Here is a 144,179-nt window from a genome sequence, read left to right on the forward strand (position 1 = left end):
AGGGCCTCAGCCTCCCAATAAGTGGGACCAACATGCCTAAGAGTTCAGGGAAGCACTCCAGTTAGTTTCCACAATGAATACATTTAGTCATTCCATCTATGGGTCTCTCCAGAACACTGTAGACTCTTCCTGTACCTCCACCAACAATAACCCCCATCTTCCCACTCCCATTCACGGGACCTTTCCTTTGAGATGTCTTAATATAGGAATTTAGTGTTGAATTTTGTGTGCAAGACACCTAGGGACATACCTAAGATTAAGCAATAAACAGATGTGTTATATGAATAAAAATACAAATTTCCAACAAAAGAGCCAGCATCATCAAATGAAACATACTTGGAAAAAATTCCTGCTTTGACTTTTCCTTCTACTTACTATACACTTGATTTCAAGGTCTATGGCTCTACATCAGTACTGCCAAAAATTATTGCTGCTAAAAGCAACTGGCAGAGTCTTGGGGAGTAAGGAGTGGGGTCATAAGGTGGAAAGAGCAAGATGTGTTGGGGGCTGGTATTTGCTGCCTCATGAGTCCATCTCAGTGCTGGAAGACTTGGGAACCAAAGGGCTATTAAAATAGACAGGCCTGTTGACAGAGGTTTCTGTCCCACCAGGTCCCACAGTCATTTAGCCCCAAAGAAACACACAGGTGTCTACATTAAATTATAAATGGATTGGCTTAGTAGCTCAGGCTCCTTATTAACTCTTACAACTTATATTAGCCCATAATACTTGTCTGTGTTAGCCACATGGCTCAATACTTTTTCGGTGAGGCAGTCACATCCTGCTTCCTCTGTGTATGGGTGAAGGCTGCAGACTGAATCTTTCTGCTTCCCAGAATCCTCCTGTTCTCATTGCTCTGCCTCTACTTTCTGCCTGGTCACCCCACCTATATTTCCTGCCTGTCTACTGGCCAAGCAGCACTTTATTAAGCAAGTACAAGAAACAAATCTTTACAGAATAAAACCATTGTCCCAAAGCACAGGTCTGGCAGCAGTGATGCACAACTTTAATCCCAGCACTCAGGAAGTAGAGGCAAGTGGATCTCTGAGGTCAAGGCTAGGCTGGTCTACAGAGTGGGTTCTACAACAGCCAGGATTACACTGAGAAACCCTGTCTCAAAAACAGCAAAACCAAACCCAAAACAAAACAAAACAAGGACCAGGGAGAGCCACCACACGCAGTTCACATATGCATTCAGACTCACTCAATATCTATACACTTGGCTCATCTGCACAAGTTCCTGTGTGGCTGGAGGCCGAACCTGGACAACTCAGCTTCCAGCTCTGACACAAGCACAGGTCTACCACTGCAGTTTCTGGTGTGCCATCCAGAAAGGCTGACTGGGGAGAGTAGACAGAGTGAGCCAGGCCTCCTGTGCTCTCTATATGGCTATGAAGTCACTATGACCTCAGCATGGAGCAAATTAAGGACAGGAGGTAAAATCTGGCTTTCAGTTGGTTTGCTCAGCATAACATGTCAAGTGATTTTTTTCTTTTCAACCATCATTTATTTGCTCATAATTCTTAACAATTTGTGCTGGGCACAGTGGGTATGGCTTGTTTTATAGGTCTCTCTTGGGCTCAGATTATGAGTATAGGCTGAGTCTCATGCACATCTCACGGAGAACAGGCTGCCTGCTTGTATGGGTTCTCAGTTGTGTGGCCGCACTGGTTAGTTTGATCTTATTTGCACGGTGGACTCATGGATACACCGCAGTCGTAGTGGCCAAGCCTCAGGTTTCTTCAGGCCTCTACTTGCATGTGCTTGCTAGAATTCCTTTATCACACAGCCCAAGGCAGAATGAAGGACTGAATGTAGACAGGAAGAGTACAAAGAGGCCAAGTACACAAAAGTGTGGTTTGGGGGTCATTTTGCCATCTACTGCAGAGACTTTCTTGAGGCTGTCTTTCTGAAGCCTGCGTGTAGGTTTGACATACTTTCCTTAACGACCACCACACAACACATGCCACTCTGTGTAAGTTTAACCAGACTTTGGGGAGAGGGTCCTGTCTGTCCAGATGAGAGCAGATCAAGCACTTCCCAGCCTCCTGGGAACAAACAACAAACACTTCTACAGTCACAGACGAGCCTTCCAGCACTTACAGGAAATGGAAACACTAGAAGAGTTCAAAGACAACTAAGGAAGAGACATGGCAACATGCCCTATGAAGTGGGCAAACACAGTATTGCAGAGAACACTGAAGATGCAGGATATTAGTGGGGCCCATTCTTACACAGCAAGAAAGCAGTGTGGTCCACATTAGCTCCTTCTCCCTATCCACATGCCCTCCAACCGGATGCAATCCCTACCACTTCATTGTGGCTCTTCCAGTGACCTCAGTTACCTCTTAGAACTAAGTGTTGGTTACCACTTGTCCTGGCTCTTAATCCACTGTAGAACCGAGAGTGGTACTCTATTCTCTACTGAAAATGAGAAAGCTAAAGACACATGAGCAGCCACTGAACCAGGGAAGGAAAGACTATTCATATATGAGAAATAAATATGGAAAATGTGTCTGGGTAAAAAAAAAATATCTTAAGGATGCTATTATACCATAGCTTCATCCATTCATCCATCTGTCCATTCATTTACTCATTCATTCTTCCCTTCATGTTTCCTTCTCAAACCCCATTGTCATTTGAGCTTTGCACTCTTGATTAACGAATACTTTATTTTCCAAGCAAAGTCCTGAGCAACGTGAAAGGTCCTTCTTTTTGTCACTCTCCGAACTATGGGGGAAACAAGAGGGGCATCACTACACTGATGAACCAAAAGCTTGGCTCAAGGTTCTGGAAGAGAATAAACACAGAGACGGGGATCCCCTCCTTTATTTTGCCTGAGCCAAATGGCCAATTCACAGCTAATCACTGCATCTTAACCAGTGACAGCTGGAGCTTGCGGCTTGAGTCCTGCCTGCTCATCTTTATTCTATCCGCAAGGGCAGGAGACAGAAGGGCACCACACACGAGAGTCACAGACACTCACCAAAGCCAAGCCAATGACGTGGGCACTGAACAAGCAAAGGCTTCGGGGCTAACTGTGGGAGTGACGGTCAAGAGCATGTTCCACAGCCATCAGCAGCCTCCGCCTTATTCTTTGTGGATGAGGACTGAGGAACAAGTCTCCTTTAGTATTCCAGCAAATGGGCAGTTTCAGGAAAACACAGGGCTGATGAATGATGTATCACTCAAGGACAAGCCCAGCTGTAGTGATATACTGCGTGCTAGTGATCTACCAGAAAGCCTGCCTGGCTCTTCTCCATCCCTTTTAGGAGGATGAGAGTCATCAATCTGTAGGAGCACCAGGCTGCTTCAGATGGGGTGCAGTCTGGAAGAAATTTCAGGGTTCTGGTCTCAGATCTAGGAGGGAAGATCAATTTTGTCTTCCCTCCAGGGAACCAGGACACTCTGCCTAACTTGACTTTGGATAAAGACTTCAAATAGCCTCGGGGCTTGAATTTTCAGACATCTAATACAGGAAGTCATATATTTTCTTTTAAAGATTTATTTATTTATTATGCATACAGTGTTACCAGCATGCCAGAATCTCGTTATAGATGATTATGAGCCACCATGACGGTGCTGGGAATTGAACTTGAGTCCACTGGAAGAGCAGCCAGTGCTCTTGACCTCTCTCTGAGCCATCTCCAGCTCCAGGCGTTCATTCTGTTTATGCCCATGAGACTTAGCCTGCGTTCCCAGCTCTGACCTCTGAGCTGTCTCTAACTTTGAGAGACAACTTTAGTAATGATTCACTGTAGATTAGTAAAACCCTTCTCCTTCCCTCTGTGAGAACAATTATTTGTGTCTTCAGTGGGAAATAGCACAGGTGTCCTTCTGACTAGAAGCGCATTGTGCTAAAAGCTGGATCCGTGGGCAAAGTGCAGATCTATATCCTTTGTTTTAACAGTAGTGTGAAACGAAGCAAGGACCTTGACCTCGGTGGCCATTTCTTTCTTTTTCTCTCAAATTGAGAAAAAGTTATCCATAAGAGAAAAGGGGGAAGAGTTTTGTAAGATACTAGCAAGGCTGAGGGCTGGAGAGAAGACTAGGCAGCTAATAGCATAGCGCACGCTCACTGCTCTTCCAAAGGACCTGAGGTCAGTTCCTAGCTCCCACATCAGGAGGTTCACAACTGCTGGAACCCTACTTCCAGAAGGTCTGACACCCTTTGGCCTTTTCCAGAATATGCATGCACATCTTGTGTATAAATTAACACAGGCGCGCGCGCGCGCGCACACACACACACACACACACACACATATAAATAAAAATAAGAAATAATTTTTAAATGGCTGAATTAGAAACTGGTCTAGTGTGTTTCCCATTGCTCTAGCAGAATAACCACAGCCAAGTAATTTGGAAAGCAAAGAAGTTTATTTTGATTCCTACTTCTGGAAGTCCAAGCAGACACTCTATTTGGCTCCAGGTGAAGGCCTCGTCCTCTTCCACACATGTCATATAAACTGAGGCAAGGGGAGGGGAGGCAGGGGACAGAGTCACAACTGATTTCACAACAGCCTACTCACGATGACTAATAACTCTTAGGACTCACATTAATCCCTTCAGGACAGTAGAGCCCTGTGACCACTCTTTAATGGTGTAGAGAGTCACCACCTCTCTATACCACTAAACTGACAACAAAACTTTAACAGGAACTTAGCCGAGGACAAATGGTATCCAAACCACCGAGGAAATCACAGTGTGGGAGAGGAGTGGCCAGTGACTCTCCACTAGCAGCTGCAGACTCAGGGCGAGAGCCTGGGTGTGGTGACAGGGCCCAGCCCAGGAGCAGCTGCCTGATGATTTTCCTCTGCCTAGGCTTGCTCTCGTGACAGACCAGAACTCAGCAGCCTGACTCTGTATAGTCCTTGGGGCACTTGTCTGTCTCTGCTGCAGTTTAGACAAGGTTTTTCTGACTCTTAGAAACTAACAGCTATACGCCGGGGCCCACCAGGTATTCTTCAACGGAAAGGATATAGAATGGGAATCTATAGCCTAGTGACTTGGCACGGAGGTAGCTGGGGCCTTCCTGCATCTCTGCCCACAGTACTCTGCTGGGGGCTGGCCAGGATGCTCAGAACACTGATCCTTGATCCTCTTAAAGGCCTTTGAATGCATCATTTTCGACTATCTCCAAGGTATTCTTTCTGTTCCATCTCCCACCATTACTCAGTAAAGCCCCTCACTCTGTGACTGTGGAAGGGTCTGCGCCCCTAGAGACAACACTAAGGAACCCCATTCTAGACAAGTGCCATTAGCGCCATCCTTCCTCCTGGAAGCCGCAGGAAGAGGCGAGCACTCCAAGTACTGTCTAATGCAGCTAACGGCTCATGGAGTGTGCCTTGATTATTAGCATTCGGTGGCCAAAGGAAACAGCAGCACTTCATTTGACGCCTGAGTAAAGGAGCGGCCTTTGCACAGAGCTTGTGCGGGCGTGCACAAGGAACACACACAGGCCACATGAGTACCCGGGTCGCTCCAAAGTGTCCCAGCTGACTCACGCACCCTGTGAACACGTATTGAACTGGCAACTGCTTTTAGTTGCTGGGAAGACAACAGCAAAGAAAAGAGATGTGATCCTGTCCTTGGGAGCCCAGTCTAACGGGAGGAATTGCTGAGGTTCAACGAGAGATGTGAAAAATAAGGGGGCTACATAGCATGGTGCAAATAACCTCAAAATATAGCAGGACCCAAAGAGTGAGGAGAGGGCTCTCCTTTCTGTGGCATGTATTTCATGGCTGGGAAGTGATGCTCCACATAGCCAGCGCGAAGGCCCTGAGGTAGAAACTGATGGGGATGTAATGCGAGGGGTTGAGGAGCAAAGGGGGGATGAGGGTGTAGAGGGGACCATGGACAGACAGGTAGGCCCTCAGAGGCTAAGTCTGAAGCCTGCATCCCCAGGGTGTGGGGATCACACAGTGAGTGACACAACCTGGCACAGGGGTTCATAGGTCCTACTCTGGCCTCTGTGGTAGATTTCACTGTAGTCCAGATGAGTCCCCAAGGTCACCGGCACCCACAACGACCGCTACCACTTCTTTCCTGGAAGCTGCTCAGGATTCTCAGCCTTGGTTGGCTCCCACTAAACTCTGTGGTGTCCCCTGTCACAAATCCCTGTCTCCTGTCATCCCATCACCGTGGATCTTAGCAGCACACAGAGATGGCCAGAAGAGGATGGGTTCCCTGGTTCCCCCTGCAGACTCCCAGGAACTCAGCCTCCACCTAGCAAGATCCATTAGCACTAATTAACAAGTCCCTTTCGGTGTCTCTTCCCAATGATTAATTCTGGGTCAGAGACAGAAAACCCATTCCATTGTGGTTCTTTTTTTTAAAAAAAAAAATTATTATTATTCAGGCTTCTAATACTGGCACGAACTGCGGGTGAATTTCTGAAGCCGTGTTCCCTAGCTGTCACAATGAGTAATAGAAAAATTCAATTTATGAAGAATTAGGGGAGGCAGGAGAGGCATGCTTCTCGGTCTAGAACAAAGGAGATCAATCCTGACACGATGGCAGCATGACATTCGGGGACTTGGAAGATTCCAGGCTTCCTCTTCCTTAATTAGAGAGAATCAAGAGTTCTGCTGGTTAATTATTTGCAGAGACTGTGCTCTGCAAAGGCAGATGCCAACTCGCTCCAGCCACAGCCAGCTGCAGCTCCCCGGGGCAATTAAGTCCAGTGTCAGTCCCTGGCTACATCATCTTATTGGCAACTGTACACTCGGAAGGTTACTACCATCTCCAACCCCCGCCCCACCTCAATCAGACGAAAGTGTGGTCACGCAGGAGACTTCCTAGCACGGAGATATCAGGAGGCTATGGATGAATGAACACCCCCCCCCCCCCCGCAAACAGGTGGGTCTTCCAAACTCCACAGAAGCTTACGAGTCACCTACTCTCTCATATGTTCAGTGTCTCAAGGATATTCATGTGTAGGGCTAGTGGATTCTCTTGGACACTTATAGGGTTATCAAGGATACTAGAAGCCAGATTTATTTTCAATTGTAAAAGTAGTAAATATTCCACGCATCAACATTAAGCAATGCGGAAGCAGGGAAGGTGGAAATTACAGCTTCTCAGTGAGCCTTTCCACCCCTCCCTCCTAAGAAACACCTAAGAGAGCTTTGAGGTGCGTCTTTCCCAGGGTCCTTACAGTCTGAATATTTGAAACTTCCTTCTCGCTACTCATCAGATACTGATAGACAGGGCAGGTGCGTATTCCCACTGTTTTCCTGTTCCCGTAAGAACCTTGGCCCTCCTCAGCTTCTCTACATTCCCAAACCCAGGAGCAGATGCAACATCAGACAGACTCCAAGCTCAGCTATGGAGTCTTGTTAATGGCTCTGACCGTGTGGCATCGGAATGCAGGGACCCTGGCATCTACTTGAATGATCTGAACTCGAGAATAAGAGGTAAAATCCATAACACCACTGTTGTGTGAGCAATGCAGCCACAAGCCCGATCTTTAATTAGGGCTTACATAGTGCCGGGAAGAGCAAGGAAGGGCATTCACCTCAGAAAAGCTGCCAGGATTGTGGAAGGGAACAGATGCTCTCGGTCTGCTTGCACCTGCTGGGGAAGCAACCAGGATGCCATGCTACCGCCCCAGAAATAGACCGTGCCTGTGCTCAGCCCAAGTGGCATTTACCACGGGCAAGGCAGCAGACAGCCCCGAGCCAGGGCTGTCATCTGCCCCTCCATCAGTTTCTTAGGGAACTTATCCAAAGGACTTCGGAGCAAGATCTGGACAGGGACCAGGCTGTCTGAGTGGCATTCGGAACCCCCAGGCAACGAGGCAAGCGGCTGCCTTGCAGGGTTTTCCCCGGCTACCCAAATGGCCTAGGGTGTTTTGACATCTGTTGTCATGAAGGCATGTGGGTCATTTCACAGTTCACTTATTGGAAGTATTTTAAACTCTTTCTGCAGGCAACTAAGGTTGTAATATTAGCCCAGCTGACCTCAGATATGTTCTTAAGTTACTCAAGGCTATCTCGTCCAAAATAGAAGTTTGTAACTTGTATTCTGCTTGCCGAGCAATCTCTCTCACTATAAATTTTGCCTCTGTGCCAGGGCAGGGAGCACGTTGGAAAGTGGTGCGGGCACCTGGCTGGCTGTGGTGACAGTGTAAGACCGGTTCTGTTTCCCGGCACTCCTGTGTGGTATCTGAGAAGGACTGGGAGGGTTGTTGGTAGTGTTTATGTGACCCAGGGTATGAGGCTCGGCTTAATGTGTACACTTGGCTAGGCTGGAATACCCAGTTATTAACTTAAACACTGCTTCAGATATTCCCAGAGAGGTACTTTGTGTAGCTGTCACTGCCATCTGCCATCAGCTAACTTTAAAGATTGCTCCGGATGCAACCTGCATTCATTCAATCAGCTCAGGCCTTGAAAGCAAGACACAAATTCCGACTCAAAAACCACAGCTCCGGCTCCTGACTGCTGCTTGAGGTTTCCTAGGTCCTTGAGGATTTTGAATTGGCCAGCCACAAGCCTTGGATGAGCCAATCCTTTAAAAACAAAAAGCAAAACAAACAAAACAACAACCAACCAACAAAAAGCCAGTCCTCTGTTCATCTAAGCTCACCGGTTATCTACCAGAGAACCCTGCCTTGCTGTGCAGGGACACCTGCACATCATTCATGTCCTGATGTCACATTCGAGTGGGAATACCAAGTTATGCACAGGGCAGTGTGCTGAGTGCTGAGGAATAGTAATTGAACAGGCAGTCCCTGATCTCAGGCAGGGGCGTAAGGCAGGAGGCACACAACGGGAGGGGAGCAGAACGCGCGTTTGCCAGGTGTCCGGAAGGGAACACCCAGGCTCTGTGACACAGAACAACAAAGAAGACCCAGTGGAGCAGGAGACAGGCCAGTCGGGTCCACACCTTTGAGAGGAGAAAGTTTTCTCCACTGCAGGTGATCTTTCTCCAGAATTCCCCTTCCACATGACCTCACTTCCTTTCACAAAGGCCTGGGATTTCCCATCAGCCTGGAAGCTTCGGGGAAAGGCCTGGTTTGGGATCCCACTGAACACAAACACTTAGAACGGGAAGACTGCCCAATAAAAGGAGGCAGAACATTTGCTCTTTGCAAACTCAAAACTCAAAGTAGCACCCATCATATAGGCTTTTTTTGGCTGTGTTATCTCGTTTTTAAAAGCTAACATTTTATTTGAAATTTGAAAAGAAGTATTAAGAAAGTGGCGAAGAAACAAGAAGGCTCGAGGAAGGGAAAAGTTCATTTGTCTTTCTTAGAAACGAGTCGGGACAGGCCCCACCAGGCTGAGACAGCCGTCGCCAGGGCTCCCTTCCTGAGAAAGAACATGACCAGTCCTTTTCCCTGAGAAGGTAGGGTCGTGGCAAAAGAGAAGGCAGGGTTCCGATTAATCACCACGACCCATGTGTGCTGCCAGAGTTCAGGTAGAAGTGACTGAGCCCATAGAGCACCATGGACGAATGGGAACAAGAGTCGCTCTCCTCCCAGACACTTGATTTTCAGTGGCCGTAAGACAGTCTTCATAAATGTGCAAATCTATAATGCATATGAGCTACAGGTCACCTCCTAGAGGACTGCGCAACAACACCGCTCTCAGTGGTCCTAGAACCATTTAGACTTCCAATCCCAAGGCCCAACATGGCATCCCAGAAGTGTGCATGATCTCAGACCTGCTGATGTCTGGGAACTTCCACAATGTGCCGCCAAATTACTTCTGCAGGGGGAGGCTTTCTCCAGTCTCTCAGGGACCAGCTCCCACCCATTGGCCCACCGCAGCTCCACATGAGTGACGGCTCCAACCATACGGCTGGAATCCCACCCACCACAGCCACAATTTGTCCTGTACCTATTGTCTCCTCTTCATTGCCCTCCTTGTCTAGTTTGAACTGACCTTCTGGAACTCAGATATAATAATCCCTGCTCGCAAGTCTCTTGTTCTTAGGAAGATTATGAAGTACTTAGGATCAAGAGCCGCGGCTTTCCTCCGTGCAGCTTCTGCTGCTTCTTCGGCACCAACACCTAATGAAAATAAGAGGTGCAGCTGTTCAGACGGCCTTTGAAGAGTCAGTGAGAACAGGTGGTTAGTGCTGCTGGAGTCCCGTGCGCTTGGGGCCTAGCGCAGGTGATCCACTTCAGACAAAGACAATCTCATAAAGCGCGGTTCGCATTTCACAGCACACCACAGTCTACATGCACATTTCAATTGCTCTTTAAAAACGGTCTGAATTATTGTTTATATGTGAGCCGTGCAGTGTGAAAACCTAAGGCTCAAAGAGGTTACGGCAGAATAGGAGAGCTACAGGTCAGACAGGCTCTGCTGGCTCCAAGGCCTGGCTTTCTCTCACCCTTTCAGATGCCTCTGAACTTACAGGGGGCCCTTCAGCCCTCACAGCCCACTCCCTCCCATGCCCCTTGGGAATCATGGATCTTGCAGATCCACACATTGATGTTACACATTTGGCAACATAGTTTTCTAGGTCTTGCGCAGGTTTCCCCTGTTTTCACCCATTACGGTTGGTCCCTCTGTTGAAAATTATTCGCCCATTTTTGGTGGCGCTCCTCAACATGCTGAGCAAGCCGGTTGACCCTTGAGGGGTTATCACTCATTTGAGCAGTGTAGGTGCCTGGGAAGGTTCTTCACCCCCCCCCCCCAACAACTGTCCTGGCCATATACTAGCCACATACTGGCCATGGCTGCCTTGCTAGTCCAGCAGCCTTTCGTACCGAAGACAGAGACAAAGAGAAAGGTCTAGCCACTTCCTGCTTCCATTTTAAGCTGCTAAAGCCAATACCAGGGCTTTATAAAATAAAGGGGCCAGGGATAGGGTGGGGATTACCGTACCGATTTGGAGGCTGTTAAATCCGAGCTCCGGCGACGATCTTGATCTCAAAACTTGGTTTGTAACGTCACACAGCTCAGTTTCAGCCAGAGCAGTCTCGAGAAGAGAAATCCCAAGGAAGAGACTGAAGGAAGGGCGCCAGGCCGCCTTAGTAAGAGCTGCACTTGCGGTAACCAATCCCATTAAGAGAACTGACTGGCTTTTACAGGAAAGCGAATTTAAACCCCTTCCCAGGTGAAGCCCCATGACGTCACTTCCTCTTAGAGCAATGGCTCTCGACCTTCCTAATGCTGCGCCCCTTTATTATAGTTCCCCACGTTGTGGTGACCTCTAACCATAAAGTTATGTTTGTTGCTACTCTTGGCCCTCCTCAACACTTTTTATCTATAGCATTACCTATTATCTTCAATAATTTGTTGTTGATCTATGCCCTTCAATATAAAAATATATAAGGGCAGCAACACCTTCCCTTTGTATAGCTTCCACATATGGGTGTATGCCTTCAAAGATCACTTGTTTGGCTGGCCCTGTTTGGTGTGATCTCTTGCTTAAATGTCTACCTACAGAAAGAAGAAGAAAAAAATTCCTGTGGAGAAAGAAAAAAATTCCTACAGAGAAAATAAAACCTTTTTTGTGCTGTTCAAGGATATTGGCAATTATCAAAAATCCAATAGTTCCTGTTTTTTGTTTTTGTTCGCTTAGATTTAAAAAAAAATCAATGTTACAATGATTGAGATTTGGGATTAGGATCTATATAAGTATGAAAGACATTTTAGTAGGTCTTTCTACCCCCTAGAATAAGGTCATGTCATATTGTGCTGTGTTATAATGGAGTTGACCTCCACTTAGTAATGGGAACTAGAGGTTTCTTAGCACCTCTGTGCTTTGGATGTAACAGGAGAAAACCTTCCTGGGAGCTGCAGATACCTCGATCTTGCCATCTAGATGAGTCCCAGAGTTAGCCTCTAATATGGATGGTGCTTTTTCTTCTGATCTCATCGGCAGCTAGGAGGGACAAATAGCATCGTAGAAATAGATCTGTTCTTACGGGACAAAAACTCTAGATGGGTGGGATTATACATTACCAAGCAGTTGACACCCGGCCATCTCCACCATGTTGATAACCTGGATAATAAGGAAACTTAAATCTTCAGACAGTACTTAGGATAGCCCCGGGAAGAGAAAGAGAAGAAGGGCCACTCTGGATCTGGTATTTTTCTGGAATCATCATCAATATCGTAAGTGGGCAGTTCAGATCTTAAGAGCTCTGAAAGCCGTATTTGCACAAGGAGCAGCCAGAAGGAACAAAGGCTGTGTTGAGTGAATGTTAACATTGCTTATCTCCATTTTCCCACTGCCTGGATAAGGCCTTATGCACCTTAGAATTGGGCAGGGGGGGGGGGGGTACAAGCATTCTGAGTATGACCCAGATCAAAATCTCCCTGTGTCAACTGCAGAATAAGGAAACCTTCTCCCAAGGGGGCTGACTCAGGTAACTGGAATGCAGACCTATCTATAAATAACACAGGAATTCGGCCCTCTTATTATTTTTTTTTTCCCCTGAGTTATTTAGGGATTTCAGTTCACTCTAGGTAAATGATTAGCATGTGTCCTTGTAGAATAAATGCCACAGTGTGAGACGGATTCATGAAGGACGACAGCCATCCGTGTGACTCTCCTTGTCAGCTGGGGACCCATCAGCACTCAGCACCTCTTCCTGTGAAGTAGGTGAGCAGAATTCTGCTCTCCACACAGGGAGTCATTAGAATCAAAGAGAGGGGATCTGGAAGCCAGAAGCACCTCTGGAAAGCCAGAGGATGAAGCACAGTGGCTCTATTTAATGGAAAGATAGCAGGCACCACAGACCTGAGCCAGATGTGCAAGTGACCTTCTTCTAGAAGTCGCACCATAAGAAAGGAAACAGAAGCATGAAATTCTTTTATTTCATCATAATAAATTAAAAACTAAGATAATTAACGTTCTTTTTTAAAAAAAAAAAAAACTAGCCACGCTAAACTTTTAAAATCCAAAGCGTAGTTGATACTCGCACGTCTCCACTTAGATCCTTCATGTCTTGTGGGTCCTTGTGGTCACATTTGGCAGTGTCGCAATGGACAGACAGTAGAAGGTCAAGAAATCACTGATTGACTTAAAAGTCTTGCCTAAAGCTCTCACACCTATTTTGTAGGAATCAAAAAGAATCACCTTTTGGAATCCTAATTTTGTGCTATATAAAAAAAATATAAGAATAACTTGATTTATTTTAGGCATCCCAGCTAAATGACAGTTAAAGAGTAAATCTGTTGAACAGGGCTCACTCTCCTGCCTCAACTCCTGCTATTTATTATTTATGCTCAGTGTGTCTCCGTCTGCTTTGTCATCTCTAAAACTGGTGATAATTGTATTTATCTTATGAAGCTATTGTAAAACCCCCAAAAGTGCCTTATGAACTATAACTATAAACACTTAGCAAAAGTAAGATTAAGTTTAAGTGTGTTTCATGGATGGCCTTCCAGCCTGCTGGGTGCTTGGCTGCTGTATCTGTCTTCATGTTTATAATGCTCTGAAGGGCACAATTACCCAGTCCTTAAAGGGGAGGAAACTGAGGTTCAGGAAATTATCGGGTCACACAAATGGGGAATATCGTAGTTAATCTCAAATTTTAAAACGGGTCCGATTCTATTCATGACACCGAGAGAATGAGGCTAGACTCTCATTCCATGAAACATTCTCTTGTTTTAAAGATGGAGAAGCCAGGGTTTGGTAATTGTAGGACCACACACATGCACATCGCCAGCCAAGGGAACTTCTCAATGACCATTCTGGTTTTATGTCCATTGCACCCTCTCAGCTGAAGGCATCTCCTGACCATTGAGGGTTTTGTTTTTGTCTTGGTAGAATCTCACTATGTAGCTCCGTGTGGCTTGGAACTCACAGCTTAGACCAGGCTGGCTTAGAACTCACTGAGATCCACCAACCTCAGCAGTGCTGGGATGGCCTCGGGGTTACTTTTAGAGTCTCAGGTAAAGAGCTAATCTTTACGGTTGAGCCTTTTCAGGGGAGGCTCAATGTACCAAACTGTGGGTACATCCTTAACTATTTGTGATGGTGCTTCAGTGGGCATGCGTGTACCTCAATGCCTCTTCATATTCCCTAGGGAATCTTTAATGAGATGCTTTGTCAACTTCGATAGCTCCAGCCCGACTCATGCTAATAGTAATAATAAATATTATGATACCCTAAGTGCACACGAGGCATTGTTGCTCAGTGTTGCTTCTACCCCAGCAAGTGACACAGTGAGTCTATATTTCTTCCGTGTCCTTGTCAAACCTCTCACCAAGCAGTCTGATTGGCTGCGTGGACAGTTTAATGCTTCCCGGTCTGTTCCTTAATGCCTACCATTCCTGCTTCCCAAGTGTTCCTGAGTGTCCCCCATTCATATCCTGATAGCCCTTCAGGAATCATTCAGCTAGGGCAGATTGACTACTTCAAGGAGGAAATCTTTCTACCTCCAGCACCTATTTCTGCACCTCTCATTTGGCCTCTGTTCACACACCACAAACTACTTCATGCAGAAGTTTCTGTTTGTTTATTTGTTTTGTTTTGTTTTTTTTTTTAAATCCAGCAACACAAAGGGTCCTTCAAGACAAGGCCCTTTCATATATGTGTTTCATATCATAGTGTACTTAAACTATTTTATTGACTAAGTACATGAATATATACACCTGTGTAATGAAGCTGAGTTTATAATAGATGTGTAAGACCCATTTAATTAAACAATTTTCAGCTTGAGAACCACATGAAATAGTTCTCTTTGAAGCCACAAAGCTCTGCCATGGTTTTAAGGTTTCCAATGGTCTAATCCTCCCCTCTAAGCCGTCTCTCTTAGACCTTGAATGTGAGTTACTCAACCTCACTAGGTTTCATTGTTCTCTACATCTGTTTGAGAGGACTTTGCTACTGTTTCTCCACACTAATATTGTGTGTTATTAATATCCCCAAGCAGAAGAACGAATTATCCCGCAAAGACTACCATCAGAGTGAGGCAGAAAGCAATAAAACTGTATGGGTATAGGAAACCTTGGCCCCAGGTGAAATTGAAAAATGACTTGAAAACAGTGACTCAGCCGTGTCTGCAGTTTTCCTCCTTCAGCAAAGCAGCGTGGAGTGCTCAGTAGCCACGGATAAACTCTTCATGCCCTTCGAAGTAATGAGTCACTGCGTGTGACTAAGGACGAGGAGAAAGAGTCATACCTTAAAGAAAAAAAGTGCTCCTGTGTCTGGCTGGCGGGGGACACTCCCTGTTCTGGGAAACATGATCATGTCACCGGCTTGAGTCACTTTAGTGCTGTTTGTGGAAAAAAAAAAAAAACCTAAGAAACAGTATGTATGGACTTTAGCGATAAGTACATGATAACATTCAGGGATCTGCGAGTACCTTGGGCCCCCAGAAGGTCCTGTTCTCTCATATCCACCCTTTTGGGCATTTTCATATTTTACACTGAGTTGTGAAATTAGCAAACACGGAGAGATGATGACTGTTGGCAAAGCAGGGCTTCCTTTGGAGTCTGGGTTTGGGGCCCGTAGAGAATAGATGGCAGTTTTCATGAGAACAGGCCTCAGGTTTATTTCTAGGTAAAACGACTTAAATTCAGACGTGGGGCTGCTCTCAGAATCCCGCCCCCCAGCCCAGCCCTAGCCCTCAGTTCCCATTCCTGCTGACACAGGTAGTTCAGCAGGGAAAACAGAACTTCTGGCCACTTGAATGTACTTTACTCACCTTGGGCTACTTTCAAGTTATTTGACTTTCTAGCTTGTGGAATTAGTTACGCTTTGCCCTTCGAGACTGTAATTTAAAATATTTGAAACCAAAGGCTGTGTCTGGCATTGGGGGTAGGAGGGCAGTCCTTGCCCTTCCTGTGAGATATGCCACTGTCTAGATCCTCTGGTAAGCACCTCATCTAGACGTCCTGCATCTGAGCAGGCAGGGGTTTCTGGTAGGTCATTCTTGTCATCTAGAGATCCTGGAATCTTCTTGATCTACTCATAAGAGTCCTGTCAGCCCTGCCCCCAGAGGCTCCACCCTCAGGATGGATATGACTAACCTGGCCTGGTTGCTGTCTTTCCTCCGTTCAGCTGAAGCTGAGTCTTTCTTGTCCTTTCTTAGACCCTGTAGCTGGAGACTCCTCTATCATAGCGCCAAGATGCTCATGGCCCGCTTGCTCTCTCACCGTTCCGTTCTCTGGAGCTTGCTTTCCTCTGATCTTTGCATGGATGGATCCCTTTCAGTCAAATTTTATCACTTCCTCAGAGATGCCTTACCTGGCATTCTGCTCTAAGGAGTCATCTAGATACACCTCATTCTATCACCCCAAATCAATATTCTGTAGATATTTTATTATTCTTCTTATTGATCAATTTATTTACGATTTATCTCTTCCCATCCAGATATTGTCTAGAAAATAATTTCTTCCATGGAAATTGTATATCAGATTGCGGCCTAGGCTGGCCTGGAATTCACTCACTATGTAGCCCAGGCTAGCCCAGAACTTACTATTTAGCCTAGGCAGGCCTCAAACTCATAGGAATCCTCCCATCTCAGTCTCTTGAGTGCTAGAATAAGCTGCCATACTTGATTCAACTTAATAGACTGCTAGATAATAAAAAAAAACGCCATGGCCAGTAGCCATTTCATAATATCTGGGGAGCAGTAAGCATATGCAAGGGTCTAACCTCTGGCCACACAATTAGTCACTTGCTACAGCTATAACTTTCAACAGTCAGCTCAATCAACCATGTGGAAACAGTGCTGGACCAGTCAGGAAAGGGAATCAGGCCTTCTGCAGAGAAGTCGTGAACTTCATCCTGCCTAATGCCAGGAAAAGTTCACATTCTGGGGGCTCAAGGTTTCTCTTCTAGCAGGGAGACTGCCAGGCAGAAGCGACCCAGGAATCTGGGGTCCTTGTCTTAGCACAGCTATGGGTGGGTTTGAGCTGCATCTTCTTGTTTTTAGCTAAAGGAGTCAGGAGGTATCTGGGTCCTAAGGAAGAACTAGGGTGGTTGAGGCACGAGGATGAGGAGGGAGGCCCAACAGGACTGGAGCCCCCACTAAGAGCAAAGCCAGAGCCAGAAGCCAAGCAGAGCAGCCTTGGGATTCAAACTATGTAAGGCAAGGCAGGGCAGTGAGGTGCTTTCCCCAGGAGGCAGGAAGGGTCTTGGCTGGTGGTAGGAAGAATGCAGGGAATGTGGGCCTCCCCGGCACACTGCAGCTGAGCCAAGGCAGAGGGTTAGCTTCATGCCACTGGCAGAGAGATCCTACATACGATAGGTGTGGTAAGGGCTTGCATGAGCTATCCTGGTGTTCTCAATTGTGCAATGGTTTTAGTTCGCCCAGAGCCTTCTCCAAGGTCACCAGCTCTCCATATTCTCAACACCCCATATTCTCAGCACCCCAAAACTCATGGCAGGTACCGGGTGGGGCTGAGGGGAAGACTTAGCCCTAACAGAGGAACTGGGACACAGGCTATCAACATAGTGACAACTTTCAGTGACCAACAAACCACGAACAACCAAGCTCTACAAACTGTTCCCGAGCATGTCTGAGTCCTCCTGCGGCCTTGTCCCAGAAGCAAAGGGACTTCGAGCAAGAAGCCTCAGGTGGAGCGATCAGGTAGAAACATTTGACTGGAAGTGAGGTCTAATTGGGCCCCCACAAACCAGCGAGGCCCGGGGACGTTTGGTTACACACCTGCCAGGAAGGCTCAGCAGACAGGTTCAGACTTCCCCAATTGGAATGCAATTAAGCATCAATGCCAAGGGGGAGCCAAAGGCAACAGTGGGCAGAACAACAGCCCTGTTGTAGAGCCCAGCATCCCACAGGCTGCGGGGACGCTGCTCCAAGCCCACCCCTGCTCTGCTTCTGCATTGAAATAGGCATAATTAATTAACACTCGCAGACTGTAATTGCTCTGCCCTAAGGCTGCAGTCTACACACATTATACAAAATATGGAAACGAGCTTCCTTCCTTACGATGACACTGTGATTCCCACGGCAAAGATCTAAATGTCTGCCCCGGAAGAGCTCCAGTGAGACTTTGGCTATGAAATTATCATTTCAGAGTTACGTGCGAACACATATAACTTGCCTTTTATGTTGCTAGCAAAGAAATGCCAGACTGTTGTATCAGAGGGTAGAGACTTTACCTCAGCTACTATTACAACCTGAGAAGCTTGGCTGGGATCTTGCACGTAGTAGGTGCTCAGCCAGTGTTACCTAAAAGACTCAAACTGCAGCAAGAAATAAATGTTCCAGCCAGGCGGTGGAGGCACAGGCCTTTAATTCCAGCACTCGGGAGGCAGAGGCAGGTGGATCTCTGGGAGTTCGAGGCCAGCCTTGTCTACAAAAACTAGTTCTGGGATAGGCATCAAAGCTACAGAGAAACCTTGTCTCAAAAAAGAAAGAAAAGAAAAGAAAAGAAAAGGAAAGGAAAGGAAAGGACGAAAGAAAGAAAGAAAGAAAGAAAGAAAGAAAGAAAGAAAGAAAGAAAGAAAGAAAGAAAGAAAGAAAAAGATTTCTTCTGACCAAGGAGCTCAGCTCCAGTAACAAAACCACACAGTGTGGTATGACATATAACAGAAACCATTACCTAGGAACACTCAGAAAAAACACATCCTTTTTCCCATCAGCCCTTTCAGGAACAAACTTTACCAAAACACAGCTGTATTCAAATTAAATAGGATGATGCTGAGTTAATTCCACCTCTGCCATGATTCAGCAATGTCCATTCTGAAAGACTCACACATCTGATTTCATTTTGTTTGTCGGAAGCTCTGTGTGTGTGTGTGTGTGTGTGTGTGTGCACGCACACGCGTGCGTGCATGTGTGTGTGTGTGTGTGTGCATGATCTGTGAGATATGTATAACCTGTCTCAATGAGCTATGTTAACAAAATAGCAAACATTGTTTCATTCTGTGGCTACAGTGGCGTGGCTAGCAATGCACAGGACCCTGCTAAGCAGCAAGAACGTAAGTTCTCAGGTATGTGAACTGGAAACTTAAAAACCACCTAAAAGCTTTGGGCAATGAGCCAGTCTTGGTTAGCCCTGTAAAGCAAGAGCTATAAAAGCAGAGCCTGGGTCAGTGCATGGGGGTGGGGGAGGGGCCAAACCAGAAGGAGAGACTTTGTAAGAACAGATGATGACATTGCTGTTCACAGTGTTTCCAGACACTTGCTGTGGTGGCATCAGGAACTCATGTCTCCATCTGATTTGCCCTCCCTTAAATGAGCCGCCCTGGCGCAGTTCAGCTGAGTAGCTAACTGGTGATACTGGTCGGTGTACAACCCAACCACTAGCTTTGGGAGGGCTGCCTATCACACAGCTCGGTGTCACCAGATGCACCCCATAGGGAATGTCAGGGAGCTCAGATGGTCTCAGGATTGCAGTAGACGTAGCCATGGGACCCACAGTGACTGCCCCTGCTGCATTGCCCCAGCTGCAGTGGCTAAGAAGGCAGCGCATCTTGCAGGAAATGCACCGGTCCTGAAATGGTATCTAGTCACTTTAGAGAATCCAGGTTACCCAAGACCCTGACTTTATAGTCCTATGGTCTGTAGTAGTCCCCCCTCCAGCTATTCTACAATACCACAAGCTGAAACGCCAGAAGAACTCACAGGCGGCTCTTGAGGGCTCAGTGTTTGCTTTGGGTTGGGAATGCAACTGCCCTACTTTGAAGACTGAGGTTCTTTCCGAAATGGCAGTGACTCATGTGTCCCCAGTGAACAAAGGTGAATCATCCACGAAACAAGAAATCCCTTTTCTGACCTGGAAGACCTGGGCGTAGGAATTCAAAAGCCAACCTTGATGTGACGGGAATAAGCCAATGAGCCTTAACACCCCAACCTGAGCAGAGCCCATTAAGCCTCAAATAAATTTAATCCAGTTTTTCATCCACAACCTTCTATTTTTATTTATTACTACCCATTGGCCCAAAAGTAGAATAGTCAAAGCAGGTCCCAGGGCCAGGGTACTTATAAGCAGGCGGGAAACAGCAGGAAGGAGGCTTTATATATTTGCGTTATCAGACAAGCAATTTCCCAGCTCTCAGCGTTTGAGCTGGATTTCAATTAGATAAATGTACAGGTGTTAATGAGAGCAGATCGCTGAATCACAGGGGGGTGTTCTCGTCAATCCAAGTAAGATCCCAACCCCAATGCGATGAGGTCATCAGAGAGAACACCGCAGGTGGGCCTTCCAGATACCTAGAAGGATGCTTGACGAGGAAGACATTGTTCTGAGAGGTCAGAAAGGGTTTGCTGGTGTGGAAGGTATTGCCACGCCCAGTGTCAGGCTACAAAGAGGGTTTTACAGTATAGTGGGTCTTTTCATCCACACAGAGGCAGTATCCGTGTGTGTGTGTGTGTGTGTGTGTGTGTGTGTGTTTGTTTGTTTGTTTGTTTTTAAGAAGTGTTTTCAGCTTCATACCAGCCAACCTAAGGTAGACTATTGGAATTCTCTAAGCTAAGTTTGCCAGCTTCTATGCTAACAAAAGTAATAGCAGTGGCTATCCAAAATGGCTGCTGATTTAAAAACCATTACCTACCTACCTCAAACCACGGTCTCTCATCTTGCCTGCCCTCACCCTTCCCTTATCAATGGTTCCAGTCCCCCACACAGACCGCCAACACAGCCACACACACAGCTCCTGACACACAAAGCCTCTTGGCAGGCAACCCATGGGTACTCTCCTCCTCCTCAAGCTGGGCTTCTCCATTTTAGTGACCTGTGCTGAACGAAAGACTAAACGGCTTCTCCCACGAAGCCGGTAAGTATAAGGCGAGTGAATCAGCAAACTCCCAAACTCTCCAGCGGTCCCTGACTTCTGGCTACATACCTTAATCCTGAGAGGTTCCGAAGGACACACAGAATAGACCGAATTAGCTGCACCTCCCATCCTGCAGGCCCGTTGCCTGCGTTTGTGGTGACTGATCGAGACCGTCAACTTGACTAAACTGGGAAGTGCGCAGAAGAAGGGCTTTAGACTTTCCTGCCAGATAAAGAGTTGAAATCACACACTTTCCCTCATTGTATCTCCTACTTTCTCCTCGGATTTTCTCTCCAGAACAAAGGAAAACAAAACAAATCCTGTGCGGTTGTTAGTGCTTTTCTTGTTTTTAGAGACAAGGTCTCACAGGCTAATCCAAGCTGGCCTAGAACTTCTGGCAATTCTCCTGCCTCAGCTTCCTGAATGTAACAAGTATGGGTGTGAACCACCGCACCTAGCAAGAAAAAGTGTTTATGCTTCTGTTGCTCACAGATACCAAAAGATGCTAATAGAGCTCAGTAGAGCTAAGGGCCTGAAGGAAGAAAAGGTCTAAAGAGACCGTGGGTGTCCACACAAAATAGATCAAAGGCCTCTTCCTTAAAGTAGTTTATTTCCCTCTCTGAGACAATTGTTATTGTAAGCAAATCTACAATGTCAACAGGAGCTCTGCTTCCAATGTTCTGTTACGCTATAGTTACCTGAACTGAGTAGTCAGTAAACTTGTGCTTGCTCAATTACGATATCCATCATTACCAGGAGGACGATGAGCAATCTGGCCCTTCCCACAATTTTTAGTCATCTCCCCATGACAGATCTTCTAGTATCTCTCGAGATCTATGGTGCAAGAGCAGTGTGAATGTCCTGACTACCCCAGACCTACCTCCTCCTCCCAACATTCGAGGTACAGACCTGATTGTCTATAGCTTAGAGCCACCTGGAAGAAAGGGGAGCAGTCTAGAGCAGGGGCAGGCCAAGCTAGGCCTGCTGCTGACTTGAGACACATGGTTTTCTCCTTGTCAGGTTCTACTGAGGTCACACTGCCTGGAGCCTGGGAAGGAGACAGGCTGAGACTGCCTCCTCCCACATTCTGTTTGGCAAGCAGAATACACAGGCTGCAACAACAGACCTGCAAGAGACGCCCAGCTCTGGAAAACGGTGGCCAAGAGAACAGCATACTTGTATAGTTCTGTTTTGCTTTCTCTGATTCCGCCAGTCACACGAGTTATCCTCCTGCTAATGATAAGAAAAGGCAGAGAAGTCAGAAATCAATGCACAACAAAGTCAGGGTTTATGGGATGCCTACTATGTGATTGAAATGGTGTTAGTTCTCAAAGGAAAGAAATTGAAATATAGTTGAGTTAAAGTATAAATGTCACAACAGAGTCTACAATAAATCCCAAATGAGCAATATATTTGGGGTTGTGGGATTCATATAAGATTGGTATTGTGACCTCAGGGTACAGTAAAGAGACGGGGACATGAATGTGTCGGTTAAGGATGTACGGTGTTTGCATGATCCAAGTACCTCTGTGGGCATGTGCAGGCATTTCCAGCAATGGAAAGAATACGCACAGAGATTTGGTTTTGTTTGTTCATTTGTCTTTGTGTGTTTTTGGGAATGGCTTAAAAACAATCTGTCATCAGGAAATGGTTTTCTGGGCTAGCCCTACACAGTAACTCAGTGATAGATTGGGGTAGAACTCTGGGGGACTCTGAATAGGGTAAGGTCATTGGATTTTATTCTGTAGGCTGTGAGGAGACACCATAGATTTACTGGAGTCAGCTGTGTATGTGTGGGCGAGAGAACAAGGCTTGGGAGGTGAGACACCTTAAGCTTCTTGAAGTAGACTAAGGGGGCTTTAGTCATCTCTGTGTGAATGGAGAAGCTTGACATGGCAGGTTTGGGGGTAATGGAAATCATTTTATTAGTCTAAGACTCATAACTGTCATTTGTGGAGGCGGGGTTGGAAAAAATGAGTTGTGAAGTATATTGGTGATTTGTTCAAAATCACACCATCCTGTTCTCCCGGGACACGGATGCAAGATGCGGGTATAAGATCTGTGTTGCCCAGGGATGTAGTATGGTAGACAGTTGGTCTCAGAAAGTCAGAAAGGTTTCCATTTGCCAATCCCTGTAACCCATAAACTGGCCTTGTTATTCTTGTAAAAGGTCATACTTCCTGTGTGTATGTGTTTGTGTATGTGAGTTTGTGTGTGTGTGGTCATTTTGTCCATTTCTTTCAGTAATGCATCCAGAAGTCAATGAACAGACACATGAGGCTAATCTAGTGATTTCCAAGTTTGGAACTTTTCTTCTCACAAATGGCACCTCTATTTGTCCCATCTAATTATTTGAAAAAAACTAGCAACTACAACAAATGAAACAAGCTTAACAAAACAGTCCTGTTCCTGGACTTTGATGAGTAAAGACAGTACTGTTCCCAGATGAAAGTGTAGGCCATCTGGCCGGAGTTGTATACACTTCAGTAGGACGTGATTTCACCAGCTGGTGTATGGATGTCCAAGTGTGAATCACAACCAGCCATCAGCGGGGTCACACTGGAGTGAAGCTAAGAAAGTATGGGTTAAATGGAAGTGGAGCCTTTGTTTCATCAAGAGATTTCTATCTTCAACTTTGAAATTTTGTCAGGACACATTCCTGTACCTTTTCAAACCTCAGAGTCTCTCATAACTTTGGGGTTTAGAACGTTCTGACAGTATTGGCCAAAGTAACATCAAAGAGAGTCAAAAGTTGACTCCTTTTGGTTACCCTACAGGAAATTCAACAATTCAAGTATGTTAAGTAGGAAGAAGTAATACAAAAACTTTTATGTTTGCAGGCGTGTGCATATGTGTGTGTGTTCAAATAAGCAGAAGCACTTCTGTGTTTCCTGAATATTTTTCTTCAGAAACACTAGACCCTGAACGGTATGCAATACGAATGAACTGTGCCTGGAACTCACAGGCTCAAGGGTTAAGGAATTTAATTATGCTAAAAAAAATTGAAAAGGAGTTGATTATACCTTTCTAAATAGGAAACCCTAGCAATACTACATCGTACCACATACTCTGTCCTACGCTGGAACCCCAACTCTTACAAATATTTATAGTTACCAGTGAGGCCCAGGAGCACATGTGTTTGTATCTCATCTCAGAGATAAAAGGATAAAGATATCAGTAGGGGTCAGATGATCTAGAAGCAGAGGTCTTCTGCTTGCGTGACTATTATCCTCTCCTAAACACCTTTAACAGTTTAGCGGAAAAGAAATGTTTCCACTAAAATATACATCGTAATAAAGACCAACAAGATTGAACAGTTATCGAAATACTGAAAAACGAATGTACTTTACAACCCATGTATTCTTTATTAGCGCTGTAGATAACAGGTCCACCGGTGATCCCAGTGTCTACTGTGATCTTGATAGGATGCTTCGTGTAGACCCTGTATTGAGATGTCTGTAGCAACTGTAAAGTGATGGGCAAACGTGTGTGACCTGTCTTGACGAGAGCTGCAGGAACTGCTAATATTACAGCAGTTTGCTGTGTTACTGGGAAGAAATGTTTAGTTGGTTTCAAAGTAATTCCAAGTGGGATTGCCACAAATGAAGATACAATCTTTTCTCTCCTTCCAAAATCATAGACCCAGTAAGTTCTGTCAGCAGCTAAACCTCAGGTTAAAAATAGGTATGTTAAGATGTTTCTAGGCAAAACATAGGCCGTCAATGATTACTGAAGATTATATAAGCTATCCACTCAGCCTGAGAGGTACTTACCCTTTCTGGGCTCTTGGGAGGTTGACCTTTGAGCTTGCTTAATATTGCATATTGCCCCCTGCCTAGCACGGTGCCTTGTGGGAATGAATGTTTAATGCACGTCTGCTCAAAGAAGGAAGGACTGGAGAGGCAATGGAGGGGGCTCCGACTTGGCAGGTTAAGTTCCCTGCTTGCCCTGACCCTCTAAGACTCTGACAAATGCAGAAAGAACTTACTGGAGCCAGTTCAGAGTCCTGTGGCTGCAAGGAAAGACCGCAGGAGACAGCAGAGGCAGTGGGTGGAGTTTCAGTGCAATGCATTTGGGTGGGGACCAGCCTGGCGTTCAGTACCCAGCTGGAATTCTGCCCCTCAGATAAAGATCCTGAACAGAAAGCGGAAGTGCCATAACCAGTGACCGCAGAGGCTAACCCCAGGGCAGGGAGCAGCTGAGCTGGCCAGCTGTTTTCCTGCGGCCTATCTATCAACCTGGACAAGTGAGGAAATGCATTCATCCCGCTCCCTGGTTTGATGAAGAGACCCTTTGTAGGGTTTAAGCAGCTTTTTAAAAAGGGTTTTTTTTTAAGCTTTTGTCTTTTGGACAAGGGTCCTTAGGGAAAAGTCTTGACTGAGGGCACCCTCTATGTGCTCTATCTCAGTCACCAGAGAAAAGGGGGTGGGAGGAGAGAAACCTTATAAAATTCCTGATAGAACTAAATGTTACAAACATAGACACAACCAGATCCATAATGTTACACAATGATAAGGTAGACAAACAATATAATATAATGGTAGACACACAAACTAGACATGGACGAGTGGCGTTATTGCATCCGGGATATTTATCCAACTTAACACCTGTGTATCGAGAGAACTTACACAAAATAATGATAACAAAAACAATTGTCTGAAAAGTTTCTGCACCCCATAAGCCTCTTCACTGACTCAATATCCGAATTAGACCAAATCAAACCCGATTAGAAAAAACCAGGCATAGTGGCTACCAAAGTTCTCAGATGTCTTTCCAGCCCCCAGAGAGGGGCCAGGGAAGGAAGACCAGAAAACCACGTTTGTTCTCTGGGGGGGGGGGCAGTTTAAATACCTTGTGGGAGTGATCTTGAGTACCTGGGGGAAGGGTCATCGTGTGGCGGACTTTCTCAGGGTTGAAGTCTGGACTGAGGCAACTCCCAGAGGAGGGAGCTGAGGATGAAACCTCCACCGGAACATTCTAGACTCTGGATATCTGGATGGCAGGGCCTGTGGTATGACCTTAACCCAAACATTCCAGACTCTTTGGGTATATGGATACCAGGGGCTGGGGTGAGGCTTCCAGCCAAACATCCCAGACTCTTTGGGTATATAGGTGCCAAGGGTTGGGGTGAAGCCTGAACCCAAATATTTGTGGATGCCAGGGGCTAGGGTGACACTTCCACCCAAACACTGTCATTTTAAGAAACATACCACCTATGCAGGTATCTTATATAGTTTTATCTCATTTACTCCAATAACAAACCTATGTGCATTACTAATCTGCAGCGGTATCAAAAATGGTTGTATCTGAAAGCTACGTCCACCTTCATGATGTCTGTGAATGCAATCTTATTTGGAAAATGACCTTTTAGCTATGTCTAGGCTAAGGGTCTTTTTGGACAGCATCCTGAATCTTTGGGATGGTCAGAAGTTCAATGGACCAGAGTCCATTTAAGAAGAGGAGACACAGAGAAGGAAAGCCCATGTGAAGGAGATGGTCCAAGTAATAGATCTGTGAGTCTGGAGCGCAAGGGTAGCTGGGGGTCGTCTGGAGCTAGGGCAGAGGCCAGAGCTCATTGAGAGCCTCCAGAAGGAGAATCAGTTTCTGTTTTTTAAGCCAACTGCGATCTCCAGAATCTCTTCAAGCTCCCAAGAATCGGGGGCCTACTGTTCCATTGTTACAAGGTGCCACCAGGCTCAGTTACACATGCCACTCTGCCACTTGCCTGCCAGAACTGACAAAGAACTACGCACTTCAAGATGAAAAGCACCATTAAGGCAACAATAATTTAGAGCAAAGGTTAACCAAACATCTGTTCTCAGACTGCTTGGGTTTGAGGCCAGCATTCCCGCCTACGGAGCTAGGAGGCTGTGATGAGTTGTTACCCTCCATGTGTGCCATGCTTGTTCTTCTGTAAAATGCAGAGAAGCCACAAAAGGTCCCAAAAAGACACGGCCAAAGATGGGATGTGGCGCCCTAATCAGATTCTTAAATGGAAAGGGGTAAGAGAAAAGCAAGTAAATCTGAATGAAGCATGAGCTTCAGAAAACAATAAAATATGGGTATTGGCTTCTTAACTGTAAAAACTGTGTTGGACAAACCAGATGTTAATAGTAAAGGAAAACAGGGTACATGGGAAATCCATAGATGAATTCATTGAACTAAAACATTATACAAAATGTCTCTAGGTGGGGAAAATGTGTCTCACCTTAGAGTGTGATGAATTTTTAGAAGGGCTCCTGGCACATTGCAAGAGTCATTGTCAACTGCTGCCATTTCAGAGTGATTAGCAAGACAGGCTATTGATTTTAAAAAGTGAGATGGTCCTATGTTTGTGAAATAAATTATCTTAGTAATATTTATTACTATTTGTTATTAATAATAAGTATCGGAATAATATTGTTTTAATTATAGTTTGTCTCATCCCAAAGATAAGTAAAACTAAACCAAAATCTCAGTGATGCTTGGGTATCAGATATTTTTGAATTCATACCTATCATCCTACTATTTGCATATTGTTCAAATGATTCAGATCTATTTTTCATTCTGAGAAAAAATTTTTAAGGAAATCTGCAAAGTCACAAATATACGTATGAGTGTGGTCTGCCTGCTTTTTTACATCCATCTGCTAGCGAATTCAATTTTTAAAAACACGCACATTGTATTTCACATTTTGCTTAGAAAACCAAACAAAGTAAGTTGTGGTGATCCCTTCTTAACTGCTTTGACATCAAACAAGGTAGACAGGTATCATGGATCCTGTATATTCACTTCGATCCCCATAGCAACGGGAGAATAATATCTTTGATAAAACCGCATCATTGCATAAGGATGCCAAGACAAGACGCTCTAAACTGATGGCAGCCTTCACATTTCAAGCAGTGACTGATCACCTTAAGAAGTGAATGGTTCTTTTCAGACAGACAGCGTGTTGAGAGGAGAGATCCAGATGCGAGCAGAGTGTCCCTGCCTTGTGTAGCAAATGCCACCTCCATCACAGGATCCAAACAGCGCCATGAGAAGAAGCAATGAAATAAAATACTGTAACTTCATCAGGCAGGATGGAGCCAACTCCAGGAAGGGAAGATGGTGGCCCTGAGAGAACTTCTCTCCAGGACCTTTTGCAAGCCAGATAGGTGGGAGGACAGATAAAGATGTGAAGTTGGGGCTGCTGTGTCCCAAAGGTTGACACAGAAAAAACTGGGATACTCTGTTCAGAGAAGAGGGGGAAAATCAATGGAAAGTAATGACTAGCTTAGGGCCTGTTTCAAAGGGAAGCCAGCTGGGTCATTCACGTAGAAGACATAGTGCCTGGACTTTTTAAGCAGCTGAGGTCAAGGCTTGGCTCTGAGTCTGGAGATCTATGAGACGTCTCTACCCCAGGGCCCATATCTGAACTATCCCTAAAATAGACTAGCCCTCTGAACTTTCCTTGGAGAATCCTCCCCACCAGGGACCCCATCTGGGGAGCCTTTGAGGGAACAATACATTCTGAAGACAGAAGCAGGGTCTCCTTACGAAAGCTGGCGACCATGAGGCAGCTTGTACTGGATTCTGGTTTCTCTCTCCTGGTCAACCTGAGATTGAATTGGGTGAAAGGGATTCTGGAATGCTGGAAACCAAGTGCGAAAAAGGCTTTCTCCAGGAAACCAGGTTCCTTGTTTGACTGTTAAACAAGATTAACAGTTCTCTTCCCTGTGGAGCTTTTTGGAGTGTTTACTAGATTAATGGGCACCATGACTTTCTGATGAGGGGATTTAATAGGCTATCTTAAAGAAACTATAGCGCATTTCATTATGAGGGCGAGGATTAACAGCTTTCTTTCGAACACAGTTTGGGAAAGCAGGTACTTCCACCAGCGACATACATAAAATAAATCATCCTGCCAGTTCAAATCCCATCCTCCTCATCTTCGGTTGCATGAAGTTTAGACATTAAATCACTTCAAGACCCACTTACAAAAGATGCCCCCAAATCCACCAACACCTGAGCCAGGACCAGGACTGACAACTGGGTTCTTCATGCTATTGAGCCTTAGCCTACGGACACCTAAGATTTATCATTTATCTCAGCGCATAGAAGGAATGATGCCCTCCCCCTGGCGTTACATGCACCGCTCCCAAGCTGTCTATAACTGAGAGCAATTTCCTTCTATCAGAAGGCTTTTTTTTTTTTTTGCTGTAACTTTAAAACTTTTAATGAACTTCATGGTATAAAACTACTTACTGTTACTGGGGCTGCCAGTGCACGTCTGTAATCTCAGCACCAGGGAGCTAAGGCAGAAGGATCTAGAGTTCGAGGCCAGTCTGAGATGCATAGCAAGAATGTATCTTTTAAAAAAGAACAGTCAAGTTCTTACTTTAATGCTGAGTCCCTGTTGAGCCTTCAGTTGATCTATGCATAAGGTGAATAGCCTGCTGCAGGCCTGATGAGTAGAGGTGCTGGCAAATGGGGTTTAGATGAGGAAAGATTGCCTGAGACACTGTACCCAGAGTGGCCAGTAGACAACAGAGATGACAGAACACAGTGGTGGCTTTTAGACTCCCTGCAAGTTTCCCATAGGTGACAGCTCACTAAAGCTACCTTGGGTTAAAACTCACAAAGCCATCCTCAGTTAGATGCCAGTTGCCTTAGCTTGCATGGGCCTCTCTTCCTTCCTCTCTTGCAGTGGCTCGAGAGGCCAGCAGCCCGGTGGCAATTTGATTAGATTGTTAGAATAATGCCTCTCTTGACCTGTTTGATGATTACCTAGATGCATTGTGGTCAGTTCTCCAAACTCTTGCTCTTTCGTGTAAATGTGTGGGCAGGAAACTCTCAGGAAAATCCATAAAATGACAGTGGAGGTACTAAACCTCAGCGGATCTGAAACTCCTCCTACACTCACTGGCCACCATTTCCCAGGCTTTTTTAAAACATAGCAACTCTCTGTCGTGCCGCAGCTACACAAATTATGTCTTTAAGGGCAGAAGAAGTTTGAAACCCTTCCATTTTGCACTCGTTTTAGAGTAAGATTACCCACTCACCTGCCCTCTTACAGAGTGGCTTCAGAAGGAATGCCTACATATTTACATAATTTTTATTGCGCATACCAAACAGATGTTGACATACTAAGTAAACGGGGAGACTCTTTCTCTATTAAAACTGACCCCGATTAGTCTCTACCAGCACAGCCATAGACAACCATGAGACCAAAGGGATTTCTCAGATTTTCTTTTATTCTTCAGGTTCACGGAAAATTCCAGAACTGAAGATGCCAGCCAATCTGACTTGTACTGGATTGAAGGAGTATTTACACAGCATATAAACATAGGAACAGAGCTCTTGCCTGAACAGTCTAGACTCTTCTAGCTCATCCTTTCAGCCCCCTTTGCCATGACTCCCCAAGTCCTTACAATATATCCCAAGCTCTCTATGACTTTGATGACAGATGGGTACAATGCCATATCTCTCTGGCAGATCTAGAAAAATCTGTCAGAGATACTAAGCTTATCTGGCAGAGCCTTCATAACTCTTCCAGTTCTTATTGTTCCCTTCATTTCTCTCCCTGCCTCGAGCAGTCCATTTAGACATCTGGTCAACCTTGGATATATAGATGCAGGATCCGGCCACTTGACACTGCTTCCATCACTTCCACCGTGGTCCCAGCTAGATACTCATCATCTCTGGCTCCCACTGTTGAAACAGCCTCCCACGAGCTTCCAGCTTCCAACCTTGCTAACTCTACAGAGTCTACAGAGGGATGCCTTAAAACACAACCAAAACATCATTAAAAACTGCTCTTTTCATGCAAAATGCACATGCGGATTCCTGGCTGTGAGCCCTCTTTCTGTTCCTGAGTGGGTTCTTTTCTGTTTTCTTCTTGTGACCCTGTCTCTCATTATAGGCTCATCCATTCAAACCACACCAGCCTCACGTCTCTTCTCCCAGCAGCCTATATGCATTCTTCCCATGGGAATCAATGTGATTCTCTCTCTTTTGCTTTCTCTCTAGGGCTCTGTCTAAATTACTCCCTAGCAGAGAATAGTCCCTGGTCTTCCATTTGAGAACTCTCTGATCTTAATTCCTTGCTATTCCCTTAGCTTTCATCACCCACTTCTTGATACCTTTGTGTGTTTTTTATTTATCTTGCCCTATAGACTCCAATAAGTAGGCACTTTGTCAGTTTTAATCTGCATTGTATTCCCAGAACAGTCCTCTGTGTATATTATGATCTCAATAGAGAGCTGATAAATTAAAGAATGAACATATGAATGAGAATCTATTTTTTAACCTATAATGCTTGGCCTATTATAGTTCCAATAATAGTAGATAGTTCTCATTGGAAAATATATATGTGTGTGTGTATGGGTATGTGCTCAAAATTGAGGACTCCTGACTCTTGCTTGGATTGCTCATTTTATAATTTGAAATGAAAAAGATCGAAATGCTTATCATGTTTGCAAGCTGTGAATAAATCGCCTGGCAATCAATGTCTATTTGCTCACATGAACTTCTTGCAGTGGCAAACCATTTGTTTGGTTCATGGACAGAAAGAAAGATAAGCATGCAGGGGAGTGGGGTCTAGGGGAGAGTATATAATAAGTCTCTTCAGTGGCTAGTCAAAATAAACTTTTATTTGCTGGTATTTGGGACGGGGTTTCATTTTGAGTTTATTTATTTCATAAGCAAAAAGTCATGAAGACCTCAGGCTTCAAAGTAATTTCTGATTCCTGGGGGGGGGGGGGGAGCTGTTCACGCAGCTGATGCTCAACCCAGGGAGAGTGTTCCTTGTGTGCCTGCTAGGTTCCAGTGTGGGCAGGTGGCAGGCAAGCCACAGGACTTACATATCTCCTAGCCCAGGAAACTGCAGGCTGCACTTGGTGCCTGGCTGCCCACCAGTGACTACAGCTTCCCCTAAGGGGCCAAGCAGCATGGCTTGTTCATTTTGTCTGAGTGGTTTGAACTAGACTTCAAACGGAGAAGGAAGAGGAAGGATTGTGCAGGACAGAATGGCAGCTTTGTCTCATTTTCAGCAGCAAATGACCCACAAGATGAACAAAGCAAATAACAGATGGATACAGACTGAGCCGGAGCAGAACAAGAGACCTAGAGACACAGAAATGCATTTTTAAACTCCTTTGTTGCCTTATTTTCTTGTAGACATCTCTTTCTGTGATACTCTATAATTCTGTGACCATCTCTTATTGGCACAGTGATCCTGGGCTGTGGGGCAGGGGGTGGGGGCAGTGACCTATCTTCAAGACTCCGCCCCATGAGTGCAATAGACCTATCTTCAAGACTCCGCCCCATGAGTGCAATAGCCCTATCTTCAAGACTCCGCCCCATGAGTACAATAGACCTATCTTCAAGACTCCGCCCCATGAGTGCAATAGCAGGACGGCAGGAAGTCTGAACACATCTGTTTTTAATGATCATTTTCCCAAAGGTCTTGAAATTTGAGTCAATGACATCCATTTTCAGATTCCTTGACTGTGTTACACACACCCAGAGGAGCCAAAGCGTTCTGCAAGCAATCACTGTGTAGACCCACAAAGTTGTACCCACAGCAGACTTAGAGACAACACACCCATTCACAATATCTTATTTGAACCCCTAACTATCAAATATTTTCACACGGAAATGGGCCAAAGCTAAGAGTCAGACTAGCGTATAAGTGTCCCAAAGTCATGGACTTCATTCTACACCTTCAGAATGAAGACCAGCCAAGGATGGGTATGACTCTCAAACAACAACAACAACAACAACAACAACAAAAAACTAGATGCAATTCCCTCTGGCTGCATAGTAAGAATTCAATAAATTCTTAGTAAATTAATGCCTTGAAAAAACTCACACTCTAGTGACAGCAAGTGGTCAAGCATTCAGACAAGTGCAAGCAGTGGAAAGGGGTGTTCTGGAACATCTGTGGGAATCGAGGACACAAGAGACTCAAAATCAAAAGTCTCACAGAAACCAAGAGCAGTGAGCTGAACTGGGCAGGGGAGAGGCAGACAAGGGTTTGCAGGCAGTGAGTATGAGGGCCTGGAAAGGAGGGAAGGCATGAACGGCAGAGGGTTACTGCTGGGAACACAAAAATAAATGTCCCTAAGTGACTGTAATTTTCTTGACTGGGACGGAAGTGTTTATATGAAATATTACATTAAAAGTCCAGCTCAATTCAAGGTACTCAATTTCACAAGTCAAACTGGGTTTTCCCAATTCTCTCAGGACCTCGCTGCCTCCATCCAGTTGGCAGGTCATAAAATAATATTCACCAACTCCCACTCATATCCCATGTGCAAGAGCAGTCACTAGACTTCTCTTGACCACAACAGAGTAGGCCTGCTGCCCTGCAGGAAGAAGAGGCATTTGGTGGCCGCTAGAACCCCAGCAAAGGTGGGGAAAGAGTAGCTGGGAAAGTGTGCAGACACCCATGGTGCCAGTTCACCCACAGCCACTGACGCAAACAGCCCGAGAAGTGTGGTGAGCAGACAGTTCTGGGGCCTGGGATGTTCCTGGATGCAGGCATCTCTATGCTCTCTAAGTCACACAGGGGCAGCAATACGGATGCAAGAGATCTTTTCACCCAAAGCAGTGCTGGAAAGTTACATGTTCCGTCTGAAGAAAAAGGTGTGATTTGAGGAGATTGTCACAAACCAGGAAGGGCTGAGGGTCTCTGGGGTTTCAGCGCGCTGTGACTCTAAGCTATCTGATCTTAGACAGGTTCCTTTGTGTCTGGGCTCACGTCCTGGGAGACTGTCTTTTGATGGTATGTTTCCAGGCAAGCGTGAGAAACCTATAAAGAGAGGAAAACAAATTATAGACTACTTGGATTTTTTTTTTTTGCCCAGAAGCCTATATTCAGTTTTCAGCTCTCATATACAAAACCCTGGGAGAAAACAGAAAGCCTCCTACGGCAAAAATTCAGGTTAGAGAGCTGAACGATGAACCTCCGAGAGGAAAAACACAGCTTGTGGAATTTGGGGCTATACCTGAAACATGATTGAACCATGATTTTCTGTGCCCATGATACTGCTTTCATTTAAAAACAGCCAGAAGGTGTTTTCTGAGCACTTACATTGTGTCAAACGCATTCTCTTACGATACACACTTTTATTTTTAATTGACATAATAATTGGATACATTCTTAGGGGGAAATGTGGGCTTTCAAATGAACGTATACAACACAATCAGGTCACTGGCATATCGTTACCCCAGAAATGTATCATTTCTTTGGGGAATGTTCAAAATCCTCTCTGATAGCTATTTTTAAATATTCAATAAACTGCTGTTAACTGAAGTTCACTGACTGCGTTTTAGAACATTAGATGTTACTCCTACTCAGAAACTGCATACTGATACCCATCAATCATCATTTCTCCGTTCCTCCCCCTCCCTCTTCCGTCCTTCTATTTGTTACTTCCTTGAGCCCAGCTACTTACTTTCCATATATCTATGAGCATGTGCATTCGTGTTTGTCTTTCCACATCCAACCTATTTCCTTGGACAAAACAGTTTCCATTCTATTCAACTTGCTGTACAGGACAGAATAAAGGTGACATTTCTAAGCACACAAGCTCGGGTGTCTCTTTCAATGTATGGACCTCAATTTCTTTGGCTATGTGCCCAGGAGTGGACTTTCTGGGTCATAGGATGGGTTTTTGTTTGTTTGTTGAATGCTTACATTTTCTGACAATCTGTGTGTTCTAAATTTCTTGTTTATTTACATCTGTGTGTGTACACGTGAATGGTGTAAATGTACCAACAAGCTAACACAATCACTTGTCGTGGATTCAGGGTACTGACTTAGAATAGGATGCCTGTGACAGAGATAAAGGATGTTATCATTCACAGCAACAACAGTGACCTGATTGTCAGCCCTTATCTCATCCATCTCCCAATCCCAGTTCTCAAAAGACGACCCACAGAACCACAATGCCTACAAAAGGAGTAGGGCCGTCTCCAGGACAGAAAGCCCGAGTTAAAGAACTGGAGCCTTTCATGAAGGGCAGCCAGTAAGCATGCCTGCTCTCTCTCTTGATAACTTTGCAAGGTGTATGCACACCTGCCCCTTAATCTGGACAGAGACACGGTCTGGAACTTTCAGAGTCGTCAGCAATTTTCCATTGACGTTAGGAGAGACTCTATGCCTCTCTTCAAAGGCTGATCACTTTATAAACATTCTTGGAATCCAGACCAAAGGCAGCCATTGCCTCTGCCTGCAAGAGGTGTGGAAAGGAGAGACACTCAGAGAATTGTACTCTGACAAAGACAGTTCCCCCTTGGCAAGATGGTATTGACATTGGATAGCAGCTTCCTTTATTCTGTACTGCTCCTCTGCCTGTTAGATAATGTTAGGGAGAGACCTCAGCTCAAGGTCACTTCCTCGGAAAGCTCATTCAGACCCCTGATTTGAATAACTCCAGCCCCAAAGCTGCTGCAATGCTGGGATATCCAGTTCTACAGTATGGTGCGTTGTACTTTGATATTGCCCCGAGTCTTGGGATTTGATGTCCAGTTGCATTCATGGTGTCTTCTGGAATCTCAAACATGCCGTGCTCTTGACGCTCACCCTCCACATGAAAGCTGCCCTTCCCCCTCTCTCACCTCTCAGGCAAGGGCACTGGCACTCAGTGTCTCGGGCCATAAGCGTTTCTTCCTTTCATACTCATATCTAATCCTCGAACACGGTTCTCCTCCAAATACATCCTGAATCCCCATGCCCAAGGAATACAAAGCTCACAGATTTATTCATAGACTGTGCACATTTTGAGGTATCACTCTTTCACTTAACAAATAAATCAATTCCTATTTGCCAAGTCAAGGGCTAGAAACCAGAAACCTTTTCTTTTTTAACCTTGCTTTTTGGTTCTGTTTTGTTTGTTTTGCAATCTTCGTACTTGAAGACAAGCATAGGACCTTCCTTGTGCCCACCAAAGGCTCTGTGTGGTTCCCACTCTGAAGAGTGCTTCAGAAATAGGGGTTCAGGATCTTACCTGCTATTTCTCTTTGCGTCTGTTGTGTTGAGATTCTCTTTATTTTGACCAAGTTGATCTTATTACCCTGTGTTTTCAAAACACTTTTTAAAATAAGGATTTAAAATAAGAATTCTATGCTTACGAAGGAAAAAAAATCTCATGTAATTAGAAAAATAAAAAAAAACTGTGTTTTGTTCTCCTTGATCTAACTTCTAATTTGGCTGTAAAATAATGTTTATATTTTTCAGAGGTTATTTCAATTCTCTACAGAGGCTCTAACATGAAAAACAAAAATCTCAGGTATTTTCAGTTGGCTTTTTTTTTTAAGCTTCCTTACATTTAGCTTAAATCCTGGCATTTTATTTCCCATCCTTACTGCATTGAAAATTGTTATTAAAAGCCACGCATTTCAATTGATCTTTGGACGGCCCGTTGATCACCGTTTTAAGAAAGCTACCAACTTTCCCTAGGACGCAGTGAAACTAACAGAACTGACAGGCACAAAAATGTCTCCTGCATGAATCTCTCCACCTTCCCGGTGATTGCACACCTGCTTTCCTTATATGGCAAACAAGGAAGTAACCGTGTTGAGGTTGCTTTTAAACACAGCTTTTCTTCTTTACCTGTCCAGGTAGCTTCTGTTTTCATATCAGTCTTAATGAAAGCTTTTGGGTTTACAGATCGAGTTACTTTTCAAAGCAGCGTAAGTAGTTTGACATTTTTTTTTTTTTTTTTTTTTTTTTACACTGCAAGAAAGACTTTCACGGCCTCCAGCTCTGGTCTTGTAACCCTGGAGGTAATTCATTTTTAATCTGTCTGCACAGTGAAAACTGAACCGAATGGGGATTGAGCTGCTCTGCCTGTTCCTGCTACTTCTAGGAAGGAATGAGCTCGTCCAAGGTAAGAGAGCTCTCCCGTTTATCATTCTCGTCTTCGCTGTACGCTCGACAAACTGTCATTTGCTCCAGAGGCAGACCCGCCGTCATTTTTCATTTGATCTGTCTGATGGCTCTCTTGTTACAGAGACACTTTAACAAACTATGGGCAGACTCGGGAATTTCCTCCAGCAAACGTTCTAGGTGCTGGGCAAATAAATACAAAGGTTGCATGGGCATTTTAACGAGGAGAATTAGACAGCCTTCCTACACAATGGGACTTCTGCGTGTCGTTGGGATCGCCACTTGGGAAGCTTTTCTGTTCTGTTGTACGACAAGGCTGCCCACTTGGGAGTCATAATATTGAGAGTGAAGAAGGGTTTTAGAAACAGAAATGCCGAATTTATAAGAGAAACCTTTTTTAATGGGTACAGATAAGTTTTTGAAATTACATGGCAGGTGCTGAATAGGAGAATAAGTCAGATGATTCAGGACTGCTGAGCAGTCAGACACTGCTGTGGTTTGAGACAAAAGAGAGCTAGTTCCTACTCACATGCTGTATATATTCCCAATCTGATGGGTATAAACTATAAACTCAGACATGAGTTAGTAACCTTCAGAACATTAATCTTCTAATATAGCTTTGCTCAAGTAAGACGTGTGAGTCCCAAAAGCAGAATGAATGAGAGGGCTTTAACTCCCACGTCTTGCTGGCTTTGCCCTTAGGTGGTTGTGCCTGGGGCGGTGCAGAGACCTGCTCAGACTGCTTGCTCAAGGGACCTCACTGTGCCTGGTGCTCCCAGGAGGTAAGTCACTGGCTATCGCCCTGTTTGAACCCTGTTTACACATCAGTTAATGTCCTCAGGGAAAGCGGTTCTCTCTGCGGGGTCACGTGATTAAATCAGATCAAGAGAGAGAAAGCTGAGTGTCAGAAGATCAAAATTATATTCATGTGTACTTCGAAAACAGTTTACTCAAGGAATGGATGTCAAGTTATTTTTTTAAAAACTTAACTAAACAACTTTTATTAAATCTAGCAACTTCTAATTAATTAGTTAATTAAATATGCTTTTTAATTTTTATTTTTGAGATAGGGTCTCACTGCATAGCTAATCTGGAGCTCACTTTGTAGACCAGGATCTGTCTGCGTCTGCCTCCCCAGTGCTGAGACTAAACGGGTGCCAGCCCTCTGCTTCTCTTACTTTAAAGGTTTTCTAGCTGGTTACAGGTGTTACATTCTGTCTGGATAACTGGTAGCCATGGAGATGATATTGTTCAAAGTGAAGCAGGCATTTAACGTTGATACAGTGTGATTCTGTTCCATCTGAGACCTGAGATCCCTTGTGAGTCTCTGCTAGGCACTTCAAGAAGGGAAAAACTATAATTCATGCATGGGGCAATTCTTTCACAAATCACATGCTCATGAACTGAGTGACTCTTGCAAAGCCATTGCAAAGCGTGGAAGAAACAGTCCTTGTCTGGTCAGAGTGAAACCATGTATGTGCAGACCAGAAGGGCTACAAACAAGACAGACCAAGTTACAGCCTGTGCAGTGATGCAGAGAGCAACGTGGGGAAGGATTTGCACTAAGAAAAAGAGCCCTTGGCTTTCAGGATTTTAAGTCCCACCCACTGGAAAGAATCTAAATACCAATCAACGCTTATGAATGCCGACAGCAAGAACCCAGTAGCAAGCTCAAAGGGGAAGGAATGTAGATGCTTGGCTCAGAACTGGGCTGTAGCTGTTAGGACCCAAATTCCACATTCACTGTGTGTGTGGAGCGTTGCCTCACAGGCAGGAGAGCATAAACCAGCTCACTGTCCCTCCACTGCCTTGACTGCTTAGTCCATAAACAAAATTCAAGGCAACTGCGCTCTTTTGAGTTCAAATAACAAATGCAGAGTTGAGAATATTCAACAAGAAACAAACCCATATGCTCCTTGGATATTGTCTAGAAGCCAATATTAGTTTCAGGGCAGAGACAAAAAAATTGATCTAGAATTTACATTTACTCTGTGTGTGTGTGTGTGCATGTACCCATTCATGTGTTCATGGAGGCCAGAAGTGGGGATTAGATCACCCGACACTACAGTTAGTTATAGGCAGTTGTAGGTTTCCTGATGTGGGTGCTGGGAATCGCAATTGGGTCCCCTGGAAGAAAAATAAGCATTCTTAGCTGTTGAGTTCTCTCTCAAACCCGCCAGAATTTATATTTAAATTCATCTTTCCATTAGTAAGTGCTTCCTAAGGTGCTTCTGAGAGTTTTCCTTGTAGCTAGCCAAGGGATCAGCAAGTTTCAAGGTCAGATCATTTCAGAGGCCTCTCCAATAATCAACGCAGTCATTAGTGCATCAGCTGTGGCAGACAGCTGTGACCATTAGAGCAAAGAAGGAACAAAGCTTAGGGTGGACACAGACTGCTAATACAGTTCACGCCACCTCTGTTCTCTCTGCAAAGGCTGAACACAACTGGTAGCCATTCCACTGTGGTAGGAAGGATTCTGAGGCCTCATCCAGCCGCTGCTTGCCTTTGTTACAATCATGGGAAGTTGCAGAGTTTGCCATACCCAGGCTAGAGCCACAAATCTGCATAGGTCTGATTGGTAAGAAGGGAACAGCTGTATTTTCAAACATCAGTTTTAGAAGAACATAACTCCTAGGTGGGGAAAATAGAAGGCATGACTTAGAATCCTAAGGGGCAAGGAAAAGATGTAAGCATTAGTTTGGTTCGTAGTAGACTCCAAACTGGTTTCCATGAATCAATCAATCTCTCTCTCTCTCTCTCTCTCTCTCTCTCTCTCTCTCTCTCTCTCCTCTTCTCTTCTCTCTCTCTCAAAACACACACAGGAATCCAAGGGCCTCACTTCAATCCTGCCTATGGTCACTTCGGATCAGAAACAACTTTGCCTGTCAGTAGCACCTGCTCTGCTCTTGTCTTGGCTCCATCTCCCCACTCTGGGTGCTGCAAAATCAGAGCAGCCACATCTCTGCTAGGCCCTACAAGTCACAGCCTTCTCTCTGGATGCACCCTAAGGACTGGGACTTTCTGGAATTCCAGACAGAGTGCAGACTTTCAACCATATTCCCTTTTAACCTCCAAACCTGAGAGAGAGCTCTAAGAGACCTTGAACTATAAGTCTTGAAGATGCTGAGCTTAAAGTCCCTGAGAGGTCACCTTCCATGAAGGGATGCTGTATTTGATGGGGACACATCAGCAAACAGAACCGAGTGCCAGACAGGGAGATGTCAGGTGCCCTGTCCTTTAGGAATCTACAGGAAACGTCTCTCAGGGTTGGGCAACAGATTTACAAAGCATGACAGTCCTAGGAGTCCAGAAAAACAACCATTCATCCCAAACAAGTAAATTCACAGGAAAATGTCAACTTTAGGAACTCAGCCATTTTAAAGATCCACTCAGATAGTGGGAGAAACTTTAAGACATGAACTTTGAATTTAAAAAAAAAAAATTAAGATTTGACTTGAATATTTGACCGAGTATAACTAAAAAGAGGCTCAAATTTTGTTCAAAATTTTACTGGCCAACTTCTCCAGTTATCACAGACTCCACCTGACAGTCACCACCAGCCCTGTGGGGATAGAAGATATTCAACATACACTTATCTCACAAAGAGCAACAGAGAATTAATGCCTGGCCTGCTACAAAGTGATGCGGATTCGTCTCCTTTTTCTCTTGGTGATTTTTTTTTCCATTTTTAGAATTTTACCCACCCGTCCGGAGCTGGCGAGAGGTGCGACACACCTGCAAACCTTTTGGCCAAAGGATGTCAACCGCCCTTCATCGAAAACCCTGCCTCCCAAGTAGAAATACTTCAAAATAAGCCGCTGAGCGTGGGCCGACAGAGAAACAGTTCTGACATTGTTCAGATTTCTCCTCAGAGCGTGGTTCTTACACTGAGGCCAGGTACGGAGCGCTCCATTTCCTAGCTTTGTCGCTGACGGTCCACCAACACCTCTGGCACCCAGCACGCATCTTTGGTTGCGGCGTCGCCCATTTCCCCATCCGAGGGGCACGGGAATCACACGTCTCTTTATGGCACTTTGAATGTGTCACTGAAGACAGCTTCTCTTAGGGGTGACTGTTTGAATTACTCAAATGTCGCCCACATTAACTGTACATTTCTTCAAGGGCTGAAATGTAGATTTAATCTCCCCTTTATTCGGTTCACCTTTTCTAAAGCCACACAAACAAAGACGTGGCTTATCTTTCATCTAAATGGCTGCTCCTTCTCCCAAGGAGATATAAAATATCCCGACATCCACCTCCTTCAGTCCCTCCAAACTAACCGCTGGGAGATTTCCATGGACGTGTTCATTTAGAGACGCTACCGCGCAGGTCATGAGATGGCGTGCACCTTACTAAGGTCGCTCTGAAATACAATAGCCGGTTAGCTCAGGATTGGTCAGTTACAAATGACTGTAGTGTTTATGGATTTGTTTCTCGTGGGCCATTGCAGGCGGTGAGCAGACCGTGCAAGTGCAGGTCCGCCAAACGGAAGATTACCCAGTCGATCTGTATTACCTCATGGACCTCTCGGCCTCCATGGATGATGACCTCAACACAATCAAAGAGCTGGGCTCCCGGCTTGCCAAAGAGATGTCTAAACTAACCAGCAACTTTAGACTGGGCTTTGGATCCTTTGTGGAAAAGCCCGTTTCTCCTTTTATGAAAACAACACCAGAGGAAATCACCAACCCTTGCAGGTAAGTGAACTCCTTGGCATTCCTGGGCACTGGTTTCTACAGATGTAATCCACACGTCCCAGCTGCTGTGCCAGGAGCTCATTAACACCCTGGCATTTCTTTCTCAGGTTGGGATCTCAGCAATTCTCTGTGGTCTATGGTAGTTTCCAGCCAAGGTGGGATCATCATAACTTCAATGTTCTAGCCCACAGACCTGCATCAGCTGCCAGGTTTGCAGGTCAGGGTGCAGCCAACCGGGTTTCCTGTCTGTGGGCAATGAGACATTGTCTTTGCCTGTTGGCTACAAAGGCAACACATACCAGTCTCTCAGAGATCTTCAGTCCTCCGTGACCACCACTTCCTAGGGCTCTTTCATACGAACCTACGTGCTCTCTGAGTCTTTCCATCAAAATAACAATTTTTGCAGTTTTGTCTGACGCACTTTGGGAAATGTGGCTTTCTCTCACCTCTGAGGGAAGCAGCCTTCACTGCAATTAAACTCAATAGGAAATGAGGCAGTGACTCTATTACAAAATGCTATAATCAGCCATTAAAATAATGTGTTATGCTGATGGTAGTCAAGGGCAAATGGTTTTGTGATGGCTTACCCATATGGTCAATGCCATGTCCAAAATTAAGTTATTTAAAATTCTTCCACTGAGAAAGAGCTACCATTTGCTCCATGCCAGCCTCTATGTTGAACACTTCAAATGCATGGCCTTCCTCCAGCTTCATAATGATGAAAGGTAAAAGCTGGTCTTGTGAGTTCCGTACCCAGAGGGAGTGACAAGGGACTTGGAGAGGCCAACCATTTACCCAAGACCACAGGACCAAAGGATTTGTGAGGAGATCTGGTTTGATTCAAAACATTAGCCTCATACTACAATCCCCCCCCACACACACACACCAATTTCCCAAATGTATGGTAGCATTTAATATTTTAATATATCAAAGGAAGCAGTATCTATAAGAAGGAAATGATGGTATTTCAGTTTAGAAGTTTAGTATAGTTCTCACAAGTTGGGCAGTGATGGCACAAAACTTTAGTCCCAGCAGAGACAGGTGGATATCTGAGTTCAGTAACAGCTAGTTTAGCTGGTTTTGCAGAGCAAGTTCCAGGACAGTCAGGGCTATACAGAGAAAGGAAGGAGAGAGAAGAGGGGGAGGAGACTAATCTAACACAGCCCCAAACAATTTTACTCTTACCGATTCTATTTATATTTAGGAATTGAGTTTGGTTGTAAGCAACAGAGATATGGACTTAAGAAGAGAATTAGTTCTCTCTCCTCCACATAAAGGAGCTGGAGAAGGGCAGTTCAGGACTGGCTCAGCATACCTGGAGAAGGGGCAGCTCAGGACTGGTTCAGTGGCTCCACACCCAGAGATCCAAGGGTTTCCTGCTCTCTGTCTGCCATTGTTGGTACTTGGGTTTTGTCTTCATGGTCCAAGAAGGCTGCTGGGACACTGATCATGTCTTTATTCTAGGAAGTAGGAAAGGAGGAAAGCAGGCAGATCAATAAAGATCTAATTGGAACACTCCAAAAAAGCACACAGCAAAAAACACTGTTTGATGAGTTTGGTAAAAGAATGCACCCAAATAATCTACACCCCAGACTCGCCTTCCCCTCAGAAGGATTCTTCATGGCCTATTAGAGTCAGTTCTGCTTCCTCAGAAACAACCACCTTCTGATTTCTATTATTTAGGCTGCTTTTTGCCTGTTCTTGGTTCTCAAATAGATGTAAGAGGGTGTAGTATGCACGCTTCCTGTCTGGCTTCTTTCTTCCTTTCTTTCTTTCGTTCTTTCTTTCATTCTTTCTTTCTTTCTTTCTTTCTTTCTTTTTCTTCTTTCTTCCTTAAACCTTTTATTGATTGACTCTTTGTGGCTTTTACACTGTGCATCTCGATCCCACCCATCTACCTGTCCCCTTGACTCCACCCTCTGTCCCCCGCAATCTCCCCCACAAAATAAAATGAAGTCAAATTTAAGAGAAAAGAAGAACAAGAATAAATAAATAAATAGATAGATATTTTTTGGATGCTGTAGTGTTGTTACACAGTGAGTCACACAATATACCTTTTAGCCCATATTTACTTTGATTGCAGTCACTGCTTGCAAGAGTTCTTTACAATGAGTCACTGGCCTGGTTCTAGGCCTGGTTTCTGCTACACTAACAATACTGGGCCCTCACTGGGACTCCTCTTGGATATCCTATTGTTGCCCTCTGTCGTGGAGATCCTGCAGCTTTGGGTCTGCAGGACCAGCCCCTTCACATGCTCCAGCAGATCATAGAGGGGGTGGATGTTGGTCAACTCCTAGCCCTGGTTCTAGGTCTAGGATGTAGATGAGTTGATCAACCCACCAGCTCTTCCCAATCCTCACTACCAGGGTGAGTTCTCCAGCACTGCCCCTGGGTAGGTCATCCTTGCAGCAAGGAGTGAAGGGCAGGGCTGGTTCTCCTGCTCTCACTCCGTAGCGCCCACTCACCCACACCTACACCACCAGGGCCAGCTCTGCTACACATCAGCAGTCTGCTCCTCTTTAACACACAGCCCTTTATGCCTCTGCTATAATTTCTTTATTCAGTCGTCCATTGATGGATAGTTAGGTTGTCTCCAACTATAATAAGAGTTAGCATGTTCCTATTCCGACACTGTGAAAATTGTTGGCATGTCTACTTGCATATAAGTCTTTACAAAAATGTACTTATTTGTTTATCTTAAATGCATAGGTAGAATAGATTTGGTGAGCTGTATAATGTTTTCAATTTTTTGAGAAGCTACCAGACTCTTTGCAAAGTAGATGTGCTGCCTTTTATTTCCAAGAACAGGTTTGCAAGCTTTCCATGTGATGTACGTTAGTGAACGATGGAGTTAGTAGCATTAGAATGACTAAGTTTTCACGAAAAAATTAGTCCTTTAAATTAGGCATTCTGGTGAGTTTGCAATGCTATCTAATAATTTGTGTTTATTGATGAATGATATTGAACATCTTTTCGTGTGTTTATTTGTCCTAATGTCATATTTTGGGAAATATCTTCTCAAATATTTTAACTATTTTTAATTTTTTTGGTTTTCTTATTAACATTGTTTTCTACGGGGTTTTAAATTACCTTATGTGTATGAGTGGTTTGTACGTCTGTGCTTTATGTGTGTGCAGTGCCCTCAGAGTCCAGAAGGGGGAGTCAGAATTCCTGGAACTAGAGTTACAGATGGTTCTGAGCCACTCACTATGTGGATGATGGTAACTGAACCTAGGTCCTCTGCAAGAGCAATAAATGCTCTTAATAATAATAAGTGCACCAATCTCATTATGGATGGTTGTAAGCCATCATGTGGTTGCTGGAAATTGAACTCAGGACCTCTGGAAGAGCAGTCAGTGTTCTTAACCACTGAGCCATCTCTCCAGCCCCTCTCCTGCCCCTTCTTTATGCATTTTGGATACAAATTCTTTGTCCAATATATTTCTCAGATATTCTTACCAGATTGTAGCTTGTTTTTATTTTAGTAACAGTATCTTTTTTTTTTTAGTTTTGATGATCAGCATATCAATTTTGTAGCTCATATTTTTTGTTCTGAGAAACTTTGGCCTAGTCTAAGGTGGTAAAAAATTTCTTCCATATTTTCTTGTAGAAACATTAAGATTAAAGGTCTTCCGTTTAGACCTGTGATCACAACCAAATGAATTTTAACTTGAGAATGAGAAACATTGAGGTTCATCTTTTATTTTCGCATGGGATTGGTTATTCCAAAACTATTTGTGAAGCAAGACTTTCCACACTGGATTAGCTTGGCATCTTTATGAGGAATCGGTTGGCTGTAGGAGTCTGAATGTAGACCTTCATTTCTTTTTCACTGATCCCTTGACTCTGGGTCATGGAACAACACACACCTCCGTCTTGCTTTGTCAGAAGCTTTGTCAGAAGAGAAATCAGGAACGGGGGTCCTCCAGCGTGGTCCTTCTCTTGATGTTCCTGGATCCTTTGCATTTCCACGTAGATTTTAGAATCAGTTTATCAATGTCTCCAAAAATATACACTGAGTTTTTGAAAGAGACTGTAACAAAGCCATAGATCTTAAACCTCTTGAGCCTTCTGGTCATGTCACATGACATGGATCTCTGCTTCTTTGATTCTTGTTGAATGTTTCTGAGGCCCACTTCACTGTTTCCAATGTAAAACCAAAACCAAACCAAACAAAAAGAAAAAAATATCACTATCTCCTGTCTTTCTTCATATTATCTGTCGTTTGAGGTTTGTAAAATCCCAGTTTTCAAAAGTAACTTACATATTTCGGATATTCATTTTCTTCCTGAAACCTTTACAGATTTTCTCTCATTAATTCTTTTCTGCTTTTGTAGACATCTTCTGATATTCTAAACACAGTCACATCATCTGTGAGGGACAATGTCTTCTTCAGTGCCCACTCCTCTGTTTACCTTCTCCTGCCTTACTGTGTTAGCTAGGATCGCTGTTTATCTAGGCCCACCGGCACAATTTTTAACTGACGTGGTGAGGGAGGACATGACGTGGTGACATGGCCCTCGCCATGTCAATGAGCTTTGGAGGAGACCTTCAGGCTCACCATTGAATATGCCGTCACTAGTGATGTTTTCAGTTTCATTACAAGGCAAGAAAGGGCCCTCCTGTTCCCGCTTTGAAACATTTCTCCCCTTTGTGATAAATGAATGCTGAATTTTGTTTTCCCAATTTAAGACGGTTGATCAGAAATTTTACCCCAAATCCTACATCTATTTACATAACAAAGGTAGTTGAAAGGAAGCCCATTCCTGCCCTAAAAGTGGGGGTTCCTCTGTTCCTGGATAGATGGACACCAGGTGGCTTCTAGCGATACCTGTAACACAAAAAGTGCAGATGTCTAGGAAGAGAGATAAGTGCACATTAAAATTGCCAGGTAATAAGTAGTGAGGCGTGGCCACTGTTTTCGATCCATCTGTAGAAGTAAATTAATACATGTGTTACTGAAAACATTTTGTCTGATATGACAGCATCCCCTCTGCTTCTGGCTGTTTCTCTGGTAGACGAAGAGCTCTGTACCCGCCTGAAGCTTGTATGTAATCATTTGGCGTATCACATATCTTCCTGCAACAAGCTTCAGTCCAGCCGAATGGAGGGCAGTTCCATCAGTACCACCTACTTCTGTTTCAGTCTGCCTGTCTTGGGCCAGATAAGATGTAGCAATTTGACGTACAATAGGGAAACAATGAGTATAGAATGTTTTCAGAGAGACCATTGAAATAAACGAAGTTAGTCTATTCAGTTAAAAATTGGTATGCAACACTTTGAACTAGCAATGAAACGGAATCTTTAAAGAAGCTTCTAGAAACATCAAAGTAGTTTGGCTTTTTATTTAGTTTTATGCATACATTTGATTTCAACATTATTTTTGTTTTGTTTTGTTTTGCTTTGTTTGAGTCAGGGTCTCATGTTGTAGCCGAGGCTGGCTCTGAACTTGCCACGGAGCTCAACTGGCCTTGAAGCTAAAACAACCATCACACCTTAGCCCAAATACTGAGATAATTGGTGTGAGAAACCATGCTTGGCTTGCATTCAAGTAGTCTTGCGTTCATTTAAAAAAAAAATTACAGAGCCTCAAGCAGTATGCTAAGTGTCGAAACACCCAGGGGCAGGGGATCTGGACCCATTCCACAAAGAACTGAAATTCTTTAGTGGACAGGCACCTTGGAAGACAACACGGGTTCCAGAGTCAGCTCTGCATAAAGTCTTGGCTCATAGAATCACTCCTGACAAGGCCTTAGCTGGATCATTTCTCCTCTCAAATCGGGTTTCTTTTTCAGTAAATCAAGAGTCATAGTTCTAATTACACAGAGTGGTCGTAAGGATTAGGTCAGATCATGAATGGAAGCATTGGCTTGACCTTGCTAAATTCTCAATAAATACCAGGTGCCATTCATAACCACAGACCATGATCAGAGGAGACCAGACCACTGCACAGGGTGTAGCTAGTAGGGACCTGAAAGAAGACTGTGCGTTTGCTCTCCTGAAAGACTCTATGTATCTTGCTGGCTAACGCTGCTTCTTTATTTATTCCTAGCAAAATTTATCATTCAAATTGTAAACCAAAAGTACTTAAAAAAAAAAACCTGCAACACCGTTTTCCTTTCCCTTATATCTCGAGCTCTCTAAGTTCCTCTGTCCAGCTAGCATCCCACATGTGTGCACAAGAAGAACACATACGTTTATTAATCAAACTTAATCTTCTAATATAGAATAAAATGTTATTAAGTAAGAAGACAATGAAAGGTAAGAGGAAAATAGCCTGAAGCAACACGCAATGGCCTTTGCATTTAGTCTCTTTATCCATATACGGGGATGATATTGATGCTAGAGTAATCAAGAGATTGAATGAGCTCAGAACAACAGACATTCAAAATAAGCATCAGTTTCCTTTCCCTCATTAATTCAGTTCCTCGTCTCTAGTTATTTCCTTCTAGTGGTCTTCAAACTTTCAAATCCCAGGACTCCTTTACTCTCTTAAAAATAACACTACTTGGGCAATGAGGATAGCTCAACAGCCAAAAGTATTTGCCATGGGAACCTGATGACCCAAGCTCAAACCCTGGATCCCATGGTAGGGGAGAATAGACTCCTGAAAATTGTCCTCTGACCTCACTCATGTACATACATAATACAAGCACCACACATAAACAGCAATAATAAAAAGATAATACCTCACCCATGTTTGGTATTGTAAGCTGCTAACCCCAGTCCTCAGATGGCTGAGCCAAGAGGATCCCAAGTGAAAGGTCAAACTGACCTACAGAGAGAGATTCTGACTAAAATGATGATGGTGGTGGTGATGATGATGATGGTGATGATATACCTCCAAGAGAGCCTCAGTTTATGTGGGTTATATATATTAATAGTTACTTCATCAGAATATAATAGAACAAATAAGCATTGATTTGTTGGTTTAATACTTACAATAAGAAATAATGCATATTATTATAACATGTTTTAAAGATCAGTAACTACATTTTCAAAACAAAACAGAAATCAGCAAGTCTTTTGTTATCAAATAGAGTGATAATAGTCTACTTTTTTTTTTGCAAATTTCTAAAGCAGCTGGTTTAATTGAAGGCAACTGGATTACCGCATCCAATTTTCCCTTTAATCTATTGCAATGTTTTTGAGAGAATTCCTCAATGAAAGTCAAACCTCACATGGAACTGTATTTGTCAAAGGAGAATCTCACCTGATAGCTATGTCCAATGGCTTTGTCCACTTGTCTGCTCCCAGATTAGACTAGGTGACAGTTCCCCATGTAGAACCTGAAGTAGTATCAATGAACCCCCTCCCCCCGTTCTGCTGCATTGCAGTTCATTGGTCTGACTGCACATGGGTGACTCCCACCACTTGTGAGTTTGCAATGTTATACTTTGGTCATTCAGAAGCCACGAGTTCACTGAGTTTGCGTATCCTCCAGAACCCATGATATCAAAAGGCTTGCTTGTTAATATCACCACCAACCTCATCACGCATGTCTTGAAGCACCAGAAAACGTTGGGGGTGTTGTCAATCTCTCAGGGAGCAAATGAGCAATTCCTTCAATTTAAATATTCTAGTTTCCTTGAATTTTGCTACTGACAGCAAACGCCAGCGTTTACTTTCTTGGAAATGACAGTATTGCTTTGTTCATTTTTAAGAACATGTCTGTCAGATATTCATAGTGGATTAACTCAGGTTTAGCTGTCAATCATTCCTTCAGGTGAAAATGATGCTCCAGGAAAAAGGGCCAAGTCAGCTGGCTCATGCAAATGCATCTTCTCTGTATTTCACGGGCTCTATGCAAACTCTCCATGTGTTGAAGAAAAACCATGTATTCAGAAATGCCCCACCACTAATACCATTGATGATTTATAATAGTTGACTGTCCTCAGGGACAATCAAGTGAAACTACCATTTCCTTTTACTCAGTCTAGCGCTTCTTGAGAATTTATTCTATCAGGACACTGAGTAGAGCCTGGCGCGAGTGCCTCAACATGATGGAGGCCCCAGCTCCTCCATTCCTCTCCTACTGGCAGTGAAACCTTGCACGGTAAAAAGAAAATGGCAGCTATAAAATGCTTAAGGGGGTTTTCTGTACTGTTAGTACACAGCATATAGCTTCTTTCTGTAAAGATAAGACAACTGTGTGCAAGGAAGAAAAAAAGACAGACAAAAAGAAGGAAATGGAAGTCATCTACAATTCCTGACAGAAAAACATAATATTCGGTATATGTAAGTATAGTCTCATTTTATCAGTACTTACTTATTTTAAAAACGAACAAAATGTAAGGAGTGCCTCTTTGCTTTGTGTTTCATAATTATCCTGCAATGGACATGCAAATCCATTGTTGTCTAGGACCTCAGAATTGTTCCTTGGTGAGAAGAGCCTCTTCCTTTAGTTCTGAAGCTGAGAAAGTAGAATCCTAAAGTGCCACTCAGTAGAGGCAGATCTCTGACTCCAATTTCTCAGCTGTGACCCACCTCCTTTCACTGCATGCCTTCTGTCCTTTAACCAGCTGAATGGATAATATTAAATTTTCGCTCATTTCCCAAAGTCATAGAGGGCTCATAAGATAATGATTCTAATTAGTTCACTATGGAGATGGCTGCAGTGTGCACCTGGGATGCCAGTGTTGGGGAGCTGGAGATGGGACGATCTCTAGAGGTCCCTAGCCAGCAAGGCTAGCCAAACTGGTGAGCTGCAGGTTAAAGGAGAGATCCTGTCACACACAAAAATAGAATAAAAAAATAAGATGGAGAATGACAAAAACACAAAAGTCTACCTCTGATCTCCACAGGTGTACAACACACACACACACACACACACACACGCACACAACTATCTCCTTATCAGAGTCTCCAATAAGACGAGACATTCTGAGCAGCAAAGATGCAAATTTCTCATATTAAAGTCAGTTTCCAGTTCTTTTGTTCCAAAAGATGACCCCAGTATGATGCAAACCAATAGCCCCAAATAAAGGATTCAGACTTTCTAAGAATAGTTAGGTCTCAGGGAAGATGCTAAGCCCAATAGAGCTATCCATTTCCTGTGTCATATAATCTTCACAACTTTGGGAACTAGGCAAGGACTCTGAGGCCCAGGAGTGCTGCGTGACCTGCCTAAAGATAGATACCTGCTTAGTACATCTCTTCTAAACTGAGTGCACGTCTACTGCCCCACAGTTTCTCCAGACACTGTGGGAGCAAGGAGGACACCTAGCAAAAATGGGGATCATTTTAAACATTTGACTTCTTCCTTGCATTGTGCTTTAAATACTTCTCCATTTAAGTAAATATATATAAAAGTTTTAAGGTACACATCTAAAACATAAAATTAAAAGACAAAGGTAAGACACTAGTATTGTTCAGAGAGCACACAAAATTACAATAAAAATAGCCTGTAGAAGAATATGCGATGGATAGAGGTCTGCCGATTGAAAGGGGGCTAAAAATAAAGTGCCAATAAAGACAGACACCTGCTGAGTCCTGGTCACTAAAGGAAATGAAAAGTAATGTTCAGATGACATTTCTAGCCAATCAATTCTCTTGCTTTTTCTCATTTCTGTGGTGAAACGGCTATGGCCTCAAACACTGACATCAGAAACTAATGGGAAGGAGTTTGTTAACATGGGTCAAGGGCAACCCAGCAAACCCCCTTCAAAGAAATTCTTTCTAGCAAAGGGACGGCATAACTTGTAAATGGGAACATAAATGGAGGGCTCTATTATTTCGTTACAGAAAGAGCATGGCTACTATACTCAATTGTTCATTTTTGTTATTTTGACAATTTTGTACATGCACATAACGTGTTGGAACCATATTGACCCCAGGACCGTCTTTAACCCCTCCCCTTAGTCCAGCGGCCTTTTCCTCTTCTCAGCTTCTCCTTCCATGTCGTATTACTTTGGGCAGGTCTTGTGCAGGCAGCCAGAGCTGCTGTGTGGTCATGACTTCAATGGCCATATCATATCCAGTAGGCAGCATTCATGGGGTACCCAAACTTTATTTTTAATAGACAAACTTTGGAAACAACCATGTTTCCATATAACAGAACATTACTTCAAACTATAAAGGAGCAAGCCAGTAATTCATACATCAGTGTAGGTGAGTCACCTAGTCAGAGAAACCAGAGAGGTAGTCACATGTCACTTAAGTGGTGGAAGCACAGTTTGAGAAATGTGATGTCGTAGTTCAAATACCATAGGCTGCACTTACTAAGCTAAGACACTGCTACTCAATATAACCCATTGATGCAATTAAGAAATGCATAAGATGCCACCAGGTTTTTAAAATGAATTTCAGCAATAAATGGTGATTAAGCCTAAAGAGACAGCCCATAGCCATTGAAATTCATTTTTATTCCCTTCCTGATATGTTTGTATAAACACAAGTTTTCTTCGGTGAACCTTCACATTTACATTACTTTTATAAAAGAGAGCATGATTCTAACCTTATCACTAATCAAATCCATTATCTGTCCTCGGGTGTGTGCTCGTCTGCGTGAGATCTCTGTAGGAAATGGCAACTGCCTTTTCACAGTGCGTCATTCTGAGTGACTTAGCTTCTACCTGCCAGGGAGATTCCATGTGTGGTCATCACTTCAGTTTCAAAGAAACCTGACGCACACTACTAAGAGAAGAGAATTGCAAACTGGGAGTTAAAAATAAACACCGTGAATCAGAAAGGACATAGAAAACGGGGCCTGGAAATTTACATTTGCTCCTGGGCCAATTAGACCAGGTGTCTCCACACGGCTGAAGTCATAGACAAAACCTTGTACGTCAGGAGGGCAGAGAACTCTGTCGTGTGATATTTTAATCGCTATTCTGACAATAAAGTTTGCTTTGAATTGGAGGGTAGATAGACTGAGGGCTGATAGGAGGCAGGAAGGAGTAAAGCAAGACTAAGAGAAGATCTCGGCCTCTTTGAATGAAGGAAGGGAAGAGATAAGAGGTCACTGGTGGCTTCTCCACCACTTCTCTGATTATTCAGGCTCTTACCCTGCTACCTGACTCCTGATTTTTTATTGATAAAGAGTGATTAGATAAACTCATCAAAACACAGGGACACAGAGGCAAGTGTAGACTGTAGACCACATCCAATCACAATGCTCTTGTCATGCTTCCTAGCCCATTGGCTGACAAATCAGATTTTAATACTCTCTTTGGCTGAGGAAGTGGAACGAAGGACAGGAGGGACTTTCTGGGATGTCTTTTCTGGGGATGGATGTCTCAAGATATTCGAGCTGTCACGGGTAGGTTTCTCAAACTGTCCTGTTGTTACACTTGGAAACACAGAGACTGAACTGTTTCCTATGCATGTCTACCAATAAAAAGATGACCATATTCATGGACATCAACATTTTTGTCCCCATGAGAACCCCAGCCAGTTCTGTAACCTTGCTGGTTCTCATCACGTTTGGCAAGGTTAGACCTACAATATGTTAAAGATTGTCCCAAAAGGAAGTGGATTCCTGTGAACCTTTGCTTTAGCTAACTGACCAATAAACACCTTTATTTTATGTGCATCTCAGTTTAAGGGCATCCAATCTAATCGATATTATTGATTTATTACTATTGGGCTGTAATTAATGTCTGAAGAAAGTTTATTTCTATACAAATCCACCTCAGCCTTGCTGCACTTAGGAACTCTAGACAGCGTTTCAGTGTTAGCGAAGTCATCAATGAAAAGTACTAAAGAAATGAAAAGTGAACCAGGAGTCACTAAATAGACTACTAGAGGTCACTTGTTTGTGTATATTGTGAGTGCAGGGACTAAAAGAGAAGCAGAGCTTGGCCTTGCTTGCCTTCAACTGGGAATTTGCATAAGGAAATTGACTTCTTTGCTCTCGCTGTTCACATCTGTGAATAAGAAAATGTTCTAAATGCTGGGTTATTCAGTCACCTAAGAGGCTGACGCAGGAGGATCACATGTGCAAAACATGCATAAGCTCATTGGGGAGTTCAAACCCAGCCAACCTGGGTTATTTAGTAAGACCCTATTCCTAACAAAGTCACACACACACACACACACACACACACACACACACACACACACACACTGACTCAATGATTTGGATCCACTTAAGCAAGTCCACGGTGAAGTAGGTAAATTAAAAAAAAAAAAAAACACCAAATCTAAAAATAACAAAAATCAAAGTCGACCTCAGGTAGTATGTGTGGCTAATGGAAGCCTGATTCTAGTAGATGCACCTGCCCCTGGTGTGCTGATGGAGCTGCAGGACCAAGGCCAGGGAATGGAGTGTGCTCTACAACGATCACCCCATTGTCTAAGACAGTGTACCCCGCTCTCGCTGGGGCTCCTTCTTGCTATCTTTTTTCTTCTATACGAAGGGATGGTAGACCTTAGCTTGCATCTGGAAGACTTGATACAACACATATTGCTAACCCTGTCACTATCATTTCAACTGAAGATCAGAAGTAGTGTCCTAGATGGTTCATTTCTACAGGTGATCCTGTAGCTCTAATGGTCCAAAGACTTAACTTGGGTCTACGTGATTGGCTCCATTTTTTAAAAGGAAAAGCCCAAAGCTAAGAAGGCTTGAGTAACTTCCCCAGAGTTTTGTGAATAACTAGTAACTGGCTTCTGAACCACAAGTATAACTGAATCCCCAGTCAGCTCTTCCCACTGACTCTGATGCAGGCTTTATGCTACCGTGACATTTCAACCACAGGTTTGCTCCCAGGCAGGTGGGCCATGATGTACTGGAAATATTGTTTCCTAGCTTTATGTCAACTTGACACAAACTAGAGTCATTTCAGAAGAGAAATCTCCAAGTGAGAAAAGCCTCCATCTGGTTGGCCTGTGGGCAAGCCATGGGGTGAGTTTTCTTACTTAATGATTGACACTAGAGGGCCCTGCTCACTGCATGGGGTGCCACCCCTGGGCTGGTGGTCCTGAGTGCTTTAAGAAAGCAGTCCGAACAAATCCCGAGGATCAAACTAGTAAGTGGCACTCCCCTACTGCCTCTACATCAGATCCTGCCTAAGGGTCCTGCCTTGAGTTCCTGCCTTGACTTCCCTGGTTGATAGACTACAAGCTGTAAGATGGAACAAACCCTTTCTTTCCCAAGTTGCTTTTGACCTTTGTGTATTATCACAGCAATAGAAAATCTAAGACAAAAGCCAAGAGTTTTGCTGTGGGCTCTGGGTCTGTGGCAGACAGGCTTGGGAGTAGAGGAGAAAGGAGACAAGTTCCTCTCTCCCTTGTTTGGGGTTGACTCATGCTTGATAACAAGTTAAGATATCTGACCACAAAGCAACGCGAAGTGGTTGTCATCAGGTAAACTTAACATCAGGTAGATTTGGGTTTGTAGTCAATAGAAGGAAGTAATTACACGCCCCGGAACAAGGATCTGATGACAGGATCATCGGCAGTCCCGTTGGAGCCTGCCTACAATACACAGCAGGCTTCAAATCAGTGTTAGCCGATAGAGTCTACATGGGGAAGATGGCAACTTCAAATGGAAGATTCACTGTCAAGTCATACAGTGAGGCCCTTTAGAAGAGCAATCATTCCTTAAGGAAACGTTCTCAGGATAACAGGTCTACTAACTGCCCTGGACCACACTGAAGAATATTTTTTCCATTTTACTTCTGCAGTAGTATCCCCTACTTCTGTTTACCTACGTTTGGATTCAAGCACATTTTACCGTTGACTGATGATGCTGAGCGATTCAATGAAATTGTGAGAAAACAGAAGATTTCTGCTAATATTGACACGCCCGAAGGTGGATTTGACGCAATTATGCAGGCTGCTGTGTGTAAGGTAGGGTGTGGGGGGGGCAGGGGTGGGGTCAGTGCTCAGCCCTATTAACATAAATTTCATCTCTTATTAGCCAATCTGCTTTGGGAAGCTTAGCTAACTGTCTTTCCTTTGGTCACCGTACTTCTTCATTTCATCTTTTTCTTAAAATGTGAAACTTCCATTCAGTATTTAATTTAGTCATGTTGAAGGGGGAGAATGTTTTATGTGTGTGATATTTGAATAATCAAATAATAATCAAATAATCAAAGGAAATTTTGTTTCAAAGAACAGATTAGTTATTTTTTAATCAATTATAGTAGGAAAAAATTAAGGGCAGAATATTAACAAACAAATTTGAAATGTCTGACTTGGTATACAGCACACATAATAACACAGCTACTGTATTTTACCTTTCTCATGATGTGGGCCATGTTCGTGCTAGGCAAGCTCTATACTAATGCTACTAATGAGCTACCCAACCCTTGGTTTTGAGAGGCAGAGTTGCAGTACATAGTTCATGATAAAATCTGTTGTTTTGAAGTAATAAAGTCAGGATCAGAAGTCACATTATCTATGCAGCCCTGTAAGGACCCAGATCCTCCTTGACTCTTTGAGAATAATCACCCTGTCTAGACATTAGTCCATGGTGGGCAATACCAGGAAATGTCCAGGGTGGAAGCTTCTAGAAGGCAGAAGGGTCAGGAGTTAAAGGAGGAAGGAAAGGATAAGGCAGGTTAGAAGAGCCAGGAGGAGTTTTTGCCCAGAGGCTTCCTAGACTAATATTAGATCGCTGCTAAGACACAGATTGCAGACAATCTCCGCTAGTAGGACCCTGGGGCCATCTTCAATCAGCAGTTCTTATGCTTGTGTTAGATGTATAATTCTCAGGTGACATCATTAGAAACACAATACCTAAATGTTGGGTGACATTATAATGAAACAGGCTTACTTTATAACCAGTTTGCATTGCATTTAGCTTGAATTTAGAATGACTGCAACCTTCCCCACTACCTCCTCTCATTCTCTGTCTGACAAATGGGAGCTGAGCAATAAAGATCAATAACTAGAAGCCAAGATGAACCCAGCATCACTGGTAGTGGAACTAATTTTTGTGATGCAAGGAAACCTGAAAGTTGTCTAGGAAAAAGCATATGCTATGGGATTTTATCCCTTTACTAAGCCTCAAATTCACTGTAGATAGAAAGGCTAGGATGGGCTATGCACGCACTGTGACAAGCCTCACAATCCTCAATTCAGGCCTACCCTTCTCCATACTCCCTATGGCGTCCTTCTCGCTCTAGGAAAAGATTGGCTGGCGCAACGACTCGCTCCACCTCCTGGTCTTTGTGAGTGATGCTGATTCTCATTTTGGAATGGACAGCAAGCTAGCCGGCATTGTCATTCCCAACGATGGGCTCTGTCACTTGGACCACAGGAATGAATACTCCATGTCAACCATCTTGGTAAGTAACCCTCACTGTCTTCAGCTTTCAGAGCCACGGGTAGACCCACACGACGGCAACCGCCGTGAAACCATGTGTAACGACTCACTTACTTGGTGAACGCGGTGTCTATTTTCTACCTTAGGGGCTAGAAATCACTCTCTTCTACCTCACCTGCATGCAGGTTCCACACAGAGCTCATGTGACCTCCACTAGGCAGGTGGTAGGCATGTGCTGAGAGTTTAAATATGCTAGGTCACAGACGAGTCTAGAACCTCTCTAGCTTCAGAGAGATCCCAAGGCCAGCAAAATCAGCAGATAGCTCTCTATTCTCAGTCAAAGTGGTCCTGGTCAGACCAGTACCGTAGAGGGCTTTCTGAGCATCGTCTCTCGGGTGTGCCGCAACCATGGTGGACAGCGAATCAAGTGGGGTTTGGTTTGTGTTTAATAACACTTAGCTCAATTTTTTTGTTCTTGAAAAATGCTGGCAACATTTAAAATAAAGAAAAACCAGACCACTGTCAAATGAGGTAAAAATTTCAGAGGTCTTTGCCCCAATGGTCTTATCTGATCTTCAACAGGACTCTGTCTCACTGCTGTTTTGAAGGACAGACCATGTAGCTACCGGACCTGTAAATGTTATGTCCTGTACTGGGGAAACTAAATTGCCCTTTATGACCCACTGACCCTCTTTGACCTCCTCTAGGTCCCAAAGCAGTCACTTCTCATTTCATCCTTATTCATGGTGTCTGTCTTCACGCACATCTCCATATGGCAATAAGTTCGCTTATGCTGTCTTTCTCATGGTGCCTCCCTCAGAGCCTGGGATGGTTTGTTATCTTTGTTTCCTGAGCTCAGTGCCTACGTCACAGTGGGTGCTGATGGATGTATGAGATGAAGGAAGAAGCATCACTCTGGGAAAGTCCTTCTGAGCAAATTCCAATGTCAATTGGGGAAAAAAAAAAAGCTTTTAAAAGCTGTTCTATGCAAATTCCACTGGTTAACAAATTTAGACCATTCTTTAACCTAATTCTGAACTTCAACCTAGATTTTACCCCATCTTTGAACAGTTTTATTCACACACACACACACACACACACACACACACACACACGGTCTCCAATCTTAATCTTTCCGTTTGAGAATCTCAGTAATTATTGCCAAAGTTTGTCTTTTGCTCAATGAGATTCCAGTAAACACGTCCTTTTATCATGAATTTGTCAAATGCCCCATAAAAGAACTCTTAAAAACCAAAACTCATAGAACCAAACAATATGCATCACCTCACATGACTTTCTCATTTAATAAATGTTTATCTCATTATTTTGAGTAAATTTCTACATGAGTACAGATGCCATGGGCCATTTTCCGTCCCTCCAAGTCCTTTGGCTATTTTTGTGTGCTGAAAACTAAACTAGATCCCCAGGGCCACCAAACAGAACCTGCTTTCAGCCTTGAGTTTCTATAGAATTATAGGCACTCATGCAACAGATCTCATTAACATTAAGCAACATCCTATGTGGGCTGCATGGTGTGATCCAGGCTCCACATGAAGCAGCAGATAGGTGTGTACCCATGGAGGTGTGGAGCACCAGTGTGGAAGGTCCTTCAGCTTTAGAGGAAAGCATGCTTGGAGTTTGGGCAACTGAAAAGCAAATGACACTAAACCTGTCAGACCAAGGAACAATTCTATTATCTCTGCTAATAAAAATCAGAATGTGGGACTGGAGAGACGGCTCGGTGGTTAAGAGCACTGATTACTCTTCCAGAGGACCCAGGTTCAAGTCCCAGCACCCGTATGACAGCTTACAGCTGTCTGTAACTGCAGGGCATCTGACACCCTCACACAGACATAAAAATAAATAAATAGATAGATAGATAAATAAATGGAAAGTAAAAAACCAAACGTGACCAAAACAAACAAACAGCCAAAAAAGCATGCCCAGCCTGAGTCACAGCACATTTGGGAAGTTTCTCTGGGTAATTTAGAGAAAGGAACACTTTTGCTCGACTTGAACCTTGTACCTAATGATAGGCCAGACAGAAAGACTCTGGCAGTCCTGAGGATGGGAGAACACACCATCTCAGTGAACAGGAGGCTTCATTCTCAGTGCTCCTCCATTTGATGGGCTGCAGCCATAATCCGTAGTCCTAGTTTGATCTGCCTCCAGTTGCTCCTTTATGTGTCTTCTTTGTGAATATCTGCTTTTGGAGTCATAGGGGAGGCCAATGTGTTTCATGTTTTCTAGACTTGGGAAGTAAATTCATCTGTAAATTTGGTAATGGAATAACTTCTTTTGTTTCTAAAATTATCTACCTCACTTGAGAATGGACGTTGCCACACCAGAAGGACCAAGTGTTTTCATTAATGCTGGGGGGGGGGGGCGAGGAAAGAGTAGCAGATCCCATACCACCAATTTACAGCATTGCAAAGGCAATAAAACCAACCACGAGAACCAGTGTGGGCCTGTCTCAAATCAAACAGCCATAGGAATTATAGTGTATTCTTCAGCTTCCATCCCTTCCTCAACCTTCATGTCGCCTCATCTAACTCCAGTCAGAGTTACAAGAGCCCCTCGCCGTCTACATCATACATCACAGTCTCCCCACCCCGCCGCCTAGTCTAACATCCCTACCTGCTGCTGGGGGCTCTTGGCAGAGATAATGTGACACATTAGAAGTCTTGAAATAAATCCCCAGGGGTCTGCTTAGGGAGACTGCTTAGCATACTCCCAGGCTCAGTTCTTAGGACTTACCTGAGCTTGAAAGACTCGGGACAGTTCCTGAGCTAAGTGAAGAAATATCAGCAATAAAGAGTGTTTCCTTAGCATAGCAGATAAATGACCTCTGAATATCGACCTTCTCAACTGGGGAAGGAACATTTTAAAACTGCGCCTTCTGTGGGTTAAGAAGGTATTTGAAATCTGTGTATCAATTTTAGGAATATCCAACAATTGGTCAACTCATTGATAAGCTGGTACAAAACAACGTGCTCCTGATCTTCGCTGTAACCCAGGAACAAGTCCACTTGTATGAGGTAAGCGAATAGGCTGGGAGAAATCCCCTCAAGGAGATGTGTGCATCATGAAACGGGGAGGTTAACTCTGTGGCTCACCCCTGGAAGGGCTCTTGGATAATCATTAACACATACCAAGCAAACCGAGAGCTTGGCAAGGCTCCTTCATCTGCTGTTGGAAGTTTAGGTAACAAGCCGTGGAGGGCCAGCAGAAAGTTGGGGCACACATAGTAGAACAATAAAAAGGTTGGAGGTGAAAAGGGTAGGGGGAAGGGAGTGCCAATGAACGCAGGTGGGGTCACTTAGTGCCGTTAAAACAAGCATTTCCTCTGAAAAGGAGTTAAGCAAGAATAGGGACATAATTAAGAGTGTGAGGGCACTGACTAAATATTTGCAAACATGGAAAGACTCCAACAGAAAGTTGAAAGAAAATCAGGTCTTAATTTGGGTCAAAAAATAATCCCTACCCACTCCCAACCCCAACCCCAAATGTAGTTGTGTTTACAGATCAGGTGTTGGAAGGAGGCACCAGTGTGGAAAGGGGGAGTCTTTCATTAGATTTTCACCATGCTTGCTAGCCACCATATAAACTGTAAAGCGCCTGTGCAAACTTAAGAGTTCTGTGGTCTCTTTACAACCTAAGAAAAACAAGGTGTCCAAAATGCTGCAAATGGTGATAACAGCCAGGGGCCTCCTGGAAAAATGCAGTTTCATAGAAAAGCCGGAACGGCGGAGAAATGCAGCCGTTCGACCGTGCTTTCTATGCAAAAGGGCTGCTCAGATACTCCTGAGTTCAGACTCCGATTTCCCACTCCTCTTGAAAGGGCCTCTTCACATGCTTGGTGACTTTGCAGGGGATACTCCAATTCCCGCCCCCCCCCCCCAAAGGCTTTGATTAAATGTACTCGCTACTCAGAATGGTGCAGTCCATGAACTTGCATCAGATTCTATGGAAAGAGTCCAGGAGGAGATGCTATCTTGCGTTTTTCATGAGAGGAGGGTATTGTACTCCAGGAGAGAGAGCCTTACTAAGGAAGTCCATTGCAATCAGGCTCAATCCTCAAGGCTTTTGTTTCTCGGGTCACCTGATCTGAACTTTTTTTTTTTTTTTTTTTGAAGGCGGCTTAGTATGTGATACCGGTTTCCCCTGGTTTTCAGTCGTAGGGTTGCAGTAAAGATATATTTTTAAATGACCTCAGCACAATAGTGGGTCGACCGTGCCTTTGATCCTGAAGGCTAAAGGGAGAGGACCCCAGGGGTCGCAGCGCCTCCTCCCCAGCGGGGCTGTAGTTTAGAAGCTGGAGGGGTAGCTGCCCAGAACTTACTTGCAGAAGGGAGTCAGGGGAACACGATTGATGATCATGAACATAGACTCCCATAATTCATGTTGGTAATAGTCTTTAAGAACCACAGCTCCTTTAGACGCCTCCCCCAAACCACCATTAAGAAGACAGAGGAGGATGAAAAATAACTATGTGGCGAAACAGAATCTGTTGCATTCAGGTTAGTTGCACATGGTTCCCCTGTTGCAAAAGAAACGATCATTTCCAAGGAAAACACCAGTTATAGCCTGCCTCTAATATAACAGCAGGACATTTATTTTGTCTGCCTACTAATCTCATTATGAGGAGAATTTATGTCCTGTCATGATCTGTGGTCTCTGCCATCCGGGCGCCACTAAATTTGAAGGAACATTTTCAGGGAGCCACAGCCCAGCAGCCAGGTCAGCAATCTGCCCTGATGGGTGTCTCCTTGCTCTGTTTTCCTTCTGATGGCCCATCATGCCATCTGCATTAGGGGGCCAGGAGGCAGCTTGGTCTAAAGATAATGACAGCCACGCGTACTTCCCTGAAGGCTTCGCATAGCGTGGAAATGCTGATCTCTTGTTTTATTGATAATGAAAACAGAAAATAGACCAGTAATGGCCTGTGTTGCTTTTCCATTTAAACCTCTTAGAACACGCCTTTTGTGTGCTGGAGGCCAGAGCAGTATGATGTGTGGGGTAGCTGTGAAATAAAGAACAAAAGCACCAAAGAATCCTTGAGCAATAAGCCAGCAGTGGGATAAATTAAGTAGTGAGATCTAATGGAAATTCCAGAAGGTAAATTATTTGCCTGAATTATATAATAAGGAGAGTTCCGTGCCTGCACAGCCGGCAGGGGATGGGTGAGGTTCAATGGCGGCTCTGTCTTGCAGCAAGAAAGATTTATGTTACCCACTCATGTAATTCAGGAAAAATGACTGTTGTTTCAACCAGCTGGGTAGGATGCTCTGGCCTGCCCAGGTGTGGGGGACTGCTGAGCCCTGTCATAAGGATCTGAACAGACAATGGAAGGGATTCTGTAAGCAGTTTCCTTTCAGCCCCGGACGACTGCAGTGTGCACCCCAGACTCCGGCAAACAGACAATTAGGAACAAACTTATTATTATGAATAGTTTCTTGTTTGTCCAATTACAGGGTCCAAAAGATAATGATAGATAATCGGCTGAGCACTAGGTAGTATATTATATCCTAGTACGAAGTACCATTTAAAATGAAGATTTGATTACCCAAGCTAAAAATAAAGAATAAAGAAAAAAAGTTTACACCTCGGTCTGTTGTTTTTAAATGCTCACTCAATTTACATTACGGGATAGTGTCAGTAAATTAAAGTCCAACTGCTTAATTTGCGGTGTCCTTCCTTCCTAGTGAGATACTGAGATAAAGTAATTAAATCAGTAGTTTTACTATATTATCAAATCATGTTATTAATCACCTCATATTATTTGCAAGGCTTAACAATATCTATATGCAGACAAACACTGCTTGTTTCTTTCCTGGCCACCCAGACCCGAATAATCACACAGAAACTATATTAATTACAGCACTGTTTGGCCAAGAGCTTAGGTGTATTCCTAGCTAGCTCTTACATCTTAAATTAACCCATTTCTATTAATCTGTGTATCATCACAAGGCTCTGGCTTACTGGTAAGTTTCTGGCGTCTTCTCCTTCTGCAGCTACATGGCGTCCACCTGAGTCAGCCTATTCTCTCTCTCTATCTCTGGTCAGATTTCCAGTCTGGCTTTAAACAGCTTTATTCATTAGCCAATAAAAGCAAACATATACAGAAGGACATCCCACATCATCTAAATGTTTTCTAAATGTCTACAGCTAGCAAGAAGGATGCACCGCATGGAAATGTAGCAGCGATGGCAGTTACAGGAGCTAGTGTTGGCAGCATGACGCTAATACAATGAGTCCATCTGCAGCAGATGTCTCCAGGTCAACCACTGTTATGGTCACTAGGACAGAGTAACAGGTAGATTAGGCTCTTATGCATTCGGAAGACCCTTAGAGACAAGAAGCTCTCGGCTACTAGATCGTTGAAGAGAATGTATCTTACACATCTTCTTGTTTAGGCCAAGCCTCAGCGACGTTGTTAAATAAATATAAAAATACAGTAGAAGCATCTCTCTTTTTTGTTTTCTAAAATTGAGTCAAATGTTCTTCAGGACTTGGAGTTGGATGTGACAGACGCATGTGAAGGCGGAGGCTGTCTGAGCAAGTAGGGCAAGTATAGGGCACCTAACCATTGACAGGATGCTCTGCCACCCACGCTGTCCCCGTCTTCTGCCTTCCATCCTGGACCCAGATGGCACCAGAAAGGAAAGCAGAGCCATGCCATCTGTCTCAGGACAGACCTGCTGGAGAAGTTCCATGAGTCCCTTCCCACTGGGCCAGTAGGGAACCCCCTGAGCGATTACCCACAGGCACACATGAGATCAAACAGCAAGTCTGACGAGCGGTGGTAACACACTGTAAGCCTTGTGCTCTTTCTCACCTCATGGAAATAACAGCCTGTCCGTACGCATCCGTGTTTCAGGAATCAGTCACCCCAGTTTTCTTTATCCCCTTCTCCCTTTGGCTCCTCACTGTAGCGAGAGAGGTTAGGAGGTAAAGTGAACTAGAGGGAGATTAAATAGAAACTGGACCTCCTTGCTGTTCGTTAGTTGGTTCGATTGTTTTGTTTTCTACTGATCTCGGTGGAAAAGATCAAAACCATTTCAGTTCAGTGGAAATCCCTTGATCTCTCAGGCCTCAGTATTTGTAAAATAAAAGGATTAGGCCTAATGGCCTCCATTTTTAACAGGCGATGACCAGTGCTGGAGCTGGCCACGCGATCTGATGATCCACACACAGATAACAAGGTCCACTAGCTGCACCGTGGCTGATGTGAGGGCCCACTCTAAGAAGTTATTCCCTGGCCTCTCAATCTCATGCTATAATTGGATATTCCAAACTTGGGATTTTTAATGCAAATAAAATCGTCTGGGATAAAAAGCAATTTCACGATTATGTGGCATTGCCATGGAGTTAATAAATTGCTCTCGATTCAAGGATAATGGGGAAGATTTTTTATTTCTCCTTAATTGACGGTCTCTGGGAAGAAAGCCCGAGGAGAGCCAGCTGCCTAAACTTTCCTCATTAGCTGAAGCATCGCTCAGAGAGGGGGGCTTTGGAAAGAAAACTCGTGTCCCCAGATTACTGAGCATCTACCAAATAAGGCTAACTAGTAAATCCCAACCACCAGCAGTCACTGTTAGCTAACTCATAGGGCTTTTAAAGAATCTAAAGGCTTGTACTCCACAACATAAACATAGGAGAAAAGGAAGATGCAGGTCTTAAGTAGAGTCTTCATGAGATCCCCTACTAGGTCTTCTCATATAGGAGATCTTGCCACTACGCAGTCTAAATGTTTGAGCATTTGCATAACACCTAGAATGTCTACTGGGTATTATATCACTGGGCAGTGATGCCCTCACTACATAGTCACACATTCATTCATTCATTCATTCATTCATCAAGTATCTCCTAGGAACCAGGTCAGAGTTTATGACCACAAGAATAAAGTGCAGTGTCTGCCTCAAGAAGTCTCAAGCATCACTAACAAATTTTTAAATCTATTATTAATCAAAAAAGTAATGGTGAGAGCACTGTAGAGACCCAAGGGAGAAGAGAGAGAGAGAAAGACACACACACACACACACAGAGAGGGGGGGGGAGTAGAATTTTGCTAATGCGTCAGAATTTCTTCTGTCAATCAGTGTTTTTTTTATCTGCTCATCACCTTTGTTAGAAGAAGTAGCCGATTAGTTGACAATCATGAACTGGTTGCGATGCCAACAAGAGCAAAGCGCAATACCTAGCCTTTTCCTTTGCGGGGGGGGGGGGGAGAGTGTGAGTGAAAACTGAGGCCTGGAGACACCTGCAGCAATAACCATGTTAATGGAGAGAGCAATGAGCGGCCCCAGGAGACTGCGCTTTACACTTACTTTATCATCTAATCTCCACGTGTCACTACGGACCCCAAACTAGCAAAACAAGTTGACAGAAGATAGACCCAGATAACCAGAGTCTATAGCCTTAACCACTGGGAAAAAGTCACAGCTGAGCCCTGAACCCAGGCTATGATAGTGGCAGAGCACAGCGACTCCTGAACACTAGAGCACCAGCCAAACATCCCTTCCAAGGTCAGCTTTAATGTCTCTGTAAAGGCACAGAGTCTGAGAGTGGAGCAGAGCCAGGCAGCGGGACCAGCAGAGGAACTCTTTAAATGACAGTCCTTCAAGACTGGGCAATTCTTTACCGCTGCTGTTAATTTAGGTGAAGGAGGCAAGGTGAAATGAGAGCCGCTCCCCCCCCCCCCGCCCCACCATTCTTCCTTGTGGTAGAAAGAGGCTACGTAACCAGCACAATGCATTGCCCTGCCATCTAAACCCCATCTAAGACACTCATTATCTCTGCTTCCAGTAAAGAGAAGCGATGGGGCCGGGGGGGTCTACAAAGGCTATAGATTTAGTAAATGCACACAACTTAAGCACACAGAAAAGCAGGGGCATACATTGAACAGTGGCATACCCGCTGGTAAGTTTCCCCCATCTAAAGATGCCACCACGTTGGCTCATTTGAAGAAAGAAAACATCTAGCGTGCAATTGCCCTCTGACTGACACCCCATCTCAGTCCTCCCTCTTCCTTTCCGCAAGGTGAGCAGGATCCCGAGCTCAGTGTTCATCACCCGTACACGCGTTTGTGTGCTACTAAAATACAGACACATCCGCAACTGATTCTATATTAATGGAATTGTGTGCTGCGTGCGATTTCTACCGCTTTCTTCTGAAGAACTGAGCTCAATAACCGACAAGATTTGACAGCGAATGACTGATCTTGGGAAAAGAGGAATTCTAATGACATGCATTGGTGGTGGGGGAGGGAGGTTCGTATTTTTGTTGTAGTCTCATATTGTGGTAAAACACATGGAAGATATGCATCTTAGGGTTTTAATTCATGTTTCAGTGCACAGTTCTGAAGGTGCATTAAGCACACTGGCCTTGCTGTGCTCAGCGGTCTGCGTCTGAGGCTAATCCAGACAGAGGCTGGTAGGGCCAATTGAATCCATCCACGTTTTCCTGTAACTGAGAGCACTGAAGCCACGGTGCCTCTATCCGGCACCAAGGATGCTGTCGCTGTACCCATCCCTACAGCTATATTCCTCCATCGCGGATCCAGCACAGCTCCAAGGGAGGCCGCCCCTGGGTCTCGAGGAAACAGGGTCTTCAAAGTCACCGAGTTTGTCCCACGTTGCTACTGTACCGGAGACTCTCTTGCCGGCAACGCGGTACGGAAGCGCGAAAGCCAAAAACGAAGCAGAGCGAACTCCATTCCTAGCTACAAAATTAATGCGACATTTGCACAAAAGGGGAGGGGGGCAGTGAGGCGATGAGAAAGCAGGCATTGAAAATAAGGATCACGCATAAACCAGCCCCTCAGACAGAGCCAACCAATGCTGACATTTTAGAATAAGTCTTCCTCCCCCTTTCTTCGCGTGTCTTTGCATATTTTAACATAATTGCTATCATACTGTACATATTAAGTATGTTCACGTTTTTAAACGAGTTTATATATATTTATCGTCTCGGAAAGGCATAAGAATTAAATGCTATGTGGTTATACATTAATCACTTTTATTAACAAGAATAGCATTAGATGGAAATCAAGGTTTTCCTGTAACATCCTGAGCCTATGGGTTTTTTATATTTATAGGTTCTCTGCTGTAAACTGAAAACAAACTGAGCCTCACCTGCTGGCACAGCCCCTGTAAATACTACTTCAGTCAGAGGTAGCGGCATGGGGGGAGGTCACAAGTTCAAGGCCAGTCTCGGCAACTTTTAAGCGCATTCCTCAATATATAAAATAAAATAAAAAGAGGGCTTAGATGCAGCCCAGGGGTAGAACACTCACTAGTGTTGATACAGGTCAGTGCTCAGAATCTCCAAAAAAGAAATAAGATAAAATAATAATTGTCCCCTCTCAGCGTTAGCCCCAGAACTGTGTGGGTAAAGTCATTTCCCCTCCAGATTTAATTTTTCACATAGGATCTAATGCTTTGTGTTTTGTTTCGTTTGGGTTTCGTTTTGGTTTTGCATGGCCATATTTTAACTTTCATAAACCCAACTCACTATGTGTAATATCTATTTTCACTTCAATCACTGCGTCCCTTTGCCGAGAACTCCACTGTCTGTGTGCACAAGTAACGATGTGGAACCACCCTCACTCTGCTTTCTCTGGGTGCTCCTATGGTTGTAATGGCTACCATGTGTGTATCACTGTTGGGATGGCTAAATCCCAACAGTGCACATGGGGAGCTTGCTTGCCTGTCTTGATGACCTTATGGGGTAGTCTAAGTGGTCTAAGTGTAACTAAGCTTTTTCCGCTTCGCATTGGCTTTTAAATGCTCACTAGAGCATCAACCCAAGGGGGCAAATTAAACTGATGGCCCACCGGACACAAAGCTTGGGAGTATTATATATTTTAATCTTATGCACAGTTGTCAGAGAGAACCTATAGTGTACTATAAAAGGTTTCTATTAGTTATAATAGTTGAATATTTGTTGCTCTTGCAATATTGAATCTTCAGAAAGTAAACAGAAAATCTAGAAAAAATGAGAACTGTTGAATTTGAATAGTTTTGGCATACTTTATTCATTATTTCAGGATCTGGAACACTTATTTCATAAGATTAACAACAGCATTTTGCCCACAAGATATATAATTCTAGTTAAAATTGATTTTCAAATAAATATTCTAAGTAAAAATATGTCCCTTGCAATACTGATGATACTCTTATATTAAAACAATGTTCTGTGTTCTAACGACACGCAAGTGTTGCTTTGTATCACTGTGAGGGCAAGTCCTGAGAAAACAAGCAACAGAAAGACAGTCATTCTGGCTGCCAGTGTCACAGGTCTCGGCCCACCATGGTGGGGAAGGCATGGAAGAGTCCCATATGGTGGAAGCTTGTGGAAAGAGCGTTCACATCACAGAAGACCAGGAAGCAAGATGAGGCAGAAACCTGAAGCTGGCTACCACCTTCAGAGGCCCCTCCCTAGTGGCTTGTTTCAGGCAGCCAACTGCTCCACCCACCCTGATATCTAAAGGTTCCATATCCCCCACCAAATAGCACCAACAATTATGGAACAAGAGTTCAAAACAGGAGCCTGTAGGAGACATCAAAGATTGAGGCTTTAACTAATCAGCAGCTCTATTTCCTCTGGAAGCCTATTAATAGGAATCAGATAATCATCTAAGCCTTGTAAATCATAAGCACACAACTCGACCATACTGTGTGAAGGTTCATAGGTGTCTGTTATGATAAAAGATTGTGACGAGTTATGGTGGTTTGAATAAGTATGGCTCCCAAAGACTCTCAGGAGCTAGAATGAATGCTTGGTCCATAGGGAATGGCACTATTAGGCTGTGTGACCTTGTTGGATTAGGTGTGGTCTTGTTGGAGGAAGTGTGTCACTGTGGAGGTGGACTTTGAGGTCTCATATACACTTAAGCCATGCCAAGGGTGACAATTCACTTCCTGTTGCCTGTGGACCAAGATGTAGAACTCTCAGCTCCTTCTCCAGCACCATGTATACCTGCATGCTGACACTGTAAGCCAGTCCTAATTAAATATTTTCCTTTATAAGAGTTGCCGTGGTCATGATAGAAACCCTAAAACACAAGTCAATAGTTGTCCATAGGTCTTAGTTTGCTCATTCATTCATTCAAGATTTTATGTGCTTTATACTTACCAAGAGCAGATCTAGGCACTGAAGGAGTAGACAATAAATGCAGATTCTCTCTGTCCCCATGGGCATATGACTCAGATTAATAATAATAATAATAATAATAATAATAATAATCCATGAATAAATAGCCAAGAATGACTTTTAAATGTGCTGTTGAAGAAATGGAAAGGTATAGTGTCCAGCAATAAAGAATAATGAAAGGGGAAATCTGAGATCTTCATTGGAGAGGCTCTTCAAAGAGGGCTCCATCCAAGAGATATTGAGACAGCAACCAGAAGGTTGAGAAAGCATCAACAGGAGATGCATGCAAAGGCCCTAGGGCAGTAAACAACCCAAACTCAGAATATATGAGGAAACAGAATAAAAATGTTCAAAAGCCAGTCAGCTTGGAGTGACTTGAAGTGGAAGGAGATAGAGAGGGTGAGAGACATTGGAAACAGGTTCATGGAGACACTCAGGAAATTCCACCTTTGTGGCAAAGCAGAGATGTCAGAAGTATTGGATAGGCTGAATACTACATATGACTTGGGGATCTATGTCATAAAATTATAATGTCCTTATTTTCCAAGTCACAGACTATTTTTTACCCATGGTACTCAATCATTGGTGCTTAGTAGAATTGCCTAGACAGCCTTTAAAAGACAGATTCAATGCCCTGGCAGCATCCTGACCTGATTAAACTGACATCTCTGGATGCAGACACTAGGCTTGGTGTCTGCATCTCCTCTGTCTAACCATCCATTCTGCGCCTTGCGAATATGGATTCTGATCCAGGATGCCTCCTGTGTCCACGCCTCAGCATCTCTGACAGGCTCCAGAGAGATGCTGATGCGGTGAACCATCTACATCACTTGAAGCGTGGGGGCTCCTGGCTCTGCGCAGTCCTTGCACGCACTCTGCTTGGCTATCTTCTCGTTCCCCGAATAACCTTCCTTCCAGTCATCCTTCAGAGTTTTATTGCCTGCCCATTGGTTTGCAGAGCACACGGGCTGTCGCGGAAACTCAGCTCCCTTTCCATTTTCAAATGGCCTTCTAAAGCTTAGGGAGTCAGGACGCGCATTCTGTCGCCAAGGTGTGTCCTCTGTCTCTGAGAGCAGGCCACTAATCTCATTAAGAGGAGCCATGAAGCATCCTCGGTAACAAATACTCCACACAGCCCCTTTGTTCTCAGAGTCTCCCTTCCCGATGCCTGTTTGTCTCCTAACAGTTTGCACCGTGGTCCATTCGTTTTTTTCCTTATCACGGCGGCTGCTTCTGAGCGCTCTGTTCAGCGGTGTGCTATGGCTTTGGGCTGACAAGATAATTACATTCTGGGCAGCCTGGGAGAAAGACAGGTAGTGCTCAAAAGTTCCGAGGCCGACTACCTAGTCATTGCTGGTACAGACTTCAAGATCAAGCACCTGATCTAATTAGCACACTCCCATCCTGCCTGCCTGCCTGCGGAATGCTGACGATGGAAAGCCCGAAGGCAATGCAGATATCATGCAACCGGGAGACAGACAGTCATGCCACCCTTCTGCCAGAAACAATTACATGTTCTGCTTGGAATCTTGGGTGTCCTGGTAACAGAGTGGAGCCAGAGGGTAAACTTTTGCATAATACCGGGAGCCCTGCATTCACTGATAATGAACCTGAGAACCAGGGAAATGAGAAGCCCACAAGAATGGAAGTCCCCTGGAGAAGCAAGCCTTCCGGTTGCCTTCGGAATCAATTATGTCAGCAGGCCCAGGCCCCAGCACAGGGAGAATCATGCTCTTCCACAGAAACAAGGCTTTTCTGATGAAGAGCTGTTTATCTTCGACCAGTACCGGTCTCCTGGGAACTCTTCCACCCCACCCAATCCTTTCATTCCTCCCTACATTTCTTTCTAGATTCAGCCCTTGAGTTTGATGAGTTTGCGTTTCTTCTTCCACACTTTCTGCTCGTATTGGGTAGGAAAGTGTTCTGAGATCCCAGTTGCTAAGCACGCATATCAGGCATTGAGATCTTCACTTTCTAATGAGATGCTCCTGTTCATTTGCTGCTGGCATTTGTACCCATTCCTCCCACGGCAACCTGATGTAAGACGGTGAGCATTGGCCTAGAGCCACAGTCTGCTTCTACCACTTAGGCCGCGGCGCCTGGGCAAGGTGCTGCCTGCCCAGATTCAACTACGGGTGTGAGGCTAAAGGCAACGAAAGAACCATAGCTCTGTGTTCTGAATCATGTCCTCCAGAAAGATATGTTAGAGATGGAACTCTGTTACCACAGATGTGACCTTATTTGGATGTAGGATCATTGAGGGGCACAATTAATCACCATAGGTCACACATAGATTCTCAATCTAATAGGAGCAGTGTCCCTTTATGAATATGAAACACAGAGTGTCAGATACTTAAGGCAAGAACACTATGGTACAACAGAGTTAGAGAATGGAGGGACGCCATCTGCAAACCAAGGAATGCTGGGAACCAAACACTAGCAAAAGAAAACGGTGGGCGAGGGACACAGCTCCATGGCAGAGCGCTTGCTTAGCCTGCACGGGGTCGTGAGTTCAGTTTCCGGTAGGGTGTGTCTGCATACATATACAGGAAAAGACAGTGAGGGGGGATGAGGTAGTAATGACTCCACTTTTGGTTTTACTCATTGATCTCTAGCAGCGACATCGCACAGTAAAAAGAGCCAGTGGGCATCTGACAAAAGTGGTCCTGTGCCAAAAGAGGAGGGTCCAGCTCTGCTTCTTGGTGCAATTTCAAGAAAGTTAGCTGAATCCTCTGAATCTCTGTATTTGACATCTATTCAGGGATAATTATAGCCTACAAATAATAGAGTTTCTATGGATAATAAAAGGGACAAAAAGGCATGAATATTGTTCTAGTTATTGTCCCAATGATGTGGGAGGTTCTAGGCACCTATGCCCTATCAACAGCGTGAGATCTTTGATTCTGTGCAGGGGTCCAGGTCACCTCCTCCCCGGGCATGCAATCCTCATAACAGCAGATGCCCTAGGGGCTGGGAGCTCCATGGTTGCAGATGTCTGCAAGGTAGGAAATACTTGGTGACATCAGGAGACTTGTAGAGACTCTCCCAACCCCGTGGTGAGGCCCCTAGGTTGGTAGCTGCAGTCATGGAGACTTGTCCTGGGAAAGGGAAAGGCAAGGGAGCAGGCAGAGGAGGTAGCCATGCATGCTGAAGTCAGCCTGGTAACGCCTCCCATGGCTCATTTCTCATGGAGTGAGATTCAGGTAGGAGCTGCGTATTCCTTAGTCCTTGACAGTTCTGAGTTCCTTGCAGAATCAACCACAATTTAAATGACAACCCAGATGCATACCCTTGACAGCATCAACAGCAACAAAGGAGTTTCCCTACATATGCCTCCAAATAATCATGCGCGCTATGGCTCTGAACTGTAAATGCCTTGGAGTAGAATTAAAAATCATACAGTGTGCTTGTGTTGTGGGTCCTGACAACTATACCCTCTCTCCCAGCAGATGAGATCATTGTCAGTTCTTTTAAGTTTTTGGTCCTTCTAGTACATACACGTTAGCATTCTATTGCCGCCTTAATTTCTGTTCTAGAGATTTAGGTGCGGAACATTTTGTACATATGTTTGCTACTTGCATGTTCTTTTTTGATTAAGATATCTTTTCACGGTGATAGGAAAGAACCTTTTACATGTTCTAGAGCTAAGCCCTTTATCATTTATATCTCTCACGGATATTTTTCCCCATCTTATGGCTCTCATCTTTTGGGGGGAACAGATTCTTAATTCTAAAACGCTTTTAATTTTTAGAGAAGTCTGTGTTCACAGCAAAACTTAGCAGCAGGTGTATTAATCTCCCATATAGTGCCATGCTGCACAGATGTAGCCTCTCGTATTACTGCCCACCTCAGGGTGGGATATTTGTTAGAATAAAAATCCTCACTGTATTGATTCACTGTGATTGCCCCAAATCCATAGTTTCCATTAAGGTTCATGCTTGGTGTTGTTCATTTTCTAAGCCTTGGCAAATGCATAAGGCAGTGTATCCGTTGCAGATTATCATACATATTAGACTCACTCCCTAGAAGCCCTCTGTGCTCTGCCTGTTCTCCTCTCCCTCCCTCCCTATTTTCCTTTCTCCCTCCCTCCCTTCCTATTTTCCTCCCTCCCTCCCTCCCTCCTTCTCCAGTTCTCTCTTAACCACTGATCTCTTTTTTTGTTCTGGGTACTAAATTCAGGGTCTTACACACGGTATGTGAGTGCTCCCCTACTGAGCTTCTTGCCCATCCTCAGCCATTTTTTTACTGGTTCCATGGTTTTATCATTTTCACATCATATACCTGGGATAATATATTATGTATCCTTTTGCATGGATTTTTCCACTTCATAATACGCATTTATAGTCCTTCCACATCTTTGCGTGCCTCAGTCTTCTTTTCTTTTTAGTATGGAATAACAGATCACTTCAGGATATACTCAGTATATTAATACATTTGCCTACTGAAATGTATTTTGGTTGCTTCCAGATTGGGGCAATTACGAATGCAGTTGTCATATAACACACATGTGCTGGATTTGGGGTGGACAATTTTCAAAGTATTTTAAGTAAATACCAAGCAACTCGAGAGTTGAATTATATGGGCAGAGTGTGGCTTGCTTTGTATGAAAGAACCAAGTGTTTACTGTGTATAGTTACTACACCATTTACCGTCCCCCCAGGAATGAATGAGAGTCCTGTTGCTCTCGAGTCTACACCCTGGTGAGAATTTGATTTGAGGTCAGTACCACAGACACCATTCCTTTATTAGATGTGAGGTGGTACCTCACTGTGGTTTCATTTGTATCTCCCTGAGGGCATGACGTGGAGTGGATTTTCAGGGTCTGCCTCGCTGCCTGCATCTCTTCTTCAGTGAGGCATCTGGGCGGGTCTTCTGCTCCTTTTAGAAGAAGATTGTTTTCTTGTTGGGTTCTAAGAGGTCCTTGTACTCATAAGTAAGAAGCCTCTGTGTGATGTGTCCTCTGGAAATGTTCTCCTTCAGTCTTCGGTTCATCTTCTCATGCTCTTAAACTGCCTTTCACACATCAGAATTGTCTTTGTTTACATTTCGCTCATCAATCCCCTTGTGGATCAAATTTTTGGTTTTGTAGCAAAATGTCATCCCCCAAAGTCAAGGCCATCTAGATTGTCTCCTCTAACTTCTTATATGTGATATGGTTTTTCATCTTTCAAGTAAGTTTGTGATGCATTTGGAGTTAAATATTCTGGAAGGGGTAATGTATATACGTGTCTAGACAACGTGCAGTTGAATCAGTACCATTTGCTAAGAAGACTAATTTTGTTTCATTCAATGTTCTTGCTCTCTGGGAAAGATTCATTGATTTTATTTATGTCAGCTGGTTTCTGGGCTTTCTATTCAGTTTCATTGATCTATTTATCGAAACCATACTTTCTGAATATTGTAGCTTTTTAGTAAGTCTTGGATTTAGCTTCCTCTCTCAATTTTAGTTGGCTATTCTGGGCCTTTTGATACTTAGTATAGACTTTTACATCCATTTGCTGAGAGCTACAATATAACTTGTTTGTACTTTGATGGAGATTACATCGGATCTATAGCCGGAATGCTTCCTTTGAAGTCTTACTTACCACTCTTCTTATGGGTAGTGATTTTTGTGTTCTACTTAAGACATTTATTTTAACCCTAAACCCATGAAGATTGTGGTGGCCTACATGAGACTGTCTCCATGGGTTCATGTACTTGGATACTTGGTCCCCAGTTGGTGGCACTATTTCAGGGGGCTTAGGAGGTGTGGCCTTGCTAGAGGAAGTATGCCACTGAAAGGGGGGGGGGACTTTGAGAGCGTAGGGCTTTGCTCTCAGTTTACTCTCTTTCTTCTACTCTAAGATGTGAGCTCTCAGCTGCAGCTTTGCTGCGACACCTGCCTGCCATCACGCCTCCCTGCCATGATAATGATGAACGCCCATGTCCCTGGCACCTTAAGCCCAAGTGAATCCTTCCTTCTCTAAGTTGCCTTGGCCATGGTGTTTTGTCCCGACTGTAGAAAAAGTAAAAAAGACAAAGACCTCTCCTCTAGATTCTATAGTGACAAGTACAAAGTTTTTGTCACACCTTTGAAGGCGGTGCAGTCATGATTGGCTGCACACAAGGGAGGGCCCTAGAGACTGGTTGTATTTAGCCTCAAGGTTGTCACGGTAGCTGTACTTGCTGACTTTTAAACACCCATTGACCTGTATACTGATTGTGTATATGCTACGTATATGTATTTATAGAAAGAAAGATGTGGATAATACTAATAGGAAAAAGAGAGTTAAAAATAGGTAAGGAAGTAAGAAAAATTTTGGTGCGATCACATAAAATATTTGTGAGCAGATTAGATATGAGCCAACATTCTGGTAAATGCATTTCAATGAACTATATTCCATAAATATATTTTAAGATCAGAAACACTGAAGTAGGTTGCGAATGTAATGCTGAATACACAATGCTGAGATAAAACAGCGCTGAGCATACGATAAAGTCATGGTGTTGGTGACACCTTAGGACGTCTGCATAGAAAGGACAGCGCAAGCACAGAGCCCAAAGGGCTATCCTGAGCACTGCAGTTTGTAAGTTGTTTACGAAAACTCCCAGTCGGCTTGTGAAAACTTGGCTTCGGATTTCCACCATCTAACGAAAGACATGAGTACTGTGGTCCCTGAAAAATGATTGCCCGTGAGGTCTGAGGCGATAAAGAGTCTTTGAGACCGTAGCAGAAATACTACAAGAGGAGGCTGTAGAGATTCAGGCTTGAAGCAGGGACTACACAGGGAAGATCTGGGCTTGAGTCACCATCAGGCAGGGCAAAGAGAAACAAATCAAGATGGCCTGAAAGAGGACAGTCAATACTAAACACCCACCTAAAAGTCAATGGTGCTCTTGGGAGGTCAACAGGAAGTGTACCAGAGTCGGAATGGACAGCCTGCTGGGAGCTTCTGCTAGCCAGGCAGAACGCTAAGAGCCTTCCCAAAGCACAGGAATGCTCACCAAGGTGCTCAGCCAGAGTGTGTCAGGGGAGAGAGTCACTCTTGTCAGTCGGCAGGTGACACGGGTGGGATCACACACATTCCTCTGCTCTTAGCAAGTGTGCCCACCTAAAACGGGTCTGACAACCGGGCATTAAGCACCAGGAAGCGAGGAGTTGCACTCTGAAGAGGAGGTCAGGGTGCGGGTGTGCATTTGGGCACCGTGACCTCTGATGCCTGCCGATTGAATGACCCCTTTTTCCACTTGCAAACATACTGTTAAACAAACCAGTCACTATTTTTTTAAAGCAAGCTCAGGAACTCCTGGGAGGTAGAGCAGAGCAGGGGATCCGAGAGCATCTGTAATTAGGATAATCCACAGAAGGCTAAGAGAGCCAGCGTTCACGCCCACACGCGGGACCTAGCATTTCTAATCAGCTCATGTTGACGTCCTTCTGACGCCAGGGGTCAGCGTCGGACGCCCTTCACTGCCAGGGGTCAGCTTCGTCTGTCAGAGTCACAGGGCTGTAGTTCGACGGCACACACTAAAAGCAGCACTTTTTCTAACTTTAAACGTGTTTAATCACAACTTAGAGCACAGCTTGAAGATTCGAATGAAGGAAAGGCGTTTGCTCTATCTTTACAGTGTTCACAATACTGTGAAGATTTAAAGTGTGCTTTTTCCCCGTGTTGGGGTAACTAAGTCAAGCTGTCATGTTTTTAGTTCATTATTTGAAATAGTTTTGGGAGGAAAAAAATCAGCATTCAAAAAATAATGAGTAGCTTTCCTCTATATAATTGTCAGTGTCATCGCTGGCTACTGCTACTGGCTGCCAGCTCCTTTGTACCCTGGCTCTAGTGGCAATCAGCAAGCGTGATTAACATTAGCCACTTGTCCTAATAGCCAAATGCCAAATGTCATACTGCATGCAGGATCATAATTAGAGATTAGGAAGCGAAGGGGATCCGCATTATTAGCCAAGAATTAAGCCCAAATTCAGAGCCACTTGAACTGGTGCTTGCAAAACTACAACAGTTCATCTTAGCTCATCCGTGGGGATGCTAAGATGTCCTTCAAGTTCCGTGCCCAGCTAAGGACCTTGATATTTCTTTTCCAAAAGACCTAAACCTTTCTTTGTCAGGAACAAAATTTTCCACAGCTTCCTCTTTTAGGATCAGGCAAATCCACACACATCCTGCCTCCGCTTTGAGTGGAATTCAAGTTCCTGTTTAAGTATTTGCTATTACCCACAGCCTCCTGCTTCACGGCCCTGTGTGACATGTGTTTATATGAAGAGGTGAGCCAACGAAGCAGGGCCTTCCTCCATTTTCACAAGCTCTCCCTTACTCCGAGACCTGGAAGGGGCCTTCTCTAATATGATGTGATTGGAAGGAGTAAGATGAGGTATACCACCTGCCATGGCTCCCCTCAACCCCCTCAATACAAAGATACAGCGCCAAAGTGGCAGCAGGTGGCACATCTGAGAGTTTAGATTCCAGCAACAGTGAACATGAATACAGGAGTAAGTGGATTGTTGTAAAATCACAAGCAAACCTGAAGCCCATTATTCCCATACTAGAGGTGAACAGAGCTAGCGTTTGCCCAGGGGCACCCCCCTGACAGCTCCCTGGGGCCACCAGGTCCTTTGCATTCTGACATTGAATTCTTTACACCTCCTCTGCTTCTCCCCGCTGGGCCCGACTTCTTATAGTCACTATTGTAATTAATGATAATTATTCTAGTTGAGTTTTGTGTATTTCTTAAACCACTTCGATCATCTTGGGAATAAGATGGTGTCTTAGTTAGAGTCATTATTGTTATGATGAAACACCATGACCAAAAGCAACTTGGGAGGACTGGGCTGTAAGGCATTTTCTTAATGAGTGATTGGTGGATGAGGGCCCAGCCCATTGGTTGGTGGTGCCTACCTGTGGTTGGTGGTCCTGGGATCTATTTAATTTCTTTCCTTAATCTTTGCTTTATTTTGTTTGAAATAGAAATACACACACATACACACATGCATATATATATGCATATATATATGTATATATATGCATATATATATGTATATAAAGATGACTCAAAACTTGCTGTGTAGGCCAAGCTGACCTCAAAACTCCCACCTTGGCCTCCCCAGGATCACAAAATCCCAGGTATTTTCTGCCATGCTTGACTTCTCTGCGGATTATGGAAGACTTTGATGATAGTAGAATTGTAGTTAATATTGAAAGTATAACTTCATTTCTTTTAAGAAAAAAACGGCACCGATGTATTCTTGAAAGTCTCTGTTGAAGAGAAGGCAGGGATGGACAGAAATGCTTCAGAAAACGTCACTTCTGGAGTTGTGGAGATGGCTCTGTCGGTAAAGCGCTGGTTCTGCAAGCTTGAGAAACTGGATTCAGAGCCCCAGAACCAACCAACAAACAGGCAAACATACCAACAGAGAGGGTTATAAGCAACCGTAGGTACCTGCAATTGCAGGACTGGGGAGGCAAAAGCAAAGGTTCCTGGAGTTTGCTAGCTAGCCAACATAGCCAACTAGACAAGCTCAAATTCCAATGAGAGAACCTGCCTCAAAAAATCAGGTGAAAAGGACTGGGGAGACAGCTCACAAAGATCAGGGTTCAGATTCCCAGGATCCACAGAAAAGCTGGGTGAACATTAAAAGCTTGCTTTTAATCCTAGCAGAGGGAGAGAATTGTTGAATCACACTGGGTATCCAAACTAACCAAATGACAACCTCTGGGTTCAATGAGAGAGCCTGACTCTGTGTATAAGATGGATAATGGTTTAGAAAGATTCTTGACATCAAGCATAAGCCTACACACACACACACACACACACACACACACACACACACTCCTACAGGCGCATGCAAATGTGCACACACACACCAAGGCAATAAATAAGATGGAGAAAATAGAAGGCACTCAACATTGACCTGTACACGCACACATGCGTGCATGTGCGTGCACACACACACACACACACACACACACACACAACACACTTTTCATTTGAAAATAAAGGTTTACAACATAAAACTTAAAAGAGAACAGTCACGTGGCTAGGCAGCTTGCTCCCAGCAATACCTTATCTCTTGGCCGCGCTCCTTGCCTAAGCTGTTGACGAGACCATAGTGGAAATCCTCCCCAGGTGGAAAGGACAGCTCACAACAGTCAATGTAAGTGGAGAATGCAGACCACTTAGGATTGGTTCTAAGCAATCATGATGCAGAAAGGCTCAATCCCACACAACTCTAGGACTGTTCTGACTCCCTGTAGGGTTGCTGATTACAGGTAGAAGTGGGGAATTAATAGCTAGCATGCAAGAGTTCACTCCCTTTCTCTACTGATTGCTCATTAAGAGCTCTAGACCTAATGACTTGAAGCCACCCAATTCCTTCCCTGCCCCTGTGTGCACCAAAATTTGATTTCTGCAACAATGGGAAGAGAAAGAAGAGACATTTGTGGAGGCCTTCTCTAAACTTCTGGGAAAATAATGTTATATAAATCTTATTAGGACGTGACATAAATCACAGCTGTGTAGTATGGCAAACCTTGGATTTCTCCAGTGGCATCTTAGATCTACTGGGAGCCTGCTTTCCTGAGGCGAGTTAAAGAAAGGGGCTCACAGACAGCAAAATGAACTCTGCCCTTAATATGTCTGTTATTAATAGCAATCAGCATTGATTGGTTCCCTGTTCTTTTGTGGTTGTTTACAGAATTATGCAAAACTCATCCCTGGGGCGACCGTGGGACTGCTTCAGAAGGACTCTGGGAACGTCCTCCAGCTCATCATCTCTGCTTATGAAGTATGCTATCTCACTTTGCGAGCAGTTGGCTTCCTTTTCAGCATTCCATTCGCATCTAGACACTAAGATGTAGGTAGCGAAACACACTTTCTTTTGTTTGTAGGAGGACTGCCCATCCAGGGAAAATCCCTCTGCATTCATGCAGCTAAAATATACATTTCTACTTACTCACCCATCTTCCCAAATGGAGCAGCAGGTAGAACAACCAAGTCCTGACCCCAACTGAGGCTGTCGTAGAATAGTGGCCTGCAGAAGTGAATACAACCGAAAAGACTTCTAGTTGTGATGGAACTCCTCTCTGCTAAAACAAACAAACAAAAAAAACAGCATAAATTGCTAGCAAGTAATAGTTAAGTGTCGAACCAACTCCACAGGTTCAAGGAGAGCAGATCAAACACAAACAAAACTACAAGGCCTGACCCCAAACCAAAATACCAAGCCCTTACTGTATCAGGTTTCCTATTCTGTATCTCCAGAGGAGTGAGGGCCCCGTCTGAGCTTCTTTCCCTCTTGCTCTGGTAAGACATCCGGAGAAGAACAGCTTAAGGGAGAAAGGCTTGCTTTGGGCTCATAGTTTCTGGTCAGAGTCCATCACAGTGGAGCAAAGTGAGACAGGCTCTCCTCTGACACATGCCACATATCCCATGGTAGCTTTCAAGCTCCAGGAGCCTGGGCTTCCCACTGTAACCTGGAACTTGGAGCTGAAATGAACCATTTGTCCCCTAGGTTGTTTTTTTTTATCACTGTTTTTAATCACAGAAACAGGGAAGGACACAAGACAGACACAAATCGATCGATCTATTTATTTATTTAATTTGCATTGACTTGTGAGCCATACTGAGGACTGAATTCCCTTCCTCGACAAAGGCATACAGATGAGGTTGCTGTGTTTTCTTTGTCCCCAGTGTCTAACTCAGTTGGTCAACACTAGGTTGCCACTGATGTTATTTATTTTGGTCCTAAATACCATTTTCCCTTCCTGACCAAAAAATTAATAACAACAACAATAATAATAATCCAATTTGGACAGGCATAAAAACTTTTAGAGATCAGTCGCGCTCTAGTCTTTCTTCAAAGAGTGTTTACCTAAAAATGAATGAATTAAATTCTCCAAATATTTGGTGTTTGAAAATTGCGCATTCGTGACCCATACGTAATGACATACACTAACACTTGGTGTCTGCCAAGCCAGTGTTCCTTGGTTAAATAACAGACCAGAGTTACCTGAGAAGCTTTTAGAAAAGCTTGTCCTGCTCAGATTCCCTTCACAGACATCCTGTAGGCATTCAAGGGAAGGGAAGAAACGTGTTCTGAAGAGAAACACAACCTCCCATGTGCTTTTGACATCACCCCACCAATTCTGAAACTTGTGCAACAAGGAGGAAGGCAAGGTGGCCCTGCACAAAAATGTCATTTTTCAGAGAATGAAACACGGTTCTATCCACTAAAACTGTCCCATGTTGGGGGTTTTTCTTCCTAGCAATGCGCAGATATTGCAGTTCTCTTTGTGCTCCTCAGCAATTAATCACCATGTCAGCTCATCCTTAAAATTCTTCCAGACAGGAAAAACTGTCAACAAAGCTCACAGAAACACCCCTCCCCCGTCCTCATGCACTAATTAAAGTTCTAATGTGTAGAATCAAAAAGAATCACAAAGCAATCCTCCACTAGATTATAATGCATTTCGTTTTCTTTAACTTTATTCTCTCAAAAGTGTTGACTGCTAACCACTTCAAAGAAATGAGGCGAAAGAGGAAATAGGGGATTGTCAAAAATGTTTACCCACCCCATCAGCCAACCCCTTCCACGCCCCTACTTGCTCTGTTCCAGGGTAGGTCTCACTTTGCATTCCCAAATGGCTCACACAATTTACAAGGTAGCTAAGATCAAGTCATGACACATTTGAATAGAATCTTGGGCTGTTATTGACTGCCTCAAAAATACCAAGGATTGGGGCTGGAGAGATGGCTCTGGGTTTAGCATCACTGGCTACACTTGCAGAGAATCTGGGTTTGATTCCCAACGTGGCATTCCACAACCATCTGTAACTCCAGTTCCAGGGGGATCTGATGCCCTTTTCTGGCCCCCACTGGCACCAGGTACACACACAGTACACAGGTATACATACAGTCAAAACAACACTCGTGTATGTAAAAGAAAACAAGAAACACCTACCACTCTGCTGAGTTAGATTATCCTGGATTCTTGCTGGAGCAGTGTGATCTATGAGGTGACGTGTGCAAGATACTGTGACATTTGTCTAAACTTATTACTTTTTTACTCAGTTGTTATTAAATATATTTGAAAAAGACTTTCGAATAGAGGAAACTATAGACTGAATATCTTCTTCATTATATGAAGAAAGAATATATTGAGAGAAAGCAAAGGGCTTCTGATTGACTCCTAACCTAGCAAGGCAGAAACAATTTGTGGCTACAAACATCAATTAAGTATTCTTAAATGCCATCTTGATATAAAAAAAATCTTAGGGGCTGGAGAGATGGCTCAGTGGTGAAGAGCATTGCCTGCTCGTCCAAAGGTCCTGAGTTCAATTCCCAGCAACCACATGGTGGCTCACAACCATCTCTAATGAGGTCTGGTGCCCTCTTCTGGCCTTCAGGCATACACGCAGAAAGAATATTGTGTACATAATAAATAAATAAATATTTTAAAAAAATCTTAAAACTGCTTGTGCACATGCTCACCCACTCACTAGCTTCCTTCCTTCCCTTATTACACACTAAAGGCAACTGGAGTGTCAGTGGTCCCAGGGTCGGCTTTTCTCCTGGAATTAACCTCTAGGAAGAAATTCATTTGTGTTCTTTGCCCAGCCTTGTAGGAGATGCTTTAAAAAAATTAATGAGTGAAATGATGAGAATTATAAATTAGCATTCATATTCTTTCCTCAGGAAATGCGTGTTAATAATATTCCTAGTCAAATTTGCACACTAGTTACTCAATTACTCCAATGCTGAGGTTCTCCTCACTTCCGTTAGACAATGCTACCCACTAGTCCTTATTATCGTCACCAGCACATGCGTTCCTCTTTCCTTACATAGCTTCTGATTCGCTCTGCCACTCTCTCCAGCACTACTTCTCCCTAATTCTTCATGAGTCTCGTATAAGTACGCTTTGGATGGCTGGGGTGATAGCTTGTTCAAAAAAGAGTTCACCTTGCAAGCGTGAACACTAATGTTGGATCCCCAGAACCCATAGAGAAATGCTGGGAACGAAGGTACATGCTTGCAATCCCATTCTTGTGAGGGAAGAGACAGGCAGGTCCCTGGAGGTTGCTGGCTAGCCAGCCTGGCCAATTTGGTGAGCATGAGGCCAATGAGAGACTCAGACGCAAAAGACAAGGTGGATGGTCTCTGAGGAGCAACACCTGAGTTGGCCTGTGGCTTCTGCACACACATATACAAATGTGCACTATTACACACACATACACACACATACCAGATTTTGGAAGAAGCAGAATTACCTTTCTGTGCAGTTGGCAAAATTATACAGTATCATAGGCAAATAGACAGACAGACAGACAAATAGGATAGGTGATACATGCCAACAGTAAAATAGGTGTGAACACAAAACCTTTAGAATGAATTGAAATATAACTCAACTCAATACTATAAGTGTTTTTTATTGTTTGATAGTTTGGTTTTGTCAAGAAATAGAAAAGGCAAGTTGAGAACCTTTCAGAACAGAAATCCAGTCTTGATCTGCCAAGATCTGTCTTGAAATTCAAGGCACGATAATTCTCCCAAATAGCTTCAAGGTGAAATTCTCTCACACACCATACTTTAACAGCCTGAAAATCTGGAGGGCTGGAGGGTGTATCTCAGTAGTGAGTACTGAGGAGGGCTGGAGGGTGTAACACAGTAGTGAGCACTGAAGTGGCAGGCCACAGGCCCTCTGTTTGATCTGCAGCCTGGCAAGAAAAGAAATATAGATCCATTTCATAATTATAGAAGTCTTTACACCACCCTGTGCCAGGCGTCTACCATGGTACAGTCTTCATCCACAAATGAGATTACTAACCTTCCGAGCTATTACATGCATTTTTGCAACTTTAAGCATTGTGTAGTTACTGTTGTAAAACATGCTTAAAATTTTCGAACTGTGATTCCACACTGAGACAAAAAGTTGTCATGTAGGCAGAAATGTGCCCAACAAGCAGCAGGCTGTAGATTTGTTATCAGTGAAGCAACTGTTCATTGTTGGGGAGTGGGGGGGAGGTGGATGTGATTCTCTCCTCACCAAGCAGCAGGGGCAGCTCTGTGAGAAGTAAGGAAGAGCAATGCATTCAAGTAAAAGATACCATTGTAATATTTTACTACTGATACATAAGCAAGATAATTATGCTTTTGAAACCAAGCTATGCAACCCAGGTCAGGAGACTTTCCTGAATTCTCCAGAATGGAGGAAACAGCTTTCAGGCAATAACTGACCGTCACATGCCTGTCACAGGTAGTACAAAACCCCCTTCGGATATGTTTTCATAGCTCAATTGCCGTAAGATAGTATATCTTGACATTGATGATGTCTGAGAAATATATCTATGTATATATATAACATATTTGTATATATATCACATTCTTACTTGATTAATGAAATGATGAATTTTATATCCAATTTAGTTTTATTAGTGTATAGTTGTTTCTCCTTGTGTGTATGATGTGTGAACATGCGTGAGCACACTCACACATGCCCCAGCACGCATGCGGATGTGGTTCTCACCTTTCACTTTGTTGCAGACAGGGTCTCTTGTTAATTCACCACTACATACACCAGTAAGCCTCTGAGGCTTCTCATATCTCTATCTGCCATCTCATCAGAGACTCCAGGCTACAGGCTTGCAGTCTGGAGTCCCTCCTTACCTGGGTTCTGAGACCTGAACTCAGACCCTCACACTTCCGCAGCAAGAAGCTTTTCCCACAGAGCCATTTCCCTAGTTCTTTCTTTTGACATTAATGAGCACGATTTGGTTTCTTCTTCTGGCTGGATTTATTTTTGCTTCAGACTTCATTTAACCCTTTCTTGTCTACACTGAAGGAACTGCGGTCTGAGGTGGAACTGGAGGTATTGGGAGACACAGAAGGACTCAGTCTGTCTTTCACGGCTCTCTGTAACAATGGCATCCTCTTCCCCAACCAGAAGAAATGCTCCCACATGAAAGTTGGGGATACAGTAAGTAGAAACCCAGTAGATCTTCAGAAATACTATTCAGATGGGTCAGACGCTAGCTCAGCTTGCTAAAGCTGGACTCCTTGGGAAATTTTCAATCTTTTCCTACTAACTGCTTTTGGCAAAGCCAGTCTCTGCCAGCCTTGTCCCAAAGTCCTACAGGCTGCTGGGTAGAGGAAGCAGATAACCAGCGTCCTTCTTTTCCAGGCATCCTTCAATGTGACCGTGACCATATCCAATTGCGAGAAGAGGAGCCGAAGCCTTATCATAAAGCCCGTGGGGCTGGGGGACACCCTGGAAATCCTCGTCACCGCAGAATGTGACTGCCACTGCCAGAAGGAAGTAGAAGTGAACAGTTCTAAATGCCACAACGGGAACGGCTCCTTCCAGTGCGGGGTGTGTGCCTGCAACCCCGGCCACATGGGCCCTCACTGTGAGTGCGGCGAGGACACGGTGAGCATGGACTCCTGCAAGGAGGCCCCGGGACAACCCTCGTGCAGCGGAAGAGGTGATTGCTACTGCGGGCAGTGCATCTGCCACTTATCGCCCTACGGGAGCATCTACGGACCTTACTGCCAGTGCGACAACTTCTCCTGCCTGCGACACAAAGGCCTGCTCTGTGGAGGTAGGCTGTGGCTCAGTACTTCTTATCACGGCAGCTGTTGAAGGGGTTTTCACCTTTCGTTCCTCCTTGCATTCCTGGGCTTAGTGGTTGTTCCGTAACTATTTGCCGATGGCTGCAGTGGGCGAATCCTTAGACTTGGCGTAACTGGGTTATCTCTTGCGTTTGCTGCCTGCCTAACGTTCCTTTGGGGTCAGTTGAGCTTATATTTACATTATATTTAAATATTACTGTTTCATAAGGTTAGGTAGACGTTGGAAAGATGGCTTTGTGGTTAAGAGGACAGACTCTTCTTTAGGGGACCTGAATTTGATTACCAGGGCTCTTGTTAAATGGCTTTTAATTATAACTTCATTCCATGGGCTCTGATGCCCTCTTCTGGCCTCCATGAACACCCGCACCCATGTAGCATTCACTGATATATANTATATATGTGTGTGTGTGTGTGTGTGTGTGTGTGTGTGTGTGTGTGTATGTATGTATGTATGTGTGTATGTATGTGTGTATGTATGTATGTATATACATAAATACAGATAATAACAATAAAGTTTTAGGAGTTCTGCAGTTAGCGCATTCAGAGGACCTATGTTCAATTCCTAGCCCCCATGTCAGGTGACTCAGAGCTGCCTCCAGCTCCAGAGGGTCAAATCCCTCTAGCCTCTGCGGGCACCTGTACTTGTGTGCACAGATACATATGTACAAATAAGAAAAGCAAGCAGTTGAAAATGAACCTTTTAAAAAGAGGGGGAAAAAGATGCTACATCAAATACAATTCAAAATTATTCTGATACACGTATTTAATTATAACCTACTCTGGCAGGAGCTGCAGCTATGTTGACACAGTTTTAAATGTGAAGTTTTAACTGGTTCTTGATTAAACTTAGACACCCTGGTTATCCCATGATGTAAGCAGATGTCTCAACAAAACGGAACATCATCTTTACAGAAAACTAAGCAAATTATTTCCAAATCAGTATCAGAAACAGATAAAAGACTAATTTTCTCAGGGCTCAGGAGTTTGACGTGGAAGAATCAGAAGCTGAAGATAATGAGACAAATAAATAAAACAAACAAAAAAACAAAGAAGGAAATGAAAAGAAAGAGATAAAGGAAAGAAAGAAGGAAGGAAGGAAGGACAGAAGGAAAGAAGTAACGAAAGAAGGAGGAAGGAAGAAAGGCTCAAAGAATTCCAAGTGTTTTTGAAAACCACGTGAAAGCATTTACCCTGAAGAAGATACATTTCCCTCTCCTTTTCATTCAAAGTTTCACTTTCTAATTCCAGTGTGTGTGTGTGTGTGTGTGTGTGTACAAACCCACGTCAGTTATTTGTCTGTCTGTCTGTCTATCTATCTATCTATCTTCTATCTATCATCTATCTTCTATTTATCTATCATCTATCAATCATCTATTTATCTATCATCTAACTATCATCTTTCTATCATCTATCTATCTATCTATCTATCTATCTATCTATCTATCTATCTTACTGGATTTTGGCAGGACACAACCTGTAGGTGACAAGAAGCTAGCCAATGTCAAAGCCATCCTCACACCATAGGAAGGATACATTTGGCAGGCACTCATACTGCCTTTTTTTTAAAAAAAAGTAAAATGCGTATTCAAAACACATGAAAATCTTTTTGGGAGCCTCAACTGTAACATAATCTAATCTTATCTAATGGGGATAGTAACCCTCCCAATATTCCAGTACTAAATCCTGCATTTGAAGATCTAAATCAACAGGAATTGCTGGTGCACACTCTACAACACAGTGTCCCCATCCCCATTTCTTTCTTTTTAAAAAATGTGTGCGGAGCATCAGGAATACACTCAACAGAGTTTACTCAACCTATACACTGTATAGTTAGGAAGATCAGACAATAGTGACATCCATCAAGTCAGATGCAGGAATCACAAGAAATTCTCTTTAGAAAACAAGATTTCTTTAGCTGCACTCGGAAACCTCGACCAGTGCCAAGTTCCTTCACACTTGAGTGCCTTCTCCTCTAAGAGGCACAGGAAAGTAAAAACAAGAATTCAAATCCAGCCAGGATTGGCAGGACAGCCTCTGTGTGTCCGGGACTGGGCACAGCACAGGGATGGAGGCTTTCCCTCCCTGTAACCAGATGTTGTCCTCCCAGCCGTGATAGCCCGGAGTCACCAGATATGCCACTCACAAGTTGCATGGATCTCACTTACGCCATCAGTAATCGACTTGACAGCGCGCTGCTTCTCTGAAAAGCTTTTATCATGGCACGCTTTGTCATACAGTGTCTTTCATCCATCTCGGAGCACTCAGAGATAGAAGGCTCCATTGATTCTGTTTACCCTTGCCCAAATTCCATTAGTCTATTTTGATTCTAAGGGAATGGGAGCCATATCAGGCAAATGACATTAGAGAAGAAACTCCTTGTGATTATGCACTGAGAGTTCTTTTTCAGGGGCATTCTGGAATGATCTATCCCTCTGAAAAGAGCATCTAGATCTTGGTTTATTATCTTGCTTATACAAGAGACCAATATAAAGGCAGTGCTGTAGTGGTGAGAGCTGGTACTGCAGAGAGTTTGTTGCCCAAGGACCTCAACTGTCACCTTCAGTGACCTAGATGATAGTCTCGAAAGGCCAGTGGAATAGAGGCTCTCTAAGTTCTGAAAGGCATATTTTATATTTTTGCTGTGGAGGTCTTCCTTGTATGCAGAGGTGTAGTGGGCAGCCTCGGGGCATCTGAAAAAGTACATTTATGCCCCGTGCTGATTTTCAGAATAAATTACAACCCAGAGCTTTTCTCCCTTTCGGAGCTGTTTCCTCTTTCCTGGGGAAGAGGGAGGGAACGATATTGGACACGGAGAATACACGCACATCCCAGGGGCATTCAGAACGCAACTTTGAAAGCTCTGTGGTTTAGCCAGCATATGATGGACCCTTCTATCGTCCATCTCTTAAGGCCCACGAACTCAGTCAGAAATGTAACCAACTACCAGAACCCAGGTTGCAAGAGAAGAGTCAGTCGTCTGTCCCACAGTGAACTCGCCGGCATCTCCTACAAGGGGAAGCATGCAGCATCTATTCATTTTTACTTTGTTTCTAATAAAAGTATAGAACTTTGACAATTGGTTTTGCCTGCAAGTTTTTCCTCCTAGATAGCTTTAGGACCCTTCTTCTGACCAGCCCTTGCGAAGCTCAGTTACGGGGCAGGTACCACTGTAAACACGGGCATAGACTAACTTAGGTAAATGCACATTTTGCTGGAAGAGCAAAACTTTCTGCTACATGTTGCCCGTGTCTGTGCCATATTTTTTTCTGGAGGCTTGTAAATAAATACTATTTGTTTGGAACACCAAATGCTTGGTTTAGCATCCTTGGCAAGCTCTCAGAACTCCATGAAACTTACCTGAAACACACTATCTTCCAGTTTAGACTGGTTCATAAACCGTTCTGTGATCTGATTCAGAACGGGCTCTTGAACGCCACAACCATCTGCACTATCAGCTCTGCCTAGTGAACATACTATGATTGATGGGCATATTTCCACCGCCTCCCGTCATTCTCTGTCTCTGAGTGCAACTCCCTTCTAAATAGCTTTGTCCTCCAGTGTCCCAGGCTCCTCCTCCTGCCATCTGAGTCTGTCCTGGGCATCTGCAGGGGCCATGCTCCCACCGCCCTCCTCCTCTCAGCCTCCCCTGTGAGGAGCATTTCCTCTGTCCACGTTTTTACAGGCTGATCGGCTCCGGAACGTTCCATGCTCTGCCTGCTTGCCTGAGATGACCTGATTCACAACTCCTCACCTGACTCCTTTTCCCTAATGGATCCCAAGCCCCTTCCTCCAGACTCACCTCTCTATTTTCAACTGCCCGCTAAGATAGCCAACAGTCCTCTCTCTCCCAAACTCCACAGAGCCATAGAGACTCACTGTCCAACCCACCCAACGCTACTTTCCTGATCCAGAACCATTCAGGCATTCAACAAGTGATCTGGGCATGCCAGGTATTGGAGTGTGGCAGTGACCAGGAGCCAGCTTCCAAGTCATGGAGCCATGCCACCAGCTAGCTATCCAGCGGTTGATCTAGCAAGGACTCCATCTCTCCTTCTTTGTGCTGTACGATTACCCGTCATGCCCTGCTCTGAACATTCCGGCTTACGTCGCTTGTCCTTTCATCACTGTTCTCAGGAATGATTCCATGGGTCAGGCCTCTGCTTCTTCAAGATATTGCAACTGCCTTTCCTGCCTCTCATTTGACCTCTCTGGGGGGTTAGGGTGCGTCTACACACATACCTGTCTGTTCAGGTCACTGCCTTACAGAAAACCTTGTAACCTTCTGGGAAAATGTTCTTTTGCCATGCAGCTTCTCGTTGTCTCACTTCTGACATTTCATGGACTTTCCCGTCTTCCATTTGCCACACCCATCTGCACCACTGGCGCTGGCCTGTGAAACTGCTATGCTTATTGCACACATCTCCATCACTGGCTAGCATCCTCTCTCTGAAACGCACGCAACTCCCTTCTTCTAACTCTTCTTAGCCTCCAAAATCAGCTCAAGCATCACTTTCTCTCGAAGCCTTCTGCAAGCCCTATTTAGTTTAGAAACTCTCTGGCCCTGCGTTGTAGACTCAGCCTGCTGTATGATCGTTAGCACTGGGAGTAATAGGTCACCAGCCTCCCACGGGAGAGCATAAATTCAGTAACCTTTGTGCTATTGAACTCTGCATCTTTGTTGCCAGATACAGGACTGGAACAATAGTTGACTCTTTGTTTCCACTACCAGCCATGTACAAGAGCTAAAAGTTAGTCTAAAAGTTGGTGAATGAAATTAGGCTTATTGCAGATAAGCCACTGGGAAGAGGGGGGACCCCTCTTAATTGCTTTCCATATTTTCTAGAACCAGAGATATCTATCAGGGATAGGGAGATTCAGTGATGAGCGAGGGATCTCTCTAAGTCCTTTCCAGAGGGAGATGGTTCTGCTATTACCTGGGCTGACTCCATTCTGTACTTGGGAGGTCAGTTACATTGTCACATTTTCTTGTCCAATAAAATCTGAGTACATGGTCAGTTAGAATCTGTTGAATAATGAGTTTTTCAATGCTTAGTATCTACCAATGGGATAGCTAACCAGGGGATATGAAACTAGAACTTTCCATCTGACCACAACCACTGCGGAAGTAGATTTTTTTTATCCCTGTGCTTTCTGAGGATTTTTCAGTTATTCACCTTGAGTGATATAGAACAGTGGTTCTCAGCCTTCCTAATGCAGCCAGCCTTTAATGCAGGTCCTCATGTTGTGGTGATCCCAACCACAAAATTATTCTGTTGCTAATTCATAACTCTAATTTTGCTGTTTTGAATTATAAGTACAAATGTGATATGCAAGGATATCTGATATGCGACCCCTGTGGGGGTTATAATGCACAGGTTGAGAACCATTGACATAGAAGGATGGGTGTTATTTCAGGTCTGTCCTTCATCTACATCCTAAAACTCAACAATGCCCAAGAGTTCCAATGGGTTGTCAGCATGATCTCATTTTGACTAGTTATTTATTCTGTTTGCTGTGATTTTCAGCTAGGAAACAAATTAGTAAATACACATGGCCAACAAAGCACCTATCTACCATCTTTCTGTCTTTCTATCATCCATTTATCCGTCATCCGTCTGCCTATCGATCTGTCTGTCCATCTATCCATCAGTCTATCATCTATTTATCTACCTGTCTATCCATGCATCCATCTGTTGACCAAGGTTTCTGTCCCACCCAGTCCTGCAGTTGTTTAGTCCCAAAGCAATACACAGAATTGTATTTAATTATTTGTAATGTAATTAATTAAATTGTAATTAATTATAAACTGGTTGGCCTAGTAGCTCAGGCTTCTTATTCATTAATTCTTACATCTTACATTAACCCGTTATTCTTGTCTGTGTTAGCCACATGGCTTGGTACCTTTTTAGGCAAGGCAGTCACATCTTGCTTACTCTGTGTCTGGGTGATGACTGCAGCCGATTGAATCTTTCCTCTTCCCAGAATTCTCTTGTTCTCCTTGCCCCACCTCTGCTTCCTCCCAGGTCACCCTGCCTATACTTCCTGCCTGGCTACTGGCCAATCAGTGTTTATTTAAAATACAAGTGAAAGGGTACACAGACCATAGTCCCATAACATCCATCCATGCATGCATCCACCCATCCATCCATCCATCCATCCACACATCTAATGCTTCTGTCTCTCTCTTTGCCTCTTTCTCTGCCCATCCCCTCCAACCTTTCAAGGTATTTAAAGGTAAGGCAAAAAGATATTCCCCATCTTGGGGAATAAGGAGCACAGTGTACATGTGATGTTTCTATTACAGATAATGGGGACTGTGACTGTGGCGAATGTATCTGCCGGGAAGGCTGGACAGGCGAGTACTGCAACTGTACAACCAGCAGGGACTCATGTGCATCTGAGGATGGAGTGCTGTGCAGTGGACGTGGGGACTGCGTCTGTGGCAAGTGTGTCTGCAGGAACCCTGGAGCCTCAGGACCCACCTGTGAACGCTGTCCCACCTGTGGCGACCCTTGTAACTCTAAGCGGTAATGTCTCTACTTTGTTCTCTTCTGTGGCAAGGTTTCCGTGTGTTCGAAGTTTAAATGGCATCTAGTAAACTCAAACCTCTAATTGTCTCAGCTGGGTTTGGTCTCCATCCAGCCTCCATCAAACCTCATTGCCCAAGGGCCACTGTGGTCCTCATCCTGGAAGGTCAGCCTCTCGCCTGTCTCTTTGTCCTGATTATCCAGAACCAAAATCTCTTCCCAGATTGCTCTTTCTATTTACTCTTCCTGCCTGCCAGCCTTGCCTGTCTTTTCTCCTGCCTAGCTATTGACCATTCGGCTCTTTATTAGATCAATTTGGTGTTTTAGCCAAGCAAAGTAATACAGCTCACAGTTAAACAAATGCAACATAGAAGAATGCAACACATCTTTGCATCATTAAACAGATATTCCACAGCATAAACAAATAACACATCTTCAACTAATATTCTATAACAATTACCGAGGTTGTTCCAATTTGGGAATCAGCATCTTGATGTTAGTTTTGAGATGAATCTATTCTTCCTTTTTCTCAGGCATGTGTTCATCTACCTAACATTACATACATGCTGCGTGCCAAAAATAGTGACAAGTCATAGGCATGCAGTTAACTTATGGTTCCTACATTCAAATGTGCTAAGGGCCTAATGGAAAGATGGACTTTATGTTTTGCATGTGTACATGTATGTAGTGGGGGCACATGTTTGCATGTGTATGGTACACATGTGTTGGTGCATGTGTGGTGGTTGAAATTACCTCACACGAGTGAGAAGGAAACACAGAACATGCAACAAACCCGCTTAGGAGTTTATTAGAGGGGGCGTGTACAGGCCAGGGGAAGTCAGTGTGCAGAGAGAGAGAGAGAGAGAGTTGGCACATCCAACTTTCAAAAGCTGCTTAGCACATGCACACAGGGGGTTGACATGTCTATATCATACACAGATGATGAGGCTCATGCATGTGTGCAACAGCTTAGCTGAGTCATACATGGATGATGTAATCCACACTGCGTATGGGTCACACGGGGCTCTTTAACATCCCCGGGGGCCATTAGGCACTTCTCCCTGAGGGCCCGTCTGCACAGACATGGACCCTAGAACCCAGAAGTATCAGCCTTATTGTGGCTGAAATCATTACATTCCACCCTTTTGTTTATTATAAAAATTTAGGGAGTTTGAGGTCTTTAATGGGTGAGAATGGGGGCATCTTAAGGTCTCTCGTGACTGCTTCCTGCTGATTTTGTGGGTGTCAGGGAGTACAGATGCTTGACCACATTCTGGGGTGGCTGATGACTTTTGTGTTTTTGCCAGGCTCTGTGGAACAGGCTGGCTGGCAGCTTGGACCTCACAAGATGCTGGAAAGGCAGAAAATTATGTCTGGAAAAAAATTTTAGATCCCAGTGATTAAGGGAGGAGAGTTCCAAGATGGAAGATAGAGGGTTTTTTTTTTTTTAGGGGGGGAAGAGGGAATTTTCCAGGGGATCCCGAGACCAGGAATAATAAGGGAAGAACTAAATGATACTTATTCTGGGTGATTCTGATCCATTTAAATAGGTCCAATTGGCTCTCTGGAGCTTATGAAAAAAAATGTTTGAAAAGAAATAAATTTTAGACATATTAAATGCTTATAATTACAATGGTATAGTGTTGGAATAGAAGATGGTAGGGAGGAGGAAGGAAAAGTAGGGGGAATTATTGGAAACGGGAATTATTAGACCCCTTAATGTTTTACTTGAAGCAAATCTTAAGGCACTTGTTCTCCTTAGCATCATGGTTTTACCTTAACATCCAGGAGACACTGCTGAGGTCAGTGACGAACCTGTTATGTTAAAGTCTGTTTTGTGAGTTTGGAGCTGTGAATGTCCCCAGACTCATTATTGTTCCTTACCACCCGGGCTTTTGGCAATTCTCATACCTCCGACTCTATGTTTAATAATGGTCCCTGTAATAACGGCTGAGCAGTTAACTGGAAATTTAGGCGTGGCATTGGAGATACAAAGAAGTTGGTAAAGCAGATAGGAGAAAGAGGAAGAGGGAGAGGTATATGGAGTTTTGGGCACAGGAGAGTTGAGTACAGTGATGAGACTTGTTTTTCTTGAACTGGAGCTGATCTTGGTGTCCTCTGGAACTTAAGGGAACAGGGCCCTGTTTGAGTTACCATATACAAGGGGGTATCCTTGACCTGGAAGAGTAAAAGGTTTAAGGTGAGACAGGTGAATCCAATGAGAGTCCCTTGAGCTTGGCAGCTGTGGGAGTTACAAGAATTACTTTAAAGAGGCCCTGCCATTTAAGGGAAAGGGATGAGGGGCATTGGTATGGGGGATAGAATAGTACCTGATCTCCTATTTTAATCGGCAGTGGGAATGAATTGGCACAAGGTTGGGGTAATGGGTACTCAGTAAAATCCCATAATAGGGAGTGAAGATGGGCTAACAGCAGAGTAAGCAGGTGATCAGGAAAGGGAGAGGTTTTGGGTGAGAGGCCAGGGGTTAAAACCTACTGCCCAAACATGATTCAAAGGGCAAGATGGAAGGGGGGCTTTTGGGGGGGCCCTAAGCCTAAGGAGGGCCAGAGGCAAAAGTTTTACCCAGTCAAGATGAAGCTCCTGTGACATCTTAACAAGAACATTTGAAGAGGGACCACTGAAGAGCTAATGAGCCGGAGGTCTTGAACCAGGCAATAGGTTCTGTTAGGTTTTTTTTTTTTTTAACAGCAAGTATAGGGTTGTTTAAGGGAAAAGATTTTATGTGGACTCTGGGGATCTGAACTCTGGTCCTCATACTTGCATGCCAAGCTCCTTATCCACTGAGCCAGTCCCAATGCCTATTTCTTTTTCAGGCAATTAACAAAGATATGTGGGCTGCAGTCACAAGGGGGCTGTAGAGGATGCTGGGGATAGGCAAGATGTCTGGGGCAATCACAGTGAGACACACAAAAGGGGTTGAAGCGTTTCTACAGGGTGCTCCAGGCCCCCACAAAGCCTGCCCAGAAATACTCAAAACACAAAAGCAGCTTCAAGACCAGATGGTGTTCTCACTCCCACACGGTTGCTGACTGACCCAAGCCCTGCCTATAGAGCAACAGTTCTCAACCTGTGGGTCTCGAATCCTGATGGGAGCCACATATCAGACATCCTGCTTGTCAGATATTTACATTAAGATTCAGAACAGAAAAAGTGCAGTTATGAAGTTAACAGTGAAATAATTTTACGGTTGGGTGTCCTCACAAAGGCAATACAGCTTCAGCTGACATCCCATAGGCATGAGCATCAAGTCCTTTGAAGACCACCCATACCCCAGCCATGTGTATGCACACAGAAACTTCTGCAGAATTGTTCTACTGCAAACTGAATCTATTTGTAAAGTTGTTTGTAGGACAGGATACATTCTAGGCTTACATATTACCTTTGTCTATAGGCATCTTACAATCCTTGAATTCTTGGAAATGTACTTTCTAAAAACAGCGATCTTTTACTTAGAAGCCTGAATTAATGAAGAGCCAGGCTATAATCCTAAGCCTTAGAAACACACTACCAAGATTTTTACTTATTCAAAAAGAGCAACATAAAATTGAATTTTAGAATAATCCTATTTGATATATATTAAGAGCACCCATCATTCTTAGAATTCTTGCTGAGATGTGGATCATTTGGGTTAAGAAAGTTAAGATATGGATCATAACTTTGCCTAGATTCTAGTCATATTTATGGATATAAACTCTCCCTTATGTCAAAATATGAAACAAAAACATAGCTAAAACACTGAAGCGTTTTTTCTTAGCCAATCAGGAGCCATCACTATAGAATAGACATCATCAAGGCTGACTCAGGGAGCACTGAGTATGGAGTAGGAGTCAGAACAATTTAGCATTCTCCTAGAAGTCACCCAGCTCTTTCTGAAAGAGGTCAATCTCACCATCGAGAAGAGTAAAGCAGTATGCCCACTGCATGCCTGTTCTCCACCCATATGAGCTGATGAACTCTGTTGTCCCCGCAGGAGCTGCATCGAATGCTACCTGTCTGCAGATGGCCAGGACCAAGAGTGCACGGAAAAGTGCCAAGCCACCGGCGCCACCATCAGCGAGGAAGGTGCTCCTTGTCTTAAATCCATAGCTCTTGGGAGGCAGGAACTGTGGGAGTCAAGGGACTCCCAGAATCTTGACTTCATTTGTACCAGGAGCTAGGTGCTGGGGTTCTCTGTCCCCTTTTGAAGGATAAATGCATTTTCTAAAGAAATAATGGCACAAGAAGCAAGCAATCTAAAGTCATGGCTATTCTCTCAGTCTTCAGTTCTGTTAGGGAGTTCACCCCTGCTTCACAGGGGTGCCTGGTGAATTCTACAAGGCTGTGTTTGCCAAACTAGTAAGAAGGAAATCGGAAGAAATGACTTTTAACTGCCACTGACAGCCTGAAAATTTTCTATATCACAGGTTTTCCTTATTTCAAGATAAGATAAAACCTGCCCTAATGGTTTGCCTGACTGCACTTTACAGATCCTGGAAGTGTTCTGCTCAGGAGCTGGCTAGATTTTGTCTACCCCTCCACTGTCCCTCCTAGTGATTTTACTTCCTCCCAGCCACGGGTATTAAATTACCAATCCTCCCAGTCATGGGTATTACATCACCATCCCCCCATCCCTCTTGACTCATCCTCCGAATTCATGAAGTCTCTCTTCTAACTGCTAAGAGAGCTGGGCTTCTGCTTTCCTGTCATGCTTAATTATTTAAAATGAGGATCTAGTGGCAAAATCTCATCCCAAATATTTAATGCCCCTGCATGTTAGATGGGCAGGAGAAAAGACATTTAAAAAGGGATGTGGGGACTTTGCAACAAAGGAGATGGCCGACTCTTCCTTAAAGGACAGCTAGGACCATCTGGGCTCAGAGCATCTCAAACCGCATTAGATTGGTACACTGGCAGGGCTCTGTGTGTTTTAGAGGTGTGGCTGGGATGCAGCTCAGGCGAAGGAGATCCAATCAGAGGATAATATGGCTTGTAGGATACATATATTGAATAGATGGAGTTAAAATATAGAAATGAATGTATTTCCAAAATAGAATATATAAAGACATATTTTTTAAGCGCTGTGCTTCAAAACTGTAGTGATGCTACAGTTGAGCTACTGGGTGTGGCAAGACCTGATGAGTGCTCACAAATCCCCTCATCTGTGCTTTTCTGGTGACCAAGGATAAGTCTGCCAAATAGCAGCGAATGGAATGAGATGCTGAGTGCTTTGTCTGGCAAAGGCGAGACACATAAAAACACCGAGAAAGAGCAGCGTTTGTGGCATCTCCACATCAGTAACTAGCAGGCATCTCAGAGCATCCTCCAGGCTCACGTCCCAGCAGCGGGGGTATTCACCAGCTGTCTCTGGGAGATGAGTAAAAGTTGCAGAAAAATGCCTGCAAATGACTGGGAGTCGATTCGCCAGCAACACGGGACAGGCAGTGTGCGCTGAAAAGGAAATGAAGCAGCGGCTGGCCAGCCACAGGTGTGAACAGGGTAGCCGCTGTGATTGGCAGAGATGCTCGCATTGGGGAGAAAGGCTAGCTTACGCGGCTTTTAGAACATTTGCGTTCTTTGGGTTTGGCCGACGTCTCCTTCAGAGAGGAGGATATTACTGAAAGCAGCCAGTGGATTATTAAATGTGAGTCGACACGAGATCTGGCCAAGTGTGAGGTTAAAAGACACCTTTTCAATCGCCTTCTTACAAATCGTTTTGAACTTCTAGCCCACTGATGTCGTTGTCACACTGGGTCGTTGTCACACTAGTTTGAACAAACGACCTCCCATCTGCTCATCTAAGGGTCTCTTAGCCCTGCTTTTCCTCTGCTGAGGATGTGGAGTAGACAGACCTACTGTCTAACTCACATGAATTTACCCATTGTGCATCTGTGCCCTGGGTGGGCACATCTAACATTCATTCTGTTTTATTGAAGGAGTCATGCTTCTTAATTTACCCCATTATTCAGACTCTCAGATCCTTGTTACTCAGAGCTTGCTCCACCAGATACTACCTCTGAAAAGTTCACAAAATAAAGCACCCACAGTCATATACATTTTAGAAATGTATTCACAATAAGTCAATGTATTCATATACATTCTGGAAATAGAAAACTAAGGATCCCAGAGCTTTGCAAGTCTTCAAAATTGCTATGTACATAATTAAATATGGGAGTGAGTCTCCAAGAGGACCAGGAGAGGTACTCATGTAAAAGAGATTCCAAATTTATCTCAAATGGAGAACCAGTCCACAACACACACCGTGACCACCTTTGGGAAACCGTTTACTTCCAGAACTGCTAACTGATCCCAGAGCTGATGTCTTAAAACACAGGGTTGTGAGTCAATACAGACATTTATGTTTTCTACGTTCTTTGGATCTGCCTCTCCACCCCCACCACCACTTGTATGTTTTCCTTCCTTCATTAAACATGATTTCCCAGGCTGCCTGAGATCTTATTTTTCCATGTATTATTCAGTGGCAGTAATTCAGGTCTCACAAAGAAGGGGAAAGAGAAAGAAAGAAAGGGCCATTTTCTATGAACAAAAGAAAACCTTAGCAGCTAATTATGCAAATCTTTCATTGTACATCCAATCATACTATTTCAACACCCAAACACTGCAAAATGGGGCCCATTTAGCCTGCAAAAGTCAGGAAAAGGAACGGTGGAGTAATTAAAGCACAAGGGGAGAGTTGTGAATCAAAGGTCAGATCTGCAGTTCCATTAAAACCTCAATAATCGTGGCCAAGCAAAGGAAGCCTCCCAAGGCTTCAATGCGGCCGTTTGAAAGAGAATAGAGAAGAGGGATTAATATTACTGATGTGAAGATGCTAAACCAGCCACATACGTTCAGCCTGAAAGCTTGGTGTCCCATTGAGTTCAAAAGAGGGTGTGAGCTCTCACTGCTGCAGCAAAGACTGAAGAAAGAAAATGCTCCAAAATGCCAAAACACTCCAAGACTTCATGAATCCTAGTTATTGGAGTGAAAGTTAAGCACTGGAGAGGTGAAAGTCGTATAAAGAGGACCAGACTATGACTTGAACGAGGGTACCTGCTATTTACCATCAAACACATGAAATAACACAGGCTGAGTTGACGAAAGCTTCCCAAATCTCCTCATCCAAGACATCTTATTAGAATGTTTATTCTAATAAGTCTAATAACCACCTAATGCCCGAGTCCTATGCATATCACAGTCTCTCCCATTAGAACAACCAAGCTGGGTTCCCAGACCCAGGTGAATCAGATTGTTATATGCATATGGGAATGATCTAACATGAAGAATTTGCATAAAATTTCTTAATATGGATATGTACATAAAGAGATGCTTCTAATGAGTTCAAAACCAGTGTAGGCCATGTAAATCTATTGTACAAAATCTCATTTAGAATGGTGAATTTCTGATTTACTGGCCCCTGCTGTCATGAATGATAAAAGGTTTATCAGTCACAGGACCTATCAGGGGTTTCTCTTAAATTTAAATGCAAAGACAAACAATGACAACTTAATATTTCTATATTTTATGGCTAGCATTTCTGCACCCTAAATAGCCCTAAATAGGCTCTTTATTTTTTCTTGTAAGAATGCACATGCACGCACACGCGCACACACACATACACACAAATTCTATCAACACCTTTTAGAAACTTAAGCTGCTGGGTGGTGGTATCACAGACCTTTAGTCCTAGCACTTGGGAGGCAGAGGCAGGTGGATCTCTGAGTTCAAGGCCAGCCTGGTCTACAGAGCAAGTTCCAGGACAGCCAAGGCTAAACAGAGAAAACCTGTTTTGGAAAAAGAAAAAATTTTAAGCTAATAGGGGAAAAATATCACACTCTAGAAAGAGTCGGCCCAAGATTACCTGGGGTAGTTTGATTTTCATAGTCTGTCTTTATACACTATTGTTGGAGCATATGTCTTAGAAGTTTAGATTCAGAGCAAATGTTATTTTAATTATGGGTTTCTGAAAAATTATGGGTTTCTGAAAATCAAGAATTTCCAAATTAGAAGAATAAGAATTGTAAAACTAATCTGTTTGCTTTGATTCAGAAATACTAGAGGAATCTGGCAGAGTAGCTGGGCCATCAGATTTTTTGATGTGTGAACTAAGAGTTTTACATTTTTATCACCATAAATAAAATTTTATTACTAATTATCATGAAATTCACATTCTAACTCTTAAGCTTCATATGGGAAAACATTCAGTTTGGGAAACCACTTGAGGAAGATCTCGCTTTCTTCTTGGGGAAGAAGGCATACTGTGTGTCGGAGAACCTGGGTTCCTTTTCATCTGAAGCTCCCCTTTATCCTGCGGGTCTCTGAGATACAGAACCCCTCGGTCTCAGCTTCTGATATTAATTTCTTCTCACCATGTGACAAATGTGATTTCTTCTACACCATGAAGAAGCCCTCTCTGCTAGTATTGGTGTCCATTGGCGCTGAGCAGAGTGTCACCTAGCCAACCTCCCCGATGCTCTGAGCAGAGAGGAACACACTGCCCCCCCCACTACCATCATCATGGCCGTTCTATCCCCCAGGCAGTGGTGGGCACCTGCCCTGTGCTGCTTTCGCTCGATTGAAGTCTGCCTCCATCAGAGGGAATTCTGATGGTCAGTCCTGATTGACCACATCTGCTATGCTTCTCAGTTCCCATCTGACAGAACTGAAAACCCTAATCTGCATACTGAAAAACTCAATACTGTTTTGCTTTAAAAATGATCTTTTTTGAAATCTCATTTACCCTAATGAACGACTCTTTCACCTGCAGATTTTTCAAAGGATGCTTCTGTTTCCTGCTCTCTACAAGGAGAAAATGAATGTCTTATTACATTCCTAATAACCACAGACAATGAGGGGAAAGCCATCATCCACAGCATCAATGAGAAAGGTGGGTAGCTTGGGTTCCATCGTCAAGGTCAAGTGATACTACCTTTGGAGGCCCCCAGACAGTCACTTCAGGTGGCTTGCCAGGAAAAGACATTTCAAAGTTTGGGGTGAAGTGCTTCTCCCAAGGTTGAAAGATCCTTCATTAAAACCTTTGTTGTGTTCCTGCGTCTTTTATGAAGATGGGGTAATGTGATAACTTACATTGTCCCAAGCATCACCTCCTTGACAGAGTTGCTGGCCCTGAGGAGAGCTGGACCAAGAAAACAAAAGACAAACTGGTTTGCTTTTCTGAAAAAACTAGCAGGAAGGAGTAGCAGATTCTAAAACCAAGTTTAAGCAGTGGTTCAAAAACTGTTTCGTTGTGCATTCGCCACTTGAGATTGTGGGATCTTCTTGCCTCTCCAAGCCTCTATTTCCTCATCTGTAAATTGGGAAAAAAATAGTGGCACCATCTTTGAAAAGATAACTCAAGGAATAAATGGAACAATGAATGTAATGTATGTGCCAAAAGAGGCTTCTCAGCAATGGTTCATTAAAAGAGACTGTTGGACCAGGAAAGACACAGGCAACAAATCAGGTTATGGCTATAGATGTCGAAGTGTCAGGACAGCAGGCATACACCTCTAATGGAGAATAAGGCAGGTACGCCTCTAATGCCAGTATTTAGGAGAATGAGGCAGGAGGTTTGCTTTGAGTTTGAGACAGCCTCTACTGAGTGATGTCAGACCAGGGCAGCCAAGAGCCCATTGTTTCTGTACTTTTGTATTTTCAATCATTGTCAACAAGTGGAATCAGTTTCGAATGCACCCCTAGAAATTTCATCTCCAGCTAAGGGAAAAGACGAGAGGAATGCATGTGTTATCACTGTCCCTGTGTTTATGGGGCCCCTACTAATACCCATGTTACTCCTCGTGTTTCTTATGTGCTGACTCACTATCTTCAACAGCCCTATAAAGGGGGCACTAGTGTTATTTTTGTCCTACAGGTGAGGAAACTGAGGCATGGAAACAAGGGTACTGCTTGGTCTTGCAGTAATTACTCCCAGAACTCCTTGCTTGGGGAACTCTGACAGCCGGGCTTATCGCCCAGGCTCTTAACCACTGTGCTACACTGCCTCCCACTGGCTGCTGCACAACTGTTATAAATACATGACCCTAAACGACGTTGTTAGCATTGTCCAATAGGATGGTCAGGCAAGCTCTGGATGAAACGTAATGTTTTCTAGAAGCCGCATTAAAAAGTCAAAAAGATAAAGGTGAAGTTAGTTTTCTTTACCTTTGAGTCGAAAATATTCTCATTTCAACATGGAAATGAACATAAAAATCATTTAGATTTTACATGTTTCATACTTAGACTGTAGGATAACCGTTTAGTATTTGTAGTACAACCTGCTTCAGATGTCACATTGCCAGTACCTGATAGCTACATATGGTATAGCTACCAGCTTAGCCAGAGCTAAGAATTAGGTGGTCAAGACCTCAGCGTTAGGTACAGCTGTGACCAAACTTGACAGGCGGTATTACACACAGGGACCTCAGCATTAGGTACAGCTGTGACCCAACTCGACAAGAGGTATTACACACGGGAGCAGAGCTACCCCTCTCCTCCTGCCTACTTAGCGCTCTTCAGTCTGAGCCCCAGAGGAATATCATGGAGCGCATGGGAGGCAGAGGCCTGTGCTGTGAAAACCTGCCTCGGAACATGGGTGGAAATCTTTTCTTGAGAAATTCACAGTAGACTAGGACCTTAGGTTCTTAAAACGATTCTCTCTCCCAAGCCACACCTTCTCCTCATTGACTCCCTACTTGAGCATCCTCCTGATTCTCTCTCCAGCTGCAGGTCCTCACAAACTGTGTCCTGCTGTGAGCAGGAGCAATGTGAACATTGCTTAGCCAAAGATATGGCTGGGTCCGTATATTTTCCCAGGGACTCAGCCATGTTTCATTTGCTGGCTACAGTACCTCCATTAGCCCTTGGTACTATCGTAAGCAGGCCATTCAATTCTGCTTGTTTCTTCGCAATGTACCTCCATGGTTTTCCACCCAGAAAAAGTATATGAGAGTAGGCATCATGCCGCTAGGGGGTTATTCAGATTCGGGTCTGAAAACCCACTTGATCCGTCCTCGGTGTTCAACTCTCCATTATTAACTATTTAAGAGTGACGTTTTGGAAGCTAGAAGAAGTGGGGTTCATTTCTCCCCCACAGACTGTGGGGTGTGGCCTCACTTCCTGTGGTGGGATGCGGATATTTAATGATCATTTGATGTGGACTTTCTTCCCAGGAAAGCAAAAGAAGGGCTTAATTATAATGTTCCATTAAGAGATTTATCATCTTGCTGGCACATTGCAAGGGTGATCAGTCATCTTCCTGGCCATGGAGGAAGGTGCACTCTAACTGCAAAACTACATTATACCATCCATCGAGCCGAAATAAAATTTCATAAAATCTTCAAGTTGAGAATATCTGATTCCCTACATTTCCCTGCTCATGAGAGTGACTTAGATACGATTAGTAATATATATCCTGTGGTATTACCCAAGACCCACTGAAACAATATTTTGGGGAGGGGCCTAGGAGGCTGTGGTTTTGATAAGCAAGACTACCTCAACATGTCATCAGGGCAATCGAGGGAGCGCTGTGCTTTAATTCACAGATAAGGTCAAGGGACTCAAGGATTGAATCCAAACAGCTACTGTACATCAGATGAGAATTGAACCCACCCTCTTCTAGTCTAGGAAATCAGCATCACACAAAACAGAAAGCTATGATTATCTCCTGTCTTTACAGGGGTAAGGGGCAAGGATCCCACAGTAAAGGGGAATCTTTTCTGTTCTGGAGGTGGAGCCTGAACCTTTGCACATGCTAAGCAAGTGTTCCACACTCCCAGTCCTCTGTTTGTGAGACAAGGTCTCACTGTGGAGCTCAAGCTGGTCTTCAACATGTTCTGTATCTGCCTGCTGTGTTCTGGGATTGCAGGCATGAGCAACCGGGCAGGACTAATAATTTTTATTATTAAATAATAAAATAATTAGACTGTTCATGATTCAATGAACTCCTTGACAAGACTGTCGCTCTGGTGTATAAAAGTTCTAAAGTCAACCGTCCAATTGAGTCACCTCTCCGTATCTGCAGGAGATTGGGTCCAGAGCCTCCTGGGCCAAGGAAACTAAAACCTATGAATACTGAAGGCCTTATACTGGCATAGAATTTACATGGCTTCCCACATACCTGGAATCATTTCTAGGTTTCTTGCAAAATATGATGCAGAGTTTGAGATGTAAGTTGGTAGAGTGCTTGCCTTGCACAAATGAAGCTCTGGGTTCAATCCCCAGCACTGTATAAAACTAGGCATAGTATGGCACATCTGTAATCCCATACTAGGGAGAAAAAGGCAGGAGGTTCAGGTGTTCAAGGTCATTTTTGGCTGTAGAGTTTGAGGCTAGCCTGTGATGCAAGAGATGTTAAATAGAAGAAAGGAAGAAAGGAGGGAGGGAGAGGAACAAAATAGGAAGAAAAGAAAGAAAGAAGGAAGGAAGGAAGGAAGGAAGGAAGGAAGGAAGGAAGGAAGGAAGGAAGGAAAAGGGGAGAGGTAGAGAGGGAAGAAAGAAGGAAAAAAAGAAAAAACCAAGATTGAAAGCCAGTGCAATGTGTCTGCTATCGAATATATATTACACTTACTATTTAGAGAGCAACAGCAAGGGGAAAGACAGGGCGTGCCCGATAAAGACCTATTTTCAATCCATAGTTTGTTGAATCTGTGCATGCAAAACCAAGGATAGGGAAGGCTGGTTATAAATTCATTTTTGAATTGTTGTGAAACTTTTATTCCACTGAGACTAAATACAAAGCTCTCTTTAAAACAAGTAGCTCAGTTTTAGAAGAAAAAAATTCAACAGAACAAGAAGATATCACTATTTTCCCTCTCCTGTATAAAATACGTGACTTGAAAACCCAGTGAGAAAGGTCTTTCCATTCCGTGAGATGGGGGTGTAGCTTAGAGAGAGAAGAATCGTACAATATGTTCAGTGCAAAACACTCATTGTCACAGCTTCTAAAGATTATTCCATCTGCTCCACAGACTGCCCCAAACCTCCAAACATCCCCATGATCATGCTGGGAGTGTCGCTGGCTATCCTGCTCATCGGAGTCGTCCTACTGTGCATCTGGAAGTTGCTGGTGTCATTGCACGACCGGAAGGAAGTCGCTAAGTTCGAAGCAGAACGATCAAAGGCCAAGTGGCAAACGGTATGTGAACTCGGGGGACCTGAAAATGATGGGGGACTCAGCCATGCCCTGTAGAAAAGAAGAGGTCAGTTGTCCATGACCACGCTCTATGTAGCCCCAACAGCTTTCATTTCTCTCTTGCTTAGTGAGCAGAAGAGCCCATTGTCTGGTTCCGGGTTGTCCTCACGACATCCGGTGTCTCAGTGTGGTGGGCTTGTAACACCTGGGGAGGCTCATGAATCTCCTGCTACGGTGGCTTAGGGCTGTCGTGGAGGCAACCTCATTAAATGGAGCCTAGGTTCTATAGCTAAACTTTTCTGCAACTTGATTATATGCCGGCTAATGGGATAATGTTAACGGAGACTGTGACAGTTCATGCCAGTTTCCATGGAAATACTTGTTGCTGATATGATGGGCGACAAAGCAACACTGACAAGCCTTTTTAAACACCAAGCAGTTTTTTCCCAAATAACATAAAATTTAAGTAGCTACATGAAATAAACTTCTAAATCTATGTATTCAATGATATAATTTAAATGTCCTCTCAGTAGGCAAACAGAAAACAGGACTACAATTTTCGGTGTTGCTTTTCCACAGGAAGAGATAATTACATTTCTAGAGACCCCTGGAAACAATTTCATGGTTTTAATTTCATCTCTCAATCTCTAATGGTGTGTCTAGCTATCTAATAGCAATTATCTTACATCACTGATTCCAACAACAGCGAACTCGCTGGAGAAAACACAGGCAAACACAATGTGCCTTTGGGTTCATCTGCCTAAATAAATTGATGGCAACACGATTTCCCCTATATGGCTCTCCTCAGTTCTGAAAGAAAATAGAATTTTCCATTTTTGATAATGAACATTTATAATGGGCGGGATGATTTCAAACTAATCATAATGTACATCTCAGGGGAAAAGCTAATAAAATTTAATCTACCTTATCTTTTGAGTAAAAATGCTTTAGTTATAATGAACAAATGTGATCAATGGACCCGGTCTGAGTCCTGACTTGGAAGGGTCCGGATGTAAGATTTTATTTTTAAGACGACTGAGGAAAGTTTGATGTACTCTGGATACTAGAATGATAGCAGGGATGTATGTTTGATTTGATCAGATTTCACAAAGGCCTGGTGACTTCCTGAGTGCACAGTCTGTGGTTTTTAGTGAGGAAACTGGTGTGTAGGAGTGAGGAGAAATGAGGACAGGTGTCGTACTTAAAAGAATTCAGCCAAAAGTTCAGGTCTCCCCAAAGTCTTGGTACAGGTAGAGTTGAGCCCCAATCATGAATTTGTTCTAAGAACAGCCTGCAGTTGAAGCGTCTGGAAATAATGAGGTGGGTATTCTGATTCTGCCAGCAAGCCCTTGGCTGTTTTGTGATGCGTGTCTACTAACCAGCATATTTGAATGCTCTCCGATGCGGGCGTGAGTACCAACAAATGATTAATATCTTTAGAATAACGTTTTAATTAACAGTTAATTTCCCCCAAAACATGAATTGTTCTCCCTCAGGAAGCTAAACATGACTGAAATTCAAATGCCTAAATTTAGCTGTTTCTTCGTCTAAAATGGGACAAAACCACATATTAGACAGATAAAAAGCATAAATGGAAAATATTATTTCCCCGTTAAATTGAGTTTCTTTGAATAACAAATGTTCGATGTTCCCGACTAGATGATGACCAGGTAATAATTATTCATTTACATGCAAAAGAGGTTCGATTCAATATTCAGCCCTAATTTCACTAACAACACATCCTCCTCCTGGGACAAATGTATGCTTGGCACATACACTTAAAGGTCTTCAGTTTAATTCAGTTTTTAATCTAAAACCTATTTCTTCTCAAGGGGTGAACTTAACTAAGTCTTAAAAAGCAGGACAGAAAAAAACAGTGCGGTCACCTGACCCATCGAGCTCCACAGACTCTTAAGGGGACAGAGTTGAAGACACATCTTGGCTCTCGCCCCCTGAAACATTTTGTCAGGACTATAAAGAAGGGTTATCTTTTATTACATTTGAAAAAAAAACCTAGCATTTTTATTCTGAAAATACAAATGGAAGACATTTAAATTAATCTTTTAATCTTTGATTAGACAGTATTTCCCCTGGATAACAAGTGGACTTATGACAGACAAAAAAAAAAGTTTCGCCTGCCATTTCTTGCAGCCATGGATTGACTTTGTTCTGTCCTAAGCAAATCGGGTCTGCAGGTCGCAGTTAGGCAGTCACTAAGGAAGCTGTGAGCCATGATGGAGCCTTCTTGTTGCCGCTTTTGCTCAAGCCTCAGAAATGTGCCCCTGGCTGCGCAGAATCCAGGCTTAGGCCAGGGCCTCGACGTTCTGGAGAAACTCGGCCTGGACGCCTTACACACTTAGAACCAGCCTTGTCTAAACATGGACGCTTCCCCACCATAGAGCAGGCGTTAAGCCTGAGTCTCAACTAGACATCCCACAAAGGGAGGTCAATAATAAATATGGTACTGGCCATTACTGTATCTGCTGACAAAACCCAACCCTAGCATGCTCTCCTGAGCTCTGATCACTGTCTGAGGTCAGTACACACCTCCTTCCCCATTCAGCAGTACTGTGAACCTTTTCTTCTCTGGGTTCTGTATCTCCCTTACCTTCCTACTAGGGTGAAATCTTAGTCCATTGACCCTACACAAGGGACCCCCGAACTATCCCAGGCTTAAATAAATGAAATAGTTTAAAAAGAAACAAAAACTTCACAAAAGTGAATGGTTAACTATCTACAAAATGACATTGCGTCATCCCCTTTAGAGTACTTTAAAATCTATTTTGTGGGGTTACGGAGAGCCTCAGTAGGTAAAGCTTGCAAGAAAGAAGACCTGAGTTCATATCCCCAACGCCCTTGTAAAAGGCAGACCCTCAACTCAAATCTGCAACCCTAGTGCTGGAGGACTTGGAAACAGGCAAAATCCTAGGGCTTACTGGCCAGTCAGTCTAGCCAAAATGGTGAGCTCCACAACACTGAGAGACTGTCTCAAAGCGGGGGCGGGAAAGAAGACGACACCCAGCACTGACCTCTTGCTGCTTATACACATGCCACACATAAGCAAGCATACCTGCACACACATGTTTAGCACGTGCATGTGCACATATTCACAATTCTACTTCATGAGGGAAGTAGGTACATTTTAGTATGATTGACAGCTATGGGGTGGGGCCTACAAACAAAGATCTAAGCAGGCCCAGATCACAGCCAATTTATTTTTCCTATTCCCTAACCTCCCCATCTCTCTTCCGTCCAGGCTTCAGCCTGCATCCCCACCCGCAGCTCATGCTATCCAATTTTGTCTCTTCAATTGACTACTTTGCCAACTAATTTCTAGGCCTTAAACTTCATAAAACGTCTTCTGAGCCGGGCGATGGTGGCGCACGCCTTTAATCCCAGCATTCGGGAGGGAGAGGCAGGCGGATCTCTGTGAGTTCGAGACCAGCCTGGTCTATAAGAGCTAGTTCCAGGACAGGCTCCAAAGCTACAGAGAAACCCTGTCTCGAAAAACCAAAAAAAAAAAAAAAAAAAAGTCTTCTGAATGCTATTGCAAAAGAGTCTCTATACCCACCTGAGACCATACAAGTTTCTCTGAATCTTTAAGAGCTCTTAATTCTTGTGGCAGCTGGATTAACTAGCCAGGCAGACTTCAGGAATAGAGACAGGACAGTAACCTGGCTTTTACCCGCCATGGACTCTAGCCAAGGAACTACCTCTACTTACCCTCAATACAGAGATGGCATCTGACTCACTGAAGTCATATGACCAAAGGCAACATGGCACTTTCTCAAAGGTTGGGACACTGGCTCTCAGTAGGACAGAAGCAGCTTCTGAGTGGGATGGTTCCCACTCAGAGGAGACATGACCATGACTCCAAGTGCAAGGCAGGTAAATTCAGGAGATGTATCTGTTTCCCTGTTCTTCAGAGAGCAAATACGATTTTGCTTTGTTAAGTAGTAGATAAAATTCCTTCCCCCAGGGAGTTGTAAGCTATATATACTTTCTTCCTAAAGTTTCTTGATAAACCAGGCACAGTTTATTCTACAGGACCACTGAGTGTACTGGGCTTCTTCACAGAGTATAGAAGGGGGTGACTATGAGTGTGTTGGTGTTCCTTACACAAACAGCCCTGGAGATTGCTAGCCTGCCAGTCTATCCAAATCGGTGAGCTCCGGGCTAAGCGAGAGACTCTGTTTCAAAACATAAGGCAGAGGGCCAGGAAGAATGGCTTTGAGGGTAATGGAGCTTGTGACCAAGCCTGCTGTACTCAGTTTGATCTCAGGATCTACATAATGGAAGGTGAGAAATGGCTTCCAGGTACCCTCTGACCTCCACAGGTATCCTCTGACCTCCACAGGTACCCTCTGACCTCCACAGGTACCCTCTGACCTCCACAAGTACCCTCTGACCTCCACAGGCATACTGGCATATGAATGCTCCTTGTCTAAGTAATTAAGTACAATAAAATTAAAAATAATAATTTTAGAAGTATACATAAGCATGTGCCATATCAAAAAACGAAATAAAGATGAATAAAATTAAAGTTTATCAAAAATTATTCAAATAACTTCCAAAATTGAGCTTGACAATTTGAACTATAATGTAAACATTTGAAGATATTCAAGTGGTATAATAACAAAATGTATGGTTTTTTTTAACCCTTTTCCCCCTGTCCTTTAGGGAACCAATCCGCTGTACAGAGGCTCCACCAGTACTTTTAAGAACGTGACCTACAAACACAGGGAAAAACACAAGCCTGGCTTCTCCATAGATGGATAAACAGACCTCCTTCGACCAGGGAAAGTCAACCTCACTGATGTTAAAGGTTAATGCACTGTTTGATTTGCCTTTCTTTGTTGCTTCCAAAGCAGGTTGACTTAAGATAATACTAGGTCATTTGGAGATCAGGCATTCTCAGCATGAAGGTGAGACACTGTTGGCAGGTTCCAAATAATCAAGAGAAGAATATCCTAAGTGAAGAGGTGAATTCAAGATCGCTTGAGGAATATGAACGCTGTTGCACTGATGCCTCAAAAAAAAAAAAAAAAAAACATCAAAATGGTTCATGGGGACTTGATTTGCATTTGAAAAATGTTCAGAATTATAATCTCATTTGCTTCCTGAATCCAGCTACCTAAAACCTTCGTCTCCGCAAAGTCACCGAGTCCTTATGGTTCTATTCTGTACCCACACTGGCTGCTTTTTCTAACCATGCAGAAAAATCTCCCATTTCCTGGAGGATTTTTTTTTTTGGTTTGGTTTTTTAGTTTTGGGTTTGGGTTTTTTGAGACAGGGTCTCTCTACAAAGTCCTGGCTGTTCTGGAATTGACCAGGCTGACCTTGAACTCACTAAGATCTGCCTGCCTCTGCCTCGTGAGTACTGGGATGAAAGGTGTGTACCACATCATGCTAGGCGATTTTTTTTTTAAGTGTGAGAAATGAGATTCTGGTTTCTCATCCACAGAAAGAATACAGTTCTTCCAGTAATATCCCAAGTGAAAGTTTGAAAACTAAATGTTAGTAATTGCCTTAGATTTGTTCACTTACAAGTTATTTACACAAACAAGTGTTTTGTTTCACAGATGAGGAAGGAGTAATTTATAAATTATGTTGCTAGTAAGACTGAAGATCAGGGTCTAATATGCTCAGTTTCCCTCTTGTCCCCAAGTCCCCCCCCCATATTTCTTAATTATTTCACAGTCTTCAAAACGCCACCTTTGTCATATGAAAATGTCCATTTAAAAATAATTCTAAGTTGTTAGCTTATCAGAAAAAAATTTCAGGACTATAAAAGGAACCTTGGGTAATAGAATAAAAGGTCACATGACTTTACATCCAGCACATCCCTCATGGAGTCTGGGCTTCCTGAAGGACATCGCCATCCCGTCCACACCACCCAGCATTCACAGCCCAGCTTCACGGGCTGAATGTGTCACCCAGAGGCTCTAAAGAGTAAAAAACCACTTGCAAAATCTACACCGGCAGTCAGCAATCCAGTAGCAGACTGGAGAGGAAGTCGCTGGAGACTTTTCCTTTCTTCTGGTTACTGCTGCATTGCAAAGCTCTTTGCTCTGGCTGGATCTACACAGAGAAGCTGAGAGCGTCGGCGGGCGGAAGAGCCAGGGACAGACTCTTCATCTTCTAACTCCAAGCCTTTGCTCTCCCCATTGCCTGAGACTCTTTTGTCAGTAAGACGATAGAAGGCTTGCGTTAGTTATGGCATAACTATCTTAGTTTGAGAGTGTACTGACACGAAACAAATAGAAATTAGGCCCCTGGAATGCGGGCCAGTTGCTCGATTTTTGCGCAGTGTGGATAGTCACGTGACTGGATAGTCACGTGAAACCACTCACTAGGTGAGCAGCTTCTTCAGAGTGGCGGCTTCCTGGTCATCCACTGGATTGTCAACTTAGTCTCAAAGTTCCTTCACTCCTTCCCGATATGTCTGTGCATGTTTTGATTGTCTGGAGTCTTTCTTTTCTGGATTTTTATATAACTCAGGTAAATCAGTCAGTCAGAGAGTACACAGCTAAACCTAAAAGAAAAAGCTGAATGAATCTCCTTGGATCCCTGAATGACCCAATAATATGGCACTCCCAATAATAACGTCAGCACTGCCCCCATTACACGGGACTGTGTGTGCTATTTTTGCGTTACTGCTGAAATGAGATTTTAAAACACAGAGGTTTCTTTCACGTGTGTATTAGGAAGAATTTGTTCTTTCCCTAAATACAGTTTTGACCCGAGGCAGGACCTTGAAAAGGCCAAAACATTGACAGTAGTGCTTCTGTTCACTGAAGAGTTATGTTACATGAAGATGAGATGGTTGTTTTTTTTTTAAGTGGTTTTATTGTATTTTGCATTGGCATAAATAAACATAATTTAAACAGTGAACCTTGGTTGGATGAGAATGCCTTTTATTTACTTCATATGAAACCCTCTTCTTACATCTCTGGATCTTTCTGTGACTTACTCTAACATACATTGCTGATTTCAGTCAAGGGCCAAGGAGAAGAACAGAATATTTTACCACATTGGGCAAAATCAAGTTCTTAAGGATTGGTCTTATGGGCTCAAATATTTCCCTCAAGTACCGTCCCAAGGAACCATGTTAACCCCTAGAATCTTAGAGTGTGACCATACAAGTACAGATCTAATCGTTAAAGAGACAACTAAGTTTTAGTGGGGTTATAGTGAGGGGCTCTAATCCAACACGATCAATGTCCCTTATAAGAGGGGAGAGGACAAAGATGTACACAGAAACACTGACACAGGAGAGCACTGTCACCCACAAACCACGGAGGCTTGATGTTTACTCAGGGTGCTTTGTATGTACCTAGAAATGATACCTATGAATCAAATAGCAGCCCCATCTTCAGGTTTTTGAGGAATACCCATACTGATTTCTATTTTGCTCTACAAACGTACGCTCCCATCAACATTTGCTCCCTTTCTCCCAAATCCACACCAGCATTTGCTGCTATTTTTTCTTTACAATAACCATTGGTGACTATGGCAAGATAAAATCTTGGGATAGTCTTAATTTGCATTTCCCTGGTACCTAAAAGATATTGAAATTTTTAATCTATTTATTGGTAATTTATATCAGTTTTAGAAGTATCTGTTCATTTCATTAGATCATTTATTGGTTTAATTGATTAGGGTGGTTGTGGTGTGTGTGTGCATGCATGTATATGTGTGTGTACACATGTGTATGTATGCGTGCATTTTGTGTGTGTGTGTGTGTGTGTGTGTGTGTGAAGATCAGAGGTCTACACTGTGTATCCTCTTCAGTTAGTCTTAATCTTACTTTTTGAGACAGAATCCCTGACTGAACCTGGAATTTGCCAGTTTAGCTGGACTGGCTGGCCACAAAGCTCCTGAGATTCTTCTGCCACACTCTATCCCTGTGCCCCCACCCAGTCTGCTCTGTCTATATAATATTGCTTGCATGCATATATTTTCAGGGCTGACCATTTGGTGTGGGATATTAAAATGATACGCTCTTCCCTGAGGAAGGCTATTTCTCCCACTCCAGAATTCCTTAGCTGCCTACAGTTCTTTGTCTAGAACTACAGGTTTGAGGCCACACGAGCTTTTCCCCATCCACGTTAACATGTCTGTTGGTGTCATCCTTGTTGTTGCTAAGGAAAACATGTTGAGACTTTATAGATGTAGCTTCTAGACGAATCTGAGGTTGTGAGCCACAATCTCACAGCAAATTCTCTGTTCCTCTGGCTCTTACGATCTTTCTTCCTCCTCTTCCGCAATGATTCCCGGGACTCAGGTGCTCAGAGGCTGGAGTAATCCTAGCACTGACTGCCACAGTCCTCTTGGGAGTAAACCCACCTGCAGCAGTTCAGAGTGGCCTTGCCGCTTGTTGTCTTAGTGGACCTCATAACACCACAAGCCAATGCCGGAGAGTTAGCACCCAAAGGAAGCAAGCAGATACCCTAGAAGTGGAGATGCGCAGGAGTCATAAGGCACATTGGAGCTGAGCCACCAGCAGGAGTTTCTGGGAACGAGTTCACCAGCATCCTACAGCAGCATTGTGTGCTCCCATTGGGTATCTCTTTCCCCTGTCCATGCTTCTCTTTTTCCCTGGAATAACGCCTCCACTGGAGCATTAGTGCAGAACTTTGCTTGCTTCGGGCCCTTGCTTTACAGAGAGGCAGCACTGGGAGCTATGCCGAACATAAGAACATAAAGCCCTATCATGCTGTGTGTGGAGGCACAGCTCAAACTTTTGATCAGGGACCCGTGGTAAGAAGACCGTGAGCGAGTGCAAGGGCCCCAGGAGTCAACACTGTCATACTTAGAAAGAACAAGGTGAACTGTTAAAGGACATAAAGGGGAGCAACTATGTACTAAAAATGGAACCAACTTACTTGACTGGACTGTTGAAATGAAAACATTGGTTTTTTTTTTTTTTTTTTTGGACATGGAACTTGAAGTTTCTAAGTTTTGCAATTCTTCCCAGTGCTGTTGCTCAGTGATCAATCTCGCTCACAGGAACACAGTTCAGATCAGTTGCCAGATAAGTTCCTAGAGAAGAGCCCACTTAAATTTAAGCACAATGCTGACCACAAGGTGACCTGATTCCTACCCACTATTGCACTTAGTAATTGGCTACCAAAGATGATAATGCAGCCTCAAAAAAAGGCTAAATGATTTCTGGAATTTACTTTTATAGAAGAAGCTATTGTGGTTTATTAGAGTTTCATCATGGTTTTTTGTTTTGGGGTATTTTTTTTGTGAAGGTGTTTGGTTGGTTTTCGTTTTTTAATTTTTCGAGACAGGGTTTCTTTGTAGCTTTGGAGCCTGTCCTGGAACTAACTAGCTCTTGTAGACCAGGCTGGCCTTGAACTCACAGAGATCTGCTTCCCAAGTGTTGGGGTTAAAGGTGAGCACCACCACCCGGCTTCATCATTGTTTTAATGCTGGGGTGGGTAACAGTCATGGCAACTTTCAGAGGTCATTTTGTTATAAAGGACCTAGGTAATAAGGAGATCAGACTTCCAAAAGAAGAATGCAATGCTAGGCTAACGTGAGCTGTAAATCACTAAGCCAAGGCAGAGGGAAGAAAGAAACCACTCTGGAGAAGAGTGGGGAAGTTAGAGAAAAGAAAGAAAAATCCTAGGCAGGATGCTACTGCGAATGAAACATGGGATTTTTAATATGCTCAATCCTTTTGAGACATTCCCTGAGGGCCCCAGCCAGCAGGACTAGCTCTATGGTAAGAGCAGGAAGGCCAGCTATATGGAGATCTCATCCACAAGGTGCCTTTCATTTTCTCTTCAACACCAGAAACAAGGTCTGAGCCCGCCCATGGTGGCATACACCTTTAATTCCAGCATTCAGGAAGGCAGATCCAGACGGATCTCTATGAGTTCGAGGCTAGCCTGGTTTGCAGAGGGAGTTTTAGGACAGTCAGAGATACATAGAAAGGGAGTTTTAGGACAGTCAGAGATACGTAGAAAAACCCTGTCTCAAAAAAAAAAAAAAAACCCTTCTGAAACAACACCCCCATAAGTACCATTTCTGACCCAAATAACCTCCCTAATTAACTGAAAGTCCTCTGATTTCTGTTTTTTCTTCATCTCTCAATTGCCTATTCCTTCTAGAACAATCTTGTAGGCTCAAGGTGCCACAGAAACAGTCCCACTACCAGCATTATGTAACTGTCAGAGAAGGCTGACCTTCAAAGCCTTCACTTAAATATTGATACAGGCTGGCGTTATATCTCAGTTGTAAAATACTTGCCTTGGGTGTCAAGCTCCCAGGCTCACTCCCCAACAACCCCTCCTCCCCAAAATGTTGATGATTCATATTTATTCCCTATCATTTTTATAAATCTAAATAGGAAAATATACCTAGAGACGAGAAACGGGAACTGAACAAAGTGTCGTCAGTAGCAATAATTTGGTTAGCATTCATTACTCGACAACAGACTCAAACCAACACAACCCAAAAGCAAGAAAATGTGAGGCTTCACCATGGCCATGACTCCCTTACCAAGGTGCTTGGGCTGAGAAGTTCTGACTCTAAGTGAAAGACTGTATGTAGCTACTACTGAAGGGTGTTAGTGGTTGAGTGGACCAACACATTGGTTCCTTTGCGTTGCAGCATACAGGGGGCTGGATGCTGCCCTCTGTTTTGGCAACCTGCCATGCAAAATCTCTCTGCACGGAGAAAAGGCTGGAGAACCTGATTTTCTCTTCTTTCCCACTCGGTTGTGCAGTCAGTAAGGAAGAAACTGTAACTCAGAAGTCTTCCATCCCATGAGCTTTCTTATAGCTATAACCTCTGGCAAAGTGGCAACCAAAGACACAGATCTGGACACTTCATGTTCTTTTGATGTCGTTGATAACTACAAGATATAACAAATCCCATAGAGGATCGTGTTGCACTTGAAATGTGCTCTGACCTTTATAGTTTCCAAAAAATGAGTTCTGGGAAGGAATTTACTGCTCAGATAATATCTGCTGGGTTAAGTCTAAAATGTATTGACATTTGTGGTTTGAGTACCAGTTGATTGCATTCCAGGTCAATAGCTGCAGGTACTGCCATGAAATGCCATTGGTTGTCAATAACTGACCAGTTGAAAAGTCATGTCCATTTCTTTCATCCAGTTGCCTTCACTCTGTCAATATAAGGAAGTGTGTAGACAGAAACACTCATGCATTTCTTTCTTATTTTAATAGGCGTATCTTATCAGCATTAAATAGCTTGTGTGGTTAATAAAACTGGAGAACAGCTATTGTTCTAAGTACAGTAATTATTATATGCTAACTCCCTGAGAGCTTGAAATGGCTCTGTAGAGTAGTATTATCTTTCATTTTAAATATGAGGAAGCTGAGACATCCAGAAAGGGTTAATGAAATGTCCAAGGTAAAGAAGTCTGTCACTCGCTAAACTGGAAGGACAGATTTTAATCGGCAGTACACTGCTGCTGCAGAGAAGATTCCAGACCAAACCAAACCCCCTGCAATATGTCTTGAGACAACTGAGCATATTAAGTAGAGAATTGGGCATAGGAACAGTACTTGAGTTCTTAGTAGATAAGGAAGTAGACAAGAACCCAATGGGAAGAGTTGGTATGTGGGAAACATGGGGTTTATTGGCACATACTGAAGATAGTATCTTGTCTGCTCACAGAGACAAGGCGGGGGCCCTATCTTTCTCTGTGTTTTGTCTGAAGAAATAATAAAATATATGGGTTGTCTTGAGAAATCCATAGCAGGCACTCTCCTGGGAGCTGGAGATTTGTGCAAAGGATATGGTTTTGAGTTATTCAAAACTACATTAGTGTATCAGTAATGTCTCTATAGGCGGATATTGAGGCCTAGGTGAGAAGAACCTTGGTGGAACCATACTAGACTGTAAGAGTCTTCACTAGAGGCAAGTATTTGATATCTAGAATACATACTTTTCCACACTGCATTCTGTATCGCACATTCTAGGTCATCGTATTGATGTATTGATAATCTGCTGTCACTGGAATTGTGGAAATGTGATGAATCATAGCATTTTTAATGTCTGAAGGGGTTGCTTTTCCTCTGCTCCTGGGAAGCAGAAGCTTAGAAAGTTAAGGGGGTTTTCTCAGACTTACTGAGTTTATATGTGACAGAGGTGGGGCCGGGACCTGAATAGGCTTGGCTGCAGAGTCCCCTTCAACCCCATGTCATCCTCTTCAGCCATGTGTCGTTCTGTCATCCCTGAAGGTGGGACACACACACACACACCACACATACATACACACCACACACAAGTACACTCTCAGACCCCTTGTTCTGCCCCTCCCATGCATGAGGAAGACATTACCTTAAGCTGCTCTGGGGGCCTTGGCTCAGGTAACTCTTCCAGGTGCAGTAAGGGATTTACAGTGTTCCATGTAGGCCTAACCTTAAGATTATAATGAACCCAACTATGAAATAGAGGCCTTTTCAGGGGATTGTTCTCTAGGCAACCGTGTTAAGGAAATGAGGTGGGGAGTGTCCTGCCCAGCTCTCACGCTGTAATCCTGCTTTCCACCCCTTAAGTCAGACCAGGACAGGACGGCCGCTATGCACATACCTATCAATATGGTTATTTCACTACCCTAGCTCTAGAGAGAGCATGAGGTTGTTTTGGAGGCAGAGGTTTTCTAAGGTATATGAGTTACTCTTCTGTTGCTGTCATAAAACACTGTGACCAAGGTAACTTCTAGCAGGAGTTTATTTTGTCTTTTCAGTTCCAGAAAGGTAAAAGCTCACCACGACATGGAGGCGCAGTAGCAGGAGCTGGCAGCAAACCGCTTTCAAACACACGCACAAAACAGAGAGAGCGAACTTGATGTAGCTGGAGGCTGTTGGTCTCAAAGCCCACCTCCAGTACCACTCTTCCTGTGGCAAAGCCACATTTCCTACCCTCCCCCAAACAGCGCCACCAACAGGGATCCAAGTCTTCAAATACCAGAGCCTATGGGGGACACTGTTCATTCAACCACCACACATGGCAGGAACCTAGCCTCAGAAGCAAAGACTGAAATGTGCATGTGGAGGCCAGCTTGTTCTAGAAGTAGAGCCAAGGGCTCCCCAGAACAAGCTGGTTAAACAGAAACGCCAGATCGATGAGAGAGTCTGCTTTAGTATACAAGGTGAAGCGCAACCAAGGAGGACACCTGATGTCAGCTTCAGGCCTCCACATGCACATATATGTGCTCATACATGTCAACACACATGCACACACACCACACACAAGTATACATAGAATTAAATAAAAAAATAAAAGATCGTTTAAGTCCTCATTGTGTAAAACTCATGAATTCAGGTATAAACACCTTCATGAAATGTCTTACAAGATTTCTGAAGCATTTTAATACTACCAATAAACTTAATAGTTACTTTATCATTTCTATGATTAACAAATATTTTCTTATTAAAATTTTTTCACGTCTCTTGTTTATTCATTTTCTTCTGTAACAAATGACTAGCGTATACTATCTTCCCACAGATTATTATTGGCTTTATAAACTTTACGGTGGGATAATAAAAGTTTAAATTAAGTAGGTGGTTAAATGTATTTTCTGCTTACTCTCAGTATATTAAATATCCATTTCATCAATTCAAGAAGTGTGTCATATTTTAGAACTTTTTTATGAAGAAGATAGAATTTGAGAGATCAGATATAAACGGCAAAAGATTGGAAACATTGAGCATAATAAAAGATATGAACTTGTTATCAAGTCAAAAAAGAAAATATACAATGTTTTTCTCTGAAGCTTCCTTGATCTTGGTCACAGTGTATTCAGTCACTGTTTGATATAATCGAATCTAATATTCATTTAAGAGATAACCAACTCACACTTTAATAAAAGTCTATGATTCGTTCAAAACCTGCAGTGGTCTCCGTTACTGAACAACACAAGAAAAGCACACATATAATTTTTATTCTGTGGTCGTAAGGCAACTTCCTCATCATACAGAGGGTCCTTTAATATCCTAGGCCTAAAAGGAGCTGGCAACTGACTGTGAATGTTGAATTGTGTCTTAGCGTCGCATACTGAGAGGGTCACAAAGGAAAAATAGCAACCCTATGGATATCTGGCTTTATGCTCTGTCTCTAGCAACTCTTAGAGTTGCCATGAGAAGTATATGGCATATTAAGGCCTTTAGACTCAAAGTGTTAGTTGCATCCATTATCTGAGCGCATCCTATGGTCACCCTGATTAAAAAAAGGGCAGAAACCTAAGGTTGGGGGATTGGGCAAAAGGAAAAGGAGGGTAAAACCAAAGACAGATATCAGGAAAAGAACGTGAAGATGGTGAGACAGCACTGCCTTGGAAGTTCTTGAACACTGGGGGAAGCCTTCAACCCTTCTAGGTATCATAATAGTGGATGCTGACCACACAATTCAGGATGAATGTTTAAAATACCTCATTCAAACCCACTGGCTACTGATGCTTAGAAAGGTTAAGGACGTCAAGGGCGGACATATAGGATATGAAGAGAGACAAAGGAAAAACAATTTACAGCGATGTTCCTCAACTTAGCTTTTGTAGACCCTTGGAGGTCTTAGCTCAGTGCTAACAGCAATTGCACAACCACGTATCTTACTCAGTCCTTTCCCTGGCTAGTCTTTCCAGAGGGAAAGCCCACAAAACAGATCACAATCACGAGCTCTTCTGAGAAACGGGATGGTGTTCAGAAAATTGGGGGGGGGGGGCTAGTAAAGGAATGTAGGACATGAGGACCTACGGGCAAATTTAATAATACCGATGGAAATCACGCCACCACCGCTATTTATGAAAATAAAGAACACAAGGGACAGAGTTCAGACTTGTTTTTTCAAGAAATGCAAGCATGAGAGTCAGGACCAGTTCAGATTTGGGTGTATCCCTTCTAGAAAGTAATCGCTTTTACTGACAAACAGTGACTCACCTGAACGGAATGTACAAGTCAAAACGCAGAATGATTTAGAAAAAAGAGATGCATAGGCATTCATTGGGTCACACAGGTGAGTCACACAGCCCTACAGGGAATTCAGTTAAAGGTCAAAGACCAGAGGAATCCCAGAAGGTGGAGCATTTCTATCACACCGACAGACTGGAGTGGTTTAGAAAATACAGTCAAGCTTGCATCTTAATTTCAGAACAACGGACCTTGATCCAGGCCACAGAATAGAAACACACCAACCTTAGATTTGGAAATAAAATTTTTCAGAAAGTAAAAAGCCAACCAAAATGCAGAGATTTGGGGACCCACAAACAGCAGTGAGGCAACTAAGATAGGGCCCTGATAGAACATTCAAGAAAGACCAGTGATGTTCTTTTTGACTGTCTAGGCTGAGGAGAAGGGATCAATGGTGAACCAGTGGTCTTTTGGGGGCCTAGGAAAGGGGATAAAGATGAAGGAAAGACTTGAACTGAAATTTTGTACAGGAATGAAGAATTTGTTGGTTATATAAAAATTAATAAAGAAATTTTGCCACATTAGTAAGAAGCATTTGAATGGCTCACAGATGCAGAAGCAGTATTTGACAAAAATGCAATATCCATTCCCCCAAAAATCTCTCAGCCAACTAGAAATAGTGCGGGGCATGGGTATGGGGGATCTCCCTAAGCCGATAGAGATCTACTAAAAACCTCCAATTAAGTTATTGGTAAAAGGCCAGGTGCCTGTGTTAGGTCATGAACGCAACAATGAATATCCATGTTTAACAACTCCCACACAGCATAGGTTCTATACTAAAGGTTCTAACCAATGTGATCATGCTGAGGATATGAAGGAATCTACAAAAATGATACGAGGGGGAAAAATGAGTTGATTTAGCAAGATTGGATGATATAAGATTTATATATATAATCAATTGTGTTTCTATGTACTGGAGACAAATAATTGAAAACTGAACATTTGAAAAACAAAGCTATTCACAATAGCATCAATAAAGAAGTCTATAAATAGATCTGATAAAAGATATGGGGGAAAGGTGGATATTAAAATACCAAGGGATTAAAACAAGCCATTTGCCTTGACAGCCAAGGACTCAACTGAGGAAGGTAGATCACAAGTTGGGGGCCAGCCTTGGCTCCATGGTGAGAGCCTTTCTCAAACACACACACACACACACACACACACACACACACACACACACCAGCCAAAACCAAACCAACAACAAAAAAAAAACTTAGAAAAGAACCGCCCTCACACACAACTTTATGTCCATCTTATTAGCCCACTGAGTCCAGCTTGTATTTTCCATACATACTTGGGTATGCAGCTACTGACTGTGTGTGGCTAGCCTACTAAACACAGCCCTTAAAGAAAACCAACTCTTCCTCCCTAGCTGCCATCACTATCAGTAGCTTCTGAGTTAGGAATCGGAACTGAAGATTGATGGCAGAAGATATAAAGTAATTCCACATGAGTTCAGAATTATGAATAATAAAGAGTTATTTATTTAGGAGAGACTCAAGATCACTGTCCAAGATCACAGTCCTCTGCACAAATGGGAAACAGGAACAAAATCTAGCAGCCTGGAAGGAAAGCTAGAAGCAAGAGAGTGAGGGCAGTGTTTTACAGTTGCTTTTATAAGAGACCACACCCAAGCGGGCTGATATCTTAAAGGCTATTGGCTGAAGGAGCTCACTTCTAATCAAAGTACAAAGGCAGTTAACTTGAGGAAGGATGTTCTGTACAGAATACTTGGAGAGTCATATGAAGAATGGAACTCTGAAACATATCCAAATCTCAGCTCCAAATGGACCACAAACCAAACAGTAAGTCTAAAAATACAAAACAGTTTGAAGAAACCATGGGCAAAAATCTTTGCATCCTTAGGCTAAAGATTCCTTAGATTCAAAAGTATGAATGATAAAAGAAGCAGTGCATAAGCCATACTTTACCAAAAAAAATCATAAAAAAGCATTTGCACTTTCAAAAAGATAATATAAAGAGAAAAGAATATAAACTACAGACTGTAGGAAATATTTTTAAATTATATATCAAGTAAAGAGCTTAGATCCAGAATAAATAATAAACAATAAATTCTCTCAGAACTCAGTGAAATGACTCAATGGGGGAAAGGGGGTTTGAACAGGTAAATACTCTACCAAAGAAGATATGCAGATAAGAAATGAGCACATGAAGTGATCTTCAAAATCATTACTCAGTAAGGAAATGCACATGTATACTGCAGGGAATACCATTATACGCCTAGCAAAATGGTTGAAATTGAGAACACTAGCCATACCAAGTGTTGGCCTAAATATTAATTTCTTGGACCCCCCTTTCACAACAAAGCATATCAAAAGGCATTTCAAAGCACAATAGCATTGGAGTGTCTCATAATTCTGGAAGGCAGAAATGTAAGGATGGGGTTGTCACAGTAAGGGTCTCCTGAGAGCCATGAGTGGGTCTATTCTGAGCATCTCCTAGCTTCTTTCTGGGGTTTACGGGTGGTTATTGTTTTCTCTTGGCTTATAGTCACATCACTCTAATCTGTGCCTTCATGTAAACTAGATGGTCCCTTTCTGCATGTCTATCTGTGTCCAATTCCCTCCCCGTATGTGTGTATATGTGGAGGGGAGGTTGGTGTATGTGGTGTGCATGCGCGCGTGAGTGCGTGTACGTGTATGTGTGTGTGGTATGTGTGTATATGTGTGTGTGTATGTGATGTGTGTGTGGTGTATATGTGTGTAATATGTGGTGTGTGTGGTGATTGCGTGAGTCTTTATGTTTCATGTGGGGGTGTGATGTATGTGTGGAGTGTATGGTGTGTGTGGAGTGTGTGGTGTGTGTATGGTGAGTAAATGTTGGCTGTGTGTATATATGAGTGTGTGTGGAGTGTATGGTGTGTGCATGTGGGCTGTGTATGTGTGTGGTATATGGTGTGTGTGGTATGTATGGGGTGTACATGTGTGGTATGTGGTGTATGGTATATGGTGTGTGTGTGGTATGTATGGGGTGTGCGTGTGTGGTATGTGGTGTATGGTATATGGTGGGTGTGTGTGTAGTATGTATGGTGTGTGTGTGGTATGTATGGTGTGTGCGTGTGTGGTATGTGGTATATGGTATATGGTGTGTGTGTAGTATGTATGGTGTGTGTGTGGTATGTGGTATATGATGTGTATGATGTATGTATGGTGGTTGCATGTGTGGTGTGTCATATATATGGTGTGTGCTGTGTGTGTCTTTTTGTGTCATTTGTGGTGTGTGTGTGATGTACTGTGGTGTGTGCATGTGGGGTGTGTGTGTGTATATGTATGTATGTTAGGTGTCTGCCTCAAGTATTTTTTATCTGTTTTTGAGTTGGGTCTCTCACTGAACCTGGAGTCCCAGGGATCTTGGGTGCCATAGATACATTGCACGGAGTCTGGCTTTATGTGGATATTGGGGATTGAACTCAGATCCTCATGTTTGCATAGCAAGCCCTTGGCCCCACTGTACTACCTCAGCAGCCTCCCAATTCACTATTTTTCTAGGATACCATCTTGTTGGATTATGGATCATTGGGTGAGTTCACTGTAACTTGATAATACTTCATATTTTCTTTTTAAGGTAGGGTTTCTCTGTGTAGTTGTCCTAGAACTCACTTTGTAGAGCAGGCTGGCCTCAAACTCACAGAGATCCACCTGCCTCCACCTCCCGAGTGCTGGGATTAAAGACGTGCGCCACCACCACCCTGGAATACTTCATATATCTAAAGTTGCATTAACAGGTTCTAAGTGCTAGGACTTCAACATCTTTTGGAGGCGCTCAGCTCAACAGGAAGAAGTAGAAGGGAGAAGGGGCTGGAATTCCCATTCACCATTGACATAAATATAAAATGATGCTATACCGGAAGATTATTTAGCAGTTTCTTAAAATGATAAATGTCAAACTACATGATCCTGTCCTGCTACTCATTTGTATTTGCTAACCCCAGTTTTTCCCAGAAGGATTTATACAAGACCGTTCATAGCAGCTGTGTTTGTAATCACCCAAAACTAAGCAGCAGTCCAAATGTCCATTAGCAGAGGAACTCATAAACAATATGTAGTAGACGCAAACTCTATTAACTTATCTACTTTTTGTGTTCACCCTCTGAACCCATACTCCTAGGCAGAGGTTCTCAACCTTCCTAATACAGTCCCTTTAATTTAATACAGTTCTTCATGGTGTGGTAACCCCCAACACTAAGATTATTTTCATTGCTACTTCCTAACTGTAATTTTGCTACTGCTGTGAATCATAACATAAATATCTATTTTTTTTTCATGGTTGTAGGGGACCCCTGATGTGGGATTCCTCTCTGTATGCTGTGAATACCACTGGTTAATTAAGAAACGGTCTTAGTCCTGTGAAGGGCAGAATAGAGGTAGGTGGGGAAAATTAAACAGAATGCTGGGAGAAAAAAAAGGCAGAGTCAGGAGAAGCCATGTAGCCCCTCCGGAGACAGATGCTAAAACTTCACCCGATAAGCCACAGCCATGGGGTGATACACAAATTAATGGAGATGAGTTCATTTAAGAGTTAGCCAGACTTTGCTTTATTTTGGAAAACTCTTGAGTTTTAATTCAAATGTTTGCCAATACCTTCCGAGGTAAGGTGATATTCAGAGACAGTTGTTGAGATCTGATAGCTTACGGACATTTCTGGGGTATTCACATTTGAAGACTCCTTATTAATGAATGTCTTTGACTTAAATCTAACCAAAAACTGCAACATTATTCTTTGTACATTTTCATTATATAGTGTTAACAAGCTTAGTTGCAAACAAATAAAATCCTTAAGCTATTTGTTTAAAAAAAAAAAAGAGTTAGCCAGAAATATGCTTAAGCTATTGGCCAAACAGTATTTACAAATAATATGGTTTCTGTGTGATTATTTTGGGGCTGAGCACTGGGAAGAAACACGCAAGCTCCTACTACAGACCCCATGAAAGGGGCATTGGACCCCAAAGGGGTCACAAGTTACATGTTGAGAACCACTGCTCTTACGTATTGAACATAGAATCTTACAAATTCTAGGCATTTGTACTACTGAAAATATGCCCAACCCTTTTTAAATTTTTCCTTTTATGAGGTGGGCTTCACTAGGCAACCACACTTTCCTGGAACTCTCTGTAGCCTGGACAGACCTTGAACCTGGGATCCTATTATCAGAATGTCCCACATAGGCAGGGTCATAGGCCTACACCATCCAACTAAGAACAAATCATTGATGTGATAGCAAGACCATCTCTCAAAATACCCTGAGTGAAGCATACCAGACAAAAAAGGGCATGTGTTACATAAATGTATTCACATACAATTCTAGAAACAAATTAATCTACACTGACAAAATTGCTTGATATTTGGCTGAAGGCCACTGTGGTGGGGAGGAGTGTGGAAAAAAAAAAAAAGCTTACTAGAAAAGCTAGCCGAGATGGTAAACATGTTACTGTCTTGGTGGCAGTAATGACTTCATGGATGTAAATGCATGTCACAAGTTTGCAAAACAAGAATTGATTGTTTAGATGAGAATGTATGGTTTAAATATAGTTTATTACTGTGCCATAGATAATGCTACAACAAAGGGTTCATGTCATTTTAAATTCCACTAAAAATAAGTTCATTTTTTTTAACTTAATAGGTCAGTCTTTCTTGCAAAAACTGAGGTTGCTGCCTCTATATTAGCAAACTGTTTTTCTCAGGTCAAATGCAAATAATGCCTTCATGCAGAATGGCTGTATTGTATTGACTGACAACAAAGGGAAAAATTAAGTCATATTCATGAATCACTGGTCCCTCAGCCATCCACACCTCTTCTTACAAAATGCACACATTTGACAACACTCGGATTCCTGTTGAGAACAAGGGAAAAAGTTTAATTAATATTATAAAAAACATACTCCTCAGGAGGAGCCCTCAGAGACATAGCACCATAAAACAGGTTTGCAGGATTCTCAGCTCTCTGCTCACCCAGCCTTGAAGATCTCCAAAAGCTACAGTCAACTTTGTATTTAACTGGGACGCATGAAGCCCTTTTGTGTACAAGTCTCTAAAATGATCTTCTGTGTATCCATTCTGTGCCCTTCACTCTGAACCTTAGAATCTTGAATTGTTTACAATAAAACTTCACTGAGTCTCCAGCCTTCGGAGCAAGCAAGATGGGACAAGCGCAGACACACCACAGCCTCTTCAGACTGGATACTCTAAGCAAGACAAATCTCCCTCCAGTGAACCAGCTGTGGCTGGACTGCAGGAGGACCAGCTTGTGCTTAACATTTGATTCAGAATTTTTTTCTCATCTTACAGTGATACTGCAAGGCAGATGTTCGTTGTTCCATATGTAAAAGATGAAAACTCCGCCTGGTTAAGTGATTTGACTCAAGCTGTACCATGAGATATAAGTTTAGGAAGATAGTGTGACATTTCCTGCCTACTATCTCTGTCTACCTTCTCTCTCTCCCCTTTCTGGATCCTTCCATGAACAAACACAACAGACTCCACTTCCATTTGGGAGCCACTTTGTACAACCAAAAGACCCCAGTCCCTACGTTTTATTAGTTGTATTTAAAAGGAGCAACAGTGATTACAGAAGAGATCTTATATATGCTTTCTTCAATGTTAAACAGGAGAAAATGTCAAAATTACTATAAATCCATGACTAGATGTCAAACAAATTCATTCTCTGGTTTTCCCTTTACAGAGTCTACAGGATGAAAGGGGAACCAACTGAAGAACCAAAGTTCCTCCATATTGTCCTCCATCTCCATCTTGACTCTCATATAAGCTATTTACCATAAAACATTCCAGTCCTCAGAAATGACTAAGGGCAAAAGTAACAGGGTAGCCTCCTGGAAAGTACAGATAGCCATAGAATATTCCCACCTGAAGGTCAGAAGATAAAAAAAAAAAACTTGACAAGCATTAGGCAAGTTTTGAAAATAAAATCTGTGAAAAGTCCCTAGATATGAACCAATCAGGACTGAACCCATCACCCCAAACCTTGCTAATGTAACTTGTTCTGGGTTTTGCCTTTAAATAGGGCTCTCTAGAAAAGTGGGGTACCTCCTCTAACTGCTGTGTTGATGAGGTCCCTGCCGGCTTGAACACATGTACACAATAAACCCTGCTTTTGCATTTCAGTGAGTTGGTCTCTCTGGTGGTCTTTTGGGGTCCCCACGGACTGGGCATCTGACGATGTCCTGGAAGCATTGCTTCTTACAGTGGGGTTCCTGGAGTCAGGCAGCAGCCTCCTCCTCCTCAGTGGCCACACATCTGCTATAGCTTTCTATGCACTGTCCTGCCCTCTCTAACACCCCAAACTCTGGGAGGTTCCTTGCTGGTTCCATTTCTTTTCCATGCTCTGAGCATTAACTCCTACAAGTCCCTACCAAGCCCCCAACACGGTTCATGCTAACCAGCCCATTAGCATCCTTCACCTTCAGAGCTTAGAAAAGGATACTGATGCATGATGCTTGCTGCTATCAGACTACTCCCTGAATCAGAATCCCTGGGGCGGAGGGGCTGAGTGCTGGCAAGGTTTAGGAGTGCTGGAGTCCACAAGGCTATACAGTAAATGTACAGCTAACAGACCAATAGACTAATCCACGGAAACTGTATATGCATGCATCCACATGGAACAACCCGTTTTGCAGAGCTGCGGGACCACTTGTCCTTTGTAAAAGTCAAATCTGTAAAAACCTTGTGAGGTCATGATTCCCCCTTAAAAATGGGATTCCCAAAACACCTCTGCAATGTAACTTCTCCTAAATGGGCAACAGAATGACCTTTCCATTCCCCCACACCACGGGGCCTTAGAGCAATAACATTCATTCTTTGTTCTAACGGTCAAATTTACATAGAGTCAATCTCACAAAATTACTTGCTAACACACCAAATAGAAATTTCTAAAAAAGACAGTCATTGAGTATGAAGGTAGCATGCCTCATCCTTGCTAACAAATAAATCTGGGTGTACCCAAAGCTGGAAAAAAAGAGATTGAGTGAGGGGAATAGGTGAGTCCAGGCTTCAAGATATTTAGTAACTTTATCTAATGGTTTGGAATATTGGGTATTTCCCCCTGGAAGCTGACTATTTCCTAGGTGGTGTCACCTGTTCCAGAGTGCTGCTTTGTCAAGCTCTACCTGCCATTTTGGTTATTGATATGCATATTATCATTGTCTTTGCCTATGGAATTTTTCAACTATTTCTATAAAAACTAAAAACCTCATAGAGATTTCTTCTTCTCTTCCTCCTCCTCTTCCTCCTCCTCCTCCTCCTCCCTATCCCTCCTCTTCCTCTTCTTCTCTCTGCTTCTTTGTGCAAAGGAATAAAGAACATGTAGCAGTAATGTACGTGAGTTGATTTATTCCGTTTACCCTCAGATCCAATTAGCCAATTTTCACCTGCCATAGTGAATCTTTCTGGACCCTGAGAGGTTTAATGAGCATAACCCCCAAACAAACCTCAATACAAGAGCTCTGCACACCTCTGGTCACAGGAAGAAGCTCTACCGCACCTTTGTGAGCTTCAGTGCCATAATGGCAGGCAGGTACTGTCTGGAACAGGTCACCTTTTGCATTCACAATTACAGCCCCTTCACTTTCTCTGTGTCTCTGCAGCCAGGCTGTGGGCAGGCAGGAAGCAGGGGGAGGCTTGGCAAGCACACAAGATGCCCTGTGCACAACCAATCAAGACAGAGGACTTGCCTGAAACTCCTGACCAAGTGGAACTTTTTTTCTGGTTGAGCACCACATCATGGGAATGCTGTTAATTGAATTAAATTGATATAAATTGCTGTTTGAGCTATGGTAAAAAGCTCATTTATTAATTCCCTGTTAAAACTGGACCTCTGCCCAATAAATTTTCACCTCTGAGTGCTTCAGCAATTGCAGGCATTATGGAAGCACCACAGTACTGCTAAGTCATAGCACAAAATAATAGTTCGTCCACACTCTTCAGTGTTTAATAAATATTGGGAGAGAGCAGTTATATGTATTAAATAGGTTAGAAAAATCTGGGCCTTATATAAATGAATGTTTTATCTTAACTATATAGAGTTCTCATTTACTGGAAGATTATGATATGAAGTTAATAGGGATCAGGTAACAAAATGCCAGGGGACCTCTTCTAGTGTCCTTATCAGAAAATAAGTGTAACATTGTGTTTCACAGTGTCACTGCCTTGTTACTTAATCACAGTTACTTTCACCAGGGCTCAGCCTTTGCCAGGTTGTAAAGGACTTCCATGGTTTATACACTAGATATTCCGTTAGTACCATTTTACAGAAAGGAGACTAAGGCTGGACAAGGTGCAAAGACTGATCCCAGAGCAGATTCTCACTTAGTGCCTTAAACTTCTAACCACCTGGAAGGCTCAGTACATACAAAGCCCTCTGTGAATGGCTGCTGCTGAGATGAAAGAGGGGTGGTTTTTGTCTGATGATGGTTTTTCTCTTTGCCCTGTAAGACATCCAGCCATATTCACTCTGTAATTTCCCAAACGTTCCTTTGTTAACTTTAAGTAACAGTAACTCGTAATAAAAACAACCTCTCAAACTGCTGTGATGTCACTGTAACCACTGTTCCTGTTTTAGTCTCCGAGGTGAGCCAAGAATACAGGTATTGCTGTTGTTATTCTAATTTTATAGGTATTTAACTGGAGTTTAACAACTTTGCTGAGTCACTGGACTAGTAAGTAATAAGCCAGAACCCAAAAGTAACCATCTTTCCCTGAAGTCCCCTCTGCCTGTCAACACTGGTCCATTTGTGATCATAAAACCATGTCTTTCAAAGTCCCAACACAACCTTCCTCTTGCTAACTCCTTCCACTGGCCCCTGTGCTCTTCCTGGCTGAGTGACGTCAGGCTGGAAAAGGCTGATGTCTACCTTCTCCCTGCCTGTACATGGGCACAGAACAGGGGCCAGAAAGCACATGAGCCACTATAATGCCCTATATCACATCTAGCGAGTCCCTAATCCCCTCCTACATTTCCCCAGCAGCACTCTCTCTGTCCCTATGGAAGTCAACCTCACCCACTGTCCCCTCTCCACCTCAGGACTGAAGGTCCCCACTACTTCACAGCACTTACCAAGCAGAAGCTAGAAAACCCTCAACTATGCAGCTCATACACTTAGCCCTGTGGACAACCCTTCCTTCATTCCTTCCTATATGGGATATACTGTTCTCTTCCTAGGAAGCAAACCCCTTATTTTTGTTATGGGAATTTCTGACTTCTCAAGATCCTTATTTTGAATTTTTACTGATTTCTCCCTGTCTGGATCCTTCCCATCATTTGGACATGCTCGAGATGTTCATCTATATAATATATATTTTTATATATAATGCAGAGGAGATAGCTCAGTGGTAGAGTGCTTGCTTGGCATACATAATACCCTAGGTTCATGCTCAAGCGTCTAAACAAGCACACAAATAAATAACAAATAAAATACAATATGGGCTGAACATGTGGTTCAATGGTTGTCGGAAACCAGCTTTGACAAAATACCACTTACCCAGGTAGGGGCATAGGGACTAGAAAAACTGTAAAGGAAGACTCTTCTTTCACTCCCAGTTGACAAAACCTGAATAATCACACAGAAACTCTATTAATTGCAACACTGTTTGGTCAATAGCTTAGACATATTCCTGGCTAGCTCTTACATCTTCAATTAACCCATTTCTATTAATTTATGTATCACCACAAGGCTGTGGCCTACCAGCAAGCTTCCGCTATCCTCCTTCAGGAGCTACTTGTAGTCTCCTTGACTCCACCTACTCTCTCTCTCTCTATCTCTGTTCTCTCACCCACTTTGCACTGTGAGTGTGTCAAGCTGCTTTGAGTCCCTGCTACCCTGACTCCCCACAGTAATGGATTTCCCACAGTGATGGAGGACAGCCTGAATCACAAGCTAAAACAAGCTCTTTCTGCATTAATGTAGTGCCTGCACCATGGGACGGAACACAAGCAGGGGAAAGGAAGGGGCTAGAGATTTAAACACATACACACACACTGAGAGACACAGGGACATGGGTCATCCTTGAAACAAGAACGCCCCATTTATTGTGGTCCAAGGCAGCTTATATAAGGATAGCCATGCCCCAGCCAAACCCACCAGAAACCACTCCCTTACCATCAGGAACTCCTGAGGGTCTCGTGCTCAGAGCAGCTACAAACACAGGAAAACAAGTTGTTTTGCTCAGAGCAACTACAAGCATAACAAGTTGTTTACAGGAAACTCAATCCTTGGAATTCTATGTCTATCACTCTTGTTCCAAGGAGCAACAACCTTCTTGCGGGGGTGCCGGGGATGCCTACTGTGCCAAAAGGGGATGTGAGTCCACCGGATGGATTAGCTGGTTGCCCTCTGTCCCTGGAGACTTAATTACTGTTCAATGGGCAGGGAATACAAAGACAATGGGGATAGGAACTTGCCCCATAGGCAGCAAATGAATTGACTGTGGACCCTGCAATGATAAGGAGCGATACCCCAACCACCCCTGGTCGACTGCTTAGGGCACTGCAACGAGCTTGTCATCCAATTCACCGAGGTGGGCAAAAAGGCTGATTGGACCACCGGTAAAACCTGGGGCCTATGGCTCTACTGCACTGGCTATGACCCAGTCCTGACATTCACCATCAGCAAAGCCCAATCATTAAGGTTTCGATAGGACCCAAATGGGTCATTAATCTATCTCAGTCCCTTATCCTGCCACCCAAGTTCCATCCGGGGGATGATTCCACAGCCAGCTCAGGTGAATGTCATCTCTAGCCTCATGACCACGTCAACCATCAACCCATTGATGGGACACGAACACCCTTTAATGGTTCTGTTGGATAGACCATACCTGGTACTGAATGCTTCCCAACCCAATTTGACCAAAGCTTGCTGGCTCTGTTATAATATAGCTCCTCCTTACTATGAGGGCCTAGAAGTTAGTGCTACTGTTTCCATGACAACTGACATTAATCACTGCTGGTGGCAACAGAGCAGACAAGGCCATTCCCTAGAACAAGTGACTGGGTAGGGACTATGTATAGGACAGGTTACCCCAAATAAAGCTTCAATCTGTAATTCTTCATTGTCTACCCACATTATCACGCAGGATCAGTACTTGCTCCCACACAATGACACTTGGTGGGGCCTGTTCCACGGGGCTTACCCCTTGTGCGCATATTGAAGTACTAAACCAGACCAGGAGATATTGTGTACTAGTCAAACTCACTCCGAGAATAACCTATCACACTGATCAGGAGTTCCTAGACCTCATGCAGCAAGGATGGAGCCAGCCCTCAAGGCTATGGAGACGTAAGAGAGAGCCTATGACAGCCCTCACCCTTAGCCTACTTTTAGGCGCTAGCCTGGGGGAATTGGGTATGGGAATCTCAGCACCAGTAACCCAGAATCAAGATTACTCCAACCTACGTGTTACCATAGATATGGGTATAGAGAGCACAGAAAAATCCATCTCCCTACCTAGAGGAGTCCTTATCCTCCCTGGCGGAGGTAGTACTGCAGAACAGGAAGGGATTAGATCTTCTCTTCCTACAGCAGGGTGGGCTCTGTGCAGCACTGGGGGAAGAATGTTGTTTCTTCACTGATCACTCAAGAATAATCAAAGACAACATGGCTCAAGTTAGAGAAGGACTGGCAAAGTGGAAAAGAGAGGGCGGGGCCAGCCAGGGTTGGTTTGAAACCTGATTTACTAGTTCCCCTTGGTTGACCACTCTCATCTCTGCTCTATTGGGACAGCTGGTAATTCTGCTTTTGTAACTGACTTTTGGGGCTTGCATTCTTAACCGGCTAGTAAAATTCAGGTTGGGTACAATACAACTTATGGTCCAGAGATCACAAATCTACAGTCCCCTCAGGACTGAAGATACTCATGAGTTAACTGTTAGGAACCATGATTGGGTTCACTATAGTTACTAGAACAAGGGGGAATGAAGACCCAAAGTTGCTCCATTTTGTTCTCTGCCTTCATCTTGGGTCTTGCGTAAGCTATTTCCCATAAAACATTCCAGTCCTCAGAAATGAGTAGGGGCAAAAGTAACAGGGAAGCCATCTGGAAAGTACAAATAACTATAGAATGACCCACCCGAAGGTCAGCCATAAGAAAACTTGACAAGCAACATGCAAGTTTCGAAAATAAAATTTCTGAGAAGTCCCTAGATGCGAGCCAATCAGGATTGAACCCATCACCCCACACTCTGCTTATGTAACTTTTCTGATTTTTGCCTTTAAATAATGCTGTCTAGAAGGGTGGGGTACCTCCTCTCGCTGCTGCGATGACGAGGTCCCTGACGGCTTGAAAACATGCACACAATAAACCTTGCTTTTGCATTTCAGTGAGTTGGTCTCCCTGGTAGTCTTTTGGGGTCCCCACGGACTGGGCGTAACAGCTCATTCTTTAAGTGAGCTTTAAACATATACATTTTCTTAAGCATTTTCATCCACACACTTCGGGTCCCAACCAGTTTGATCAAGTTTCTAATGACTTCAAATACTATAGTCCTTTTAAATTCATCCTTTCTCCCCTTCTTGTCCTCCTTCCCTCCTTCTCCCCTGACCCCACACTTTCTCCCTCTCTCTCCTTTCTTTCTTTCCTCCTTTCTTTTGATCCCTTCTTTGACAATGTCAATGGTGGCTGGGGCCTAAGCCTGGTGTTTCCAGGCTCTTGGCCTCACTCAAGAATGAAAGAAAAACCCACACAGATTGGAAAGTGGTAAGGAAGCTTTTGTTCAGAGCAAAGCAATGGAACATATCGGAAAGAAATACAGTACAGGGACTGATAGCAAGCCACACAGCGAAGACTCCAGGGCCCGAGTTACTACACAGCGTGTCTTTTCATGGCATCTAAAAAGAATGAGGAGCTGGTTACTGGGATGGTGAGCATTATGCTTAGAGGATAATTCACTGTGTTGGAAAGTCTTGTAAAAACAAAGTTGTTTTTAACTCGCAAGCCGTGAGGAAGCTGCTGCTATCTTAAAAGTACCCTGGCAGCTAACTTGCCCAAGATGGACGACTTCCGGCGCAGTTGAGCTATTCTTAAAAACTGCTGATGGTTGTAACATCTTTCACTGCCTCAGCTATTCTTACAAGGAAATGGGGTCACAAGACTCACACGCTAACTGTAAAGTGCTGCCTTTGTATGAACCCCTTGTTTGTTTGGATGGCGGAGACATTTGCTGGACATCTGTCACAAAACCAAGCTTTGCCTGCACCTAAACAGGGCATGAGTTAACCCGGCTCCCCAAAATTGTAACTTTGTGATTTTTGCCTTTGAATTCCTTGGATTAACAATAGTCATGGCCTTACCTAGAGAACTCTTTGATTGGGTCCTGTCCAGGTTTTTTGTTGTTGTTTTGTTTTGATAAAAAAAAAATAATAATAAAAAGCCTCCATTATACTAAAATTATCGAGTCAGACTGGTGACTAATTGAATGGATCCAGACTCATATCTTACTAAGGAATGTGGTTTGAGTGGCTCTCTAGTTTCAGTGCAAGACTGGTTGACATAGACATTTTTTCAATGTGCATGTTCCTTCCCATAATCCATCTTATTTTAATCATATGCACACCCAAGTGTGCACAGTCATAAAACGGTAAATAGGAGAGTCTCCCTAAAAGCTCAACTTGAAGACAGTTTTGGCTTATTGCACGTGAACTCAAATCCGGTTTGGTCCCGTATGGTCTGGAGGACTGTGCAACCAAATTGTTCTAAGTTTGTTGTTAAGAGGAGGAGAAACCTATCCCATTGTTCAAAGTGGTGTGTGTATACATCCTATGGGCAGGTAAGGTCTTGGGCTGCAGGGTGCATTCTTATTATTATAAAGGGGGTGTATAGTGGGGTGCCAGGATGCTAATAGAGGGGGCAAGAGACCTCCCCAATGACCCACCGTTCTGTAGTCTTGTTCTGAGTTTGAGTCTGCTCCTCTGGCTGTTTCCTCCCCACACAGTCGCAGCTCCTAAGTGTAATGATTTCAGCCACATAAGGAGCCATGCACGTGCAGACGGGCCCTCAGCATGGAGATGCCTGAATGTTAAAGGGCCCCCGCGTGACCCACATGCGTGCATGCGTGGTTACGTCCACGATGACTCAGTTAAGCCCCTCTGCACATCCATTCAATTAGTGCACATGCATGAGCCCATCATCTGTGTTATCTGCATATGACGTAGTCACGTCAACCCCCTGTGCGCATGCGCTAGGCAGCTTTTAAAAAACTGGACTTGCTTTCTTACTCTCTTTCTCTGCACACCGATTCCCCAGACATGCCCGCTCTAATAAACTCCTAAGCGGGTTTGTTGCGTGTTTCCTTCTTACTCGCACCAGGTAATTTCACCAGGGATGGGTATTCACTCACAACAGGTTAGACTGTGCTACGCACTTCGCTTCCATTAGCTCATTTAATACGTTCTGAACGTGACCCCACAACGAGATGTTTTTCTCCCCATTCTACAGACAAAGGTTTGGGGAAAGCTAGTCACAGTGCTGGCAGGAAGTAATGGTGGAGCACGCCTTTAATCCCAACACTCGGGAAGCAGAAGCAGGCGGATCTCTGTGAGTTCGAGGGCAGCCTGGTCTTCAGGAGCTAGTTCCAGGATAGGTTCCAAAGCTACAGAGAAAACCTGTTCCAGAAAACAACAACAGCAACAACAAACCAACCTGAAATGGAAGTCCAGAATAAGCAGAATCATTCCTTCCTCAAGGACTAAAAATTCCACCATGGATCTCTGCCTCTAAGCCATAATAACATTCTGGGAAGACATGATAAAAACGGTAGCTGTTCTTGAGTCTATAATGGCAAAGAGGATATGTGGTGTCACAGGCCAGGAAGCTGTCCTCACCTCTCTTCATTACTTTAATTGCTCTGAGGATGAAATATGTCTTGTTTCCCTTCCCTTCCCCTCCTCCTCGTCAGAGCTCTGCCGCTTTAGAATATTCTCCGCATGGATCAGAAAAGGCTCCCCGGCCTCATTATACAGTGGCTAAAATTGAGATCCCAGCAAGAAGAAGACCTAACTTCCTAGGGTTGCCCTACTTCCTAGGGTGCCCCGTGGCTGTCCTTTGTTCTAGCCCGGGCAGACAACCTCTGTATAAGCTCTTCCTTCTAACCTTTGTCTCTTACAACTTCCTGTCCCAGCCCGCAGCTTCTTCCCACCATCCCACCACCCGTCACCCATGCATGGGGTGACCTACAGAGCCCACTCCACATCCTCCTGTCTCTCTCCCCCTTTATTCCCACTGCCCTGCTTCTCTCCAGAGATTAACATCTGTAACCAACCCTGTTACCTAACTAGGCCACCTGGATTGCACCTGCCTGCCACGATGGATGCCAGGCAACTTAATCTTCCCACTATAGGCAATAGTCCCACAGTAATGTGCTTCTGAGGTCAATGGAGAGAAAGTCACTGTTGCTGGCTGCAGACTGTGTGGTCTGCTGGGCTCACAATGTGCCTTTTTCTTTTCTCACATATTTTCAGGCATAGATACTGACTTCTGCATACACTGACTCGCTATGGATTGGAGGTACACGCCGGGACATCTCTCCTTCTGTTCTCCAGTTGCCTCTTACTCCTTCAGTTTTCTTCCCAGAGGACAACCAGACAGTACACCTTTCCTTAAGCCACACACCTGATGCCTCCAGCCTTAGGCTCTCACCAGGGCAGAAGTGCACAGACCTCGCTAGTTCCCAGAGTTCCAGGCTTATTTCACCCTTCACCCAAGAGCTGTCCAGACTCCTGTAAGGCTGAGCCCCTATCTCACTCTGGCCTTCACTCCTGGCTATCAGTTCCAGGCAGAGGCATGTTTACCGAGTCAGGCATTGTGCTACCTGTACTTGTAAGTTTTGCAATCGACAAAACACGTAAGACATACAGGTCCTCCAAGATCATATCACCTGTTCCCCTTTCCCCACCAGGTTCCCTCTTGCTGTCCTCTAATTCCAAGGTCTTGCTTAGGGTGGGTCTTGTTAAACCTGCTCCCTTGTGAGCTGAATGCTTCCAGTGCAGTTAAGGCTGGTTATCTAAGGGGGAAGGGGGGCAGTTAGAAAGACTGCCTCTGGTCAGGGTTTGGGGACTTGGTGTCTTGTATCTGTTTGTTGTTGTTTTGTCTCTACTCATCTAGGGAAAAAGTTTAGTTGAGTTAAAGAGTAAGGGAGATCCAGTCAATCACCTCTCTGGCTGGGTTTCTCAACTCTACACAGGGATATTTTATTAGAAAGATGATCTAAAGAAACAGAAGCCTAGGGTTATTTTAAGCCAGAATAAAGCTGGATAGTGGAGGCTCCTTCTAGTTACTCTGGGGCGATGTTGGAGACTAGGGTGTTGGAGACCAGAAACCCCCTAGGTGTTTCCTGTGTTCAGGGACGTCCCAGGCTTGAGTTCATCAGACAGCCCTTTTTACTCATCTGCGGCCCGCCAAACCCTCTTGCAAATCCACTTGGTAGGTTTCTTCTCCCGGAGAGGATCAGCTCTCTCACCCTCCGAGGTGGGGCGGGGGGGGGGGGGGGGGAAGCAAACCCCGAGTGAGAGAAGGTTAGGTACTGAAGGAGCAGGAAGGGCAACCACGGGACCTCCTCAGCCCTGCCTTCTTCGAACCCCAAAGGCAGGAGTGTTTGGGACTGCTGGGGCCAGGTCCCTCTTCCTCCTCCCTCCCCAAGGCCCCGTGTGCAGGGCGGGGAAAACTCGGCTATTTGTGTCTCCACGCCCAGAGCCAAAAGTATTCCTACAGTGGCGACAAGGGAGGCGAGTTCATCTCCAGGGCTCCTAGGTGGCGTAGTCCTCAAGAAGGGTGGAGGCTGCTCTTGCCTCCTGCACCGAAGTCCAGTGCAGGGGACACGATCGTGGCCACCTAGAGTGCCTGATGGTGCAATGGTTAGCAATGCTGCAGCTTCTCTGGATGCAGCAGCTGCTGTTGCTGGGGGCTCACCCGGGCAGCGCCCAGGATTTAACTCTCACCCCGGAACCGGCCCTCGAGTGGCTAGGTGAGTGTCCCCAGCGCTGGAGTTGGGGCAAACTGGCACTCGGGAGTCAGGGGCGGGAAACGGATACGGGTTGAGCAAGACGTACAAGTTTGTACTGTGGTCGCTAGTGTACTGTCCCGGGGCAGAAGGGACAGACCCGGTCCGTATTGTCCCTTCGGCACTCCTATTGGCCTCCGAATTAGGGCGCGGCGAGAGGCAGGACCTCTGGGCGAGCGAGTCACGCGGGATTTAGAAGGGTGGGGGGAATAGCTTCAAAAAGCAAGCTTTACCAGAGTTATTCAGGAAGGTCACCTTTTAGATAAAGCTGACGAAGAGCTGTCTAAATTTCTTTCCCTACCAAAGCGAGTATTTGGTTCACCGTTGTACGACACCGTGTGTGCGACAGATGACCCCCAAACAGGCCTGTCTGCTCCGCCCCTTGGGGAGGCGGGGTACCGCGGTCCATCTCTCAGCGGATTCGGCCGCCTTGAGACTTGTACAAACAGACACAAACTACCTTCTGCTCCTCGGTTTCTCTAGGCTGAACAATGGATCTATAATATTCATGGGACCACTGAAAATTAAGTTATACAGCCCAAAACACGTGCACAAACTGATAAATTCAGCCTAAGTTTGAGCACCAACCACAGACAGTAGGACTTGCCAGTGAACGTGGAGGGAAACCCAAGGAAAGATCAATGCCTTCAGGGACCAGCTCAGGAACCAATCCCTGAGACGTGGAAGGTGTGTCCCAGAAGGTATGACTGTGACCTTAAACCAGATGGAGCCTCCTGGCAGCTCCCACCCCCTCTGCCCTAGGAATACATTTGGAATAGAGGCATAAAGCAAGATGTAATCCAGATCTCTGCTCTTTTATTTTCCTTTCAATATATACATACATTTCTTTTTCAAAAGAGAATTTTTTTTTCTGGGTTGTACTTCCTAGCACTCTCTAGGGGCTTTCTGCCCACCATGACTAAATCACACCAACACTTCCGCAGCCCCAAGTTGGAAAAGCTCTTAAAACATTGTTCAGCTGAGTCAAACTCCCTCTCAGCATGCATGCACAACACACACATACCCTGCAGTTGGCTGCCTTGCATCTTAGCATCCGAATCTTGGGCTTAGGTGGTAGGCAGCAGCTTGTGAGAGAGACAAGCTGGGAACGAGCCACAAGCGGCCTATCTGGGGATCCTCCGGTCAGAGTCAGCACCCACCGTGAGCTAAATCCTTTCTATATTTGGCAGACCCAAATCCTGGCCTGAGAAAGTGGCTAATGACAAGGGCATACTTTCTAGGAGCAGCCTGCAAACCTGAAGTTCAATGTCATGGGCAGAAAGATTGTCCCAGTGCGGGCACTGCAGTGGGTGTGCTACAGGTACAGGCACTCTGCACGAACTGCCATCCGGGCTCCCTTCCAGAACCTATCACCTGCACCAGCAGAATTGCAAGTGAATTGTAGGCAGATGTGAATCAAGTTTTTATTAGCAAAGAAGGAAGGACAAAATATCAGTATTCTGGAGGAAACCTGAAAGAATGTCTACTTCTATCTTGGGGTTTCTATTGTTGGGCTAACCATCATGAGAAAATGCAACATGGGGAAGAAAGGGCTTATTTCACCTCACAGATAACAGTCCATCATGGAAGAAAGTTAGGGCAAGAGCTCAAGCAAGGGAGGATCCTGGAAATAGGAGCTGATGCACAGGCCACGAAAGAGTGCTGCTTACTGGATTGCTCCCTGTTGCTTGCTCAGCCCAGGTGAGGGAGGCACCACCAGCAGTAACCTGGGCTCTCCACAGATTTGCCTGGGGGCAAGCCTGTGGTGCCTGCCTGTGGCCTGCTTTTCTAGCTGAGAATACCTCTGCACAAATGACTCTAGCTTGTGTCAAGTTGACATAAAACTAGCCAGCACAGCTGAAATTTGTACTCAAGTGCGGGAGCCAAGGAACAGCTGCAATGTACTTAACCAAACATGTTTTGGAACGCCTCCCTTTCTCCTTGCTTCAGCTACATGTTGACTTGCCTTTAGCCATGATTGGCATCCATCTAGCAGATGAAAACACAAATCGTTTTAGTTCCATACTCATTAAGAGTGGCCTTACAGCAGCTGTACATAACAGGTTACACACTCGCTAGTGTTCTGTGCATTCCAAGCACATACCAGCCCCGAGAGGCAAATGGTACTCTGCTGTGCTGACTTCTCAATCAAAAATCAGTCAGTGTGTCGTATGGCAGTAGAGTTCATCAAGATTCAGATTCCAGACTGAATTCAAACCCTGTGTATGATACCTGTACCTCAGTTTCCTCCTTTGTAAAACATAGAGTCCCAAAATGGTGTGTGTCCTCCTTTAGTTGTAGGATCATCACGGCACGTTCTTCCCCTGGGTGGTCCAGGCTGTTCTGGAAGTTCAGCCATCCTACATCCATCATTTCCTGTTCTCAGAACTGCACTTGGCAGATCCTGCCCTCCCCTTCCATCTTGACTAAACCAAAGGGCCTTTTGTGGTTGACGTTCCCTCACTGAGCCCTACCATGTGCTGAAATTTGATAACAGCGCTGTTCTGGTTAGTTTTCTCTTGCTGTGAAGGAACCTTCTGACCAAAAGCAACTTGGGAAGGAAAGGATTTACACACAGGTCTCAATCTATCATTGGGGGAAGTCAAGGCAGGACTTCAAAGCATGAACCATGGGGGAACACTACTAGCTAGATCTCTGGCTGACTGGGGCTCACACTCATGCCTAGCTATCCTCATATGGCCCAGGACCACCTGCCCAGGAAATGATACATCCCCTTATGGCCTGGGCCCTCCTTCATTAATTATCAATCAAGAAAATGCCTCATGGATTTGCCCACAGACTAACATAACAAACTCAACAGACACTCCTTTTCCAGGTGATTCTAGGCTGTGTTGAGTTGTCAAGTTGACCTCTCACCTACTATGCTGGGAGGGCAAAGGGGGAATAAAGAGGGAGCCGAGCATCCCGAGGAAGGACAGGCAAAGTCTTTGCTAAAGGAAATCAGCCAAGTGGGCATGAATACATTTTGAATCTATGCTGAAAGTTAAAAGCCATAGCTGTGAAATGGTTCTGATCAGAGCAGAGTGAGAGAATTTCCTCCGTGGTACCAGCTCCCCAGATGCACAAATCCATCAGGCAAGGGCGCGTCTTCTGAACAATTAGTGCCAAGAAAAATGAGGATATGGCAACCCTGAGGTCATTACCTTGACCTTGAGCCCTGTCTAAAGCAAAGACAGTGAAACAAGGTGGGTGACAGGAGGAGGTGTGAGCAATGGCTGAAGGCCTCCCTGGTTTCTGTCTGATAAATGGTGTGTGCTCTTTCCCTGTGCAGTTTTGGGCTCCTCAGAAAGCAATCCCTGAGATGTGCATTTCTTGCAGTGCAGATTGTCTATTTGGGGGGCAGTTCTAGGAAGCATGGTAAGGGAGAGAGGAAATGAGCAGGGAAGGGAAGAAACCCACTATGGGCAACTGAGGTTCAATTCCACAGTGAGAAGACCCACGTAGAAGTCTCAGTGGGCCCACACAGGGACAGAAAGCTGTGGCATTTTCCACTAACACATGTCCATCCATGTGCGCGCGTGTGTGCGCGCGTGTGTGCGTGCGTGCGTGTGTGTGTGTGTGTGTGTGTGTTGTTGTTGTTGTTATCGTCAGCCCACACCCCCCGTTGATTTTCATTCCTGAGACATTGATTCTTGAGTGTTTCTGGTCTTCCAGAAACACCATCTGTTGGTGCGTAGGTCTTGTCTGCAGATGAACAAGCACCAGGTTAGCAGATGTGAGCTCAGAGCTAGCAGCAGCAGCAGCAGCTCCACGCCCCCGTATTGGGGAAATAAAGCCAGAAGGGATAGACACTGTCTCCAAGAAGGCAAGAAGCCAGAAACAGACACAGAAACACAAACAACCGGGAAAAGAGCAATGGGCGGCAGAACAGCAAACCCTGAGGAGAGCGGAGGGAATGCAGGGCAGGGACTGGCTGAGGAGCAGCAGCCCGCCAAAGGGCTCCTGTCTTCCTGAGGGATAAGTAGGGGGTCGGCACGCGAAGAAAGGGAGATACGGTATTGTGCCGTGTTTTATGGGAAAGCCCCAGAACACTGCATCAGCCACTGTCAAAGTTCAGTGAGTTGACAGCTCCTGCTGAGGCTCTTACATTTGTAAAGAGAAAGGCCTGTTAAGGTCGCTGAGGCTAAAGGTGAGGCTCATTGTTAGTGTCCCAGAATCGTATGGAAACCCAAGAATACTGGCCACTGGAATGAAGCACCCCCCTGTAGCCCAGCAAAGACATCATCTGGAAAGTTAAGGTTGAGCTAAGTCAGTTCTAACAAGGAGCATCTAGTGTGAATTTTTAATATATATGTATATATAATATGTACATATACATATGCATGTATATGTATATATTTATTTACTTTGGTTACTTTTTTATTTAAAAATGAGTAAGTGAAAGGAGGTTGGAGACGTTCATGAAGGGGGTGGGGTAGCAGACACGGAAAGTCCCATTTGGGAAATGTATCCATTCTGGGTACAGGCGCCAAATATGTGTAGCTCCCACAGCTTCCTGGGAAGATGTGGTTGTGGGAGTCGTCATGAAATTGAACAGTAAGTGAGAAAAGAGATTTGAAGCAGAAGTCGAGAAACCAATTGGCCAGAGTAATACTAGAGCCAAAGTCAAGAGTGTAGTGTTCACGACCTATTTCATACTATAATGTACGGTATATATCTGGATGTTTCATCTGAAAGATGCCCTTGCCCAATAGATCATACTGTTGTTCTACTCTATACCATTGCGTTGAATCTGTCATGATGATTATGGCACTAAATTCATTCCTACGCTAGAAGGCACAGCCACCAGTAGGCAAAGCACTGAGCTAGAGAATTGCTGTATCTGTGTGGAAGCTAAAGATTTTCCGATGAAGGGAACAGAGAGGAGCCTGCTGCCGTCAGAGTCATGGTGCATGTGGGGAAAGTGGTTCAGGGCAGTAGGGTCCAGTAGAGGAAGAGAAGAGAGACGGCCACCTGGGAGGGCTTTCGGGAGAGGAGGCTGAGCGCCACATCCTGGAGGCGGTAGTGGGAAAGAGTTGTGACTATGATGTTCTCCCTTAGCACCGTTTCTGATACCCATGGAAATGCCCTCTTGAGTTTCCCACCCTGGAGAGGACTCTGTGCCTGTTTCTATGCATCACTTTGAATCTCATGACACCGGGGCAGGCCACAGCAATCTATACCTGTCTATGGGGGACGCTAGGTTAAGCAGCTTGCATCTCTAGAACGTAGAGAGCAGGGAGGAAGCATACGTTGATTCAAAGTGTTGGATGTGTCTCTGCGACCCCATGGCCTAGTCCAGTCTTTCTCCTACTCTGGAGCATGAAAATTTCTGGAGCATGAAAGTCATTTTAGCCCTAGGGTGGTCAGCGGGTCTTCGTACTGTCTGCAGCTCCTTGCTTTCAAATCCCACATTCACAAGTGAATATTTTTGTAAAGCAAAAATGTGCAAACCTGCTGATTTGTACACCATCCTAGCAAACTCCTGTGTTCTTAGGCAAAACGCCATTCTCCTAACCTGGAGATTGGGAGTTTAAACAAAAGCATGACCAGACAGACTGCCTTCCCTGGCCACATATCACTCCAACCTCCTGGACCTCATTTCTCTCATCTCTGCCCAGCATCTTCAGCATCTCTCTCTTCATCTGTAGCTTGTCAGGCCTCCTGTGCTTGGCTCTTTACCTCACTCACTGATTTCGCACAGTAACATAGATTTCCAGTTTGCCTTGTCCTTTTAGCTCTTCATTATTGTTTGGAATCTTGTTTCCCATTGTTCATTGTCATAGCATTAGGTGCCACCCATGCAGGTTCCAGGCCAATGATTAGAAAGGGGAGTGGACAACTGGACTCATGGGGAGTCTTCTTTGACCTGACAATTCCCATATTTATGTTGGGTGTCCTGAAGCAGCACTGAGGTTGTGCTATGTCCTTTTGAACTCAGCCCCAACCATCAAAGGAACAGATTTGAGACATCTGTGGACCGTTCCTTCCTTATGCCTTCAAAAACTCTCCTTGAGAAAGCTTTTTAGGGGAAAAAGAGCTGGCATATAGCTGAGAGCATAAGTCATGGCTTGAACTTATTGAAATGAAAAGAAATATTATAATTTATATTATATATATATGTTAAATTATAATTTGGAAGAAACAAACCAAAGAGCACCCAATAAATACTAGATTGCCTATAGTAGCTCTATGACGTAAAGCCACTCAAAAAAAATGAGCCTCTGTTCACTTTCTGCTTTCGTGAGTGGTCACATGACTTTTTAATTTATGTTACTTCCCAGACTAGTGTTTTTCCAAAGGAATAGGTCATCACTGTTGTTGAAAAATTTGCAAGGATGAAAATAAACAGG

The 144,179-nt window shown here is 43.9% G+C and overlaps 2 protein-coding genes across 3 annotated transcripts in view; both read left to right on the plus strand.

Annotated features, from left to right (window-relative positions):
* The first annotated feature begins 36,200 nt into the window (after positions 1–36,200).
* Itgb6 (integrin subunit beta 6) lies at positions 36,201–111,748 on the plus strand. Of its 2 annotated transcripts, XM_050123536.1 has the most exons (16): positions 36,201–36,321; positions 36,443–36,518; positions 37,220–37,299; positions 40,210–40,414; positions 40,968–41,214; positions 54,843–55,008; positions 56,289–56,450; positions 59,371–59,466; positions 79,272–79,361; positions 84,414–84,548; positions 84,753–85,170; positions 91,506–91,728; positions 95,720–95,811; positions 100,493–100,612; positions 104,691–104,857; positions 109,535–111,748. In XM_050123536.1, exons 2-16 carry the CDS (start codon positions 36,458–36,460, stop codon positions 109,631–109,633), a joined length of 2,361 nt encoding a protein of 786 aa, XP_049979493.1. In that variant the 5' UTR covers positions 36,201–36,321; positions 36,443–36,457; the 3' UTR covers positions 109,634–111,748. The 2 variants fall into 2 exon arrangements, with proteins under 2 accessions (XP_049979493.1, XP_049979503.1); XM_050123546.1 differs by lacking the exon at positions 36,201–36,321 and having other exon boundaries at positions 36,343–36,518.
* A 25,798-nt stretch (positions 111,749–137,546) lies between these two features.
* Pla2r1 (phospholipase A2 receptor 1) overlaps positions 137,547–144,179 on the plus strand; it is a 99,613-nt gene continuing 92,980 nt past the window's right edge. The window contains exon 1 of the mRNA XM_050121978.1: positions 137,547–137,790. Coding sequence (XP_049977935.1) covers positions 137,670–137,790 — 121 coding nt within the window. The 5' untranslated portion in view covers positions 137,547–137,669. The remainder of the gene's footprint in view (positions 137,791–144,179) is intronic.

This window comes from Alexandromys fortis, unplaced genomic scaffold, assembly GCF_014885135.2.
Source record: "Alexandromys fortis isolate MF-2015 unplaced genomic scaffold, M_Fortis_MF-2015_v1.1 scaffold_8_9099976_23576923, whole genome shotgun sequence".
Classification (NCBI taxonomy): Eukaryota; Metazoa; Chordata; class Mammalia; order Rodentia; family Cricetidae; genus Alexandromys; species Alexandromys fortis.

Coding starts and splice junctions, on each gene's coding strand:
- Itgb6 (XM_050123536.1), top strand. CDS start 36,458: ATGGGGATTGAGCTGCTCTGCCTGTTCCTGCTACTTCTAGGAAGGAAT. Junction 36,519..37,219: donor AAGGAATGAGCTCGTCCAAG/GTAAGAGAGCTC, acceptor CTTTGCCCTTAG/GTGGTTGTGCCTGGGGCGGT. Junction 79,362..84,413: donor TCATCATCTCTGCTTATGAA/GTATGCTATCTC, acceptor TCTACACTGAAG/GAACTGCGGTCTGAGGTGGA.